This window comes from Schistocerca gregaria, chromosome 7 (genome assembly GCF_023897955.1).
Source record: "Schistocerca gregaria isolate iqSchGreg1 chromosome 7, iqSchGreg1.2, whole genome shotgun sequence".
NCBI lineage: Eukaryota > Metazoa > Arthropoda > Insecta > Orthoptera > Acrididae > Schistocerca > Schistocerca gregaria.
In genome coordinates, this window is record NC_064926.1 from 487,557,612 (window position 1) to 487,701,790 (window position 144,179).

The 144,179-nt window shown below is 38.6% G+C and overlaps 2 protein-coding genes across 6 annotated transcripts; both read left to right on the plus strand.

Annotated features, from left to right (window-relative positions):
- Nucleotides 1–4,576: 4,576 nt before the first annotated feature.
- LOC126282153 (methyl-CpG-binding domain protein 3) lies at nucleotides 4,577–46,376 on the plus strand. Of its 4 annotated transcripts, none has more exons than XM_049981668.1 (5): nucleotides 4,577–4,885; nucleotides 6,021–6,173; nucleotides 12,172–12,313; nucleotides 43,646–43,891; nucleotides 45,876–46,376. In XM_049981668.1, the coding sequence occupies exons 1-5, from the start codon at nucleotides 4,740–4,742 to the stop codon at nucleotides 45,972–45,974; spliced, it is 786 nt and encodes a 261-aa protein (XP_049837625.1). In that variant the 5' UTR covers nucleotides 4,577–4,739; the 3' UTR covers nucleotides 45,975–46,376. The 4 variants fall into 4 exon arrangements, with proteins under 4 accessions (XP_049837625.1, XP_049837624.1, XP_049837627.1 ...); XM_049981667.1 differs by having other exon boundaries at nucleotides 4,578–4,885; nucleotides 12,169–12,313; XM_049981670.1 differs by lacking the exon at nucleotides 6,021–6,173 and having other exon boundaries at nucleotides 4,578–4,885.
- A 17,916-nt stretch (nucleotides 46,377–64,292) lies between these two features.
- LOC126282152 (E3 ubiquitin-protein ligase UBR2) lies at nucleotides 64,293–91,647 on the plus strand. Of its 2 annotated transcripts, XM_049981665.1 has the most exons (3): nucleotides 64,293–64,479; nucleotides 64,666–64,838; nucleotides 81,663–91,647. In XM_049981665.1, exon 3 carries the CDS (start codon nucleotides 81,665–81,667, stop codon nucleotides 87,029–87,031), a length of 5,367 nt encoding a protein of 1,788 aa, XP_049837622.1. In that variant the 5' UTR covers nucleotides 64,293–64,479; nucleotides 64,666–64,838; nucleotides 81,663–81,664; the 3' UTR covers nucleotides 87,032–91,647. The 2 variants fall into 2 exon arrangements, with proteins under 2 accessions (XP_049837622.1, XP_049837623.1); XM_049981666.1 differs by lacking the exon at nucleotides 64,293–64,479 and having other exon boundaries at nucleotides 64,486–64,838.
- The last annotated feature ends 52,532 nt before the right edge of the window (nucleotides 91,648–144,179 follow it).

Below are 144,179 nucleotides of genomic sequence, written 5' to 3' on the forward strand. Positions count from 1 at the left end.
TAAGTAGGCTTGTTGGCAGTTGATGTTGTGTGTTGTCATTTGTGTGAACACTGCTGTTATGTCTGTACGCAAATGCACCTCTTGTTCCAACATAAAATAAAAATAACCTTTCCTGGAAGAAGAAAAAGCTTAGTTACGAAGTTTAATATAAAATATGCAATGCCATATACTGTTCAATCGCACAGAGTGGAAACTTTGATATCGTGTCGGCTGCACCACAATAAATGAGACAAACGAAAGTTGGTTCCTTCTTCCTTTTTCATGAAAAAAGTAACAAAGTAAGTAAATAAATAATATTTTTAAACTGTTGTTAAGTGCATTTCACACATCATTAGATATTCTGTTTATGTTCTCTTCATATAAACATGTGTTTAAAAATGTAAAATATTTACAGTATCTGCATGTTTTGTTAAATATGACGATGAAGAGGAAACTCCTACAAAGGTTCGGCAATTCGTCTAAAGCTATAAAATATTCTATGGCACAGAAGCAGGCAGTTCAGCTCTCCATATATCAGTGCCAGATTCATCTGAATCGTCATTACAGACCTGCTTTGACGATAAAGTGGCAAAACGAAGTGCAGTTATTTGTGTCTAGAGAAAGCTTGTGGATTATCAGAATGTGCAAATCGCAAGACTTCATCCAATACTGTCATGGGACAAGGAAAGTGCCTATCATTTTAAGTACAGACAGCCACATAAACTATATGAGAAGAATCAAATGAAGAAGGAAAAACAAATTTTGAAGACTATAGGATCCCGATATTTAAAAGGAGATGCCAGATTGAAATGCCATTTGCAAGATGGAAAGACAAAAATTAACTGTTGGTACACCACGTTTTTCGGAAGATTTCATCTTCTTCTGCAAGGCATTTTTCCCATTTATGAATTTGTAAAACTCCATGTAAGTCAGCTTGTAGTTAAACTGGCGTTGGAAGATTGACTCCACAGTCCCTGGCGGCAGTCAATTTCTTTTATCACCCCACTGGGCCGACGTCAGCGAAAATAATTTTTCCACAATGGCATCATATGTGGGAATAGAAAGCAAATACTAGCATAATTTTAGCAGCTGGTGTTTGTATTGAGGATTTTCGTTTTTCTTAAGAAAGTAAATCCACCTTTCTTCTAGGAGTGTTTAGACTTCCATTCTTACAAGTCACACTTAGTTTTTAAAAAGTTCCTCAGACACATATACTACTGAAAACAACTGTCGCCTGAAATCCTTACACCATTTATATTCAGGTATATAATAGTATTTACAATCATCCCCCAGTTCAGGGTTTCAGGTAACATCATCCAATCGAATACTTGATATTTATTAAAAGAAATAGCCTATTTCTCTAAGTAATCAAATGCTATGGCACAGAAAGCCATTCTCTCTCTCTCTCAAATTTCGAAATCAAGTTAATTATTTCTTGGTTAGGGTTCCTATTCTTTAATTTGTTCGAATTCATTTGGTTTGCATGGCAATAAAAGTGGGAGTCTCCTAATCATTCAAACGTCTTTGAGTGTCGATCGATATTTTCTTATTTCAACTATCGAGACTTTATTCTTCTCCATGCTTTTTACATTTTTTTTCCATACAGAACCAAGTTTGACTGCAGAAACATGAAGTAAATTTCAGTAATCGGACTACTGAAAAAATCTAAAACTAGTTTAGGTAGCCTGTCTTCGGCGTCAAAAATATGGAATTCAAAGCTTAATAATTCTCTCAACTGTGAACATTAATGACAGCTGCATCTTGTTTTTGAGTGAGATGGAAGACTCTGATGATTGACAGCAATGGATAAGCAGAACTCTTTCAGCTTCTCTGTCCTTACCATGTGTATTGAAAAATAATTAAATATTTTCATAATGGTTATTTCATTGTTGGCAATTAAGACTCCAGCACTGCTTGAAATAGCATTGTGGAGACTATGGGCAGCGCTTGATGGGCAGGGCATCCAATTCCATCTACTTTTTTCCCTCGTTCTTGATTTGGTCATGTTGATGAAGCCCTCCACAGTTGGCATTGGTATGTCTCCACAAAAAGTTATTAATTTATCTAATGGACTTTGCAATTATCCTCAAGTATCTTAACGAAACTATGTAATTGTCTCCAGTGTTTCGTTATTCAGCGAATCAAACTTCAACAGCTTCTTCTGGGTTTTGTCAGTTCCAGTAAAGTAGTTAACAATTAAAGGAAAAAAACCTTTTGAGCCTTGTGGTTCGATACTTCGGCGCCTATGCCATAAAATATAACTTCTTTCAACTGTTTTATGCATTCTAACATGGAGTGTGATGCAAGAATATTTTTAACAATCGCTGTGGCTTTGGTCCTGGCTGTAGACTGCTTTGCGGCGACGTTGGAGTCAGGTTACATTGGAGCATTCAGTTTAATGGAACAGTCAAGAGAACTGAAGGACTAGTGATGGTTGACAACCTTATAAACTGTTGTTAGTTCTAGAGCAGCAACGAACAGTTCTTCATGAGTATCTTCTTTAATCATGAATGTAGAAATAGGCTTTGATATCAATGCTTTTGTGAATCTATTTGTACAATTCTTCATGGTAATGTGATGCCTCACATCTGCCTTACCTTCGTGAGTTACTGAGACGAAACGGGAACACATCTCTCACAACACTTCCTGATCTGTACGTCGTTTCTTGACAAAAGACCACTCTTTTGTGTAATCATCCGAAAAGTGACACTTTCTCTTCCCAGCCTTAGGCATTTTTGGATGCTATGATAAGATAATTTTATTGACGGTAAACAGTCGACAGGAGCACTTTATTCATCGAAGTACGTCACTATACACTTCTCGCCCTATATACCCGCAGTAAACACTTCAGACATTACTAACGTGCACTCGGTCGTATTACATTTACATAGAATCGTCTTATCAGATCGCTATTCGAAAGGGAACTGCCCGACTCTTCCACGTGGCGCTGTTTAAATAGTTCCAGCCCCGTACTACTGGAGAAGTCAGGTACTTTCTTGAATGATGACGCTAGATCTAGAATGTGCTTTGATCATCGATAAACGATATGCAGCATGCAATGCCATCTGTGTAGACGACCTAGTCAACATATACTTGCTGACATAAATGAAAAAACTAACTGAGGCTCTATTTACATGTTGCGCTAACAGACAATGTTACTTCAGTACCTGAACCAAGCTCGCGACAGTATTTTGTAAAATCGTGAGAAAATTGGGTCTTATTGGGATGTTGGGACAGAAAGACCCACAATGGTGATGGTCCCAAAATATTGGGACGGATGGCAACCCTACCTATCCAACTAGTTAGACATGTTTTTATCGATGCTAGTGTTTCGACTGCGTCGCTGTTAGCCAGTTGAACAGTGCTCAGACATTATTTTCCCCCTACTATTTTGTTCAATTGACAATATGTAGCCGATGCCAATAATAAGTGCAGCCATCTTGCCTCGCCGCAACCTCTACCCGCCTCCGATGGCAGGAAATCGAACTCGCATGAATTCAACCGATTAACACCAAGCACACTTTTGTCATCTTGCCATCAAGGTGTGGACCACACCAATCGCACACCCGCCGATTTCCATGACTATTATCTCTATCTATACTCTGCACCAGACCGCAGACCACCCTCGCCCGTGTTTTTGCCCCTCCAATCATCGCCTTTACAGCGTGCTCCGCACTACCTGGTACGTGGTAGGGGTTTGGGGGGGGGGGGAGGGGAAGCGGAGGAAGGGGTCTGTGTGGTAACGTAATAACGCTGGCCAGAGAAAACTACTTGCAGTCTCACCTGTGACTATTGTTGTGAGAAGTTTAATTCGCTCTGTGACTTGAATGCGCTAGGTCGTACATCCTTGTATGCATCGATTTTCTGTAAAATAAAGTGTGTTGTGTGCTCAGTACCACTGTGTATCAATCATTCGCTGTCAGTGCGTACCGTAGTCCAACGTTATTAGTTTGTGAGAAAAATAGATAATATAAATGGGCTAGCCGGCCAGAGTGGCAGAGCGGTTCTAATCGCTACAGTCTGGAACCAACAACCGCTGCGGTCGCAGGTTCGAATCCTGCCTCGGGCATGGATGTGTGTGATGTCCTTAGGTTAGTTAGGTTTAAGTAGTTCTAAGTTCTAGGGGACTGATGACCTCAGAAGTTAAGTCCCATAGTGCTCAGAGTCATTTGAACCATTTGTAAATGGGCTGTATTTATCCCCTCATGAATGTTGTTTAGTGTGCATATATATATATATATATATATATATATATATATATATATATATATATATATATATATATATCACACAAATGCCGATAGTTTGAAACGTTGTTTCAGTTCACAGCACTTCACCACAGAAGACTGATCAGTAACTTATTTTATGAAGTTTGCTTTGGCCATTAATAAACTTATTCGTTGCTGGTTCTTCTGTTATGAAATTATACTATTTCACCGTTCGCTAAGCGAAATGATGTGATGTGACGGACAGCGTGAACTGTGAATACATCCCGACGTGACGGTGACCTAACGTGACGATCAGTGTGAATTGGCTTTCGAGACGTTATCACAATGCTCGTTTGATGCTGATAATCGATCTTTGTATCGATAAAACGTTGTCTTCGATGCACCCAAACTGGTAAACAAACGACACACGGGTGAATATGCGGTGGGTGCTTGTCAGAATTCGATAATAGTGTTTGAAGGTTTACTACATTTTTGGAGGTGTTTGTGCATCACTTATAAATACATTAAATAGATGATGTGACACGGAGCTCAATGCAGGACGTGATTGGTGATACGAGAACAATGGCTCTTGAGAAAAGGAAATATGAGTGCAGTGCTTTACCTAAGGGATGGCAGCGAGAAGAAGTAATCAGAAAGTCCGGCCTATCTGCCGGAAAAGTCGACGTTTATTACTATAGGTGAGAAAGAAGTTGTGTATCATAAGCAGTTGATTTAAACCGTTAAGCTATTCTTTGCTACTCAGTAGACGTTTATATGCATACTACACAGCTCCAAGTTTTTTAGGGTTATTCAATAAATTATTGTTTGTGTTAATCTTTTTCATTACCTTGTGTAAATATTCGTTTTACCGGCACTACGTTTTTCGAAGTATAATTGCCTCTCATGGTACGTGACATTTCCTTCTATTATGAAATTACAGTTTAATTTTGTGGCAGTTTCTTAAGCAAAAATTTTAAATGTTACCAAAAAGGGGGTCGTATCCTGGGCATGTTGAAAATAAGTTTTGGCATTCATTGCAATTGCGCGAGAATTATTGCAGTATCGGTTATTTGGTGTTACTAAGGCTTCTGTTGTTTTGAAGTAAATAGTTAACAACTTTTATAAATTGTAGGGTTGTATAGAGAGAGCAGTCTATTATATATCTTTGTTAAGTCCACGTGAATCAATTTGCTTTTCGAAGATTTAAAATTTTAAGCAAATGCTAGTCTTGTGACTTTTGCTTTCCATTACATAACCGTTTTCATTAGTTTTCTTTGTGGTCACAAAATATATCACCGTGTTTCCTGAATCTCACTGTGTGAGATGAATTTGAATTTATTGTAAATAAATACGTCACCTTCACATTTTTTTTAAAAAAAAAGAGTAAAATGTTTAATTCCCTCGTTTCTCTTCCTCACTCGATAGATTAATATTATGCTTTTTCTGAGTCAGGCAGCATGTATCAAGGACAGTGCTGCTGCAAATGCCTGTCAATAAATTAATTTACTTTTATTAGATAAGGGTATTAAAATTCGTACATAATTTGGAGTATCTGTTCTTTTTTGCCACCAACATTTGGAGATTGTTTTTATTGCTCATAACCTAGTGTTCAGTATAATTAATACAAATCATAATTTTAGTATGTGGTGGCACTGTTTGACAATGTTGCAGTATGGAGCAGTATACTACCCTGCTGAAATCATGCAGTGTGGTGTGCAATTGCATGGCATTTCTCTGTGTAAATGCCCTCTCAATTTAACTAAATTTTAAATTAAATATGAGTGAGGTAAGAACAAGATAGGCCGCGACTGAGCAGCTGTTTTCCAATTCCAGCCCAAATGGGAAGAAGTTTCGCAGCAAACCACAACTGGCTCGATACCTGGGCGACGCTCTAGACCTCGCCACGTTCGATTTCCGGTCTGGCAAAATCAATTCCCTGCTTCTCCGAAAAAACAAGAAGCAGAGGGGAACTCAGTTTGATTACAGGTAGGCTTAAGCCTACAGACTTGCACTTTATACCTCACTGAGAGGGCTGCGGGTGGCAATTGACTGTCTGTAGTCACTGAATTGGCTCCATACTAATTTATGTTTATTAACAATATCCAGGATAGTTTGTGTGGTGTATGAGATAAGATCATGTGTTCATGTTTTCTTCTTGCTTTTCGTGTACACTGTTGTGGAATCTGTTGTAAAACTGTGACCCAATTACTTTCAAAGAAATTGTGTTGATTTTAAAATAACTTGTTTTGCATGAGTACTGTGATTATTTTCATAGTTTTGCTACACTTTGTTGGTGTTGTTCATGTGTTGTGATTTAAAACGGGCTTTACTCTGTTTTACTAACTTTAAAACAGTAAATTATATTGGTTAAATTTCTCTCCTCTTTCCAACCCAACCAAGAGAATCTGTAAAACCACTGCCTTGTTTACGTTTAACATACAAACTTAAATATGGATCTGATTTTTGTTTTGTGTCTGATTAAGTTGGTTGGGAACTCGGCAGCTTTTGCACCTCCTCCTTCCACTTTTACTCGTATCAAAAAATGATGCCGCAACTCTTGTCTACATTGATCAGCAAAACTGAAGATTGCAGTGCCTCCTGTCTGTCTGGACCCATGATGTCGCCAAGATGGTGGCCACCCCTATTTCAACTGTATTCAGTATGGCAATCATAGCATCACTGATTACACATGTGAACAGACATAAATAATTGAATAAATATTTAACTGTAAATATACAATTAAACTAATGGCATAACCACAAGAATGGGTTTTTTCGGGCAGGGACAGATTAAATGTACAACAAACCTAATTATGAAGTGATAAATTTTTGGTTTCTCATCCTCAAATAACATTCACAAAATGTTAAAGACTATTATTAGTTGGTTTTATTAAATTGAGAAATAACTGAAGATAACACCCCTCCTCAGTACAATGATTTTTACATTTAACAGTATCAAATATGAAAGTAAACCCAATAAGCTTTTCAAAGTGATCAATCTAGGAACTGGTAAGCCTTTGGTAAAGATATGTGCAATCTGGTCCTCCAAACGTACATGCTCAGCAGTGATGATGATGTGGAGGTGAAACTAATCCATAGGGTCATATTTAACATTGATGTGCCTCATCCGATGATGATCCCATTTCTCAGGAACTATACACAGGACTGATTATCATTGAATGTACGAATTGGTAGCAGAAGTGAATTTGAATATTGTCTTTGAGCCAGAGTAATTCAATATCAGATGTTGCCAAAACTACATATTCTGCCTCTGTAGAAGACAAACCAGCACTAGTCTGTCTCTTTGTTGCCCAACATACAGTATTTCCAAATAGTTGTAACAGATAACCAGAGGTAGATCTTGTGTCTCCCTTTTTGTTTCAGTTTGCATCAACATAGGCCAGTAGGGGCTTCTTAATTTCCCTTTCGATAATGTAGTTTCATATTGATGGCTCCTTTGATATAGCTCAAAACTCTTCTCAAGCATCCCCAGAGTTCTTTCAATGGATTGTTTTGGTACCTGCGTAAGAAACTAACCACAGCATGCAAATCGGGCCTTGTTTGCTGTCATTACACACATCAAGCATCCAATCAACTCTCTGCATGGCTTATCGATCCATTTTCATTCCTTGATTTCCAGTTTAACTTTCATGGGTGTCTTGACAAGGCTACTGTCTTGCATGTTGAATCATTGTAGCAAACTCTTCAAATATGACATTTGGCTCATATACATTTCTTCTTTGTTCCATGAAATCTCAATTCCCAAGTATGATTGTGACTCTCCTAGTTCATCCATTTTAAGCTACTACTTTTAAGTTAAATTCTTTTCTTGGATAGTTGGTTGGTTGGTTGATTTGGGAGAGGGGACCAAACAGTGTGGTCTGTCCATTAGTTCCATCAGATTAGGAAAGGATGGGGATGGAAATCAGCCATGTCCTGTCAAAGGAAAGCGATTTTGGGAAATCATAGGAAACCTAAATCACAGGATAGCCAGATGTGAGTTTGAACTGTCATCCTTCCAAATGTGAGTCCAGTGTGCTAACTACTACGCCACCTCATTTAGTAACTTTCAGCATTCAGTGCAAGAACATTATAGCCATCTAGGTGTTTAGGAGGGTTCCCCTTCCTGGTAGAATGTCGAACAGCTTCATTTTCAGTTTCCTTTTCATCACTGGTCAGTTCTGGTATGGGAATTCTTTTGTGACCTCCATCATTTGATTTAACATTGTCTTCGGTGAGTTATCCTCCATTATTGTCCTTTAGCTGCTTCTATGATGATTTCTGTACAGATTCTGGTCTCCAGTCCTCAATTGGTATAATGTTCAAAGTCAAATCTGCAATTGTAGAAAATAATGTTGCTTCCTGTGACTTTTTTCCCTCCCTATGGATACCAAAGTCTCTAGCTATTAGGAAAGCAGCCAGTGAAGTAGCAATTTAAATATTTGCTATTGAATTTCTCTGTTCTAAATTCCTTTGGTATATGTAGATAAGCAATATGTCCAAATGCTCTCAGCTTATTCAAGTTAGGTTTCTTATTGTACCACAAAGCTGCAGGAACCTTTCCTTTCAAAGCCGCAGTAAGACTTAGTAGGTACAGGCAGCTTCTGACTAGAACATCTCACTTAATTTACATTATAGTATCAAACAGCGAGCTCTCTCAATAAGAGTTTTGTTCATTCGCTCTAAGAGCTCATTTTGCTGATTGTGAACCGAAACTGTATTCCTTGTTCTTCAGAAAATTGCTACAAGTCATCCAAGATGCATTCAGGACTATTGTCACATCACAGTCTGCTGATCTTCAAGTTGAAATTAGTTGCAGCCATGGCGTGAAACATGTTCAGATATAGCAAGTTACCTCCAACGTCAATTCCAGTGTGTGGTCCACTGTCAAAAGTGTAAAGTCATTGTTGAACATGAGTACATACTTCTGATCATCGAACGATTCTGGTGAGATTGGCCACTGTCAATCAGCTCAAGAGATCTGGTGGCACATTTCCTAGTGTGATTGTTTTCCTTCGGCACAATCTGAGCATCGTTCTGTGGGGATCGTTGAAGGGTCCAGTTCCATTCTGTCAACATGTGACTAGGTGTTTAATGCTATCGTACCTCAAATGGCCTAATGTGCGGTGCCACAGTTTCACCTTATTTTCAGTTGAAGCATCTGACAAGGCTTTACGTTGCAAAAATTTAAAACATATAGCTGAGATTCATTCCTATTTGCAGTAGCAATGATTTCCTTTTCCTTTTTAATATAACCTTCAGCTTTTTCAAATGTAATACAAAAACCATTCATTTCCAATTTTCTAACTGACAGGAAACTATAATTAAGACTAGGCACAGATAAAACATCTTTGATCATTATATGAATTTCCTCTCCTTTTACAACACTGGTGACTTTAATGTCTCCTTTTGCTTTAGTCTCATGACAAATGCCTGACTTAGCGACTTTAACTTCAATTGGTTGTTCTAGTTTATTTAAATTAGTGGGAGGTATCTTACTGCTAATCAAGTATTCCAGAGTCCAAGAACCAACTTATGTTGTTCACTGATTTATCTTCACTTGATGCTGCAAAACAAAAACCATCTTCCTCTTTGACAGTAGCCACGACCAATGAATTACTGGTTTCAGAATTCTTGTTTGGTAACTTAACTTTGCAGTTGGCCCTTTTGTGACCAGGCTTTCCACAGTGATGACAAACAAAGTTGAATGAGTTCCCTGAAGTTCATTGCTGACTTCTTGTTTTACTGGTGTCTGATACCATTGAGTCTAAAAAGCTGTAGGAGGTGCTGTATCTTCACTGTTGTTTTTACTGATGACTCCCACTTTGACTCTTCATCCAGTAGCCCATTTTTCACAAAGCTCAGCATCAAGTCTTTCATTGAGAACGTTCTGATTTGTGATCACTATGTTGTATTTTGCAATCATTGTTAAAAGTAGACAGCATACAATGACGATTTCTTCAAAAATAGCCCCAGTTGAATGTAAATCTCGAATCAGTATATCAAACTTAAGAAATGATTAACTAGCATATCATTTGCCACATTAAATTTCATAGTTAACAACTGTTTTCTCAATGGAAGTTGACTATCGATTCCTTTTCTTTCAAGCTTATTGCACAGAGATGTCCATAAGTCAAAAGTGTTAACGTTATCTTTTGCATATTCCAAGTTAATGTCGGCAATGCATTGAATAAGATAAGACTTACATTTCTGATCTTGTTAAACCAGTTCAGCCAATCATGTTTCCTTTGTGACATACTATGTGTCCACCTCTCCATCCACAAATTCCGCCTTTTTGAGATAATTCACTTGCACAGGTGGTAAAAGTTCCAGTTCCTCAAGCAGAGTTTCCATCCTGAATTTCCAACTGTTGAAATTTGTTCCATTGAATAAAGGAATACAATATTTTTCAACTTTGGTTGCTACCTTAAAAAAACTTTGCCACTTGTAACTAGGTATTTTGTTACAAATTCCATTTTGAAACAAACCTGGGCCCATGACCTATTAGATTTTTAGTTTCTCACCCCCAATAACATTCACAATATGTGAAACACTGTTATTAATTGATTTTATTAAACTTAAAAAAACCAAAGACAACTGAACATAAAATAACAATGGCAGGAAACATGTTTTTTATCTTTGAAATTATTTTACATAAATCACAAATATAATCATTGAAATCACACTCAGTGTGAAGACTGTCAAAACAAATACTAATACAAAAATCAAACATACAAAGCCCTCAGCAATTAACGCAACCTACGTACCCCAATACCACACACAACTTGATGACATGGTATCTAACCCTTTACTTAATCTATATAGCTAGAGTGAAGTTAGCAGTACCATAAAACCAAAACTCATTGATACAACTAATATCTGAAACCTAACATTAAAAAAAAAAAAAAAAAAAAAAAAAAAAAAAAACACTCCACAGTATTTACCAATCAGAATCCAACAAAATTAACAACAAACAAAGCAACCCAAAAATTCATTAAAAAACTGCATGACTACCAATTTCAGTATACGAGAACCACACATACCATATGTAATACAATAAAACCATAAAAATGTACTTACCATGTCACAGCCAGCCAACACACAAATTTAGCAATCTAGTGATAAGAAAAATGATGTCATCAACATAATCTCTCAAGAGGCCAGCCAACATATGAACCAGAAATTGTGGATAAAATGCCATATGTTGTCCCACCGACAAGACCACAAGTATCGGTCCCTGATCTGAGCAACTTTGCTCAATTTGATGCCTTCTCCACAACTGCAACACTTCACATAGTTGCCAATTAAACCAAATAACTGTGGGAATTTAAGCACAGTCAGTATGTTGCCCCCCCCCCCCCCCATTTAGGTACTAGTAAATTTCTTAATCATATCCAAAATAAACAAAAAATTAAATCTCAAACCATAAACAACACTGCACTAATAATTACAAACCTGAAAAGTACCCACAACTGCCAACATCCAAATAACTCACTCAAAGAATGCGACAAACTCTTCCAATATTATTCTCTCAGGCAGCACTCTGACACAGTGAATCACTAACATTTCTTATAAACAATTTAGAAAGCTAAGCATCCCACATGAGAGTGCCACCACTTAATTCAACATGCCCTCTACAGTCACAATCCATTTCGAATAGACTGCGCTCCTTTGATGTCATACGATGCAGTTACGTCATGGGTCGAAGCAGATGGGTGGTTCCGCAAACTTTGCTTGATGCTGGAGCCTGATGTGAACCTGTCATCTCTGTGATTAACAAGCACCATTATTCGTTGATACTACCATAAAAAATTGTCATATGTTACGATATATTATTTTCAAATATTTATGCAACATTTTGAATTGATTTTAAAATGTACATGCTAGATTTGATGCATCAAAATTATACTTTCATTCAGTTGGAAACTATATAAGAAGCTGTTTTCAGGAGTATCTGCTACTTATGTAGAATTTTATTGCAGCAGGGGTGTCCGCAATGATGCCTCTCTAGTACCTCCAATAAGGCAGACAGCATCAATTTTCAAACAGCCTGTGACTGTGCACAAGATGCAAGAAGGCAAAGTGAAAACAGATTTCAAGCATGGTCCACAGGAGAAGCCAAAGCAGGTTGATACATTAACATTATGGAAGCATATTTTGTAATTGGGCTTTGTTGCATCAGAAAAAGTTATATTTCAATAGTGGCTAGACTTATAGTGTATGAGACTTCTTTTATTTTTTTATGTGTAAAATACTAGTCTCCAACACTTATTAATAAATCTAAGAAGGCATAACATATATGTAATGTAGGGGAGTTATGATTATTATATTGGATAACTAAAACAAGCAGAAAGATAAAAAAATCTACTCATCAACTGCTGGCGGAACACAAACATAAAAGAAAGTCATAATTAGGCAAGATTTCTGAGCCTGTGGCTCCTCCTTCATGCAGAAGGGTTGAAGGGGAAGGAAGAGACGTGTAGGAGAAGGACTGGAAAAGTGTAGGAAAAGGGGTGGATCTCAGGAAAGTCACCCAGAACTGCGGGTCAGGGGAGACTTATTGGATGGGATGAGAAGGAAAGACACTGTTGGAGACTGCATTGGACAGGATTTGAAAACCTGAGAGCTTAAAGATGGGAGACAGGGTAATATGCAAGACAGATATTGCTGCTTAAATGTGCTGCATGAGTTAATAGCAGTGAAAAGCTAAGTGTATTGTACATAACAGGTGGAATGATACGATAAAAAATAGATGGGCAAGACAATGAAAGATGTGGAATACTAAAACTGATTGAAGAAAAGAGTAGTTACTGTGAAGAAATGTAAATTAAGGCCAAGAGGGTGGCGAGAGCTAAGGACATGTTTTAGCGTTGGTTCCCACATGCCACGATCTGAAAAACTGGTGTCTGAGGGCAGAATCCAGATGGCACATTTGGTGAAACAGATACCGAGATAATGATTGTCATATGGTAGAACATGCTCAGAGTCCATATGGTAAAGCTGTCATCAATAAATCTTTACCATATAGACTACGATGAGGCTGGCCTGTTAAAATTCCTGGAATCTCTTAATACCTTCTCCCAATTAAATTTCACATGGCCCTATTCCAAATCCTATGCCACTTTCCTTGATGTTGATCTTGTCCGTCAGTATTCTGTCCACATTAAACCTACTAACAAACAACAGTACCTACATTTTGACAGTTACCATCCTTTCCATGTCAAACATTCCCTCCCATACAGTCTTGGCATTCAAGACAAACATATTTGTTTGGATGCAGACTCTTTACAGCAATAAACCACCATTCTCACCTCAACCTTCACGTACAACAGCTTTTCATCGTCCTCCCAATATCCACAATATTCTTGTCAGACCCTACGCGCACCTTCTACACCCATCTACCTACACTATGGCTCCTACCCATGTGACCGTCACTGCTGCAAGACTTGCCATATGCACCATCTTACCACCACCTATACCAACCCTGTAACTGGCAAAACACATACTATCAAAGGGAGGGCCACCTGTGAAATGACACATCATATACCAGCTGTTATGTAAATACTGTTTGGTCCTTTATATTGGCATGACTACCACCATATTATCAATTAGGGTGAATGGACATAGGCAGATGGTGTATACTGGCAACACACAATATCTGTCGCAGAGCATGCTGTACAACATGACAATTGTGATCTCTGTGCCTGTTTCACCATGTGTATTCTTCCCCCAGACACCAGTTTCTCAGAACTCCACAGGTGAGAACTAGCGCTATAACATGTTATTGGCGCTCGCCACCCACCTGGCCTTAATCTACATAAATTTCTTCCGTCTCAGCATTTCTTCACACTAACTACTCTTTTCTTCACTCTGTTTTAGTCTTCTACATCTTTCATTATTTTACGCTTCTATTTTTGACCACACCCTCCCCGTCTCTCATCTCTGTTATATACAATGCACTTAGCTTTTCACTGTTATTAACTCACACATGATTTTTAAGCAGTAATCTCTGTCTTATATATTATCCTGTCTTCCACCTTTAAGCTCTCAGGTTTTCAAATCTCATACAATGCTGTCTCCAACAATCAGTCTTTCCTTCTTATCCTGTCTGGTAAGTCTCCCCTGACCCATGGTTCTGGGTAACTTACCCGAAACCTACCCCTTTTCCTAGACCTCTCCAGTCCTTTTCCTTCATGCCTCTTCCTTCCCCTTCAACCCTTCTGTCTGTATAAGAAGTCACAGGCTCCGAATGCTTGCCTAATTATAACTTTATTTTATGTGTGTGTTCTGCCACTGATAAATTTTTGATCCATCTGATTAAATTATTTTGTCAAAAATTGATTGTTTTTGTTCTTATAAAATGAGCAGAAAGATGCATATGTTCAGAAAATTGGGTAAAAAGGCAATATGTTTCAGCACAGGGCTCAAGTTTAAAAGAATAGATGACCATGCACTGTACTCCATGGTATGCAGTCACTGTAAAGAAACTTCCGAAAAAACAGAGTACTGCATAATAGCTGTAAAGCATTGCACAGGACTATTGGCAAAGAGACGCTGCATGAAATACACATGGCTGTCAGGAGAGCAAGTGTGAAGCCTTCAGTGATTACCGTAGCAGAATATTGTTAAATGATCTTTCACAAAATCCAGAGAATTTTTTTTTTCGTATGTAATGGCTGTTAGCGGCACCACAGTGAGTGTCCAGTTCCAAGCGAATGGACAGGAACTGAAACTGAGGGAGGCAAAGCAAAAGCTGAAATGCTTAACACCATTTTCAAATGTTCCTTCACAAAAGGAAAGCCCAGGAGAATCTCCCCAATTTAATTCTTGTATCACTGAAAAGATGAGTGAGATAAGTATTAGTGTCAGTGTTGTTGACAAACAGCTGAAATTGTTAAAATTGAACAAAGCTCCAGGGTCTGATGGAATCCCTATCAGAGTCAATACTAGATTTGCAGTTGAGTTGGCCCCTCTTCTAACTAGTTGAAGTGATCCACAAAACTGCTGTCCAATATTCTTGATGTTGATTTGTTGTAGAATCTTAGAACATATTCTGAGCTCAAACGTAATGAGGTATCTCAGACAGAGGAACCTCTTTCATGCCAACCAGCATGGATTCAAAAACATGAATCATGTTAATTACATACTGAGATCTTTGGATCAAGGCAGTCAGGTAGATGCAGTATTTCTTGATTTCCAAAAAGCATTTGACTCAGTACCACATCTGTGCTTTTGTCAAAAGTGCGAACATATGGTGTATCAAGCAAAACTTGTAATTGGATTGAGGATTTTTTGGTAGGGAAGTTACACTTGTGTGTTGGGACCTTTGCTGTACATGTTATATATTAATGACGTTGCAGACAGTAATCATAGCAACATCAGACGTTTCGTAGATGATGCACCTATCTAGAATGAAGTACAGCAGAGTCCCACTAATCTGGACCCCGGTAATCTGAATGTTCAGTTGATCTGTACATGAAAAATGTTAGTTTAAGTATGGGAAACTGTGCAGTGAAGTGCTTGTACACACACACTATTTTAATTTACACAATACATTAAACATGTATTAGAAAAATGGACAAGAAAACCTTAGGTTTAAACAATGCATAACAACGAAAGAAAAGCTATCAAACTTACTAAAATACAGCAGACATTTTATCCCTACTTTTTTAGATGACAAAAACGCAGTCATTGTGTTTTGGTGTAATGTAGACAGTCTGTTATATGATGCATAATTGTGCCATCGTCTCATAAACATCAAATCAGCAGATGTAGCAGTGGGCTGTTGCTCCAATTAACGTAGCGTGAGGTCGAGGGCTTCTGCTGCGTCACTCCGTGGCACCAGCTCTCATTTGTCACTTTCAGGCTCACTGTCACTTCCGTCACAGCAGTCCACTTTTTCCTAGTCTGGAGTCACAGCAGCAACTAAATCAGCATCAGTAAGGTTCTCCATACGTGCCCCATCCGCTGCCATTCACTCATCTAAGTCTCCTTCACTAGCTTCTTCACATTTAGGGATTGTCTGTATCATTTGTAGTAGCTTTTCCTCTTCATTTTCAACTAGGTCGTCCTGAAATTCAAGAGATGTCCTCAGTCATCTCCACGATTTTCTCAAGACTATTTTATGAAGTATCCTGCCATGCCTCAGGAGCCCAATCACATTGGTCTTTTTTATTTTGTCCACTAAAGGAATGCTATCATCTTGGATCAGCATTCTTAAAAAATTTTTTCTATAAATCAGTTTTAATGTTTGCAGTACGCCCTGGTCCATTGGCTGTAGAAGTTGTGTAGCTTTGAGCGGAAAAAATTTCACCACAATTTCTCCAGCACATAATTCCTCAGTGTTGGGGTGAGATAGCAAGTTATCAGTCAAAAGGATTACATGGGGAGACAAATGATTTTCCTTAGAAAACCATCAAACAGAGGGGACAAACTGGCCGTAAAACCATTCTTTGAACAGGTTACCACCCACCTATGCTTTTTTCTGGTTACAATAATATGTGGTTGGGGACTTCATGTTGCAGTTTTTAAAAGCTCTTGTCCTAAGAGATTTGCAGATCAGCATTAAAGGCAGCTTGTGATTACCAGCAGCATTGCTGCACGCTAATAAAGTCACACGATCTTTGCACATTCTAAAACTAGGAGCATGGTCTTCTGCTTTTGATGCCAGGCTTTTTGTTGGCAATGCCCTAAAATTAAGGCCAGTCTCATCAGAGTTATAAATTTGTTGGGGAGAATACTTTTCCAACTCACCCAAATATTCCTTCGCTGCATCATGGTCAGAAGAAAGCTTCTCTCCAGTAATTGTTAGTTGACAGATTACATGACTTTTTTGAATCTGTCCATCCAGCCTGTACTTGCACTATAAGACTCATCACCATTCATTAGCTTGTTCAGGTAAACAGCCTTCTCCTAAAACAGTGCTCCACTCAGAGGGGTTCCCCTTTCTTTTTCTTGCATAAACCAAAAGAAAAGAGCATCATCCATTTTATCGTACTGGGACGGTTTCAAAGTCTGCCAAATTTAGAGTGTTTTTCTTGAAGATGTTGCACAGGACTGTTCAAGCTTCACTTGGTTCTTCTTCGAATCACAAATGATTACTTTGCCAACACCGAGTTCCTTTGCCAGTTTAGATACATTCTCACAATTGTCTATCTGCTTCAAAGCATTCAGTTTTCCTTTGACAGTTAACATTGTATGTTTCTGTTTACTCATGACAAAAATATGTACACCACTACACCCGAATGAATACAATACAACTGTTAACACGTGCCAGTGATCGATAACTAACATAACCAAGCACTTTGCGAGCCAGCTGGCAGTGCACTGACCTCAAACACTACAAAGATCTCAACAATGCACAACAACACGGGCAGGGAATGAGAGTGAGTCATTGTTCCCACACTTGTTCCCATTTGTTACCATGGTGTACCTACTTATCTGATTTGTATACTTCATTGTAGAAACTTGTCACCGTAATTTCGGCTAGTCCAAACAAATCAGTAATCCGAACAAAGTCCAGTCCCAATTAGTTTGGATTAACGAGACTCTACTGTACTGCCAAAAAGAAGCTGCATAAATATTTAGTCGGATCTTGATAAGATTTCAAAGTGGTGCAAAGATTGGCAACTCACTTTAACTGTTCGTGAACTTACAATTGTGAATTTCACAAAACAAAACAAAAAATGTAGTATCCTATAATATCAATGAGTCATAGATGGAGTCACCAACTCTTACAATTAGCTGGGTGTAACACTTTATAGGGATGTGAAATGGAATGTTCACAGAGGCTCAGTTATGGGTTAAGTATGTTGGTAGACTTTGGGTTATCAGTACGATATTTGGGAGATTCAATCAGTCTACAAAGGAGACTGCTTATAAATCACTCGTGTGACCCACTCTGGAATATTGCTCAAGTTTGTGGGATCCTTACCTAATAGGGCTAACAGGGGTATTGAACTATACAGAGAAGAGAAGCACAAATGGCCACAGGATTATTTGTCTGAGAGAGATATTGAAGGAACTGGAGTGGCAGACTGTTCAAGATAGACGTAAACTGTTCTGAGAAAGTTTACTAGCGAAGTTTCAAAGACTGGCTGTAAATTAGAACTCAGGAATATACAACAACTCCCTATTTATCGCTCACAAAGGGATTGTTAGGCCGAGATAAGAATAATTGCAGCAAGAACAGAAGCATTCAGACACTCAGTCTTCCTGCACTCCATGTGTGAATCGATTGGGAAGAAACTGTAATAACTGGTACAATGGGAATGAACCTCTGCCATGAACGTCACAGTGGTTTGCCAAATATAGACGTAGATGCACATGGCCATAACTTCATCACCAAAGTTTTGGACAGATAAAAAAAGTACAATTTTATATAAAGGGCATTCAAGAAGAAATGAGCCGGAGGCATAGAAGTATTGACTCTGGCTGTTGAGACATTTGTCCCACTGTAACACAAGATGGTGAATGGCTGTATCATAAAATTCCCGGGGCTGCGATGTTAACCAGTTCCGCACATACAGCTCGTCCAAGGTGAAATGTTTGCCCCATCAGAGCCTTTTTAAGAGGACAAAAATGGCGTAATCACAGGGAGAGAGGTCTGGACTGTATGGTGGATGGCTAAGAACCTCCCACTTGAATTTCTGCAGGAGTGCTGCGACTATGTTGGCTGTATGAGGCTTTGCATTGTCGTGAAGCAGAATAACCCCGTGGGTAAGATTGTTTGGTTGTTATGATTTGATCACTTGGTGAAGGATGGTCAAGGTTTGCGAGTAATGCTGGGCATTCACTGGTGTCCCGTGTTGCAAGAAGTGAATCGGAAGGGGGCCATCTTAGTCAGAGAAGGATGTCAGCATAACTTTGTTGTTTTGGTTCGGATTCAAAGTGACAACACCATGACTCATTTCCAGCCACCAGTTGTGCCAGGAACGCATTCCCTTTCCGAGTATAGCACTGCAGATGAGCTAAACAGTGGGCCATTTGACATACTTCTGGGTGTGGTTGTAGATTGTGGGGTACACATTGGGTACACACTTTGCACTTGTGCAGTCGTTCCTTCACGATGGTGTGAACACTTCCGGCACCCAATCTGACCACGGTGGCTATGGCTTTCACTGTCACTCAGCGGTCCTAGGCAGTGAGTGCATCCACTAGCTGGACGATGTCATCGGTAATGTAGTGTGGTGCTCCAGACTGTGCATCATCAGCTAATGATACCCGTCCTTCCCTGAAGTGCTTGTGCCATACCTTGATCCTTGCAAGGGACATGTAGTGTTCGCCGATGAATGTCCATTCCTCCTCCTCCTCCTGCTTTCAGAAAATGAACAACATCTCTTTGCTATTCTGTTAACGCTTCCATGTCACTGTTTGCAATGCGACTGGCAGCGTGGGACGTTTGATGCATGCTGCTGCTGGCTCTGTATAGTCGCATAACGTGCATGTGTGCCCCCTAGCGATGGGCTGTGATCTTCCACTCTCCGGTCGGAACCACACCTCGTTACACTCGCCACGATATTACCCTCCTGTCAGCGGTTTGCGCATCCAGACTCCAGCTCATTTCTTTTTGAACACCTGTTATAGTTGCTGATGACTGGAAAAAGTAAAGTTGGCCTGTGGTGAAATTCAGGTTTTGAGAAGTTAATTCTCAATCTATTTACCAATTAGTGCCCATAACTGTAAGAAACATTTTGCAATTCTAATACAGAATCTGTGAAATACTGTAGTTTTATAATTAATTACCCTATCCAAAGTTTTCATCGAACCTATCAAGTAATTTTGCATGAGTGTTGTACTAGCATACTGAGCAAGGTGGCACTGTGGTTAGTGCACTGGACTTGCTTTCGGAAGGTCAACAATTCAGTTCCACCTCTGACCATCCAAATTTAGGTTTTCCATGATTTCCCTAAATCACTCCAGGCAAATGCCAGGTTGGTTCCTATGAAAGGGTGCAGCTGATTTCCTTCTCCATCTTTGACACAATCCGAGCTTGTTGACAAGATGTTAAGCTATGATCGTCCTTCCATACATTAATGTCAGTAACATTTTCAAGATGGTGGTTGTAGTAATTTCTGACTTCTAAGAAACAAGCTGGCTACATCTTCACAGCACTCTTTGTGCTACCGAGTTGACTTTATATGAACTTGGATAGCCATTTGAACCAAGAATTTCTTGGCCATCAGATTCTCTGTGTGATTGGCTGTTGTGTTTTAGGTAGCTTATGCTGTTAAACTGAACTGTACACAAACATCAACTCTCATAGTTTTGAGCTGTTTATTCAGATATGATAGTTTACATCCAAGCAACTATTCCAACTGTTAGTGAAAAATAAAGTAATTTGGTTTGCTTTAGATTTTGTATTTACAAACATTAAATGCAGATATCTGTAAAGGGAACTTGGAAGCTATAAATTCTCATACTTTGTCTTTTGAGTCAGTTCATGAGGTGTACTCAGGGTAGTAAATTTGGTACCCACACCTGAAATGTCATAAATTCATATAGAAATAATTTACTACAATAACTGAGATCTTTGTGGAGTATCTCAACAGGTTTCAGTTTCTAGAATGCCAAAATTTTGAAAAATAGTGCCTGTAGATAGATTAGTTTTCAGATGCTTGTGAAATTCTGACTATAACATTTCCTGTTGAAAATGTGTGCAGCTTGTATCTCCTTAGCAGATTGTTACAACTACTCTATAAATTGAATTAGGACTTGCTTGAAGAGGAAACAAAAATTACATAGATTAAATCTCCTGGGCTGCTGACACATGAAACAGTTCTGAAATAAGCTTTCACGTCCATCAATTTTGAAAGCAACAATGTAGGAAAAGGCAGATTGCTACTTACCGTAAAGAAGACATGTCAAGTTGCAGGTAGGTACAATTAAAAGACACTCAAACATAGTTTTTGTGACGCTGGCCATGGCCAAAAGCTATATGTAAATGTCTTTTAATTGTACCTCTCAGCAACTTGATGCGTCTTCTTTATAGTAAATAGCAATCTGTCTTTTCCCACATTGTTGATATTGCTACCTGAAGTTTCCATTGTTTGATTTAATTTTGAAACCATTGAGACATTTAGAGGCCCTGTCGGCATCTGCTTAGGGAAAAATGATGCATCCATAAATGCACAATATGATGCTCAAACTAGTTCACTAGCTTCTAATGCTAAGTCATAAGGTTTTCAAGTTCAAAACATGCTCAAGAACCAATTTTCCAGTTACAAAAGCATTGTACAAAATATACTGCATGCCAGGGAACAGGTGGCACGTGATGCACGTTAAAGAACATCTGGATGGTGTTAGCCAACTTTTTCTAATTTGTGGCTGTATTCTCACCATCCAGACAAATGCAGCAACAAAGTCACTCCATTCTGTTGAAAACTATTCTATCCTTTATAAACAAGAAAGAAAGAAAAAAATGCTGTTTTGCTTCATGTTTGTAGTGTGTTGTATTTTTAAGAGCCCATAACAGGAAGAGGTGAGCTTCAATCACCTTATTGTTTTTGAGGGTGCAAGTAGTGCACTAACTGTTCCATTTTGTGTTCATAATTTGCTATCATTTCTTATTTAAGAATATTTTATGTTTTTCATCCAATGCACTTTTGTATAAATTTATACTTCAGAAGAACCAGTACAGTTTAATTCATTTCTTTTGAGTCAGAGTAATTTTATTGTCCTCATATGGTCATGGGCATACAGTAGTGTAGCTGCTGCTTCATGTCTGCTGGCTATTGGATTTATGCAAGTGTTGACAGATGTGAAAATTATCGAACTATCAGTTTAATAAGTCATGGCTGCAGAATACTAACATGAATTCTTTATAAACGAAAATGAAAATGGTGGAAGCCTAGCTTGCGGAAGATCAGTTTGGATTGTGTAGAAAACAATGAACATCCGAGGCAATGCTGACTCTACAACTTATCTTAGAAGATAGGTTAAGAGAAGGCAGACCTATACTTCTAGCATTTGTGGATGTAGAAAAAGCTTTTGATAATGTTGACTGGGAATACTCTTTCAAATCCCGGAGGTGGCAGGGGTAAGGCTATTTACAATGTGTACAGAAACCAGATGGCAGTTATAAGAGCCAGAGGGCATGAAAGGGAAGCAGTGGTTGAGATCCCTGATGTTGTTCAATCTGTATATTGAGCAAGCAGTAAAGAAAACAAAAGAAAAGATTGGAGTAGGAATAAAAATCCATGGAGAGGAAATAAAAACTTTGAGGTTTGCCGACAACATTGTAATTCTGTCTGAGACAGCAGGATGTGGAAGAGGAGCTGAATGGAATGGACAGTGTCTTGAAAGGAGTATGTAAGATGAACATCAACAAAAGCAAAATGAGGATAATGGAATTTAGTAGAATTAAATCAGGTGATGCCGAGGAATTAGATTAGGAAATGAGATACTTAGAGCAGTAAATGAGTTTTACTGTTTGGGGAGTAAAATAACTGATGATGGTCGAAATAGAGAGGATATGAAATAGTCTGGCGATGGCAAAAAGGAAAGTGTTTCTGAAGAAGAGAAATTTGTTAACATCGAGTATAGAGTTATGTTGGGAAGTCTTTTCAGAAAGTATTTGTATGGAGTGTAGCTATGTGTGGAAGCGAAACATGAACGATAAACAGTGTAGACAAGAAGAGAAGCTTTCGAAATGTGGTGCTACAGAAGACTGCTGAAGATTAGATATGTAGGTCACGTAACTAATGTAGAGGTACTGGATAGATGTGGCACAACTAGGCTAGAAGAAGGGATCAATTGGCAGGGCATGTGCTGAGCCATCAAGGGATCACCAATTCAGTATTGGTGGGAACCGTGGAGGGTAAAAATCGTAGAGGGAGACCAAGGGATGAATACACATATTGGTAAGATTGCACATGACTTCACTGCCATTCTTGTGTTCTAGTCAATTTCGTATTGCAAGTTGGATGGGATGCCTACAAACTTCCATGTTCTGACTAGTCATTTCCCTAAATGTATACATAGAACACAGTTTTAAAACACAGAAAAAGTTGATTTAAGTCTCTATTTATTTATTGTTTTATGTTTCCAGGAAAGATTAGGTCCATCTGGCTCTCCTTACAGCTAATCACACATTATGCAAATATTGCACTAGTTTCAGATGGACACAAATGATATAACAGTTCATACATCTAACATGGAATCCAACACACAGAGAGAACTATAATATAGATAGTAGAAATGAAAAGTAGAACAACAAAGGCAAATTACAAGGAGGTAGATTTAATTGTGAACACACAGCCGTGGATGTGGAAAAAGGGGAGGGAGGAAAAGATGAGTGTGATCAGGGTTGATAAAAACCCATGTATTTACTGTAAATGGTATATCTAATAAATTACCTGAAATAAACTCTGAAAAATATATGGTGAACACTTGAAACTATAGTGATTTAAATCATGTTATAAAGGTTAATTGTTTACAATGTTTTTTTGAGAGTGATAAAGCTTAAATCATGGCACAGTACACAATGCTGGGTTTACAGTAAAAACGTTGCATCCATATTATGTGTATCTTCTTTTCTGTTTTGTTGCACACATCTCCTTAGGGCTATCTTCTAGTTTTTGTTGCTGGATTTGCTTATGGGAAGTGTCTACCAGTAAGTCGGTGACAGTCATTGCTTGTGTTCAATGGCACTGTGGTGGTAATTAGTTTGGAGTTCATCTGTCAGTTTCATTCTAAATGGTCCTTCTTGTCTCCACTGTGGCAGTACAGTATGTAAGCATTTAGAACAGCCACATTTAACAAATGCTTAAAAACTTTTTGTATCAAACCATACTCTGCTTTCTTTCCACAAGTAGTAGTCCAGTAACTGGTCTTTCAGGTCCACTCCTGCCCATGTTCTGGTTGTGGTCAAAAATGCAGAGTGATATCTGGGTCACTTGCACTTCTCCCACTTTTCCTCTTCTTTACACATCTTATTGTTGATTCACCATGCTTTGTTGTTAGCATTGTAACTTCCCTTTTATCCTTACATTTCAGAGCCACCAATTTCCCCTTTTGTGCACTGATCTTCTTTCATTTCTGTAATTTCATATGTACTATATGTGGCATTCCTTTACTACAATTTCTAATTATTCCTAGTGCATCAGTATTCCTGTACACAAGTCTTTTGGATACGTCAGGACTTGAGTAGTAATTGTCCATATACACACACCTACCTGCATCTAACAAGTTTTCACAAGTTTCTTTTGTTATTTGACAGTTAAGATCAATATCTCTTCCAGTGTACAAAATAAAGTTCCATAAATACCTGTTCTTGTCTCACGGTTCGGAGATTTCATTCTAAAGTGTTTTGCTTTCAAAGCTTTGTAATGCTTCCACAAGAGTCTCCCTTTCCACAGTAACAAGGATTTGTCACCATTTATGTTATTTTGTGGCTCATAAGCTCTCTGAAATCTTGCTTTCAAATAATTTATCAGAGGCATAATTTTACAAATGTTTTTAGAGACATGTACATTGTAGATATTCTGTTGTCAGCAAAATGTATGAAGCTTGTCAAGAGATGAAATCTTTCTTCACTCATAACACTAGGGAGGAAGGGCATTTCTAGCATGTTCTATCTGACAAAATACATTTTAGCTGATCTTTCAGACACTATCCCCATCCATAAAAATGGAGCTAAAAGAACTCTGACTTCATCATCTTTGGTTGGAAACCACTTTACAAATTTTGATTTCATCAGAGAAATTTTTTTTCATGTTCCTTGTTTAAAAAACCTTGTGTATATTTATTTGTTCCTTTGTCAATCATTTCTATTATTTCATTGTCAAAGAACAATTCAAAGGAAGCTAATGGCCCTGCATTACCAGGAATTCAAAGTTTCAGCCTACCTTCAGCAGTGCTCAATATAAATGCAGTTGGTGCTGAAATATTGTCATGTCCTTCCAGCTAGATGAGACTGCATTCTGCTCTGTCAATTAGTCATCTAAAGAATTATCAGACTCGTTGTCCTCATTATCACTCTTCATCAAAAGTCATAAAACTTCAGCTTCATTCAGTCCTGCCATTGTGCACAGTCTACGAAAAATTAGTACGCACACAAAGACAAAAAACATTCATAACCCACACGAATAGCAAAAGCAAACTCTGTCAACATGAAGCTAAGGAATGTATGACACTACCATTTAGTAGTCGTCTCTCAAACTGCATCAGCAGAGAGGAAAAACATTCAAAAATCTCAGATGGCATATGACATAGCACATGCTGATCAAGGGGTAGGCGGCGGTCGAAATATACCGTCGCACATGCCTGAGGGGTTAAAGGAAAAGAATGATCGTATGCCGAATCTCCCAATTTCTATTGGATGGAGTTCCCAGCCTGATTGTCTACACATCTTTAGTGACAATTATTCTAAATATGTATAAATGGTAAATGAGCAGTATGAAGAAGTCCATGCTAAAAATAGTAAAATCTTAGATAAGTTATAATTTATAGAGTGTCCATTCATCTATGATAACTGTCAGAGGTTTGTAGAATCCTGGACCTCCTTTCAAGTAGACACAAATATTGCACAAGCCATTGAGCCATGGGTCGATTTTTTTAGAAAGTCCTGATGTGGAACCATACACGAACATAATAAAGAAAATAAAAGGGACAAGAACTAGAATCCTTTCACTATCTTGCTAATATTTATTTATTTATTTATTTAACCTGGCAAGATTAGGGCCATCAGGCCCTCTCTTACATCTAACCAGGCATTCTACTTATTTTACAGTCATATGTTTTAGTAGGCATGTTAAGCTACATCTAATACAAAAAGTGAGATAAACAATTAGAAAGGTACACCTCGAAAAATACATTATTGAAGAGAAAGATTTTAGATAGGAGTGCTGGCAGCAGGGAGTATGAGGGAGACTCATGGTGAAGGGAGGAGAAGAATAGAGAGACATGATGAAACATAATTAAGGAAAATATAAAGGAAAAGGAGACTGCGTGGCTAATAGAGAATAGATGAAGAGGAAGGCATCTCAGGAGCAAGATAGGAGACGCTAGCTTTGCTATTTGACAGATGAGAGGATTGGCCTTGCACATTAATTTTGTGGAGAATTTTAAGCAACAGGAGATTGAATTTTCCTCAAGGTAAGGGGCAGTTTGTTCCAGAGGCGGACAGCGGCAACTGAGAAGGAGTTTGCAAAAGTTTTTGTTTTGTGAGTGGGCACAGTTAGGATACCAGATAAGAGTGACCTCGTGTTTCGATTATGATGGCATGACAGGTTTTTAATCTCTGAAGCTAGGTACTGGGGTGCTTGCGCGATGAGGAGTCGGTGAAGTAGACATAGAGTGTGGTAGTCACGCAGTTTGTCCGGCCGCAGCCACCCTAGCTCGGAGTATGAAGCACTAAAATGATCATATCGGCGAATGCTGCAGGTGTAACGCACACAGGCATTCATGGTTAGCTCTAGCCGTCTTTTGTTTTCACTACTCATGCCTTGTTGAATCACATCACAATAGTGGAGGTTCGGTAGAACGAGTGCTTGCACGAGCTGGCGTTTCAAGTCCTGTGGGAATATGTTCCGAAACTTTTTGAGAGCATAGAGACAAGCAGACGTCTTTCGGCACACTGCGACTGTGTTCTCCGCCCAGTTGAGATGCTCGTCCAAAGTTACACCCAAGTTCTTCACTGTTTTCTGATATGGTATTGGAGTACCTTCGAGCAGAATAGGAGGTAGCCGTTCGCGGAAATCTGAACTTATTAATTTCTGATGGGCTATTAAGATTACTTGCGTCTTTTTTGCATTTAATTTAAGCCCCAGGTTTTTCGCCCATGTCACTACTGAAGACAGATCATCATTCATCAGAGCGATTGCAGTGTTTACGTCTTCAGGTCTGACGCTTAGGTAGAGCTGGAGGTCGTCGGCATAGAAATGATGTTTACAGGAGGACAAAACCGACGAAATATCGTTGACATATAAAGAAAACAAAGGTGGTCCTAAGACTGATCCTTGTGGCACTCCCGAAGAAACATGTTTCCAGGAAGATTTTTCATTTGCGCAGACAACACATCGCTGTCTGTCTTTTAAGTAGCTTTCAAACCATCTCATTGCACTAGCAGAGAAATTAAGCTGTTGCATTTTTCTGAGTAATATGTCAAAGTTAACAGTGTCAAAAGCTTTGCTGAAGTCCAGTAGCGTCAATATTGTTGCCTTTCGATTGTCGATGGCATATTTCAGGTCATCAGTTACTTTAATTAGAGCAGTGTTTGTGCTGTGATGTTTACGGAAACCTGATTGAAATTTGTCATATAGACTGAATTCATGCAAGTGTTCAGTGATTTGGTCATGAACAATATATTCAAGTGCTTTGGAAACAGCAGGCAGTATGCTAATTGGTCGGTAATCACTAGGCAGTTGCGGGTTTTCGATCTTAGGGATGGGTCGAATTATGCTTCTTTTCCATGCAGTGGGGTATATTCCGTTCAGGAGGGAAAAATTAAATATGTCAGTTAAGACAGGTACTAGGATATCGGCAACATTCTTAATCATGGTTATACCGATAGTCGTTGCCTATTGCATCAGAAGAGATTCTCATTATTGCTTTTCTTGCCGTATTTGTTGTTACATGTTTTAGATGGAAGGTATCGTTGTTAGTTATCCTGTTTGGGGATTCTTGTGGACGGTAATTATCAGCCGTGCTGGTATTCAGAGGTGCAGAGAAGAATTCATTTAATTTGTTAGCTGACACATGAAAAGTAGTTTCCGATTTTGCCTTTCCGACCCCCAAGCTACGGAGATTCTTCCATAGAGTCGTGGGTGTTAGATCGCTGCATACAAGGGAGCGAGCGTGCCTGATTTTGGCATTACGAATGCATTGTCTCACTCTGTTCCGTAGCTTTCTATATTCTTCGAAACGCTCGGGTTTCGGATCTGCCTTGAAACGCCTGTGGGCAGCATCCCTATTAGTCATCATTTGACGTAATTCAGCTGTCAGCCATGGAGCAGGAGATTTTCTTACACGGACTGTGCGCACAGGTGCATGTTTGTCATAGAGGGCAGTGAGTTTATCACCAAGTTCATTAATTTTGCCGTCGATTGTAGGTTCTCTGATTATTTGATGCCATGAGATTTCTGAGCAATCGGCTGTTAGAGAGTCAAGGTCAATACGTTTCATGTTCCTACAAGTTATGTAACGCGATTTGATCCTTGGGGGCTGCACAGAGTAGGCCAGGAATATTACATCATGTGCTGAGAGGCCAGGGGCCGATGATTGACCAACATCTCTTACTCTGTCAGTCTGTTTCGTTGCGATCACGTCCATAAGAGTATGACTGTGCCCCGTATGGTGTGTAGGTTGTAATGGAAGAATGTTCATGCTATTGCAACTAAACAATCTTCTTAGGTTTATTGCGGAGGGAGTGTCTCTTAGCAGGTTTATGTTCAAGTCACCCATTACGATGACATGTTCGTATTGACACTGAAGTGAATGTAATTCCGACTGGAAGGAACTCATTGAGCTTATTTTTGGCGGCTTGTACACGACGCCAGTCAAGAATTTCCGACTTTGTATATTTATTTCAATGAACATGAATTCAGCCTCTTTTTCTTCAGCAGGATTTGACGTACATAAGACTTTCGCTTTGAGATCTGTTCGTATATATGCGCCGACCCCGCCACCTCGCTTTTTTGATCTGTCTGCCCTAAGAAATGTGTACCCTGGGAGATGAATAGATGCAGAGGATATGTGTGGTTTCAACCACGTTTCGGATAAGAGGATTACGTGGTAGTTTAGTTGGTGGAAGAGGAGGCTAAGTTCTTCGTAATGCGCAGGTAAAGACTGAATGTTGCAGTGAGCTGCTAAAAGCTTGGACGCGTTCCGCTGAGCAGCCTAGAGTAGGGTGGCAGACTGGTTTGTCCCTTTGTTAGGCACTACCTGCCGCGAGGGGCACTGGCCGGTGCTTCCGCCAAGTGACATATTACAGGGGTGTCAGAGATTTTGCGCGTCCTGTTTGTGACTCCGCGAGAGCCGAAAGAAAGGCGACTGCAAGAGATTTCCTGAGGTTGCGGGAGTATAGAAAATGGATTAGTGGTATTCGGTGCAGGGAGAATATGACCAAAATGGTGACGACTGTGTGTCACTGAGTATCCTATGTCGTAAGAGGAAAAATGTAATTAAAGTATTTGAAACAGCTTAGGGTGGAAATAAGGGAAAGGGGAGTGATTTAAGAGGCCGATGCTACCAGCAGAGAGAAGTAAGCTTAATATTTAATAGAGTATCGTAGGAAGCTAGAATTAAATTGAAATTTACTAGAGTGATACTGGTAGTGATTATCGTAGGAAGCTACAATTAGATTTAAATTTGCTAAAGAGATACTGATAGTGATTTTTGTTATGAACAATTTAAACCGAAGAGATGGTTGACTAATGAACTAAAGGAGAGACTAATAATTGCAATAGAACTATTACAGAATGGAAGAGAATAAACTGAGAAAATGAAAAAAGTATTAGCAGTAACTAAAACTAAGCAATGGCTACAGCTAAAGACACAAAAAAAAGTAAAAAGTTAATACAGTTACAAAAACAATTAGTTGAAGGTACAAATAATTAAAAAGTTAATACAATTACAAGACTATATCTGAGTATAGGACTGTTAAAATTTGCAAATGGTGTTAAGTTTGACTTTTGGCTCGAGTAGGTTCACTTAATACTATTTAGTTCTGTCATGTTTGTGACTGTCTTCTTTCCAGCTGCAGTCTTAATGATTACATATGTTGCATCCAAGATTCAGAGGGAGAAGATTAACTACTGATCAAGGAAAAACTGCAGAAAACTGGTTCATAGATAGCCATCCAAAGTGGATTGCAAGTCTTATGTCTTTTTAGGATTGCTGATGCTGATTCTGATTGTTTTCCACCCACTATGTTTTCTTGTACAATTGTAACAGTTCCATCCAATCAAATGGCAGATGGAGGGAAAAAGTACCAACATGATTTATTACTTTTGTAAAAAGCCTCATTTCTTATCCTGCCAGTATTGCATCCACTGAGAGAATCTCTTGTAGCTAAGGGAATGTTTGTTTAAAATGAAGAAATAAGTTCGGAAAGAAAAGTGCAAGTAATTAGTGAACATCTATAAATTTCTGAATGCTTCCAAAAAGAACTTAATTATACTTTAGTCATTCTAGTTCTGGAAGCCTAAATGTTATTTAATTGTATTTCTTATATTGCAAGAAAAGTTAAAACACAATATTAATAAAATTCTTGTGACTGTAAATAATTGCCTTCAATAAATATTATGGCACTTTTAAATTTCTGTCAGGCTAACTAGTAAGATTTCACATGTTACTTAAATTTTCTTAATTATGTTTGGTTGAGTTTTATTGTGTTTTTGCTGGTAAAATTCATGGGCTTTTTGGTCAGGTTAAATTACAGCCACACTAAGCATGATAGACCACAAGTAACCATGACAAGGTGGAGGGGGAGGACTGGGGGGAAAAGAAAGAGAGAGAGAGAGAGAGAGAGAGAGAGAGAGAGAGAGAGAAGCATCAAAGGGAATGATTCACTGTTTTGTTTAGCAGAGAGGACTGGCTGTGCACAAGGAGATAGTCATTCAGTTTTAATTATTATCTGTGAAGATACAACCAGCGATATGAAACTTTGTGATAGTGTTGGTCTCTCTGTACATATTCATCCTTTAACGCAACATATTTTCTCTAATGATGGATGGCTTGACTGAGGGCATGGTTGTAGACATCTGCATTTTATCTGCTCAGAAAATGTTCCACTTTGAAAATCACCTCATTGTTATTCAGGAAATGCCTGCTATGCAATGATTTCTTCATTGGTGTAAAGAACATTCCATTGGGTGAATTACCAGGAGAATACTGGGTGTGAGACAAAATGTGATAGCTCTAAGAAGCACAATTTGCAACTGTGTGTTGTGTAAAATGAGTTGGGATTGTTGTATAGCAAAAACACTGTGACACTTCTTTCTAACTGCCTCTTGTAACCATATCAGGAGATTTCAATAGTTTTCTTCTGTGATGGTACACCCTGTGTTGGCATGATATGTTAATACCACACCATGGCAGTCCCAAAAAGCATATCGTATTGCCCAATGATGGCTGGGTTGCCTCCTTTTATGAGAGTGATGAATCCATGTGTTTCCATGGCTTGCTCTATCACTTTCCTCGGAGTCCTAATGATACTCCCAACAATTGTCTATGGTGATTTGCTGGCTAAAGAAGTCACGAGGATTGGACAGCTGTAACATTTCCAATGCTGTCTCAGTTTGACAGCCTTATTGAACTGATTTGAACAGCCAGGAAGTCTGGGGGGTAGCTAACTTTGTCATGTTTAAAATGTGTAAGATGTTGAAAAATCATACATGGCTAATTTTCACTTTTTCTGTTATCATCTCGATTGTGATACCCTGGTCTTCAAGCACCAGGGTCTCGTTATCTGTGCCACCTAACCACAGTGTCATATTATGATATTTTGTTGCCGTATACTTCCACTGACTCAGTACGGATTGTTGCTGCATTGCTCCCCTTCAAAGGTAGAAAACGAATTATGGCTTGATATGAAACTTTAATTAGTGTATTAATTTGTTATAAACAAATATAATGTAATAGAAGAAAGTCCTTCATTTTACCCATAAATGCATTGGGATATTGCGGCTCCTTCTTCTGCCAGGAGGTGGAAGGGGAAGGAAGAGGGATGAAGGAAAAGGACTGGCAAAGTTATGCAAAAGTCATCCAGAACCCAGAGTCAGAAGAGACTTGGCAGATGCGATGAGAAGGAAAGACTGATTGTTGGAGGCTGCACAAGACGAGATTTGAAGGCCTGAGTGGTGGAAGGTAGGGTAGTAAGCAAATCAGAGATTATTGACAAAATATCATGCAAGAGATAATAAGACTGGGAAGCTAAGTGCATTATATGTGGTAGGGGAATATGCAGGAGAGAATCCGGATGGTTCGTGTGACGAGACAGGCATTGAGGTCATGACTGTCGTGTTGTAGATCATTCTCTGCAGCAGGCTATTGTGTGTTGCCATTATATTCATCATAACTCATAACTTGGTGGTAGTCATGCCAATGTAAAAGGCCGAACAGTGTTTACATAACATCTAATATATGGCATGTTTTGTTTCACTGTTGGCTCTCCCATCGAGTATATTTTTACCAGCTACAGGGCTGGCAAAGCTGGTGGTAGGAGGGTGTATAGGGCAAGTCTTACAGCGGAGATGGTCACAGATATATGAGCCACAGGGCAGGAACATGGGTGCAAGAGGTGCATAGGGTCTGACCGGATATTGGCGGAGATTGATAGGAGGGAGAGGGGAAAGCAGCTACGAAAAGCTATTTTAAGTGTGGTGAGCAAAATGCCAAACAGAATGGACCTCATTTCAGGGCAAGATTTTAGGAAGTCATAGTCTTGTCGAAGTAGCTGATTAATACATTCGAGACTTGGATAGTATTGAGTGACAAGAAGTGTACTCCTAAACTGTGGTTTGGAAGAATCAGCAGTACCGGGATTGGATATTATGGCCCAGGAAATCTGCTTTTGAGCTAGGCTGGTGGGGTAATTACATCCAGTGAAAGCCGAAGTGAGAATGGCGGTGCATTGCTTTAGAGTCTGCAACTGAACAGACACGTTTTCCTGCAATTAATAGTTCACAGAGTACAAGGTAGTTTGTCACAGACGCAGAAAGCAGTAACAGAGAACAGATTTGTGATTTTTTGCATTATAGGTTGGCACCTAGGACAGTAGCTAAGCAAGACATTGTTTTGTGATTATGGGATGACAAGTACTTGTTGTCTGATCTCAAGGTACTGGGATGCGTCCACTCTAAGGAGCTGGTAAACAGAGCATATGGTAATCATTTAGCTTGTCTGGCCAAAGACATTGTAATTCTACTTCTGAAACAGTGAGATGAGGAAACAGATGGATGCTGCAGGTGTAATGCAAGCAACCACACATGGCTGGTTCCACACTACTCATTCTGTATTCAATTACATTGCAACTATGGAGGTATGACAGAATGAGTGATTGCTCAAATTTACATTTAACTTACTGTGGAAGTGTGTTTTGAAACTTCTAGAGGGCCATTTATTTAGACAGTGGTAGTGTTACAGCTTCAAGTCTGGCACGTAAGTAAAGCTGGCAGTTATCAGCACAGAAACAATATTTGTGGAACAGAACTGATGACAAACAAAGAGAACATTATCACGCCAGCTCTGGCACTCAGAAGTAACTTGCTTCACAGACAACATTTTATTTTCACAGACAATACGTTTCTTTCTGCTTCTCAGTAAGCTGTCGGATCACTTCAGTACCTTATCTGAAAATTTTAGCTGTTGTATTTTTCTGAGAAGTGTAATAAAGTCTGTGGTATTGAGTGCCTTCTTGAAGTCCTAATATTTCCAACATTGTGGCCCTTTAGTCATCTATGGCATGTTTCAGATATCAGTTACCTTAATTAGTGCAGTGTTATTGCTGTGGTGTTTACAGGAGAGTCCTGAGAGGAAGGGGAGGGGGGGGGGGGGGCGGAGATCTTGCGGTAATAGTTCTGTATAACATTGGGGTTGGCTGATGCTGAAGGAAATTCATTCAGCTGGAACCTATACACAATTTTTTTCCATACAATTAAGGAGATCTCATTGCTGCATACAGTGGAGCAAGTGTGTCCAGTTTTGCAGTATAAACAAATTGCTTTTCTGTGATTTGCAGATTTCTTTATTATTCTTAGTATCTAGGCTTCAAATTTGACTAGAAATATCTGATAGAAGCATCCCTTTCTGTCATTTGAGGTGAACACACTTATCAGCCAAGGAGTATGAGCTTCTCGTACTGAGATTGTACATACAGGAGCACATTGGTTGTAGAGGGTTGTGAGTTTAGGTAAGTACACTAATTTTGCTATCTATTGTGGCTGTGGGATTATCTGGCACTATTGGTTTTCTGAGCAGTAAGTCCACTTTTTCAGTCCAGAACCATAGTGACAACTGTGAAGCTTGACCAACTGGAATCATTGGCAGGGCATTATACTGTAATCCTTCCTTCCTTCCTTCCTTCCTTCCTTCCTTCTCTCTCTCTCTCTCTCTCTCTCTCTCTCTCTCTCTCTCTCTCTCTCTCTCTCTTTTTACCACCACTTAGTCGGCAGCCTGTTCGAGGAATCATAATGAGAACCTAATGATAGAATGCAGTTGTTTGACCTTTTTGAATATATACAAGCATTTACGTACATGCAACTCTGGTTTGACAAAGATGGACAGATAGTAAACTGTGTTCTATAGTAGGAATCATCCCCACTCTGTGTAGGCCTGAAGTAATTTAGGTGAACTTTGAAAAACTAACTCAGGATAGCCAGGTGAGAATTAGACACCTCATCCTCTTGTATTCAAGTCCCATTTGTTAAGAGTAGCACAACTTCGTTCTGTTTAGCCCTTGTGTAGAATATTGTTTTGTTTCTACATTATTCCAAAGTAAAAGTTATTTCATTATGTAGATTGCTAGTGCTAGAATGTTAAATTTCTCAATATAAATCACTGCATGTATTACACATAGCATAGCCACCATATCACCTGACTCAGGACTGTGATGATTGGTTTCTATTTTGTGTACTACAACTTAGCATTTGCATGCCTAAAAAACTGACACAGTACCCCCACCCCCCTCTTCCCTGCCCCTTAACGTGTTGTATATTTTAGATTGGAAAGAGAAGACATTGTATTATCCATTGCAGAGATTGGGTGTAAGGTTTTCTGGAGAAAAAGGGGGAAAAATCATTATAGTGTAAAAGTATGTCATGAAATGGCAGACATTTCATTATTATTTATGTTACATTTTTTATCAAACTTCTATACTTTTTTATCTAAGCCTTCAATGTATCTAACATATTGCATAACAGGCACTTTTTAACCACCTTTTAAGAAGTTTGTTTCATGTAATATCTTAAGTATCTTTCTGCAGTTTATTGTGCAATTTGATTGCTTGGCAGAAAATGCTGTTTTTGAGCTTTGTTCTACTTCCATGTAAATTCAGTTAAGTCTTGCTCCATTGCCAAGGACACAACTGTTTGTGCTGTAATTATCATGTTTTTTTATGCATATGACTGATTGGCAAATTTACTGAAGTTGTGTAGTTAAAATACCCGCCGGCCGGTGTGGCCGTGCGGTTCTAGGCGCTTCAGTCTGGAACCACGTGACCGCTACGTTCGCAGGTTCGAATCCTGCCTCGGGCATGGATGTGTATGATGTCCTTAGGTTAGTTAGGTTTAATTAGTTCTAAGTTCTAGGGGACTGGTGACATCAGATGTTAAATCCCATAGTGCTCAGAGCCATTTTTTAAAATACCCAGTGTTTTGAACAGATATTTATAGTGAACCAGATTAATATATTTGGTTATACATTTGTTTTCCAGTAAAGAACTACACAGCTTAGCGTCCAGAAAAGAATTCCATAGCCTAGCAGTAAATGTGTGTTCAAATAGTATGTAACCCTAAGGCACTGGCTGTTTTTAGTCTACAGGATGCTGTCATCTGCAAAGAGAATTGTTTCCTCAAGACTAACATTATTGGGAAAGTCATTTCAGTGTTGGTTCTTATATGCTACAATGATGAAGTCTTGTATTAAGGCAATTTGGTTCTGATAAGTGTTCCTCTAGACATTTGATGTTTGATTATCTCTACTCCTGTACCTTATCTCTCAGCAGCAAACAGAACTAACCATTAATTGCACCTCTTTTGTGATCTTCGTATTGACCAACTAGGGTCATGTAACAACCTCATCCTTCTTCTTTCTTTGTTGTTTCCTGTTTTACCAGCACACTGTCAACTTGTCCTAATGCTGTCTTTTCCTTTCTTCTGTCCACATTGTTCCAAATTTCTTTTTCCTTCCACCTTAAAAACTTTCTAAATTCAGAATTTTATTCTTAGAAAGATTTCATCCTGCTATTTCCAATTCCTTGTTTTTTGATTGTAGCCTTTTTCATATTTCTGTTATCCATGCCATTCTTGAATTCTTTTTTCATAAATGGAAGCATATTTGTTTTATTAGCTTGTTCTCATTTATTCGGTTGAGATAACCAAAGGAGCTTTTCTCTGTTTTCATAGAGTTTATTAGTTCTCATCTTCTACCATCTGCAGTTTTTTTGTTCACTCATCACTTTTCTAATAACCCATCTTTCAAGTACCTTTATTCTGTTCACCTTATAGTTTGTTCAGCATTCACATGCATAAAAACATTCTGGCCTTACCACTGTTATATAATATTTCAATTATATTTTTGTAAATGTGCATTTCTTGTTGTAGGCTGTTTCCATACTATTAATTTTTTCATCTATTGTAAATTTCTCTGGTCTATTCTATTCAAGATATTTGAATTCACTAATACTATTTCCCCATTGAGAGGGGGGGGGGGGGGAGAGAGAGAGAAATGAAAGAGGAAGCCACCTGGTAGAATTTTGCATGCAGCATAACTTAATCATAGCTAACACTTGGTTCAAGAATCATAAAAGGAGGTTGTATACATGGAAGGACCCTGGAGATACGAACAGGCATCAGATAGATTATATAATGGTAAGACAGAGATTTAGGAACCAGGTTTTAAACTGTAAGACATATCCAGGGGCAGATGTGTACTCTGACCACAATCTGTTGGTTATGAACTGTAGATTAAAACGAAAGAAACTGTAAAAATGTGCGAATTTAAGGAGATGGGACCTGTATAAAATGACTAAAGCAGAGGTTGTACAGAGTTTCAGGGAGAGAATAAGGGAACAATTGACAGGAATGGGGGGAAGAAATAAAGTAGAAGAGAAATGGGTAGCTTTGAGGGATGAAGTAGTGAAGGCAGCCGAGGATCAAGTAGGTAAAAAGATGAGGGCTAATAGAAATCCTGGGGTAACAGAAGAAATATTGAATTTAATTGACGAAAGGAGGAAATATAAAAATGCAGCAAATGAAGCAGACAAAAAGGAATACAAATGTCTCAAAAATTAGATCGACAGGAAGTGCAAAATGGCTAAGCAGGGATGGCTACAGGACAAATGTAAGGATGTAGAGGTGCATATAACTAGGGGTAAGATAGATACTGTCTACAGGAAAATTTGAGAGACCTTTGGAGAAAAGAGAACAACTTGTTTGAATATCAAGAGCTCAGATGGAAACCCAGTTCTAAGCAAAGAAGGGAAACCAGAAAGGTCGAAGGAATATATAGAGGGTCTATACAAGGGCGATGTACGTGAGGACAGTGTTATGGAAATGGAAGAGGATGCAGATGAAGATGAAATGGGAGATATGATACGGCGTGAAGAGTTTGACAGAGCTCTGAAAGACCTGAGTCGAAACAAGGCCCAGGGAGTAGACAACATTCCATTAGAACTACTGACAGCCTTGGGAGAGCCAGGCCTAACAAAACTCTACCATCTAGTGAGCAAGATGTATGAGACAGCTGAAGTACCTTCAGACTTCAAGAAGAATATAATAATTCCAATCACAAAGAAAGCAGGTGTTGACAGATGTGAAAATTACCGACCTATCAGTTTAATAAGCCACGGCTGCAAAATACTAACATAAATTATTTACAGATGAATGGAAAAACTGGTAGAAGCCGACCTCGGGGAAGATCGGTTTGGATCCCGTAGAAATAGTGGAACACGTTTGGCAATACTGACCCTACGACTTGTCTTAGAAAACAGATTAAGGAATGACAAAGCTACGATTCTAGCATTTGTAGACTTCGAGAAAGCTTTTGACAATGTTGACTGGAATACTCTCTTTCAAATTCTTAAGGTGGCAGGGGTAAAATACAGGGAGTGAAAGGCTATTTACAATTTGTAGAGAAATAAGATGGCAGTTATAAGAGACGAGGGGCATGAAAGGGAAGCAGTGGTTGGAAAGGGAGTGAGACAGGGCTGTATCCTCTCCCCGATGTTATTCAATCTGTATATTGAGCAAGCAGTAAAGGAAACTAAAGAAAAGTTCGGAGTAGGTATTAAAATCCATGAAGAAGAAATAAAAACTTTGAGGTTAGCCGATGACATTGTAATTCTGTCAGAGAGAGTAAAGGACTTGGAAGAGCAGTTGAACAGAATGGACATTGTATTGATAGGAGGATATAAAATGAACACCAACAAAAGCAAAAGTAGGATAATGGAATGTCGTCGAATTAAATCGGTTGATGCTAAGGGCATTAGATTAAGAAATGAGACACTTAAAGTAGTAAAGGAGTTTTGCTATTTAGGGAGTAAAATAACTGATGATGGTCGAAGTAGAGAGGATATAAAATGTAGACTGGCAATGGCAAGGAAAGCGTTTCTGAAGAAGAGAAATGTGTTAACATCGAGTATAGATTTAGGTGTCAGGAATTCGTTTCTAAAAGTATTTGTATGGAATGTAGCCATGTATGGAAGTGAAACATGGAAGATAAATAGTTTAGACAAGAAGAGAATACAAGCTTTCGAAATGTGGTGCTGCAGGAGAATGCTGAAGATTAGATGGGTAGATCACGTGTAACTAATGAGGAGGTATTGAATAGAATTAGGGAGAAGAGGAGTTTGTGGCACAACTTGACTAGAAGAAGGGATTGGTTGGTAGGAAATGTTCTGAGGCATCAAGGGAGCACCAATTTAGTAATGGAGGGCAGAGTGGAGGACAAAAATTGGAGAGGGAGACCAAGAGATGAATACACTAAGCATATTCATAAGGATGTAGGCTGCATTATGTACTGGGAGATGAAGAAGGTTGCACAGGATTGATTAGCATGGAGAGCTGCCTCAAACCAGTCTCAGGACTGAAGACCACAACAACAACAACAATAACAACATTTCACCCATTTGTGTTTGTATGTATTTTGGAGCATGTGTTACATTTCTCAAGAACTTAGTTTTCATTTGAGATTTTGAGAGTTACTCTGTTATTTACTTTTTTCCAAAATATTTATTTGAGTAACTATTCAGATTTTCTGAACGTAGCAAAATTGTTCACAAAAGCCATTTTATTTCCTTTCCAGAATTAATGGTTAAGTTTTGTTATTTTTTAGCTCAAAATTCCAGATCTTTACTATTTGCACTAAAATGCAATTAAAAGTAAAGGTGATAAGCTGACACATTGCCTACCACCAGTAATTCAAATGACTGAAATACTTCTCTCATAAGTTTAACTTTAGATACTATACAGAGTGTATCAAAATGAACATACCGATTTTAAGGCATTGTAGCATTTTTACATTCCACTTACAATCATAAATAATACACCAAATGAAACAGCAACTTAGATAGTTTTGTTTGTATACCTGTGCGCAATTGGAATGTGTTGAACAAGTGCGAGTCTTTCACACTTAACCCCCTAGAAATATCCCCACAAATAGTTTATGGGCCTTTCTTTTTTGGTGAATCAATTGTAACTAATGTTTCTTATCTTGTTGCGCTACAGCTATGGCCCGTGCCTCAATGGGAAGAAATTGAACAACACATCTTTATATGGGAGCAAGATGGTGCTCTGCCTCACTGGCATGACTCAGTGCGTGACTGGTTGAACAATGTTGTATCTGACCTGTGGTTTGGGTGCAAGGGGACGGTTGACATAGCATTTTATGCATGATCTCCACGTTCACACACAATCTGATGCAATCATGTGTATGTGCTTCCAATACTAGCTGATCTACCTGACTTTAGAAACAGTGTTGACACATTGCTCAAGATTTCAGAACAACTCGCCTATTGACTCGATGTGTGATCGGTGTTCACACTGAATAATTGCAAGAAAAACTGTTTGTGTTTCTATTTCATTTGGTGTATTATTTATAATTGTAAGGTGAATGTAATTCGTCTACAAAGCCTTAAAACCCATATATTCATTTTGAAACACCCTGTATTTTTCATAGTTTCATGAATTATGCTAGCTAGTTTTGCTTTAATGCCTTATTATTTGATGATTTTATCTATTGTTTCCCTGTCTGCAGAACCAAATGCTTCATGTGATAGCTTTAGTTGTTAACACTCTATGGAAAACTGCTGATTTTGAAGTTAAAAATCTATTCTGCGCAGTGATTCTGGCGGAGGTTCGAGTCCTCCCTCGGGCATGGGTGTGTGCGTTTGTCCTTAGGATAATTTAGGTTGAGTAGTTTGTCAGCTTAGGGACTGATGACCTTAGCAGTCCCATTAGATTTCCCATACGTGTGAACGTATTCTGTGCAGGATCTTCCCCTTTCAAAAACCACCCTGTTGTTTGTCTAAATTTTGTTCACCTCTGCTCAGGAGAATTTTTTTATAATACTTTGTATGCTACTGGCAGAAGTGACATTACTCTGTAATTGTTGATATTTTGTTTGTTTCCTTTTATGTGGCAAGCAAATTTATTCTATTATCACTCGTTTGGAATCTTTTGGTTTTCAAATGTTCTCAAAAAGAAAGTGCCGATCACAGTTGTGATGAAGTCTTCCGCTCTCGGTTTGTTGTTTTGAGTGCTTCAACAGCATCACGAATTTCTAGGAGATCTTCCGAAAGAGTTTTCTGTTTTTGCTAAAAATTTGAATTTAAGTATTGGAACTGGGCAATTTAACAGACTTTAAAAAATGTTTTAGCACTATGTGATTGATACAAATATGAAATGATGAATTTCTTTTTGAAGTCAAACTCTGTTAATTCAGTAGGTGATATTTGGAAGTGTTTTTTCACCAACTGTACAAAGGTCATGTCTCAGTTTAAAATGTGTTCATTTCTGACATACATAGATGATATGCTACCAGCAAAGAAGTCCTAAAGTAAGAGTCCGGCCTTTCATCCAGTAATAATACTACACATTGCATCTTTTCGTCTCTGCACCAGTGTTCTGTGACTTTTACTACATCTACATCTATAATCTGTGAACCACCGTGAGGTGCATGGCAGGGGATACGTCCCATGGTACCAGTTATTAGGGTTTCTTTCTGTTCCATTCACATATGGAGCACAGGAAGAATGATTGTTTGATTGTCTCTGTATATGCAGTAATTATTCTTTACTACTATACAGATCAAATATCAAAGCTCAGTGTCAAAATGCTGTATTTTAATTTTTACTGAGTGCAAGTTTTGGTGAAGAATTGTTAAGTCCGTGAAATGTTTGATGTAGTCCCAGTGTTTTCTTTTTCTTTATGCCATCTTGTAAGATTGCCATTTAGCTTGTCAGCATCTGTCCTGTGAATAAGTAATAGCAATTTCTTTTAACTGTTGGAGACTGTCTTCAAGGAGAGAAACACGTTATCTTGATGTATTCCAAAAAGAACATAGTTCTCCTGGCCGTAACAACAGTTACCTATGTGTGGCCAGAGACCCACTCATACTTTCACTAATTAGCTGTACAAATCTTCCCTTCCATTTCCTGTGTAGGCATTGCTCATGCCTAGTGAAACCCTGCCCCTGTTGGCAACAGCACAGTAAGTGTGAAATCAACTGCCATCAATGACATTTCAAACCTCACATTAACCTGCCTCATTCCTCCGTTAAGGTGTGCTCAATCATAATGCTGGAACAGCTTGACAGAGTGTACATTGGTGCCACAAGGCAGCGAGTCTTGACTTTTATGGATCACCTCCGATTTCATCTGCTATGTCCCTGTTCAAATTATTTACTGTCCCATCCAGTGGTATTACATGGGCCTCTTTTGTAAAGTCCTTAAATAAAGGGTATAGGTGCTCTATAACTTGCATCTGATTTGAATATGCTGGCAGTCTGGTATGCTGCCCCTAAATTTTTCCCTAAATGATGGCCTAGACTGTCTAGCTGCAGCACTTTCTTCAAAACATTTTGCTCATTCTTGAGCTTCCTGTTTACTGTAGAATTGTGCTCCACATTGCAGCTCAGCAGAAGAAACTGTTCGAAGAGTCTGTTCTATGGCCGGTAGTATTTCTAAGGAGATCTACCACTTCACGTTGGTTAATTAATGCCTTTTTGTGGCAAATTTATTTCCTTAATCTGTTATTGATGAGAGATGACAATACAATGAAGCTTACATATCTTTTAATTGATGAGGCATAGAAAAGGTTGGCTAAGTAGGAAATGTGATATTTGTTACAACTGCTGCAGCCTTATAATGAATGACATTTGTGGAAAATGTTTCAGTTGGCATCAACATATATCTTGTGATGACTATTTTATTTAAACATTAGAAATAGAAACATTGTGTCTCAATGAATACTGCTTATTTTGCTTTTCACTAAAGCATCAATGTCTGGCACCACTTTCTGAGCACTGTTGATTTGAAGATGCACTTTTAAATTGAAGTCTGTCAATGAGATTCTGTAGGTTAATTTTGTTTTGTTCATTCCGGAAAAAAGTTGTTTGCACAAGTATGTTGGTCCCAACAATGACAATCATTACTGCAACTTTATGGAAGTTGTGAAAATTCAAGTTGAAGAAAATGTTATATGAATCTACATGACTTATAACAGAATGAAATTTATCACTCAACTGCCTGCCACATTGCAGGTCCATAAGTTCTAACTGTAGCTAGGCAATCTGCACCAGCATGTTATAAATTGACACTGGTGTGTCTGACGTTTGATTTGAAATTCCTAATCTGGTTGTTATGCTGCTTTTAATCAATTTTAAAAGAGCTACTCTCCACTTTAAGCACTGCACCTTTAAGCATATATGTTTGTTATTAAAACTACAGCCAGCTTAACATATTGTCATTCCTCACAATTTGCACTTCCCCTGATAGACATAATGATGTCTGGCCTGTGATTTTACCACGAGCACTGACTAACAGATCTGGTCTAAATTACCACGCTGGTCTTGCCAAACACTCACATCCAGGTGATTCGCACGCACACGTAACACATATCGATATAACTCTGTGCCAGGTAGCTTATACTACCTGCAGCTGCCTGGGTACGAGCTGACAGGTGCTCACATGTGATTGTGCCACCTGGAACAGCCTGAAGTAGGGATTCATTCCCAGATCTTTCAGTTCTCCTGCAGAGCCTATGCGCATTACTTTAAAATTTTATTGTTATCATTTGTGAATTAAAAAAATTGTGTCATAGTTATTTGAGACAGAAGAGGGATTTGCACTTGTCAGTTGTTCGCCTTTCACGAATTAGTTGGCAGATGTGTCTCCTGTGTGTCATAGTTTCCTAATATTTAAACAGTAGCATGAATATCAAGGCTGTGGCAAACATTTGCATTTGGCATTCGTGTGATGTCGTGTTTGATGATTCTGGTGTTGCACAATTTACTAGACAGTTCAAGAGATTGACTGCAGACTAAGAAGTTATTACAAAAAAACCTGTATTTTTAAGTAAAATGAAGTACCAGTTACCATGTGAAGAATTAGTTTCATCTTAATTTTATATAAATAAAAGAAACAAGTTTTTAGTACAAAAATTACATGGTTTTCTTCTTTTTGAAAATTAAGCTGTAGGAAGTAGTGAATAATCTCATTAGGAACAATTGTTGTTTGTTAACTTAACACACAATTTGATACATGATTTGTTACATGTTTCATTATAAATGTAATTTTTTCAGCTGTTCTGGGAAAAACGCTTAGAGGGGCTTCGTGCATGTGATCTCGACGGTACAGAGTTCGATGCTATGGAGCTACCTCGTGCGCTTCGACCAGTGGGTCCACATGTTGGTGATGAGACGTTGCTGCAGTCAGTTGCAACAGCACTACATGTTTCTGCTCAACCTGTTACTGGTCAGACAGGATCTCGAACTGTTCTAGACAAAAATCCTGGTGTATTTCTCAACCCTGAGCAACCCCTTGTGCAGGTACATGTTTGCACATTAGTATCACAAATTGAGGTGAATTAGTAAGCTCTCTCTCTCTCTCTCTCTCTCTCTCTCTCTCTCTCTCTCTCTCTCTCTCTCTCTCTCTCTCTCTCTCTCTCTCTCTATCTGTCTGTCTTATTCTCATATGTACCGCTTACTACAGCAGTTGATAATGACCATGTGGCCAAAATTGGTCCATTAGTGACAAACAAACCATTTCATTCAAATAAGACAGCCGCAGCAAACTCTGGCATCTTTTGATTAATTTTTGATGGTTGTGAAACAACATTGGGGGAGCAGGGGTTTCAAATTAAGTCATTGACATACTCTAGTTTAGCAAGGGAATTTTTTCATCCTTGATCTCTGGGTACTGTCACTTCCTTGAATCCCATTTATAGGTTAAGGCATCTCTTTCATTTGAGATACTTTTTATACTAATGATATTGATAATGTATTTTCCTTGTAGTCACAACGGGCTTATAAAATAGCAGCCAGCTTGTTTCCATAACCTTATTAACTGCCAGAATGCAGGCACAAAATCCATTTTTTTTTTCAGGTGTAGCTGTTCAGTTTTTTTGTCTAAGAAGTGTATTCTTTCTGAATTCTGTTGTTCTTTATATCTTCATAATAAAGTGTCAGCCAATTTTTCCATAGTAAAAGTCATTGGGGGCCTAAAAAGCATTTACAAATTAATATTGATCTAACACTATAAATATTTTATGAATGGCACAAATTAAATTAACTTTGGTCTGTCTCCAATACACCCGATGTACATAGACCATACTTCATTCATTCCACATAGGGGCAACACACAATTAATCAAGAATTTCCTGTCCCATCAAAAAAGTTTATTGTTAAGAGAAGTATAAAATTCGTAGTGATGTGTCATTCAATCCACTACAAGAATATTATGAAACCTGTATTAATACATTTTTACTCAGTAATTTCTTCCCAGAACAACAGAACAGTTATATTACTAAATATTGATTAATATATTAAAAACAAAGATTCCAAGACTTACCAAGCGGGAAAGCGCCAGTAGACAGATACAATAAAATAACACACAAACACACACACAAAATTTCGAGCTTTCGCAACAGACGGTTGATTCGTCTGGAAAGAGGGAAGGAGAAGGAAAGATGAAAGGATGTGGGTTTTAAGGGAGAGGGTAAGGAGTCATTCCAATCCCATGAGCGGAAAGACTTACCTTAGGGGGGAAAAAAGGATAGGTCTATATTAGCGCGCGCGCGCGCCCACACACACACACACACACACACACACACACACACACACACACACACATACAGACACAAGCAGACATTGCCTTGACAAGCAGACATATGATATGTCTGTATATGTATGGATGGATGTGTGTGTGTGTGTGTGTGTGTGTGTGTGTGTGTGTGTGTGTGTGTGTGTGTGTGAGTATAGACCTATCCTTTTTTCCCCCTAAGGTAAGTCTTTCCGCTCCTGGGATTGGAATGACTCCTTACCCTCTCCCTTAAAACCCACATCCTTTCATCTTTCCTTCTCCTTCCCTCTTTCCCACCGAAGCAACCGCCGGTTGCGAAAGCTCGAAATTTTGTGTGTGTGTTTGTGTGTTATTTTGTTGTGCCTGTCTACCGGCGCTTTCCCGCTTGGTAAGTCTTTGAATCTTTGTTTTTAATATATTTTTCCCAGGTGGAAGTTTCTTTCTATTTTATTTACATAAATATTGATTAATTATTACAGACTCTGAACTTTATTATATAATTTGATAGATACAAAAATCTTGTCACCAATCAACGGCAGGGAAAAATACACACAAAATTTGAGGAATTGTGTTTTCTTCTGCCACCAATTTGTGAGTGGATCCTTTATCTATCCAATTATGTTAGAATTTGAAAAATTATTTTTGTTTATAATTAGTCTCTGAACTTCATTATTGTCATACATAACTAACTTCAAGTAACATTATTACTTAATGTGCTTCAATTTCTTGCAGGCTGTAACCATTGCAGATGAAGATATCAAACGCCAAGAGGAGCGTGTTGCGAGTGCTCGTAAGAAACTTCAGGAAGCTCTCAAGAGAATTGTAGCATAGCAGAATATCATAATTGAAATGTGACTGTTTGGCTACTGACAGACAGGTTGTCTTATTCACTCAGGTTGTGGCATGTGTTGCAGAAAGGTGTAGTTGTGTGTGAAACTGTTCTGTGGTTCCATTGGTATACACAGTGCAGCAGTGCTCTTTGATCTCACATTTTGTAAGCACAGACTGAGTAAGATTTGTTCTTGGACTAGTTTTCTTATATTGCCTTGACAAAGCAGAGGATCTTTCCTCTTGGAAGACACTACGGATTAACAAAATAAATGCAATAATTCTGTCGATATAAAGACTAAAAGTGATTTTTGTGGCCTATGACAGCAAAATGTACTTCATTATTGTAATACTTTCATTAATGAATAAATGTGTACAGGTTGTGTGTAAATTATTAATATCTAAGATTCGGGCTTATGGATGTCTAATGATAAAAATTCCAAAATCAAACAAAATAATATGACTCTTAAAAATATTTATTGTGATTAAAATTTCAACATTTTATCAGTTGAGTATTGTGGGGTGTTCAAGCCCACTCTTCACCATTAAGTTGTGACCTGCTGGAACAAAGTTTCAGTTTAATGTTGTAGCAAGGGCTTTAACATTATGTTGAAATTGCAGTCACAGTAAATATTTTCAACAACCTTGTACAGTATGACTTCGTTCAGTAATTACACTAAGGCTGTGGACCTGTTCCAGATCAGAAATCACATTTTATATTGATAAATATAAATTTGGAGATTAAATGACAGAAAATAATACACAGGGTTATTCAAAATTATAGTCTCAGTTCATACTTTTGTATTTAATGAGCTATACATAATACCATTTAACTTACATTTCATTATACTGATATGACAGTTTATGGGCATCAATATGCCCCCTTTGGCTGCACAGATAACATCCAATCAGTAACTGAACCATTCCATCTGATAATAAACTTATTGTACCACTGAGTGAGTTTACTGTAACTGTGATGTGGTATCTTAATTTATCCAGCATTGTTATTAGAGAAGCTTCTTTCACTAATCCCAACAACAAAGAACAAAAGAAGTCAGGCTGGTGACCAGAGCAGGAATGCGAGTTCACCCTCTCTGACACAAGCTATTTAACAGAGGCTCATTGAGAAATCGTTAAATATTTAGTTTTCAATCAGGTGGGTCTATGTCCTGACTGACATTCTGCATTTTTTGAGAGTATAAACCACCATTTGACTGTGTATTATTACATTTATCTTCTGTACATCCTGATTTCAGCTTTTATCCCATTATCAGGTACAATGTTCTTAGACCGTGATCATGTTACTAGTCTAAGAACTTGTAACATTGTACTTAATAATGGGATAAAAGATAAAATCTAGATTGTACAGAAGATAAATACAGTAATACACAGTCAAATGGCAGTTTATTCTTTCAAAAAATGTTGCATGATTACGGCTTAACATTATCAAAAACTTTCAAAATCTGCATTGATTTGCTACAGAAGCCTTTTCTACAATATTGAGTCATATGATATGCCAGTAGTCATGTTTTCATGAAAACAGAAAACCTTGTGTTAGTGATACAATGCAATTTATTCACCTTGAACTGTAAACTACAGGCCAAAACCAACCATTGCTGATGTGTATAATTTTCTCTTCTAATTTACAGTCAGCTGGGCCAGTAACTTAGCACAAAGAACCATTTACACCAGGTTGTGTGTTCCACTAAACAAATTCTCCTCTTCACTAGAGGTGTAATGTGTAATGTTGAAATGACAGCTCATACAGCAGTTACTTATTTGATTTTATTGAACCTATAAACAAAAAGCATTTGGTTCTTCATATGCTTCACCCTCAAATTGAAAGTTATTTAATTTCTTAAATTAATTAATAACTAAGGCATTGTCAGCTGTCTTATCTAAGCAACAATTTAAAAAATCTGGTTTCCTTTTCGCCTGTGACTGGTGATAAAATTCTCCCTAACTGTGGCTGTACACATCATGAACACTATTTGACTAAAGAAGTTTGACCATTATCTAATTTTATATTGTGTCAGTTATGTCCAAGACAGCTTCCAATTAGAGATGGACTAAACTATTAATTATAAGTAACAGGCTACAACTGGAATGTTGTAATAATAAGTGTCACATAGGTCACGAAGTGCAAGAAAACCAGAGAAATACAGAAAATTGCTACACTAATGCAAATTAAGTGTTTTGTATGGTTTATATAATCAGTTTGTTTAAGATACTAAACAGTATATTCATGTTTTCTTTAACAAACCACGTTTCTTAAACAGAACCTTTTTTACAGACTTCGTGCTTAAGCAAGTATGATTATAATTGTGAACTGGTAAATTTATTGTTGGATGCCTTTCCTCCAGATGTTTTCTCAGGTTGCAATAATTTTGAAACATAATGTTGGACCAAAATATATTCCCAATAAGTAACTAGCACTTTTATTAATTATTGACAACATGTCACTACACAAAAATTGAATGTAAAATCCCTGTACTTCATTTTCCTGCAATGTGTCACATTTGTGTAATACATTTGGAGCTGTAGACATGTGATGGCTTCCACATTTGAACAGCACTTCACAGTCTGCGGACTGATAACTGTTACCGAAAGTTCCAAGTGTTTGCGACCACGCAGAGTTGAAATAAATCGCTGCTGCGAAGGAAGAAATGTAATGCAGTTATTTGATTAACACCCAGCCTGGTCGGAGTTATTTGCGCATATTGTCTATTGCAGTGCAGTTTTGTGCAGGAATGGTACTGAGTTGATTGTCAGGTGGCCGTCGGCAGCCACAGCAGAGGCTCACGCCTAAAGCTGTGTGTCCACGAGCCAGGTGGTGAAACACCTATCATTATATGTGTGATAGTCATTGTGTTAAGATTACAGAAATTTTAACTAAAATAATGGAAACTCCAGGTAGGAATATTAACAATGTAAGAAAAGATTGACTGCTACTTATCGTAAAGGTGACACTATGTTGCAGACAGGCACAATTAAAAGGCACTTACACATGAGCCTTCAGCAGAGAAAGGAAAACACACACTATTCATTCACACAAGCAAGCGTACCTCAAGCGCACATGACTGCCAACTCCCTTGCCCAAGCTGCCGGTCATGGGTGCATGGGGTATACTAGTTTGTGTGAATGAATGGTGTTTGTTTCTCTTTTTCTGATCAAGGCTGTGGTCAAAAGCTTATGTGTAAGTGCCTTTTAATTGTTCCTGTCTGCAATCTAATGTGTCATCTTAACAGTAAATAGCAATCTATCTTTTCTTACATTGTTAAAATTTTAACTGCATAAAGAAATGAACTGTAACAAAAACAGTAGTTTTCTTGTTGATATCCAAAATGGTGTGCCTGGCAGAAACTCAATTTTCTGTTGATGAATACAGAATTTAATACGGTCCATTGTGGTAGTATTTGATTAATAGGATGACACCGTAACTGTTGTTTTACTAGCTAAGTTCAGTTTCCCCAGCAACATTCAGTTTCTCACAGAACAGTAGCCAACTTGTGTGTGTTAATTTCTTTGCTAGAGTGTCATTGCAGAAGTCAACATTAGTCTTTTGAGTTTTCATAACCATTTCCCTGCATTTCACAAGTTTCATTCATACATCTCTTCAGACAACAACACCACTAATACCAAATCAGTATTCAATAATTTATGGCTTTCTCTTTCTTTCAGTCTTGCTGATTTTTCAAAAAAATAATAATAGTGGTTTTTAAGTTTTGTAACCTCCCCCCATGAACCATGGACCTTGCCGCTGGTGGGGAGGCTTGCGTGCCCCAGCGATACAGATGGCCGTACCGTAGGTGCAACCACAATGGAGTGGTATCTGTTGAGAGGCCACACAAACGTGTGGTTCCTGAAGAGGGGCAGCAGCCTTTTCACTAGTTTCAGGGGCAATAGTCTGGATGATTGACTGATCTGGCCTTGTAACATTAACCAAAACTGCCTTGCTGTGCTGGTACTGCGAACGGCTGAAAGCAAGAGGAAACTACAGCCGTAATCTTTCCCGAGGGCATGCAGCTTCACTGTATGATTAAATGATGTCGTCCTCTTGGGTAAAATATTCCGGAGGTAAAATAGTCCTCCATTCGGATCTCCGGCGGGGACTACCCAAGAGGACGTCCTTATCACGAGAAAGAAAACTGGCGTTCTACGGATCGGAGCGTGGAATGTCAGATCCCTTAATCGGGCAGGTAGGTTAGAAAGTTTAAAAAGGGAAATGGATAGGTTAAAGTTAGATATAGTGGGAATTAGTGAAGTTCGGTGGCAGGAGGAACAAGACTTTTGGTCAGGTGAATACAGGGTTATAAATACAAAATCAAATAGGGGTAATGCAAGAGTAGGTTTAATAATGAATAAAAAAATAGGAGTGCGGGTAAGCTACTACAAACAGCATAGTGAACGCATTATTGTGGCCAAGATAGACACAAAGCCCCGCCTACTACAGTAGTACAAGTTTATATGCCAACTAGCTCTGCAGATGACGAAGAAATTGAGGAAATCTATGATGAGATAAAAGAAATTATTCAGGTAGAGAAGGGAGACGAAAATTTAATAGTCATGGGTGACTGGAATTCGTCAGTAGGAAAAGGGAGAGAAGGAAACATAGTAGGTGAATATGGATTGGGGGGAAGAAATGAAAGAGGAAGCCGTCTGGTAGAATCATAAAAGAAGGTTGTATACATGGAAGAATCCTGGAGATACTAAAAGGTATCAGTTAGATAATGGTAAGACAGAGATTTAGGCATCAGGTATTAAATTGTAAGACATTCCCAGGGGCAGATGTGGACTCTGACCACAATCTATTGGTTATGAACTGTAGATTAAAACTGAAGAAACTACAAAAAGGTGCTAATTTAAGGAGATGGGACCTGGATAAACTGAAAGAACCAGAAGTTGTAGAGAGTTTCAGGGAGAGCATAAGGGAACAATTGACAGGAATGGAGGAAATAAATACAGTAGAAGAAGAATGGGTAGCTCTGAGGGATGAAGTAGTGAAGGCAGCAGAAGATAAAGTAGGTAAAAAGACGAGGGCTAATAGAAATCCGTGGGTAACAGAAGAAATATTGAATTTAATTGATGAAAGGAGAAAATATAAAAATGCAGTAAATGAAGCAGGCAAAAAGGAATACAAACGTCTCAAAAATGAGATCGACAGGAAGTGCAAAATGGCTAAGCAGGGATGGCTAGAGGACAAATGTAAGGATGTAGAGGCTTATCTCACTAGGGGTAAGATAGATACTGCATACTGCCTACAGGAAAATTAAAGAGATCTTTGGAGAAAAGAGAGCCACTTGTATGAATATTAAGAGCTCAGATGGCAACCCAGTTCTAAGCAAAGAAGGGAGGGCGGAAAGGTGGAAGGAGTATATAGAAGGTTTATACAAGGGTGATGTACTGGAAATGGAAGAGGATGCAGATGAAGATGAAATGGGAGATACAATACTGCGGGAAGAGTTTGACAGAGCACTGAAAGACCTGAGTCGAAACAAGGCCCAGGGAGTAGACAACATTCCATTAGAACTACTGACGGCCTTGGGAGAGCCAGTCATGACAAAACTCTACCATCAGGTGAGCAAGATTTATTAGACAGGCGATATACCCTCAGACTTCAAGAAGAATATAATAATTCCAATCCCAAAGAAAGCAGGTATTGACAGATGTGAAAATTACCGAACTATCAGTTTAATAAGTCACAGCTGCAAAATACTAACACAAATTCTTTACAGACAAATGGAAAAACTGGTAGAAGTGGACCTTGCAGAAGATCAGTTTGGATTCCGCAGAAATGTTAGAACACGTGAGGCAATACTAACCTTAAGACTTATCTTAGAAGAAAGATTAAGAAAAGGCAAACCTACGTTTCTAGCATTTGTAGACTTAGAGAAAGCTTTTGACAATGTTGACTGGAATACTCTCTTTCAAATTCTAAAGGTGGCAGGGGTAAAATACAGGGAGCGTAAGACTATTTACAATTTGTACAGAAACCAGATGGCAGTTATAAGAGTTGAGGGACATGAAAAGGAAGCAGTGGTTGGGAAGGGAGCGAGACAGGGTTGTAGCCTCTCCCCGATGTTATTCAATCTGTATATTGAGCAAGCAGTAAAGGAAACAAAAGAAAAATTTGGAGTAGGTATTAAGATTCACGGAGAAGAAATAAAAACTTTGAAGTTCACCGATGACATTGTAATTCTGTCAGAGACAGCAAAGGACTTGGAAGAGCAGTTGAACGGAATGGACAGTGTCTTAAAAGGAGGATATAAGACGAATTTCAACAAAAGCAAAACGAGGATAATGGAATGTAGTCAAATTAAATCCGGTGATGCTGAGGAATTAGATTAGGAAATGAGACACTTAGGAGTTTTGCTATTTAGGGAGTAAAATAACTGATGATGGTTGAAGTAGAGAGGATATAAAATGTAGACTGGCAATGGCAAGGAAAGCATTTCTGAAGAAGAGAAATTTGTTAACATCGAGTATAGATTTAAGTGTCAGGAAGTCGTTTCTGAAAGTATTTGTATGGAGTGTAGCCATGTATGAAAGTGAAACATGGACAATAACTAGTTTGGACAAGAAGAGAATAGAAACTTTCGAAATGGGGTGCTACAGAAGAATGCTGAAGATTAGATGGGTAGATCACATAACTAATGAGGAGGTATTGAATAGAATTGGGGAGAAGAGGAGTTTGTGGCACAACTTGACAAAAAGAAGGGACCGGTTGGTAGGACATGTTTTGAGGCATCAAGGGATCACAAATTTAGCATTGGAGGGCAGCGTGGAGGGTAAAAATCGGAGAGGGAGACCAATAGATGAATACACTAAGCAGATTCAGAAGGATGTAGGTTGCAGCAAGTACTGGGAGATGAAGAAGCTTGCACAGGATAGAGTAGCATGGAGAGCTGCATCAAACCAGTCTCAGGACTGAAGACCACAACAACAACAACATAATGTAAGGCAATCTGCAAGTTCCAAATATAAAAGTGGCATTAATGTCTTAAGTGCAGTATAGGACTTGATCTTTTGCCATGATTCTGATGCCAATTTTTGTGCTATTAAATACGTTAAAACAGCTTATGACAGTTTGTAATGTTTCAGAATATACATTGAGTCTGTAAATATGGCAAAGTCCTGAAGTGCACTGAGGGGAATGAATAACATCATTTTAATCTATGCTGAGGGGACACAGAAGAGCAAACTTAACACAAAAAGTTACTTGCTAGTAGAATACCACTGGCAGTAACAAAGCTGCACTGTATAGTAATTAAACTGGGAAATGTTTGTTGGTGAGCCTAATGTCCATTATATGCTCAACATTACCTGAGATGTGGTTGAATAAAAATTTTGTATGTGATCTCATCTGTGAGGGTATTATATTTACTTTGCATTCGTTCTTCACGTCATTTTCTGTAAATCCCATTGTAAAGGAGAGCCTTCATGAATGTGGAATGTATCAAGTTATGCATTAACATTCAGAAAACAGACACTACATCCGTAAGGCGTACAACAATGAATTATTACAACTAGAGCTAATCTGCTCCAGCTGTTAATTAGAGGAATTACTTCTAGATTGAAGTGCCGAGGTGCACCATTGGAATGGTGTGTGTGTGTGTGTGTGTGTGTGTGTGTGTGTGTGTGTGTGTGTGTGTGTGTGTGTATTTTAAAAAAAGTCACTGCTCCTCCTCTTGCACACTACTCACCTGCAGTTTAGATTTTGTACTAAGCTTTTCTATAACTTAACTGATTTCAGAGACCTCTAAAACTGACAATATACTGAAAAAATTAAAAACCTCTTTAACAGGAATGTTTTGTTAACTGAAAAATACATCCATGAATCAAATTACAGAAGTAGTGGTTAATACACTACTGGCCATTAAAATTGCTACACCAAGAAGAAATGCAGATGATAAACAGGTATTCATTGGACAAATATATTATACTAGAACTGACATGTGATTACATTTTCATGCATTTGGGTGCATAGATCCTGAGAAATCAGTACCCAAAATAACCACCTCTGGCCGTAACAACGGCCTTGATACGCTTGAGCATTGAGTCGAACAGAGCTTGGATGGCGTGTACAGGTACAGCTGCCCATGCAGCTTCAACACAATACCACAGTTCATCAAGAGTAGTGACTGGCGTATTGTGACGAGCCAGTTGCTCAGCCACCATTGACCAGATGTTTTCAATTGGTGAGAGAGCTGGAGAATGTGCTGGCCAGGGCAGCAGTCAAACATTTTCTGTATCCAGAAAGGCCCACACAGGACCTGCAACATGCGGTCGTGCATTATCCTGCTGAAATGTAGGGTTTCGCAAGGATCAAATGAAGGGTAGAGCCACGGGTCGTAACACACCTGAAATGTAACATCCACTGTTCAAAATGCCGTCGATGCGAACAAGAGGTGACCGAGACGTGTAACCAATGGCACCCCATACCATGACGCCAGGTGATATGCCAGTATGGCGATGACGAATACACGCTTCCAATGTGTGTTCACCGCGATGTCACCAAACACGGATGCAACCATCATGATGCTGTAAACAGAACCTGGATTCATCCGAAAAAATGACGTTTTGCCATTTGTGCACCCAGGTTCGTCATTGAGTACACCATCGCATACGCTCCCACTTGTGATGCAGCATCAAGGGTAACTGCAGCCATGGTCTCCAAGCTGATAGTGCATGCTGTTGCAAACTTCGTCAAACTGTTCGTGCAGATTGTTGTTGTCTTGCAAACGTCCCCATCTATTGACTCACGTATCTAGACGTGGCTGCACGATCTGTTACAGCCATGGGGATGAGATGCCTGTCATCTCAACTGCTAGTGATACGAGGCTGTTGGGATCCAGCACGGCGTTCCGTATTACCCTCCAGAACCCACCGATTCCATATTTTGCTAACAGTAATGGGATCTCGATGAACACGAGCAGCAATGTGGCGATACGATAAACCGCAATCGCGATAGGCTACAGTCCGAGTTTTATCAAAGTCGGAAACACAATGGTACACATTTCTCCTCACACGAGGCATCACAACAATGTTTCACCACCAGGCAACGCCAGTCAACTACTGTTTGTGTATGAGAAATCGGTTGGAAACTTTCCTCACGTCAGCACATTGTAATGTCGCCACCGGCACCAACCTTATGTGAATCCTCTGAAAAGCTAATCATTTGCATATCACAGCATCTTCTTCGTGTCGGTTAAATTTCGCGTCTGTAGCACCTCATCATCGTGGTGTAACAATTTTAATGGCCAGTAGTGTAGTTAAGCTTCTAATACATTTCAAGCCAGGCATCAGGTTTTCTCCTTAGGTGGATGTATATGGTCCTTACACCTTACACAGGTGAGGAGAAAATTTCTTGACTTGAGAATCAAATACCTTGTATGTATGTCAAAAACCTCTAATTTTTTGACATAGTCACATTTTAGACCAATGTAGTTTTCCACAAGTTTGTCATGTGTAGGCTCTGTCCAAGAAGTACTGATTCTTGAAGAGCTGTTACATACTTATCTGTGGCTTCACCAAAATCTCTTCCCTGAATTCAAAACGTTTTCCAGTCGCGAGTTTCTTTAGATTTTGGAATAGGTGGAAGTGAGAGAATGCCAAAATAGGTGAATATGGTGGATGTTTCAGTGTATCATACCTCAGATTTCTTATTGATGAAGAGGCAGTGTATCATACCTCAGATTTCTCATTGATGAAGAGGCTTTGTGAGCAAGTCCATTCTCCTGATAAAAAATTACTTTTCATTCAAAATCAGGGTCTCTTGTCGAATTTCATGTATCCACAAGATTAATACAGTAGTTGCACTTTCTTGAAGTAAACTTTAAATACATAATGGTTAGTAGTAAATGTTTCTATTTTTCAAGGTGCAAAGCTATCAGTTGCTACAGGAAGTAGTGTACTGTATGTTGAATTTCATTATCAAAACAGGCCTTTGAAGTTCAAGCTACAAATTCTTTGTATATGCTTGCAGCTGGCGGCAAATCCATTGGTCTTGTGTATGCTAGTGTGAGCATCTTCCCCTTGGTACTACAGAATGGGGGCCTGACCTTGACTATCAGTGATGTATCTCCCTGTTCTTATCACCTACCGTTCTCTCTCTGATAGCTCCCACCTATATCATTAGTTACACCTTATGAGTATTTACACACATACACACACACAAAGTAAAAAAGGTATGAAATTTTGAGGTAATGAGACACTCATATACATATTTGTGTATAAGATCCGATAAGAAATCTGTTTATGATCAAAGCAAATACTGGTGCTTGGAATGATACTGAACATGGTGTCAGTTTATACATTGCTGATTTGCCAGTTCTATGTGTCATTACACATACAGGGTCAAAAAGCAGTGCATGTATTTGATACATATATATTTAACACTAGAAGGACGGGGATTTCGATCTACTTAGAAGGACCAACCCCATCATTTTGACAGGTACAGTTCTATTTGCCATTTTTAAAAAAGTAAACACATTCTAACATATGTCAATTTATTTCAGACATGTTATATTGTTTACCAGGATACATTTTTACTTTTTTCTGTAGATTTCATGGTAGAATGAACATTTCATACCTAAAAATTAATCAAAATATTATGTAACAAAATGTGGAATGAATAACTTTCTGTAGAAATATCTGGATAGCACAATATATTCTAGAGAAAACATTTATAACCCTGCCTTTACTCATTGAAAACAATCTGCTGCATTGTGACACGTCACACAAGTGTATTCAGCATTGCCTCAACATGGTCCACAAACATACGTGCCACACTTTATACATAAATGCTTGTTTCTATTCTTGCCTCTGCACTCTCCAATTTGATAAGTCTTGCGAATGTTGCAATATCGTGATATTGTATTAGGAGGAGTATTCTTACCCTTGCGGCCGTGTCTGCTGAAGCCAACTCTTCTGCCTATTTGTATATCAAGTGATGTCTGCTTAATTTTTCTCCTGTTACTTCCTTACAGCAAACCCAAGCATTTATAGCTGCGAAGTCCAGGACATTGAAAAAAAAAAAGTGCCTGGGCCATCTGTGGCATTCATATTTCACAGTCTAAAGCCAAGCCATTTGATCGATTATGTGAATGCCATACTTGGTGTTATTGTAGTAGGCCACTCACTCTGGTAGCTTTTTAGAATGTCATTCACCGATAGTTACTGTGTCATGCACTGAACTCAAAATAAGCCAGTTTTGTTCTTTTTCGCCCGATAACATGTTAGAGTCATGTCACCTGATTTATAAAGAATAGTTGTGTGCAAAGGTGCTACAGCAGATTTTGCTGATCGAGGTATTTCCCTTCTAAATTTCTTCCCTGTGCCTACAGTGCTTTTACTCTTACATTTCAAATTTTCTGCAAGGCATTTTGGTGTGAACAAATTGTCGCAGGTTATGTTTCTTCCTGTGGAAACAAAGGGCTGAATAAGACACATTACAAAATGCTTTGCAAGGGGAATACTTGTGGGACACTGCTCATCTTTGCCTAGGTAAGGAGACCTATTCACCAGATACTTAGAATTCATATCAACTGCAAACCAAAACTTTATTCCAGATTTGTCTGGTTTATTGCTCATGTATTGAATGAAAGAGCATCTAGCCTTGCACGGAAACATTTGCTCATCCATAGTGATATTTTCTCTCGTAATATAACACAGCAAGGAATTGGCAATGAAAGGATTCCACACAGGGGTAGCAGGTGCAAACTGATCTGTCTTCAGTCTATGTGAAAATGTGCCCTTTTCATCAAAACCGCATAAACTGTAAAATTTTGAACTTATTTCTGCTCATTATTTCTGAAAAAATGCTGGTCCCCATGTAATTGACCATAACAGCTTCAATGGAAAGTTTTTTGCTCCATAATGCCTCATAAATACATAAGTAAATCTCTGCACCTCCCGCACAGAAATTTTTTGTCACTCTCCTGATGCACAGTGATTCATTAGCAGCTGATATTTTTTTCTGTCATAATTGTTAACACAACAATTTCAAATGAGCCTCACTAAAGTTGAAATTCGCAATCTTGCACGCAAATGTTCCTTGTGAAGAGACCCACAACACACTGTCGATCAGATCAAGAAAAGCATCAGAAATTGTGTAACTTGTTTGTGTGTTTTTGTATCTTTAAAGTCGCACATATTCATGTAACAGACATACAGATTCAGGAGAAAAATTAACTAATTTTCTTAACACTTACATCGCCGTCACATGAATTGAGAGAAAATCTAGGCATTAACTTTCTTTACAGAAAGATAAGTTTCCTCTAGTGTTGTTAGCCGGAGGTAAGCATACACTGTGAAAGGATTGCACACAGGGGTAACAGGTGCAAAATGATCTGTCTTCAGTCTACAAACCTGAATATACAGTATATAATAGAATAATTAAGTTACAACAAAAATCAATGAATTTCAAATTATAATTCAGCAAAATAGAAAACATTTATAAAGCTTGCTGAAATATCAGTTGCAAAAAAATTTAAAATAATAATACAATGGCTATACAAACGTGCCTGCTACAGGTAAAGCAACATTGACTTACCAGATAGGATGAGAAGGAAAGACTCCTCTCATCCCGTCCGGTACATCTCCCCTGACTGGTGTTCCTGGGTGATATTCCCAAAATCTACCCTTTTTCCTAGACCTCTCGTCCTTTTCCTTCACCCCTCTTCCTCCCCCTTCTGCCTGAAGGAGGAGCCACTGACTCCGAAAGCTTGCCTAATTATAACATTCCTTTATGTGTGTGTTCTGCCAAAGCTTGGTAAGTAGATCTATTATCTATCCAATTAAACTAATAACCGGGGACTCCTCTCAGGCACTAGAATTGGGTGAAATTTGGCACACAAAGCCCTTGCCCCAAGAGGACTGACATATGGGGGTTCATAATATTCTAGTCTAATACTTACACATATACAGACATGTAATGCTTTTTAAGCCCCTGCTATATATGCTGCACTGCATGACAGGTGTGTGGTGTGGGAATTGTATTGGCTTACATTATTGACTTGCTCTGCACGGTAGTCTATACATCAGGGACAAGAAACAGTTTTCAAGCCCCAGGCTACCAGGCACAGCAGGTGTGTTATGTGAGAGTAGTGTCAAGCTGCTTTGCATGGCAGCCTAGACATCATGGCACGAAAAGGGTTTCCAAGCCCTTGACATATTTTCTGTACTGCTCCAGAGCATGTCGTGGAAGTAATACCAGTCTGCTTTATTGACAACTTTTGCAGGGGCTACACATGATGATGGCCATGCCTGGAGGAAGGTTGAGGAGATGTAGAGAGAGAAGGGGTGCAGGAGAGGATGGAGAGGGAGAGAGGGGGGCAGGAAGGGATTGCTGAGGTAAGGGACAAGAGGTGATGTAAAGATAGGGAGGGAGGGGGAGGTCAAAATGGAGAGAGAGGTGGCAGAGAAGATGGACAGAAAGAGGGGAGGGAAGAGGAGATGGGCTGATAGGTGGGAGGAGGAGATGGACAGATTGGGATGAGAGGACGTAATGGGCAGAGAGGAGGGAGGATGAAATGGACCAACAGATATGCACATTACATGTGACATACACGTATGCAGGGGAAGCTGTGGGGAAAAGGCTAGTAAAAAACTAAATGTAATAAAGAAAATACGAGAAGTTTCAAATGATATTGGAAAGTTAAATGAAAATCTTGAATACAGACTCTGGAAGAACACTACACTGTAAAAATGGACAAAACAGAAATGAACATGAAGCAATGGGAACATAATGTTAGAGAGAAAGGAAGGTTGGTGAAAGGAGGAAGAGGGTGATGGAAAAAAAAAGTGTGTGTGTGTGTGAGAGAGAGAGAGAGATATCTGAATAGGTCAAGGCCAAGAGGTTGCCAGCAGGAAAAATACAAATTACAACTTCAGTGAAGCACACAACAAGGTCCTAGCTATTGTGAGTAGACCATGTTGTATGATAGTGTCTGCGTATTGCTAATATAGCCACTACCTTTGACCTAAATTTCTATTTTTAGCTTTTCAATGACCACAGTCTCTGGCAGCTGAAACCAGAGTCTGGCTTCAGCTACCAGAGACTATGGTCATGTGTGCTTGAGTTCCAGTTCCGTTTGTGTGTGCGTTTTGTATATTTTCAACAAAGGCATGTTGGCCAAAAGCTCACTTTCTGACAGTCTTTTGTTGTGCCTATCGGCGACTCAGTATCTCCTCTTTTTCAGGATATTTCATGTCTACCTTTAACAGTCTCCAATTGAGTTTCTTCAGCATCTCTGTGACACTCTCCCATGGGTCAAACAAACCTGTTACCATTCATGCCACCCTTCTCTGTATACAATCAATATCCCCTGCTAGTCCTATTTGGTATGGGTCCCACACACTTCAGCAATATTCTAGGACTGGTCACACAAGTGATTTGTAAGTAACGGTCATCTTTGGCTGCACTACTACTTTCTTTAAGCATAATCTTTGAAGGCACATTTTATTCCATGTAGAAGTAAATATAGGCCTAAGAGGTGCAATCACAAGACAATAGTGCGCCTTTCTTGGTGCTCTCTAGGTAACGTAGGGCCAAGGAATATCTGGGTTTAACATCTCAGTGATGACTAAGCCATTAAAGACAAAGTGAATGTGTGGAATGGACAAGTATGGGAAGGGAACTGATCATTCTTTTTGCAAGGGAACCACACCAGTATTTACTTAAGCAATTTAAGATAATTTCATTCACCATATTCAATGTTTCAGGAAAGCCTGCAACTGTGTCATTCACGATTTAAATAATGAAAACTGCACCAATTATTTATTTTAGCATGCTTAACACAACACATTTTGAGAATTTATTCTCATTTTCATGTATATTTTTTTACATGAATATTTTTGGTGATTTTGTATATGTCATTTTCTACCTCTATTGCATCTTTTTTAGGTTATATTACAATCGGAAAATCAGACAAAATGAATCTTTGAGTGCTTTTACATGGTAATGTTAGAAATCATTCTGTATAACGAAGGAGCCACAATACCTGTAAGTAGACAAACAAAAATACCATTTCTAAAATTATCATTTAAAAACACTTGAAGGAGCATTTTGTCCAGTTATCTGATTGCAGGATAATCTCAAAAAGATTCAAGAGAGGCAGAAAATCACATATGCATGCATTACCAAAAATATTTATGTGCACAAATGCACTTAAAACGTGGTGTGTAAGAAACAGATGCAGTTTTCATTATTTAAATCACATTAAGATAACCAAGGTAAGCCTATATTTGGATGGCTAGGCAGGAATTTTAATCCTGCTCCTCCTGAATGTGAATCCAGTGTCTTAACCATTACACCCCCTTGTTTCGTGTAGTATATTCCAAGTCCTGGAACAAATGATCCTGGAAGCCAGATTGATGCAGAACAATAATCATTACATCCAAAGAAAATGCCATTCTATTAGGTACCAAGGCACTCTAGGGTAGGTGGAAATGTTTAAAGTGAAGAAACATTAAAGGGGGCTCACAGAAGACATTGTTGCACAAAATTCCTCTTTGCAAATGATGCTACATCACTGCCAAATAGCCAGAAATATGTCACTGGAAGAATGACTGCGTGACAAGTACAGAAAACCACAATACTTGACTGAATTCATCTACATAGTCAGATAGTATAAGTCGAATTTTATTTCCACTGTCCATGTAGTTTGACTACTTGTTTTCATAACACGCCACATATTTTTATTTGAAATAAAACACTATAGTAATCCTTATATTTGTTTTATCATACATTTTAGGTAGCAGCAAAGAAATGTGGTTTGTTTTAAAGTTATGTGAAAATGGCAGGAAGGGAAGTGTAGGGTCTTGTGTCCCATCAGTGATGAGAACGTGAGAGAGAAAGTACAAGCTCACATTAGAATTGGATGAGGAAGGAAATCTCCTACATCCTTTTTAAAGGACTCACCATTATACTGCCTAAATTATTTAAGGTAACTGTCAAAACCTAAATCTATCCACCTGGATAGCTACATGTGTTAGCAGATCACTTCTGGGATTCAGGCAGGCCACCGGCCTCGAATTGAATCCGCCTGGCAGATTAACGATGTGGGCCGGGGTGCTGGCCAGCCTGAATGTGGTTTTTGATGGTTTTCTGCATCCGGCTAGATGAATACTGGTCTGGTATCCTGCCATGCTAAATAAGTTTGGACCCACTTGTCACAGCTGTGTTAAATGTACGGCCCCACACATCTGTCAGTGACCATACGAACTGTGTAGCCCGTTCCTGAGTGTGCAAGGCTGTGTACTGAATTAAAAAGCTGTCTCCAAAAAGCATGAGGTACAAACAGGTGAGGCTGATTTGTGGAGACATCACTCTCCTATAAGTCCTTGAAGCCCTCTAAAGGAAGCTGTTTCAGTTCCGGTCCAGTACCTAGCCTGCTTATAAGTTCTCGTAAGTGGGCATCTGTGGCTTATCTCCCCACCAATAGTTTATAGTTGAGGTTACTAGGTATTGCACTGACTCTAGAAAAATAACCTGCCACTAGACTGTCTGCACCTGTGATGTGGCAAAGCTCTATTGTGAACTGGATGATAAATTCCAGTAGCCAGAACTTCTTAGATGAAAAGGATTTGTGTAGTGTGGTAAGTACAAATGAAATAAGTTTGTGGCCCATAAACATGATGAAGTGTCTAAAGAGTTTAATAGCCTCATGAATGGGTAACAGTTTCCAGTCATACACACTCCAGTTTACCTGTGAGGATGTCAGCTTCCAAGAGAAAAATCAGAGTGGCCGGCACGAACCACGTATCTGTTGGTAAAGTGCTGCTCCTGTAGCCAGCTGGCTGATGTCCATCATGATAGTGATACGTGCAGATTACTTTTATGCCACACTATGATTCTTTGGCGTTTAGATGGGGGTGTGAGGCCTTGAGCCATTGGAATCAGTGTTAGCTATTGTGGTATCCAGTGCAGCGATGCAGTGAGCATCACTAGATTATACTGTGCTGAATGACGAAGTATAACGAAAGGCATGAGTGATTCATTTTGCTGACATCCTTTAATAGTTTCAGAACAATACAGATGTGCACCTGGTGCAAGGATACATAAGGATGCAAAAAATCATTGCCAAGGATAGGTTCCATGTCAGCTAGCAAGAAAGTCCCCTGCAAATATCTCTTGAAGCATAGATCCACAATAACATTCCACTCTGCATAAGTAGGAATTTTGGAGCTATTAGCACATGTAGGGGAAGTGTTGGCCAGAGATTGGTTGTCTTTTGTTTTCTGATTAATTGTGTTGCCACAAATGTGAATTAATCAGGCAAAAGCAACCACTGCAAGCTACTTCTCTAAAGCATACCAACAACAAATTACAGTCAGTGCTAATTTACTCAAACTGAAAATTATGGTAATTAATTCTAGATTACATTATATATATGTATATTAGGAGAAAAAAAGGTATTTTTAAAGAAGCCACTACTCGTTGTCCTATACTACTTGACTTCTGTTTTTATCTAATAATTCATATGAAACATTTACATAACTTTACACAGGCTATTATCAGCTGCCTCTAGCAAAGTAAGGATTATCTTTAAACTACATATAGCCTGCTTGGGCATTTTCAATTTTTTGCCTGATATTCACTGGCAACCATTCCTACACTTTAGCATCAGAATAAAACTCATTCTCAACCCTAAAAAGGGACACACTGTTGGTATGGAAATTGTTTCTATATGTAATATTGTGGTTGTGAATTGTGGGATTCAATATAAATTTTATCTTGTTATTAACCACAAATACTATTATGGAACATATGTATTGGTAGGAAAGAGTAAGAATCCCTTGGTCCCTGATGGGGCTACTTCAATATGTTTGGCTATAACCTATATAAAATATTTTTATTGCACTCTTCTGTAGAATAAATACTTTTTCGTCTTAGTTGCTCTTTCCCTGGAGATTATGTCAAAGGTCAAAACTAAGTGAAGTATTTTAGCAATCCTGCCTGCTGATCAAACAGAGTGAGAGATTCTTGAGTGTAAAGTATGGAGAACTCAGTTGCTTGCTTCAGGTATCCACATGCTTGTGCCATCTCAGTTTATTATCCATATGCCCAGGAACATAAAATATGGACCGTCATCCAGTAAATTACCATTGTTATTTACTTAGCTACTCGGGAATCAATTTTATTTGCTTGGAATTGCAGAGCATTGTGTTCGCTTATTGTTTCTCTCTCCACTGTCACAACATATGAAGGTAAAATGTAATACCTTTATACCCTACATATCTGTCACCTCATCTAAATTCACAACAGAGAAAGCGCCTTCTTCGCTGTTTTACTGTCGTTACTCGTTAGTATGTTCAGGCACACCAACATCAGCACTATTACGCGAACGCACCGTAATGTGAAAAGTTGAAGCAGTTAACCACGACTTATCAGAACTACGACAAAAAATGCAAAAAGCGAAAACAACATCGTCATTATACTTTTTCAATTTTAATCCTGCGATATAATTTCTTTTTTACGATTGTTAACTAGGAGCCCAATGTTTTGGTAAGCAATAATTCTTTGTTCTTAGCGAAAATAAATATTTAAATAGAGATTACAGTGTAACTACTGATTGTTAAATGTAACATGAGTAAATTCGCTGTCATTAAACACGAATATGTCAAGGTTCAAGGGACGACCATGAGAAATTTATATTTAGTCACACTGACATCGCTTGTTTTTTAACCGCAGATTGCTTCCATGTCAGCTGAAGAGTTAGCAAATGTCAACTCATACTCTTTTGTGCGTCGTTCATAAGAAAACATGTACTATCATAATTTTTGACGGAGTAAATAAATAAGTGGCAGTCAGTATCAAGAATATTTATTACAGTTTGATGTTGATGATTTAACTAGACAGACTGGGTAAGTAAAAAACGAATACAGCGTAGCTGAAACTTATTCGTCAGTTGAGTGTTTATTTATAATTTGATACTAATAACGACATTAATTGCTATTGAAATTACGTATTGATTTAATGTCAATACTTTGTCACAGTGGATGTTGTATTTGTGCATTTCGGATAACGCGCTAGTTAATTATGGCATATGTTGAACTGACTGCCGTTGATTGTAAAGAAAGTACAAGTCGCGTTGACAATTATTTAATGTGTAATCTGTGTTCTGATAGCTATTAAGATTCCTCTGTTTACAAAATAAAGAGCAATGCAGATGAGAGGTCACTCACTCGCGTTGGCAGAGTGACATGTCAAAAACTTAATACGTAAGGGAGGAATGGGGTATATTTTGTGATAAAAAATGTACATCTTTTTACTGTCACCTCGTGTACGTTAAGTAGTTATAAACGTCGCTGTTAGTAAACACAATTAAATCGTTTGTCCTGCTTGATTTTTCATGCAGACTGCTTTTATCAGGTAAACAGCCTTATGAGGAAAAATATCGTAATTTGCAGTATGTTTCTCACTCGTTGCAAAATAGTTTGGCATGACCATTACATAAAATTTGTACTTGCCGAAGATCAGAAATACTCAAATTGATTCATTCAGACATATATATTTAAGGTTTTTGTTACGTCTGATATGCTGCTTTGACAGTATTTAAATCCGCTGAAAACCAGTGTCATGCTCAAAGATAAAACACTTAGAGATGTGTATCATTTGTATCTAAGATTTGATTGCTGTAATTATTGTGTGGTTCCATTTGCCCACCTCAAGTATGGTGTACTTGTTTTGTAATATACGGAAAGTCGGCTTACTCTAATGTAACAATTAGCTTGTATTTAATTGTATGTTTATATTATAGTGAGTAAGGCACTTACAGGAAGCATGGATCAAAAAGGCCATTATCTTTGTGTGCTCTTCCTTTTCTAGAAAGTGTTGAACCAGACAATACCACACATCTTCTTTGATCCATAATGCCAAAATGGTGCACGTAAACTACTCACAAAAATTCAGTATCCATAAAATAAGTACAATAATAAGAATTATAGTTATTCTCATGATATCACATTTGTCACCATACTACCTAACCTAGACACTGGTCTGTGCTACAGATCAGTGTGTCACCACAACCTACATTCCAAAAAAATTAATATAAAAGACAAAATAGCATTGTAATTTTTTGTTTCTCTCTCTGAATTTATATTACGTGGCCCACCACACCATCATTAAAACATGGGTCAAAGCCGACATCTGACATAAGTAGGTGTAATTCAGCTCTTCATACTACTGTATGCACGGCAGAGGGTACCTCCATTGCACCGTTCATTAGGGCTTCTTCCTGTTCCATTCACATATAGAATGTAGGGAGAATTACTATCGCAACACCTCTGTGCGTGCTGTAATTAGTCTACTCTAGTATTTGCAATATCTATGAGCGCAATATGTAGTGGGTTGTCGTATATTCTTAGATTGCCCATTTTAAGCTTTTTCCGTACACATTTTAAGTAGACTTTCATGTAATAGCTTGCGTGTGTTGTTAAGTATCTATTAATTCAGGTTTTTCAGCATTTGTGTCAGGCTCCATCATATGTCGATGAAACCTGTGATCATTTGTGCTGCCCTTTTTCTCCTTTGTTTATTATCCATGGTTAGTCTCATTTGGTATTCATCACAGACCCAAGAGCAATAATGTAGGATGGCTCTCACATTTGTTTTGTTAGCAACCTTCTTTATAGAATGCTTGCATTTCCTTACTATCCAACCCATGAAGTGAAGTCTTTCACCTACTTTAAATATTATTGAGCTTAAAAGATCACTGCAGTTCATGTCCGTACAAATTATTACTCCCAGATATTTATATGAATTGGCGGAATTCCAGTTGTTGTTGTTGTTGTTGTTGTTGTTGTTGTTGTGGTCTTCAGTCTGAAGAATGGCTTGATGCAGCTCTTCATGTTGCTATATCCTATGCAAGCCTCTTCATCTCTGAGTAACTACTGTAATCTACAACCTTCTGAATCTGGTTAATGAATTTATCTCTTGGTCTCCCTCTAAGTCCCCCCCCCCCCCCCCCCCCCACACGCTTCCCTACAGTACTAAATTGCTCATCCCTTGATGTCTCAGAATGTGTCATACCAACCGATCCCTTCTTCTAGTAAGGCTGTGCCACAGATTTCTTTTTTCCCCAATTTTGTTCACTACTTCCTTATTTGTTAAGTGATCTACCCATCTAATCTTCACCATTCTTTTGTTGCACCACATTCCAAAGCTTCTATTCTCTTCTTCTCTTAACTGTTTATCATTTGTGTTTCGCTTCCATACATGACTATACTCAATACAAATACTTTCAGGAAAGACTTCCTGACACTTAAATCTGTACTCAATGTTAACAAATTTCTCTTCTTCAGAAACACCCTTCTTGCCAGTTGTAACTCAGATGTTTGTCATTTTACTGGATGTAATTATACATAAAGTGTGGCGCATAGAAACACTCAACATTTACATTAGCTTTTGAGCTCTTGCTCTTCCTTCAGCAAAAGTACACACATTCACACATCCCTGCGATGACAGCAAGATTGTCAATTAATTGAAGGCAGTTACCTGGGTAGATGGAGGTGGAAGGAAAGGGGTGGGGAAGGAAGCACAAGGTGAGGAGGGGGTAGTGGGATGGTGAGAGACAGGTATTTTGACTTGTGAAACAGTGGCTGACAACAAGAAGAAAGGAATTCAGAAAGTAGACCATTTAAGAGGTAGAAAGAGTGGGGGGAGGAAGGAGACTTGCTGAGAGGTGAAGAGGGAGAATGGAAGAATAGAAGGGTGGAAAGGGGTGGTGGGGATCTTACCAGGCAGGCTTCAAATTTTATTGAAGTTCTAATGGGTGAGCTCAGGATAGAGTAAGTTAGTGCTGGCCTGCTGTGTGTCATTACGTCAACACATCATACCACTGATGCAACAGACCTTGGAACAGGGCAGACAAAAACACAAACACTGCTGTGTAACTTAACAAGGCACTGTGAGGTAACACCGTGTAACTTCATTAACTGAACACCACTATAAAAACAGAAAGAACTGATCTCAGTGACCTAGAAGCATTATTGAAATTACCAGTGATGTATGGAATACTGACAGGTCCGATAAATGGGGACAAATGTGTTCATACAACCAGAGCCACTAAGTCATAGACACATGCTTAACTTGTTAAATAGAGAGGCTTTTGGAGCTCATGAACACATTATGTCATGCTGTCATTCTGTCTGTGTTGCTAAAACCAGAGAGCATGACAGTCTTTTGAGTTTTAGTAAAACCACGAAATGCTGGTCGATGGCAATCCTGATACTTGCATGCTGACTTGAAACACCGAGGGGCAGTCAACTGATGCGTACCAGCTGTTGTGTGCCACTGCTGTCTAATAGGACATCACGGATGGGAAGACTGGTGAGCAGCCACTGCTCCTCCACCATTGAATCTTAGTGAATGATCTGCAAGCAGACATCTTTGCACCATCCATGTGAGATGTGTCCACACAGCTTCCCGGCCAACTTGGGAGCATCTGCTGCAGTCTTGATCAAATTTCTGTGGTGGATAACTGGGGTCTAGTCCTCATAACAATGGGCATCCTGGATCACAGTTGGCAATCTCCACCTGAGCACACGACAGGCTGTCTTTGAGGGCATTAAGGTGATAGCTGCCCTGGGTCATTTCAGTACATCTGGGTGGGACACACCTTCCATGTTCTGCTACCATCGCCAGCACAGCATGTGATCATGGCACTGAACTGTGGTGGCAACACCACAACTTGTTGACAAGGCATTAGCATTCCATCATGGCATGTGCATCTGCCACTCTGAAGACATTTATATCTTTATAAACTCTGCTCCATGAAAAATTGCTATTTGAGGTAACAATGTATCACTGATGCCTCCAGACGTGCATTGGACCATTCACCCTCACTCGTCATCTGACTTCGTGATCACGACATACCACTGCCGTGTGTCGCAGCAACTAGTATCTAAAATGGTCCTCTCGTGTACTGATATTCTTGAACTGGTGTCAGAATTGGCTGTCACCTCAGCACTTCGGTGGTAATGGAGCTACATCTACAGCACCGTTTAGCAGTACCAGTGCAGTGTGTTATGATCAGTGGTATTTTTCTTTGTTTGAAGGCCTTTGGAGTTTGTTTCTGTGTTTTTGCTTTTGTCCATATCAGTTTGCAGAAACATCAGTAGCTCACAGTTAAATCAGAAAAGCCTGTTGATCTACCAGTGCAGTGCAAGGAAGTGTCGGGAAACTTCTTTAAGTCCTGAAACCTTTGTGGGCAGATGCTACCATGTACAATGGCTGTGTCATTTATGTGTGATGCTTGTAAGGGATTTGGACATATGCTTAAAAGGTTGTTTTGAATCTCATTGGGTGGTGATATGTTGGAAAGATTTGTGAGTTGTTATTGTTCGTGTTGGTGGTACAGTTTTTCTGTTTTGTTGTAATCATCAGAAGAAAATTACACAAAGTGCCTGACACAATTCTGTTACCAACGATGAGACTATTGCAGCTTTGATGGAGCAGGTAAGGTATTTTCAGGGTTGAATATCCAGCAACAGCAGGGAAAGGCATAATCATGTTGGCAGGTAGAAGCTTTACGAGCTGCAGTTCAGCAGTTAGTCAGGATCTGAGGAAGCAAAAATAATAGACCCCTTCTTTTGATCCTTCAGCAGCTTCATTAACAACACCTTTCAGTGAGTGGTTGGTCAATTGAGATTACTCTCCATGTAGGAATTTATGATTGGCAGCCAAAGAAAAGACATACATATAATACCACAAAGTTCTCAGTAAGGCAGAGACATTCCAGCATTAGCTGGTGGTTACAGGGATGTTATCAAAAGCAGAAAAGCATAATGTTTATCCAGGAAAAATTAAGTACATTAGCACAGAAACATAAGGTGGTGTAGAAACGGTTTGGGGTAGGCTCCTGAGCATTAGTGTGCAAACATAACACCTGACACAAAGTTCTGGAGGCAGAGTCATGCTGTGGGAAGCCGAAAATAGAGCATTGGACATTTCTCTAAATGGTATCCCAGCAGAGATGTCATGTAGAGTGATAATGGAAAATCCTGGGTATCTAATTGTGGCTCTTAGTGCTGCAGTGCAACTAGAGGGAGTTCACATTTCGACTAGAACACATATTGACGACGACTTTTCTGTAGAAGTGAAATATTATAAGTGGACATAAAGTTCACATGTGGAATCAGTCTCGGCCACCTGAATACTTTAAGTGCACAGGATTATGGGAAGAATAGGAAGAAAAAGCAGCGGCAACATAAGCAGCTGTTAAATGCTTCTAGCATCGGAAAGGATTCCCAATAGGCCAGGACACTGCACAAATAGGTGCACAGATGGAATGCTGCTTGTCAGGCTGTGAAAAGGCAAGGGACATAAATTTTTTGTGGACACAGATATGCACATGTTAGTTGTTGGTCTGGATCTTGTAAGCAAGAGGAGACAAGATCCTCCACACTACAAATTGCATGTAGTGGCTCATAACACTGTAGTGTCATAGGGTATGATGCGGCTCAGGGTTAGTATTGTAACTAGGGACTTCCAGGAATATATGGTTACCATACATAGGTGAAGAGTAATTTAGCAATTCTTGGGCTAGATTGTCTCAGCAGACATCATGCCAAAACAGATCTTTTGCAGTATATAGTGGAACTCGGTGTGACTTTGTTTTTGTTGAGGGATACAGCTGCAAATGAGGCAATGTTACTAGGTGCACCCCCTTGTGAAGGTGTTGCTGACTAAACTGTGAACACATGTCTAACTTTAGTTCTCATGGTTAAAGTACCAGCAGGCATGGTGAAGTTAACATGGGTTTCTGTTTATATTTGCCACGGGAAGCATTACTTGTGGTAGAGCCACTAAAGGAAAATCAAAAGTCAGATAAAATATATTGCTTGGTATGAGTTTATGGTTCCCATAAGCCTGGATAACTTCGATGTGGGGACTTGGTTAAGCTGTTGAAGGGCCTAATGATGGCTACAATGGAGGTATTAGATGAGAAGGATGTTATTAGGTCAAGTGATGGACCAGAGCTGCAAGCAAGCCATCAATGCAGCAGCTTTATGAGAAAAATTAAGTCACTTTCATGGCAATGGTGAGCAGGTAATGGAAGTTTCGTTACTATGGTCTGTGGATTTATTTAATGGAAAGGATCCTTCACTAGCAGCACCAGTTATCCAATACCATATACCTACAGGCAACAATGCGCCAGTTTATAGGAAGCCGTACTGCATAGTGAGACACCTTCCAACCCGTAATTAACATTTAGCGAAATGTGCTACAGACTACAGTGATAGTCCATGGGATGGGACGTAGATGGTTTCATTGTGCCAAAATTCAACAGATGATGCCAGGAAATATAAATTCTGTTGCAATTATCACTATCCAAATGCAAAGACTGTGGTGGATACATATCTGATTCACAATTTTACAGAAACGTTACACAACGTAGGCCAGTGCCAGTATTTTACAACAGTGAGTCTCAGAAACAGGAAACACGTGCTGGAGGTAGTCCCACAGGATAGACCAAAGACTGCTTTCATGATCCAATGGGGACATTACCAGTGTACACAAAAGTCTTTTGGGCTGAAAAATGTGCCAACTATATTCCAAAGATTATTGGGTGAGCATCTACATGGGTTAAAGCCAAAATTTTTCATGGTATATTTGGATATACACTTTCTCAAAGGGTATGCCAGAGCATGTGAAATGCTTGGAAAATGTATTCAGGAGGCTGCGATCTGCATATCTGATACTTATCATAGACGAGTGCCATTTAGCATACACACAAGTAAACTAGCTTGGACATGTGACTAGTGAAAAGGTGTTCAAACCAGTCCCACCTAACAGAGCTAATCAGCAACTTCGCAGCACCACAAACAACAAAACTGCAACAGTCATTCCTGGGTTTATGCAGTTATTAATGCAAATTCATGAAGAATTTTCACAGATCTTGGAACCCTTGAATTGTTGTTGAGGAAGGGTGTGAAATTCCACTGGTTGGCAGAATGTCAAGCAGTGTTTGAGGCACTGAAGGCAGCATTAGTTTGTGATCTGATACTAGTCTTTCCTGATTTTGGAAAGGGATTTATCCTCTCCTGTGATGCCAGCAATAGGCGGTTGGTTGTATTTTGAGCCATAACATTGGTGGGCAGGAACAACCAGGAGGGCTAATCGTAAAGGCAACTAAACAAAGTTGAGCCTATCTCTCCACCATGGAAAAGATGATGTTAGCAGAGATGTATGGGATAGTGCACTTTCATTGCTATTTATACAGATGGAAGTTTAGGCTTGGCACAAATCATGCTTCATTACAATGGTTGTTGGCTAAAAGACCTGTCGAGTTGATTATCAAGATAGGCACTGAGTTTAATTAAAAGGTGGTCCACACACCAGGCAAGAAGCACAGAAATGTGGAAAAGCTAAGCAGTAAAGTTTCAGTTCTAAATGCCCTTGGCAAAAGTTAAGTGGTTGGACTCGATATTGTAGGACCTATTAATAGGATACCCACCAGAAATAAATATGTACAGAGAAGATAATTTCTTTTAGATTCTTAAAAAAAGTGGCAATTTCTGATCAACAGGCTAGTACAGTAGCCCAGGCTTTTGTAAAAACTGGCTACTTAAATTTGCGGTACCTGATACCTTAGTTACAGATCAGGATATAAATTTTACGTCAGACTTAATGAAACGGTTATGTCATATTCATTTCATACACAGCTCGTGGCAGAACAGAATAAGTGCTCAATACAATCTCTAAAATGTTGAGTTTTTATGTTATCAGTAGTCATATAGACTGGGATAAATATTTGAATTACATAGTTTGTGTGTACTAAGTGCATACTGGTACAGTTTTCAACTTTTGAGGAATGTACAGTAGGAAAAAAAATGCTGTGCCCCTTTGATGTCATGATTCCTAAGTTACAACCAGACTGTGAATTAGTTAAGAACTCACGGACTTTGAATGTGGTCAGGAGATTGTTTGTCCTAAACATCCTTAGGTCCACTGTTTCCGATGTGATAGTGAAGTGGAAACGTGAAGGGACATGTACATCACAAAGGAGGTGGTGTTATGGTGAGGTCGTGTTTTTCATAGACAGGGTGTGAACTCCTTGTTGTTTTGTGTGGCACTATCACAGCACAGGCCTAAATTGATGTTTTAAGCACCTTCTTGCTTCCCACTGTTGAAGAGCAATACGGGGATGGCGATTGCATCTTTCAACACGATCGAGCACCTGTTCATAATACACGGCCTGTGGTGGAGTGGTTACATGATAATAACATCCCTGTAATGGACCGGCCTGCACAGAGTCCTGACCTAAATCCCATAGAACACCTTTGGGATGTTTTGGAACACTGACTTCATGCCAGGCCTCACCAACTGACATTGGTACCTCTCTTCAGTGCAGCATTCCGTGAATAATTGGCTGCCATTCCCAAAGAAACCTCCCAGCACATGATTGAACATATGCCTGCAAGAATGGAAGCAGTCATCAAGGCTAAGGGTGGGCCAACAGCATTACCGATGAAGGGTGCCACAAACTTGTAAGTCATTTTCAGCCAGGTGTCTGGATACTTTGGATCACATAGTGTGCATTAATTGGATGCACTGATAGCATCTTAGCAAAACAAAATTTCCATGGGGCAAATGTTGCAACATAGTCAACAGTACCACGAGAACCAACACCAAAATGTGGTACCTGTAAGCATTACGGCCAATAGTTTTGCCATGTTAGTGTTAGAAATTTGTGTACTTTTGTCTCAAAAGTATTTATCCTCCAGACTTGCGACCCAACATGGACAATACTTGTTGAGTGATTACCTAGCACAAATCGAGAATAATAGAATAAGGGACTTGTAATTTAGTATAACTTGTAAGAAAAGGAAATAAGGATAAATGAACATGATTATAAAAATGGGCGTAGCAAACAAAACTTTTAGAAAGATAATACAGAATTGGGAAACAATTCCTGTGAGTCAGCTCCCTCGAGCAACAAAGTTTTTCACGTTGTACATTTATGTAAGGAGATCTGTGAAGTAATGTAGAGGATAAGCAGATGCAAAATTTTGTATGAATTTTTTGAAATACTGGAGGTATGTTGCACAGCAGAATAATTTTATTTGGCAAGCTTAAAATTTTGTTAAAGTTCTAATGGGCCAGTTCGGAACAGAGCTAAGTTAGCACTGGGCAGGTGCATCAATTGTTATGTCAACATGACTTACCACTGACGTGCAACAGACCTCAGAACAGGGCATACAGAAACAAAAGCACTGTTGTGCTACTTAACCAAGGCACTGTGAGGCAGTACCATGTAACTTCACCGATAAAGTGGCCCATGAAGCCAAACATAGACAGGAAGACCTTAGGTCAGTGATCCAGAAGTATTATTGAAATTACCATGGCGAGGCAGAGTGCTGATGAGTCCAATAAATGAGGACAAATTTGCTCATTCCACCAGAGCCATTACGTCATGGACACAGGCCCGACCCATTAGAGAGGCTTTTGGACCTCAAGAACACATTATGTCTACCATTCCGTCCATCCTTGCTAGAACCATGTAGAATAACAGGCTGTTGAGTTTCAGTGAAATGACATGCTGATTGATCATGGTCATCCTGGTACTTGCTTGTTGACACCGAGGAGCAGCCAACTGATGCATACCACAGCTGTTGTCAGCCATTACTGCCTACTGGGATATCGTGGATGTGAAGATGGTGAGCAGCCAACCCTCCTTCGCTGATAGGTCTTCAAGGATGATCTGCAAGCATCTAATTTTGCACTGACTAGGTTAGCATCTGCTGCTGTCTTAGTTGATCTCTGGTGGGTGACCAGGCCTAGGCCTAGGCCTCATCACAACAGCATGTGTCCTTGGCACTGACCAGCACTTAAGATGTCACAGCTCATTGACAGGCATCAGCAGTCCATTGTGGCATGTGTGCCTATAGTTCTGAAGACGTTTATACCATTTTAAGCTGTGCTTGAGCATTAAATTTTATTATGGATAACACTGCATGGCTGATGCCTCGGAATGTGCACTGAACCATGCACCCTCAATCTTCACTTGACTTGCTGATCACAGTGTCACCCCCCTGCCTCATTTTGCTACAGTATGTTTCCCGGGGGGAAACGGGGAGTGAAGAGTGGTAGAAAAATGCAGTATATGATTGGGATGTGGAAAGAATGGCGGGGGCAGAAGAGGGAAGGAAAAACTTACTATAGGAATGTGGGAAGCAGGTTAGCAGAGCTTTAGGCCAGCTTTCCAAGCTAGGAAAGAATTTGTCATCTTTTATCCATCTTTCAGCTAATATTCATTATTCATTGGTACAAGGTAGTAACCTGAAGACTATTGAGACATATGATGCAATTAGGTCGGCTTGTGGCACAGCAGAGAACATTGTATTTAAATGTTATTCAAGTTAGAGAAAACTTGGCTAATTATAAGGAGAAACAATGAATTTGGTCCAGACAGTTTGTGTAAGGAGTGGGCCCCCACCCTCAGGAAGATAAAAATCATCATGTGTATTCTTTATTGCAGTGGTGAGGTTAAGATGAATTTGAGAATTAGCAGAAGTTGCCGTAAAAATTCTGGGTGCATCAGTTACATCTACTGCTACAGTGTGTTCCTTCGGCACTTTTAGATAGATCCACAGTGAGAGGGAGAGAACGAGCTGCAAAACTAACCCACCTCTCCTACATCTGGAAGTTGATGAATGGAGCAAATGAAGCAGGAACATGCCCTAATCCTGCTGAAGCCGAGGTAAAACCCATACTGAACGTCCAAGCAAAGACAAAATGGAAAGGAAGCCAATAATCAGTGAAGAATCAGATTCAGGAGAATCTGAGGCAGCATGAAACTGACTGGGAACAATTTTTTAATTTTTTTTGCAGAAGTATAGTATAAGTAAAAATACTACCTACAGGCCAGCTAGTTAATATAAACTGTTTTTAAACTTGAGTGTTGTTTTTGACGTAATTGAAGTAGTAGAAAGTTATGCTTTTACCCAACCACTAAAGAAGCCGATTTGCAAAAGATATTTTCCAATACAAAATATCAGCTTAATTTTTTTTTGTAAATGTCACTTATCGATTAATCTATAAAATGCTTGAATACTTGGGCGTTTATGAATTTTTGGCATTTGCCCTGGATTATATCTTGGAAAGGTGGTGGATGTGGTGTCAGGAGAACATTGGGAATGTTGGTGTATAAGGATGTTGCATCCACAGTGACCGTCAATGCATCTGGAGGTAACAGGACAGGAGCTGCAGAAAGACATGAGTGGTGTCTTGACTGTAGAATGGGAGCTCATGGATGGTAGTTTGATTTTGATCATTTGATCAACAAAGGCAGAGATTTGTACCATGGTAGCATTGCAGCCAGCCACAATGAGATGACCAGTAGGAAGATATGTGGGGATGTCCTGTTGCACTTCTGGGATGAGATCACAGCTATAAGGTTTGTATGCAGGGGTGTCAGAAATTTGATGGAGACACTTGGCCTTGTAGTCACTACAGTTCATGACCACTGTGGTGGAGCTTTTGTCTGAAGGAAGGATGATAGTTCTGATTGATTATCAGACTATGGGTAGCTGGGAGTTCCCTAGGCATGATGTGTTTGAATCACTGGGGAGGAATTTAGGAAAGGAAGGAGAGACCAGGTGCAGAGTGAGGAATTACTGAGAGGTTATCAGGGGGCGACTGGGGAGGAGGATCATGGTTGGAGGAAGGCTGGAATTGATTCAAAGAAGGTTATATGTGTAGCTTTGGTTGACTTGTCAGTGGGGCACATGGGAAAAAATGTTTCCAATGGAGAGAACAAGTAAAGGAAAAGAGGACCTTCACAAGTCAAGCATTGTTCAACTGAGGTTTTTGGGCTAAAGGCAAAGCCTTGAGAAAGTACTGAGACTTCTGCAGAGGTGAGAGTTTTGGCAAAAAGGTTGGCAACGTTGTTAGAGGATGGCTGTTCAGCAGCAGTGTGTTTCATGAAGGATGGAGCAGATTTTTGGGGATATGGAGGGTGGAATTAGTGAGCAAGGGGTGGAGTGGGGGTTTGAGGGTAGATTGAATGGGTGGAGGGGGGGGGGGTTGGATCAGAGTGGTTGGCTCTTTCTTGGCCCTAGGTAATTCCATGCGGCTGCCCAACTTGACTGTTAGCCAGTCGCACATTTTTACTATCGCATTGTATCATCATGTGTGTCTATTAATCATGATGCTTGTCAATTTGTGATCAAACTTAATTTATGACCCACTTACTCTTGTTTCTTTGAAATATTTCCTGATTTGTGCATTAACCTTCCCATATTGTTTTCTACATATAGTTAGGCATGAATGATGGCAGTCAAATTTAGCCTCGTTCTGCACTCCATCGTGCATTCTCCGATGGATGATGAGTGTTTAGTAGTGTTTTGAGCATGCTGCTGTGAATGTCATAGCCAGTGTGGACATTAAATTTGATCATAGCAAGTTTTTGTAAAGGTTTTTTATTCCATTTGTTGGGAATTGTCATCGCTGATAGTGATGGTAAGCAAGGGATGTAATCAGCAGGCTGCATGCTTTCTTCCTGCTTACCCAACTGTCTCTTGGAATTGGCAACACTGCAATCCCCGTCGGTGGCTTGACCTGTGTGGACCACCATCATTCATGGGTCACACTACAGTACCGACCATTTATTTCTGTTATAACACATCAACCATAAATTTTTACCTTCTTACTTATCAACTTTTTTAACCATTTTTTTTTACCTTTTGTCTGTCACTCCTTTTGCTTCTCAACCATCCAACCATGAATCTCTGCTCATTCTGTATCTTCCAGTTCCAGAACCCGTCCTTTGCCCTAGCAGAACTGCAAATACACATCTTCTTTCAGAAATAATGTGTGACACATGTTAGCCCACCTAATTGGCTTGGCATTAAAACTGGCCTCTTGGGGTGTCATCTACCCTACTGCAAGAACCTTCCACCAGGGGATGCCACACCTGCACTGGAATGTGGAAGCTGTCGAAATATACTGAAAACCTTACCAGAGCTTTTAATGACAGGCAGTATCTGACCCAGCTTATTCAGAAACAGATCTCCCATGCCATCTCCTCCCGTGACACCAGTAAACCTGTTAACCAGCCACTGACCACTATCACCCTGGCCTTTTGGCTCAGCCACTTCCTAGTGCAGGGCTTTGAGTACCCTCTTGCCCTGTCCTGTGATGAGGGATACGGTACCCACATCACCCAGTCTTCTGTTGCCCTTGCCCACCCAACCTACAGAATATCCTTTTCCATCCATATCCCAACCCTGCAGTCTGTGGATCACTCCCTTATGGTTGACCCAAGTGCAAGACCTGTCCCATACGCGCATCCACTACCCCCCCCACTCACAGCCCTGCACTGTAAGAAGCAGAGCCAAATGTTAAAGCACTTGTGTTTTGTATCAGCTCTGCTGCAATTTCTGTGCAGCATTCTATGTGGGTGTGACAAGTAACCAACTATATACTCACAGAATGGCCCCTACAAAACTTGAAAAACTGCGGTCTTGACCATCCAACTGCAGAACATTTGAAAACAGAGTTGAATACCTCTGCTTTTGCTTTGGTACCCTCAATTTCTGTTCCTGTCATCTATGAGTCTCTGGACATGAACTTTGGTGCCACAGGCTGTCTTTACATATGATGAATATTTGTTTGGTTTTTTTTTTGTGAAATGTTTTGATAAGGTCCTGTTACAGTTGTAATTGAAGGCTTTGTGCACAAAACTTTTGTCAATCGAACGTGTTTCTTTTAGCATTTGTCTGTCTATAGTCATGTGCTATGTTTTAAACCTGTTGTATTGTAGTCACTGTTTAATTTGAGGTTTCTTTACAGAGACTGTATTGCATGGAAAGTCACTCCCACCATTATCTGTTCTACTAAGTACAGACGCTGGTGACCCCAATATGTTATGACCACTGCTCATTGTGAGATTGAATGCTGCGTAGTGGCTTTTTGGGCTTGTAAAGCAGTTTGGCAAATGTATAAGCAGAACAAATGGAGAAACATTGTAGTGATGATAAGAGCCATGAATGATGAAAACCACTAACATAAGCAACTTTGACAAATGGCAAATTGTTTTGGCCCACCTAGGAACAAATGACTTTGCAATGGTAAAGTGTGTCACAGCCAGAGAGAACAAGTCACTCCCATTTTTTTTTTTTTTTTTTTTAAAAAGCAATTTCAATTTTTTGTGTCCTAGTTGGCAAAAATTGACACCTGTTTTCTTTGGTGGGCTGTGTCTTGAAGAAATATTGTTCTAAATAGTGGAGAATGAGTTGTACGCATAATGACGCCCTTGTTGGTGTTCTTTCTACTATTCCTCCTTTTATCATTGGAATTACTGGTTGTTGAGGTTTCAGTCTTTAATATGTTTCACATTCTTCTGTGTTACTATATAAAAGGGTGAACGTTCAGATATATATATATTCAATGTTGCACCAGGTGGTTCTACTGTTGAATCAATATGATCTTCCTGGTTTTAAAGATTTTCTTTAGACTGTCACTATGGCTGTTTATTTTTAGAATTGCTGTGGTCTGCATTTTGACTCTATAGCATTTTTTTCCCTTTTAATTTTATATCTAATTGTATCCTTCTAATTCTAAAAACTAACTGTATCATTATGCATTAAAGTGTGAAACAAAGGAAGTGGCTTAAGTTACATGTTAATGAAAATCAGGTGCATGCATACTGCTAAAAGTGTGTTTATTTAACCTGATCTGATTAGGACCTATCCTTCACTGGTCTCATGAGGGACATAATAACAAACCCTTGGGATGTGTGATACTACCTTTCTCAATTGTGACTTTGTGGTGCCTGACATGACGTTTTGCTGGTGAGACATTGGGTATGAGTGAAATCATTGCACTACATTTTGCAAGAAATGGAGGCTGCTAAGTTTGGCAAGTGAACTGTTGAAGTCATCAATAATGCCAAAGGCTTGGCTGAAGTCTAAGAAGCACATGATAGTTGCCTCTTCTGCATCCATGGACACTTTAGGTCATGTATTACATTTATTAAGGCAGAAGATGTGCTGTGATGTGTATGAAAACCTGATTGGTATTCGTCTAGTAGGTTGTTTGTGGTTGGTTAGTTTGTCAGCTGGTTGTGCATTTTATATTCTAAGGCTGTGTACAGTGCAGGAAGAATGCAAATAGGTCAGTAATTAGAGGGTTCTGTGGTAATGTTCTTTTTAGGTAGTGGCTTAACTAGTCCCAGTTTCGAGGACTTGGGAGAAACACTTGTGGTTAAGATATTCATTATAGTAGGTCAGTAATAAGATTCGTCATTTAGACATAATCCATGAGTCTCTGTTTTGTTTGTGGTTATAGATAATGAGAAATACTGGTTCAGTTCTCCATCTGGGACAATTAAGTCAGCTGCAGATTTTAATTTGCCTATACCAAGACCATACAGATTTTTCTGTAGGGCAGCTAGTCTTTTCTGTTGATGGTTAATAATGGGCATTCTTGAGTTTTGCATTTCTCACAGCTTGACTGACTCTACCCCACTTCTGTTTTAAGCTGTATGATTTTCAGGCATTGGGTGCTGTTTGTTATGCAACATCTGAGATTCACGAGTTGTTTAAGTTCTTCAGTTAGCCAGGGTGTTTCCTTCTTACTTTTCCAGTCATTAAGGGAGCATATTTGTCATAGTTGAGTAAGTTTGTTAGTAAATCCATGCAGTTTAGGATTTATGTCAGAAAGTGAATCCAAGACAACTCCCAAACTATTTCTTGCTCCTCTGTTTTAAGTTCAGATAAATTAATGCATTCAAAATCTCAGCTGGTAGTCAGTTGTGGTTTCTTTCTGGGACATTCAAGTGAGTACGTCATGAAAATTATGTCATGTGCAGATATTTGAGAGGTACAAATTAATCTGGAGGTTTTATTGCTAATATATTTATGAGTGTATGATGGGTAGGAGCAATATGAAGTAATGACACATTGGAAAGAAGCACTTGCATAAATTTTGCAGTGGAAGGACTTTTTATAGAAAATTTGTTAGTGTCATAGCTATAATTATATGCTCGTACGTCAAGACTTGAAAGAGCAGTTTCATAGAAAGCAAACCCATCTACTTTAGAAGGTTTGTAGAGGACACTTTCTGTTAAAGGAATTGACCTTTATGAAAATGTGTTCCACTTGTTTACCTTCATTATTGTTGGATGTGTGTAGCACAGTGAGTCATAAGAGTGTACATATGCCCCTGCTCCACTTTCTCATCTGTTACATCTGCCATGTCTCAGAAAGAGGTAGCTGTGTATATTTACTGTACTTGGAGTAATATTTGGTTTGAGCCAGGTCTCAACAGAAGTACTACATGGATGTCTATGTCTTGAACTATACAGTGGAACTCATTTATGATGAGCAGCCAGAGATCGGACATTTGCATATGCAATGTGGAGGAAAATACTTGTTCTTTTTGGCTATTTGAGAAAGAAGTTAAGGTTAGATAACATGGTATTTAGAACCTTTTTGTATGAGTGTCATTGTCAGTCACAACACAAATCTGTACTGTGTAGGAATGTTAGTTTTTGTGATTCATTGTTTTTATTTTTATCTCAAGATTTTCTCTTGTATTCATTCGACTTAAAATAGCTGTCATCATTTGTTGACAATGAGCTTTATTAATATTTTTGTTGTTGGCTATGTAGTAGTTGTTTGTGTTAAAATGGTAAGTGAGAGAGAGAGATATTAAAGAGTTGTTTTATTTTCATTTTACAGAAATGGACTGTGAGGAATTCTCTCTCCCAGATATTGACATGGAGCAACCAGTACTAGATGAGTTTCCTGATTCTGCCAGTAAATGTGTAGAAGTGTGGACAGAAAAGCTTGAAAAGGGCATACTGTCCTGTGCTCACTTTAAAGAACACTGGCGTATATACGTGCCGAGGATATATAGTCCAGATCCTAAGGGAAATTGTTTGGACTTCAACTACGATGAAGCAAAGGCCCAAGAAATTTTATTTCAGCCTCTAGAAAGATTCATCTGCAATGGGGACCCTCAAGAAGTTTTTAGTGCACTAACACAGACAGCAAATCGATCAACTGTATGTGGTAGAGTCTTCAAAATAGGTGAGCCGACATACAGCTGCAGAGAGTGTGGTATGGACTCAACATGTGTTCTCTGTGTTGACTGCTTTAAACAGTCAGCTCATCGTAACCACAAGTATAAGATGGGAACCTCTGGCGGTGGTGGATGCTGTGACTGTGGAGATACGGAAGCCTGGAAAAGTGAACCTTTCTGTGATATACATGCTGCTGGTTCTCAAGCAGGGCAAGAACCTGTCAAGTGCTTACCAGATGATATGGCAGAAAGAGTACGTGCAACTTTCAGTGCTGTTCTCAAATATGCATATCAGTTGTTGACTGTGGAACATCTGAGAGTGCCTTCAGATTTGAGCATTAAGGAATCAGAAGAAGGAACATTAGGTCTCTTTGACACTGACACTCACTGCACTGTTCTCTATAATGATGAGACTCACACCTTCGAACAAGTGATTACTACTTTGTCGAGAGTTATCAAATGTTCACAGAAAGATGCTATAGATTATGTGACGAACATAGACAGAGAAGGTCGTGCTGTTGTGAAGTGTTCCACTTTTCCACATTGCAAAGAACTGAAAGCAGAAATTGAGCGTTTTACTGCACGCCACGGAAACAGACCTTTGAAAGTACTTGTTGTGCATGCTCATGTAATTGCTCATCAAGTATTTGCAATGGAGCTTTTAGAGTGGTTACAAAAAATTCTTGGCTATGGGGAAGGCTTCCGTGTGGTTTTCAGTGAGGTAGCACTAGAGCTTGACCATCAGGAATCTTCAATAATAGAGGGCATTTTGGTCAGAGATTCCCATTTGTGGAAATCTGCACGCACTCACTGGCACCGTCTTATTATTTCTGGACTCCTGATGGAGTATGAGAGCAAAAAGGCATTTGCTAAACTCTTCACAAAGACATACAACGTTGTCCTCAAAGACTTCATGCGAGATGATCACGATCACGCATTTTCTATTGCCTCTATGTCAGTGCAGGTCTTTACAGTCCCTACATTGGCTCATTATCTCATAGCAGAGGAAGATGTTCTGTATATCCTGTTGAATGCTTTTATATCGGAATGCGTCCGTAAATGCAACAAAGCAGGGAAACTAGAATTTGAAAGAAATTCATCAAATGGTACTTTCAAACGTGCCCAGTTCATACTTTATGACTTGCGTTATCTCCTGAGTGCAAAGCCAACTGTATGGACAGATGAGCTACGTAAGGGATTCCTTCACGGTGTTACGTACTTGCTTAATCTGTTATCAATGATGCAAGGAATGGACCAGATAACCAGGCAAGTTGGACAGCATATGGAGTATGAACCTGAATGGGAATCAGCTTTCAATCTCCACATTAAACTTGCACATGTAATAACATTGGCTCTGGAATGGTGTGGTACAGACAGAACAGTTCTGATAAAAGCCTACAGAGCTACTCTAAAAAAATTGCACGATCCCTCTCAAGTTGGAGAGGTGCGGGAGTTGGCCGATCACAGTGCACCGTGTTTAATTTATGATGTATCTCAGCAGCCAGTCTCTATACATCTACCATTATCTCGTTTTTTAGCTGGCTTACATCTTCATTTGGAGAAATTTGGTTTAGAATTTAGAAGTAATGAATTCAAGAATATACCTAAACCAACTCCAGAACTAATTATTGAACCAGTACTAAGAACACAGGTAATGATTTCTCAAGTGCACGCTGGAATGTGGCGTCGCAATGGTTACTCTCTTTTGAATCAGCTTTATTTTTACCACAATGTCAAGTGCCGATCGGAGATGTTGGACAGGGATATCATATTGTTACAGGTGGGAGCATCATTGATTGAAAGCAATGAATTCCTCATACATTTGCTCAATAAATTCAATCTCTTAAACTGGGCAAATCCTCAGTTTGAAACAAATATCCTCAGAAACCCAGAGGAGGATAGTATGAGGCAGACAATAAATTTAGTTGAAGAGTTCCTTGGCCTTCTTATAACAATTGTTAGTGAAAGGTACACACCTGGTGTTGGTAAAGTTACAGAAGATGACAAAATAAAAAAAGAAATAATCCAACAGCTGTGTATAAAACCACTGCCACATTCTGAGCTAAACAAAACTCTCCCTGAGGATGTCAACCATGAAACTGGGATGGAACGGGTAATTGATCAAGTTGCAGTGTTTAAAAAGCCTGCACAGGGAACAGGGAAAGGTGTGTATGAGCTGAAACCTGAATATTATGATCAATATGATGTTTTCTTTTACCACTATACAAGAGAAGAATTGTCAAAGTCAGAAGAAGCCCAGAGGAAGAGGAGGAAAGCTCTTGGAGAGTTGGAATGCTGTCCTCCTCCTGTTCTTCCACCACTCAGTGAAGCTTTTATGATGATGGCAAATCTGTTGCAATGTGATGTAATGCTGCACATTATGAAAACTGTGTTGGAACGTAGCATTAATCTTAGAGCAAGAAGTTTTTCAGAAGCTCAGCTCCACAAGGTGCTTCACCTCGTAGGTTACGCTTTGCACGAAGAAGAACAGAAGCATTACCAATATATGGTATTTGTTGAACGTGCAGAGAAGTGGGGACTTGAAAACCTAATTGAAGAGTTGTGTGGTAGTGCAAGAGTTGAGGCGCACAAAGATTTGCTACAGTGGACACTAGGAAAGTATAGGCAAGTTGCTGCAGCTCGCAAACTTGGTCACGTACAACCTGCACCTCAACCTCAGCATCAAGAGGGGGTAGGTCAGGCAGAAGATTCTGCAAATGAGGAAAAGGAATGGAGAGCAAAAATGGCAGCTCAGAAGAGGGCAAAAATAATGGCCCAGATGACAGCAATGCAAAAGAACTTTATGAAGGAAAATGCCAAGTTATTTGAATCAGCTCTTGCAGAGAGCTCTTCACAAAAAGAAAATGTGGAAATGTTCATGGATGTTTCAGAACAGTCAGAATGTCAGCCCATTGCCCTAGGACCGAAACAGACAACACGGGCAACAACGGACCGCACACATACTTGCATTTTATGTCAGGAAGATCAGACAGTTTCTGCTGGTGGACAAGCACTTGTTGTTTCTGCTTTTGTTCAAAAATCAACAGTACTCTGTACTCACAGGGGACTGTCTGAAGAATATCTGGAAAAAATGTCCGAGCCTTTATTTCTCTCAGCTTCTATTGGGCCAGCTCCATTTACTGGCACTTGTGGTCACGTAATGCACAGTAATTGCTGGGAAAAATACTTTGAGAATGTCCTGGCCAAAGAGTCGCGACGACCGTATCGGCTCCGGCAGCCAGCAAGCTTTGACATTGAGAAACAGGAATTTCTGTGCCCACTTTGTGAGTGTCTCAGTAATACACCGTGCCCACTTGTTCCTCCTGTTGGATCTCTAATATCAAATTCACAAGCTGCTTTGACAAATTTATCATTTGAAAAATGGATCTCAGGTTTGCACCTTGCTTTAAAATACAAGAAAAAGATTAGCAAGACATTAAGAAGTATGGAGAAAAAACAAACTGATTCAGCAAGTGACAGTGGAGGTGGAACTGGTGAAGGTGGAGAGGAAGAAGAGGAGGATGTACAAGTCATGGAATCACTTTACTACACGTGCCCAATCCACCAGGTTGTTGTTGAACTTGGGGAAGATGGAGAAGCATTTGCATCACTATTTTCACGTAATAACCTGAGGACTGAGTTTTCAGAAAATCTGTCTACATTCATATTACTGTTTGCACAAGCCACTTTCACTAAAAGTCTGGGTTCACACCCTAAGTATGGTGATTCAAGGATTGTTCTGATGGCATGGAAATCTTGTGCATACACAGTTCATGCTATGGAATGTCTTCTCAGAGATACTGGCAAGCCATTGCTTGGTGATCTATCGTCAAGACAGCAAGACTGCCTGGAAGGTCTGATTCGTCTTGTAGCAGTGCTTGGAACGACGTGGAAGTTTCCAGATATGATAAGCAGCCATGCTTTGAGATTACTTACAATAATTTTAGAAAGCCCGCATGATGAACCTTGTATCCTTGACTGGGATACATTTGGTGTGCTTTTACCTTTGACGTTGTCACTATCCAGTTTGTTTTTAACTGATGGTGCTGTTCCTATTCCTACTGGGGGTTTGCAGGAGCTATATATTTTTCGACTTATGTTGTTGTGTAACATTGTAAAAGTACTGTTAACCAATGATTTTGAAACCACTGAAATGAGCATGGAAGTAGAGGGTGAACCAGACGAAACTGAAAAGCTCATTGGTTTTATTACGGATGTCAGAAGAGCTGCTGGAATTGCATCAGAAACTAATATTCAAGTAAAGGCAGTATGCAGACTTGTGCAGGAAGCATGTATACCATTTCTGCGTTGTTGTGTCCTGTTTTACCATTTCTTGACTGGCGTTCCAGCTCCACAGGTGTTGCTGGAGGTTGGTGGAGACACTTTTGATAATATGTGCACTTATCTTGGATTGAACATTACACTTTCAGAACTGGTATGTGGAGATGTGAACAGAGACTTGGCTGTGCGATGGTGTCAACATCCGAAGGTGCAGCAGTACCTGTCTGGAGCATCAAAGTATCCATTTGTTAAAGTTCCTCAGCCGGTAAACCAACTCATTTCTTTGCCTGTTGATTACAGTGAATTAATCAACACTGTTTCACTCTTCATTTGCCCAAACAGTGACCGTGAAGATTCTCGTAATCCAACTATGTGTCTAGTGTGTGGTGACATGTTGTGCTCACAGAGTTATTGCTGTCAAACTGAACTGAATAAGACATTAGTTGGTGCATGCACTTACCATGCACACGAATGTGGTGCAGGAGTCGGTATTTTTCTTCGTGTACGTGAATGTGAAATTTTGTTACTGGCCAGTCCCAATCGAGGATGTTTCATGTCCCCACCCTATTTAGACCAGTATGGTGAGACAGATCAGGGATTGCGAAGAGGTAACCCATTGACATTGTGCCCTGAGAGGTACAAAAAATTACAATTGTTGTGGTTGAGTCATGGTATCTACGAAGAAATTACTCGACACTTGGAGTCTACAACTAATATTGTTACAACACAGTGGCAACATCTTTAGTCACTTAGATTATTGTTGTTTATGGAGGTCATTGTTAAACTTCTGTCAAGTATTAATATCTCATTCACTATGAATTTTTCCACATTTCATAAACTATATTGCCATGCAACCAAAATTAGCAGAATGTCATTTTAAAAAATACTGTTCTTCTGTTTCATGAAGTTCTTTTGATGTTATTCATTATATGACTGTTTGGAACTGTAATGTATTTTTAATTTGATTTCCAGGTGTATATAATTTTGTTCTTAAAGAACAAAAAAATCTTTGGAGGCTGTAAGAAGGAATTGTACAGAATAGTAAATAGTAATTAATTTTTTACTTAGAAGTGTCTAGTTAATGAGTTCATTTTTTTGTTTCTTTTTCTGGATTGTTTCTTGTCTTAAATTGTTTGTAGTGTCTGCTGTGATACTCTCGCCATCATTAGAAATGAGTTATAACTGTTTTACAGTATTTATTAATGCACCTCTTAACAACGAACGCTGCCACATGAAGATGCGTGAATAATGAGAGACTTGTCATGGCAGTGTTAAATGGTATAGTTTTCTAGGAGATTTTAAACCCTTTTTACATATTCTATTTATTGCAGAGATGTGAGCAGCTGCAAATAATTCTGAAATATCATTCACCAGATGCTCAGCATATCTTTTGAAGATATACCAAGTACCTCTATAGTATTTTCTAGTTACATGTACATATTGATAACGTGTACAGTACAATAATTGACAAAATGTAAATAAATATGAAACATGATACATGGTCAAATATTATTGAGAAAACTATATTGTTTGGTGGTGATGGTAAACTGAAATTTCAGTTGTATCATCCCCAGCACATGGTGTGGATTAGTAACCTGAAAAGTCTTTCACATTATTTTTTAGTGGAGTTAATGTGATGTGCATTGGAAAATTGGTTACATAGCTTACAGGTGGTTTAAACTGTCTAGATTATATTGCTCATGTGTGGAATGTTTAGTTTGAAAGCCAATTTCATGGTCAGCATTTTCCAGTACAATACCCTGTTTGCTTGTTATAAACATGTACAGTGATTATTGATCTGATGGCTGCATTGAAACTAATAGTAAGTGAAACATAGGTTTTTGGTTGTACTTACTGTGCAAGTATGATTCGGTATATTTCGCTGGAAGTGTTGAACTAAAACAGATCTCAAACTGTGGTTAAAACCATTCATAGAGGGCTGAAACTCAGGATTCGTTATTTTGGAATTGTACTGAATAATTGCATAATATTTAACTTTGCTATGTGTTAGTTGAAATTATGTTATTTGTTGACAGATTGTAATATAAACATGTATTCTTTTTTGTTATGGAGCTTACAATGAGATTTTTGCCTAGTTAATGAATTCTTGTAAAAACAAACATTTCTTGGACATAGTTCACGGAGATATGGCAGAAGTTTCTGAAAGCAAATATTTTATTCTATGTTTTATGAACTTCAGAAGTTACAAAGATAGAATACAATGCAGAACACAGGGTCAGTGGACACAACAAACTGAAGAAATGAATAAAATATTGCTAGAGAGATGGCAGCTACTGTATTTGATTGAATAGCTACAGCAAATAAAAATAGATAGGAATTTTGTGTGGGTGTGGAAAGGAAGTAGATAAATCAAAAATTAGTTTGAAAGTATGACAGCAAAAGAAAAAGGCAGAAAGGGGTGGGAACTACAGAATTGGTCATGGAAGTAATGTTTTGTTGAGTGTGCAGTGAGTTCCATTGTGTTGACACCATTGTAAAATGCCTATGAGAACTTCCAAAGGAACTGCTGCACAGTGCATATTGTTTCTTAAATGGCTAACACGCAGTATTACAGTGGATGTGGCTGCATGACTGAAAGCAAAAGATATGAGGCATTTTTTGCATAATGAATTTTCATATGTATGTGAAGTAAATGGTTCTGGAGGTACAATAATTGCAAAGAAGGGTTGTTGGGTTGTGACATGCCCTAGAAACTATTGAGAGAATCTTAGTGACATTAAACTTCCATTTTGAAGAACTTTGAGGGAATCTGTCATATTGAAGTGACTAGCTTGCTTATTCCATCCAAAAATTGTGAAAAATAATGCCCTGACATTTTGAAAGGCTGCTGAGATAAAACATCCAGTTTCAGGGAGCTATTTGCATTCTATTGGTGTTTATTCACAAAATAGCTTTATATTAGGATCTGCCACTGACTTTTCAGTTTGGAAGGGGGTGGGAGTGTATACGAAAAAGGGTGTGCAACAAGAGCTGCTTACACCCACATAGATTATTATTTTCAGTTTCATTCTCCCAGCAGAAATATTTCTGCTGCAGTGCCACTGGCTATTTTTTGATTATCTTTGAATTTGTTTTGACTGCTGCATTGTGTCTGACATTACAGATTAATGCTTTTTTTTTTATCACAGACTCAGAATTAGTTTACAGCTTTCTCTGACAGAGGGCATATGTATTTTATTTTAAAGATAAATATACTGTTAATGAGTTATTAGTAATTATTCCAAACTACTTTTCAGTCTTGAATTAGTTGAGAAAGGTCCAGATAAGTAAGTTTCGTTCAGCAGTGAAAATCTTCAGTTCTGTGTAAAAGCATGTAGAAATCACAAACATCAGACAACTGCACCACAGCTATGCAATCACAATATTCATATAATCAAAATATGACTCATTCCGACTTAAAACTCGTGTAAAACAACAGTTCAGTAAAATCCAACCCATGTTGTGACTGCCCAAGATTATGATATGCAATTATTTTTATCAGTTACAGCTCTGAGAAGGTATAAATGATTACTAGTGATTTCAACCATCAGAAGCCATCTTCAGATTTGTAAATCATAAAAGCGAAATATGTAGTAGCTCATTTTGTATATTTCTCCCTTTACTTGGATATGGGAAGGCCTGGTGGAATTTCTAAGGAAACCTAACAACTCGACAGATAGTAGAGGTACGAAGTCACTGAAAGGCACATCAAAAAGACTTTGAAGGTGGCCTGTAATGGCTGAAATTAGTTATGATCAATTTTACCTTTTTTCAGCTATGACTGACATAAACATTATCATCATCATACATCCTAGCCAAAATAGAAATTTTGTGCAGACACTCTATTATCCATTCAGTCTGTTTTTGTTGTTCCCTGATATCCATGATGTTTGCCTAACACATTTCTCATACTTCTGTGACAGTGCCTTTTACATAATGTGATTAGTTGTCTCAAGCAGTTGCCAGTCAGAATCAGCAATGTTTCAAGAGAAAAAATATTTATAAAGCTGGGTATATTGTTCAACATTGTTTGAGCAAAGCTATAAGGAACACACTACTGTTGTGTGACCACCAAAAGACTCTGGAAGAATGAGTGTGGTAGTGTATACTTCCAACACAAACTACTTTGTTAATGAATGTAGTTTTTTTGTAGAACAGGAGAAATTGGAATGCATTTTTATAAGCTTAGTTTTCAGTTTCACGTTGCTTTCTAAGTATTTACTATATACCTGGTGCTTTTTTTATGATTTCATTTATCAACTTTTGTATTCTTATAATTCTCTATATATTGGCATTTGTTCTTTATCCTTTCGTCTTCTCTCTTCCTTTTCAATACATTTAATGCTATAGTGTGCGTTATTCACGATCACTGGTCTTCTGCATTGAATCATTATCTCCTCTGACATGAAATGTATCACACTTTATCGATAATACTACTGTTCATCTTGATACTCAAGCACATTAAAAATATAAAACATCTGTTTAAAAGGTCAGTTGATGGATGCAAAAGACTAGCTTCCAGAACCATCCACTAGAAGACAGAAAAGTTTGGTATAGTGGGAGTACTTAAGAATAAAAGTTGTCCACAACTCCAAATCAAGAGACAGATGAAGACAGGGTGAGAGGAAAGTCCATATCCCTCTTCTCTCTCCCTTTGTAGTATTTGATGACAATACTACTTATCATTGAATAATTTGATGTTCTGCAATCTTACCTTATCTTTTGCTTGATGACAGAAACTGTCTGCTGCTGCCTAATAAGCAAATGCTATTTGTATCTTGTTTTTGATGTAATTTAACTTGAGGGATTCTTTTCCTTTACATTTTGTGTTCATGACATTTGAGTTTTGAGCAATCTATTTTTCAGTCTGTCATTTTTCCCTACCATTCTGCCTTCTAACAGCCCCTATTACTGTCCTTTTTTGCCCAGTGTCCTCATGACTGTCAAGTAGTTTTAAACTGATTAAGTATGAAATCAATGTGATCTTATCAGTAACATGTTTATGGGCTTTATGTTAAAGAAAATTTTGTTCCTGATTTATGCCATTCAACAGTAGTTTGTGTATAAAAATAGTTAACTGTGCCAGTACTGGTATTATTTGCAATTCATTGTGTTTAAAAAGAAAGAAGCTGTCCCTAGGAGACTTGCCATCCGAATTTTCATCTCATTTTTTTCTCATTCTAGCTGTGTCTGGTTCCACTCTAGTTACTTGTGTTCTCTTTGTGTTCCATTAATTTAACTTTTCTGTAATTTATTTAGTTGCCTGTACATAGTTGCCTGTTATTTGTTAATATAAAATATTTGTATTCTTCATTGTTGAAATTTTATTTACTGCGTGATAAATAAAAACTGTTGTAATTATTCTGAGCTATTATTTCTGTGCAACTTGACCTGCAAAAAATATTTGATCTTCTTAAAAATTCCTGTACTTTAATTAACTATGGTTATTGCTCATAGCCAGTGCTTTCTACTTATTAACCATTTAATAATGCCTCATTCTTTTTATATACCTAGTACCAGAAGCTTCTTTCACAGCCTCTTGAACATACACTTATATTTCTTAATTGTCATGTAAATAATCTGGATCTTTTTTAATATTAAATAATAAGACAATTCAGGGACACACTGTTACAGTCAATGAAATTGTTATGTTGCAATGAGGAAGCAGCTAAATATAATGAGTGTCCTTTTTACAAGGAAAAATGTCAGCAATTTTATTGCAATATTTTTTCATTGAGGACAACTGAATTGTAGCCCATCATTATATTCCATAATACCTTTGTGAATGTTTGTAGGGATCTGGAAACTTATCTTTCTGTAAAGAACGTTAATGCCTAGATTTTCTCTCAATTCATGTGACGGCGATGTAAGTGTTAAGAAAATTAGTTAATTTTTCTCCTGAATCGGTATGTCTGTTACATGAATATGTGCGTCTTTAAAGATACAAAAACACACAAACAAGTTACACAATTTCTGATGCTTTTCTTGATCTGATCGACAGACAGTGTGTTATGGATCTCTTCACAAGGAACATTTGCATGCAAGGTTGCGAATTCCAACTTTAGTGAGGCTCATTTGAAATTGTTGTGTTAACAATTATGACAGAAAAAAATATCAGCTGCTAATGAATCACTGTGCATCAGGAGAGTGACAAAAAATTTGTGTGCGGGAGGTGCAGAGATCAATTACCTATGGTACATATGTATTACACTTCACAAAATGGACAATGTTGAAATAAACCATAAAATTGCACCATGAGCACCGAATAAAAAATGCCATGCCACAGTGATCACACAGGTTCTCACCATCAAGATTGAAGGTGAACTCCTTGGGAATTACAAATTGCACAGGATATTCACCTACATATCCGCTCATAAAGAATGCATATAGTACCATATTGGTATAACAGGGTGAAGAGAACTGATGGAATTTGACACCATGTAACTGAATGCGAAAGTCTATCCTGGAAGCTCATTGTGAAACTGGCTAACCTTTTGATGTAGCTGCAGATAGTATTATGTTTTGTGGTGCAGAAAAACAAAATGTCCAGGTTAAATTGGTGCAGTGGCTCCATGTGGTATGGATTGACAAGGTCTCACACTTTTCAGGAGGGATGGTTTGCTCTAAATGTCTTAGGTTCTTTTACACAGGCCAGGCCATTGATGTTAGTTGATTTTGATAAAATTCTCTTGGTACCTTTCATATGTATTTCCTCTTGAAATTTTGATCAGTCAGAGTTAAACACAAATTCCTTACTGAACAATGGGATAAGATTGTTTCTCATTTACAAATTTTTGCACTGAGTCGAGTATGCTCTGCATTGTAAAGTTGACATTTTGTTTGAAATTTTGTCGTCTTATGCCTACCACTTCTGCAGCACTGTTTGAAATTATGCAATCGTCCACTGCTTCCCTTGAAATCACTGCAAGCTATTTCACTTGCAATTTGGTGTGCGTAACACAGTAGATCACTACCATGCACATCCTGTAAATTGAATGGAACATCTTTGAAACGCACAAACACCAGTTTTTCTAGCACCACCACCTTGTCCTCCCTTGAAAATCTGTAGTTTTTCTTATGCAATACATGGATCATACTGCTGTGGACTTACTTAAAATCTGTCCATAATTTATTTTCTTTAATATGCTGCGGATTATCTTCCATGTACATAATTGTGTTTAGTAATCGCTCCTTGTGTTCTATCCTCTTCTTAGAGGAGTGAGACTCACTGAAGTGAGACGTATACTTTGCAGAAACAATTGTTTATTACAAGAACTAAGCTAAATACAACCTCTGAGAATAATGTATACAAAACTTGAGAATAGCAATGTATTGAGGAGAGGGAAAATTTATGACAACACAGTTCCATAAGGCTGGTAACTCGTAGGCACTCCCCTGATGAGCAGGTGCTGTGATGACACAGTCCTATGAGGCTGAGAGCTCAGTAGGCAGTCTACTGATAGTGACACTGTCCCACAAAGTGATGAGCATGTGGGCATACTGCAAAGTGGTGCCCTTGGAGTGGCTGGTGGAAGTGCAGTGTTGCACATGGTTCAGGACAAGGGCGGCACGGTTCCTTGGCAGGCAGCGAAGTAGTAGCAGCAGCAGGCAGCGCCCATAGCAGAAACCTGACTTGACTACTGGTTGCTCGGAGGTCGGGGTGTAACTAGCTCTCCTGCCCCGTTGCCATTAGCAGCGAAAATTGTGGTTGCATGGTAGGCAATAGATGTCACAAATATAATTGGCCTTTTGCAACATTGCACTCAAGGGGGTTTCTTGTCTGTTCACAATTCCATTTTCACAAAAAATATTTTGGCAACTGTTCTAGGTATCTTCATCAGGCACTGCAAATGTCAGGCTAGTGGGCCCTAACTAAAATGTTTTGTATAAATTCACCACCTGGAGGACCTAGTCAAGACAATGAGGTCACTCAAAAATGGTGTGAAAGACTGGAATTGGCACCTTGGGTGGACTCCTGAAAATATACTCTCTGTACGTGAAGTAGTTGAATCCCAGCTTGGTAATTTACACATGTAGTGAGGAAAGGACAGAATAACAGAAACATGATTACAGGAATTGTACACATTACATTTCACCCATTTAGGATAAAAGACACATAATTACAAAAACATTGTTTTGAAATGAAATGATTTAAAGGTTTCATACTGAAAACTGAGTACTTTCTATAACAACAAAATATATTTTTCATTTGTTGTTTTTCTACTATGAGTTACACAGTCTACTCACTTTGTAGACACTACTGAAATATTTTATGAAACTATGCACATAGTTACGTTTGTCCAATTTTCATCTTAATGGCTGCAGCTGTATAACATATGGTCGTCAAACAAATATGCAGCTTTGGGTAACATTATAAGAGATTACTGCAGCTAGGTTTATAATGTCTTTATCAATACAGATTACTTGAAACAAACAATGGGAATGTGTGCCATTCAGTGACTACAATAAACAAGATAAATGTTTCTCAGTATGTTTGTCAATTTATGAAGGAGAATATATAAAGGCAGGTATTATTTTCACAACACACTATTGGTCCATATTAACACTTAATTGAGAGCTATAAGAAACAAGATTCTTGCAGTTTTATCTTCACTGACAAACATAGGAACATTCACGAAGCCTGACTTTATCATGAAAGGAGATAGCTGTCGTACCACAGTTTTTATATATAACATTATGCAAAAAACTTTTGATTGCTTGGATTGCATTTTACACAGTTAAAAAATAATATCCAGTTTTGGTTCTGTATAACAACCATCTCCAGATCATTCAAATCGTAAATGCAAGTGAATATGCATTGAACAGTATCAATAGTTAGTATCATGCATTAGTTATTCTTAGAATGGGAACTTCTTGCTTCTAACATCAGTATTTCCTTAGTCGGGTTGTTTCCTAATACAAATGCATGTTTTTGCACGATATTCACTATTGATACTGTTCAATGCATGTTCACCTGTATTTATAATTTAAACGGTGTGAAGACACATGTTATACACAATCGAAACACTTGTTTACTGTTTGTGAATTATGGTAATGTAATCTAAAAGTGGTTTACATGAAATAGTAAGGTGATGAACTAGCAACAAATACAGAAGAAAAAACATGAATATTACTGTGACTCTGCCAAGTTTTCCTTAGTTCCTAACTCATTAACAATACTGAGTTGTTGATGTAGTGTGTGATGCCTATAGTCTGATTGAAATTACTTCATAGTTGGCACTTCATGCATTGGAGCCGGTTTCCTCCAACCAGAGCGCTCAACATTATGGCCGAACCCTTTGCCATTGCCAAACTGCCATAAAATTTGGTCAGTTAATTTCCAATTCCTTATCCAGCATTCTTCCTCGACTTGTTTGGATCCTGAATCATCTTGGGACTGCCACTTTTATTTCATCAAATGTGATAACATCCCTCCCTCCCTCCCTCCCTCACTCACTCACTCACTCGCTCGTACATAGCACTAAACAAACACCTCTGGATAGGGTACTTCTGCACAAGATGTGATTCAGCGTCGCATATATGCTTCTCACAATCACAGATATCGGCTTTGCATGACATTGTGTGAAGCTGAATTTCTGAAGGCTGCAATTCGTTGTTTTGACTAGACATGACACTCATAAATATGAGGGTTGAACTACGCGTTATAGCGTGGAAGCCTACCGCATAAAAGATCGTAGGTTTGAATCTCGTCAGATCTAAAAAAAAAAATTTTATTTCCAATGCTTTGCTACATCATCGTATTCACTCGTTTACTTTCTCTTATCTTTCTTCCTATCCATCTTTTTATGTCTGGTATCTGCCTGTGCCAGCTATAATCTGCAACCAAGTGCCAATGAGGACTGCTCCTTGGTTGGTGACATGGCAGCTTGTGTATCCAGTGTAAGGATAGTTTCAGGTAATCAGTGATAGTGAGAAATTATAGTTTGTTTTTAGCCCTGAAACTGAAATTTTCTATCTTGAGATCGCTCATAAAGGTTAGCTTTAATTGGTGCGAACAAAGCAATCGTGATTTTACTTCTGCTGCAGATTGATGACTGCTGTTTTCTCGGACACATTTGCACATCACGAGGTCGTGGTTAACTTGGGACAAGAGTTTAAATTCAGGGCTACAAAACACGTTGTCTGCCACAGTTCAGCGATTGGTTGCCTAAAATCAAATGTCAATAGAGCATCATGCATTCCAGACACCATTGCAGTGGCCACTACCAACATCTCTTTGCGTTACACATTAACAGCATTTGTAAAGTGAGCCACTGTGTTTGTGGGTCTCCTATAACCGAGTGGCAGCTGATGTGACAACACTGCAGCAGCAAGTAATTTTAATGGGACTATAGGAAGTTACAGCAGAAGACAAGAGCAAGTAGAATTTCTTGAGATAGATGGCAACAGGTTCAAGAGAGAAGACCAGTTCAAATACTTGGGATCTTGGTTTACCATGGACAACAACATAAAAATGGACATCAAGCAGTGGGAATGAAATGCATGCATTCCCTCAGAGAGACACTTGGCTCCAAACCTATCTCAGTGAACACTAAGATGAAAATCTACAACACAGTGATATGCCCAGCAGTAATCTACGGTTCAGAAACAGGGAGCATGACTAAATGAGAAAGGGAAAAACAATTAATATTTAAAAGAAGAGTAAGGAGGAAGATATGGGGACCAGTTTTAGACAACGGAGAATGGAGGAGGAGGAGGAGGAAGAAAAGTGAGGAAATATACCTTCTGATGCGACAACCAACTGTCCTACAGAAGATAAAGAGCAAAAGAATACAATGGGTGGGCCATGTAGCCCTTATGCCAGAAGGAAGACAGGCAAAGATGGCACTAGCAGAGAAACAAAACACCAAACGTTCCATTGGATGACCAAGGCAGTGCTGGATGGACGACCTGGCGAAGAACATAGCAGCCCTGGAAATTGCAGACACCTGGAGGAAATGGGCACAAAACAGGAAGAAATGGAGGCAGTTTGTGGAAGCAGTGCGTCGCCTGCAGGGCCTGTGATCGCTGAATACCTATCTATCATAGGAAGTTAGTACTCGTATTATATAAATCTATAAGATTTTTTCTTTTATTTATGCAAGGAGGACCAACATATGCTGGGCATGGAATATTGTCTTCAAGTTCCAAATTCAATGAATATTGTAGGTTAGGTCTTTCCTTGGTGTGCAAAATTTGGAATTCACTGGCACCATAGGTAGGAATACTTGGAAAATAACATGTTGGGTTGATCTTTCCAATATTACATCCAAACAATCTTAAGGCATTTTACAGTTTCTCCACTTCTTACAAAGCTAGTTGCAATCTAAAATTTTGAGTATTATCCATTTCTGTCACTCTTCACTTGTTGGAGGCCTTTCTTACAATAGTATACCCAGCCAGTGGGATCAAAAGCATTCTTAATGACCACCGCCGCCGCCCTGACTACTGCACTACTACTAGTACTGATAATAATAATAATAATAATAATAATAATAATAATAATAACAACAACAACATTAATTTTATTTTAAACGAGCTGGTAGACTGGGCATTTGAGCATTGCTACAAATTAGCTCAGTAATCCTTCTTCATCCCAAATCTTTAAGTGACATTGTCATACTGTGTGTCTCGGCTTTGAAGTATTCGCGGTACTGGGTTTTTAACTGAGGTACAACAAGGGCTGATAATCAATCCTGGGCATGCTGTTTCTCGAAGACATTTTTATGTGTGTAAGACAAAAAAAAAACTCCTTTTGACTGCAACACTTGTTGCTGGAAGGCAGCAGCAATTAGACAAAATAGTTTGAAAGCTTCTGGAAGAATGTAGTCCCTCTCATTCTGATCCAATCTTACGATAATGTTTCCCAAACTGACAGGGTGGGCTGGGCAGAAAATACAGTCTCTGGTTAAATATGTAATCATGAGTAATTGCAGGATGCATTATAATGAATGCAAAGTGTCTACAGGGAAGTGCTGAGCATATTTGGTGAACTGAGTAGCAATGCTTAATTTAAGGAAGTGGAGTTTGTCATAATGTGAAAATTTTGTTTGCAGCTATTTTACAATATTATCCAATACCTTGAAGTACCTGTGTTAGTATTTAGACATCAATGGACTGCCAATGCATTCATCCATCATTCAGTTCTATTAACAGAAGTTTCACATTGTGAATTAGTTGAGCATTTTGTGGAATTGAAAAAGTTTATAAATTTATCTTTACTGCATAACTTTTTCATGTAAGTCATGCATTCTGAAACAGCATTGTTACAAAACTGTGCACCATTGGTTTTTTCCTGAGGAATGTTGAAATGCTGTTCAGTCTTTAAAAGCATGCTTTGAAAAACAGAAGAAGAAAGACAAAGACAAAGTCAAAGTCTAGGAGACTATTTTTGAAATCACGGACTTCTCTTGTAGTCATTGCAGTAGAGTCACGGCTCACAATTATTTTATTTAAAGTGCTAATAAGCTCTGGACGGTTTTCACGAATGGTAGATATTATTTTGGCATTAGAGCTCCATCTCATTCACTGTCTGTAGGAATGTGTTACCAACAATACTGTCGAGAACTGCTGTGGAGTACGTGGAAGGAAGAAACTATACCTTCAAGTGTGGAGAAAAAAAATCCTTACTAGTATTTTAGAAGAACAGCTCTGCTGCAAAATTAATCAATGTTCAAAACAATGTGCAAAAACGGCACTAGGCAACTAACGTAACAGAACCTCAAGAGGCAGCACTACAACTACTGGCCCACTGTGCCACTGGTGTGCACGGCAGCACAGCTATGACAGCTGTAGGCCCCCCTTCTGTTCCTTGTAGTGATGTCAGATTACTATTATTGGCAACTGATCATTTGCAGGTGCTCTGGAATGCTCTGGCCTCCTTGCCTTATGTTATGTGCCTCTGGCTGCCCTAGGTTAGGTTCAAGCTGCTGCACTTTGACTTGCTCTCTAGTGCTGATGGTTTAGAAGAAATAACACCACCCACAGTCTTACACTCCCACTGACAAAGTGCATAAAGTGATACAAGAATGTAGGATTCCGCGGCCGGTGTCACAGTGATTAAAATCCTTCTGGGTATTATGCTGCATCATTGGAGAGCTGCCTGCATAGGGGAAACAGGGAGACCTGTCAGCTTACGAGTAGCAAAACACGAACGCTATGTATGATTACGACGACATAATAAATCGGTGATAGCGGAACGCCACCATGACTGTGGGCAACCTATCAGGTTCCAGGAAGCCCGAGTACTGGCAAAAGAATCATGGGTGCGAGAATGCAAAATACGGGAGGCGACTGAAATTATTAAGCAGCCTGACAACATCAACAGAGAAGATGGCTACAAACTTCTGGCATCCTGGCTGCCGGCCATCCCAGTCCGACGGGCCGTGAACGGTCGCGGGGCAGAAGCTACACAGGACATGGTCGTATCTGCACAAACAGCTGTAGAGCAACTGTCAGTCCACTTCCGCCACACCAGGAGGAAAACTTACCAATCGGAAGCTGAACGCTGATTGGCAGACAGCTACCAATCGTTGATAACATGCACATCCACAAATAGCCTCTTTCCTTCCATCTTCCCTTACATCACGACTAGCCAATTGTATTAGAGGGCCAATTGAAAGTTTTACTACAGTGACGTCAGGCATCGATAGTCTGTAATAAATAGAAGCACCTATCCCCACGCAAAACCAGTCATGCCCTGAGGAAGGCCATTGCAATTCGGCCGAAAAGTCAGTTTTAATTTATTATTGTTGTTAGATTTTAGCAATGACACGGCATAATACCCAGAAGCATTTTAATCACTCAGTGCATAAAGGTTTAGTGTAAAAACAATTATTGCTTCTTCTTCTTCTACTACTGCTGCTACTAAATTTCAGATTAAACTATGTTGTAAATATCTACTGATACAACCATAATGTTTTAGCTGTCTTTCCTTCTTCAAGGCATTGTTCCCGATGTAACTCATACAATATCTTACTACCCATAGCGACTGATAAAATAATCCTCTTCTAATTAGAAGGAAGGGTAGGAAAACTCTTAATGTGTTTTCTTACAGTTCTTTACTATTTTCTGGTCTCTTTATATTTGGCTCATGACATCCTATTTTCTCTCTCTCTCTCTCTCTCTCTCTCTCTCTCTCTCTCTCTCTCAATTACATGATGTTCATCTCTTTTTTTCAATAGTATTTCATACAAAGGTTTCACAAACATCAAATGTCTTGAGAAAAAATGGCATATGTACTTGTATCTTATTTCTCGTTACTAGATACAATATCCTGCTCTTCTTCCTTTGTGAGTAATTAGATTTTGTTTTCATACTTTGTTTTTCTTCTTCCTCCACTAACTTATTTAGGTACTCCCTTTGTAGCTCAACTGATCCAAGATCACAGTACCCTCAATGGGTATTTTGTCTGTCTCACTCAGTGAATTTGCAGTTGCAATGTTGTCAATATTTAGAGCAATCTTTTGGCTTCACATTTCTTGTTGGGTATTTGTAATTCTTTGCAGAAATATATGACCTAATCAGCATTATCATCTACAGTTTCTGTGTCCTGATTGTGATGATTTTCTTGTGCACTGTTTACATCCTCAGCAATTTTTCTGACTCTCTTTACAACAGAGGTTACATGTTCAACACTGCTGTCTGAAACAAGGCAAGTATTTAGAGGAAGGGAAAAGAAGATTAACTGCTGACTGCAATATTCTCCTTCACCCCTTTCATGTTACATTTTTCCCTTAGTTATGGAGAGAAACAATAACAACAATTAAAATGAGAGTAAGTATAATAATAATAATAATAATAATAATAATAATACCTACTACTGAAAAGTATGCACTAAGAAACAAACACTAACACTTTCAATATTGGACTTCAAGACAATCCTAGTTGCTTGTAAACACATTCACAACTGAAAAAAATGTTAATTTTCCTTACTGGAAAATCACATTTCATTGTTGTCATGGAGCAATTGGCAATCTTCTAAAAAGAAGTACTGGAAAAATTGTCTTCTAACAGTTCTGTTAGAATCAGGAAATTCAAAAAATAATCTGTTCCAGAAATTAGCACGGCATCCTTCTGGATCATCTCTTCCGCGTGTTTGATCCTTATTATTTTTTGTAATAATGTATATACATTTACAGCTAAAACGGAAACCAGTTAAGATGAGAGTTATACTTATTTGGTCATAAGATAGATCTTGATTCCGTGTAGTAACAACTCAAAAGTGGCAAAAGTATAACCAAGTCATTCTGATTTTAAATGGACACTATTCTTTTAACCCTTTAATGCTGAATAAATTTTTATATGAATGAAAAAAATTAAAAATAATGTTGCTGTATAAATACCCAGAACACTCAGGAGATGGCTGTGCTTGCCGTAAGCATTGGTAGCCTCATCTAGAATCTGCATCTCCTGACACTGGTGCTCAAAATGAGTTAAACTTCTATTTATGAGCAACACAATGGTATGACGTGAATTTGTGAAACTCGGTATTAAAGTCATTTTAATTGAACCATCTGTGGGTTCTTGGTGAAACATTGTAAAGTAACTAAACAAACATTGCTTTTGGTCTTGTTTCACAATATTATTATTAATGTTATTGCACAACCTAGGTTTCGTGTTATAAGCCCATTTTCAAGTACATTACTGATTCTCAAAGATGATAATGCATAGATAAACATGATGACTAGGCAAAGATAATCATCTCAACTTCTTAATGTATTGATCCATAGCTTAATGAACAATTACATCAATGATTATTTTTAACAAATTGCATACATTATTACACATTCAGCAATTACACTACAATGACTGGACTAAAGTTATGCATCAGTCAAGAGCTTTTTTAACTATGAAGGACTGGGACCCAAAGTTTTGCCTGTATCCTTGGGTTGTGATCTCATCAAAAGGAGGCAAATAACTGATTTGGGTTTGCTCATTTCATAATAGGTGTGGGGATATACACATCTGTCTTCCAATTTCTAAAATTTCTAATCGGTTGAGTTTGGCCCCCATTTCCTCTGTGCATAGGACCTGTACATCTATAGGGTATTTGTGGTTATTGTTCAGGCAATGTTCTGCAAAGGCTAAATCAGGCTTCTTCAATCTCCAGCTTCTGTGGTGTTCTTTAAGCCTCGTACAGATTGACCTCCCAGTCTGTCCAATGTAGCAAGACTGACACTCAGGGCATGTGGTTTATAAACCCCACTTTTTGTGATAACTGGTCATTTGTCTTTTGCATTGAGCAAGAAACTACCTATTGTCTGAGGGACATAGAAAAATACAGAGAATCCCCTTGCCTTCAAGATGTTACTTATGCTATTTGATGTTTTCCCTATAAAAGATAACCTGCACCTTTTCTTTTCCAGTTTATCTGCATTTTTCATTGGAGACAGTAGGGACCTGACTTGCTTCTTCATCTTCTTACCAAAAATTTTATCAGTCATGTTGGGGTCAAATTCATTATTTATGGCTATTGTTTTTATTGTGTTAAGTTCCTGATCAAAGTCTTCTTGGGACATAGGGATATAAAGGAGACAGTGGATCTTGTGATGGAACTGCATGTTTGTAGCTTGTAGGATGTTCCCAGGAGGAAGCCGGGATGAAAGTGTCAGTGAAGGAATCTTTTTGGTAAATTTTTAATTTATGGTTACCTGTCTTCTATCTTTAAGGTAATGTCCAGGAAATTTATGCTGCTCTTCCCTCTCTCCCCTTACTCCATGCTGTCCTTTATGTTAGTGTGTCACTGGTTCATATTTTCCACAAATTTATGGAGTCTTCTATTAGAACCTTTCCACATACAAAGAATATCATCTGACTTACGCAGATCATTTTTGTAACACTTCCATTTTTTAACTCCTTTAGGATCCTGCGCACCTTAATAAAATAATCAAAATTGTACTGAATCAGAATGTGTTATGTGGAACTGAGAACACAAAGAAACATCGAAAGAAGTCTTCTCAGCGTCGTGTAAAAACGATTCTATGAAGAAGACACAACAGAAGACGGTGAAAATATTCGGCGACAGTCACAGCCGTAACATTCGGGAACTCTTGACAAACAGTGTAAATAATGATGTTCAAATCTCAGGCATTATAAAGCCTGGTGCCAGTTTTGACAATGTGGTTAAAAGTGTTAACGAAGATTGCTCAAAACTCACAAAAAAAGACAGTGTGGTGATAATAGGAGGTGCAAACAACGTTTACAGAAATGAAGCCACGGCCTTTGTTAAGAAGCTGATCACAGTGCTGCGGTTCCTGCATTTTACAAACGTAATTGTAACAACACTCCCACAAAGGTATGATCTTCCAGACTGGTCATGTGTTAACAAAGAAATTCAACGAACGAATTATAAGTTAAAAAGTTTTTGTGCCAAATTTGTAAATGTAAAGCTGATAGATATTGATATTTACGAAAGAAACTGTAGCACACGCCATGGAATGCATCACAACAAACATGGTAGGGAAAGATTAGCTGCGAATATTAACGATGTACTTGAACTGATATCTCATAATAACGAAAACAGACCTGTTATTGCAATGGAAGCTCCTTCACAGGGAAACTAATACGGCAGACCAATTCCTATGGAATTAGGTCTGAAAGAACTAACAAAGCGAGGGACCGTAAATTTGCATTAAAAACTCACATCGGTGTCAACTTTGCCGACAGTTTAATAGATACTGCAAATTCTTTAGTCAGTAAAAATAGCATCATAATGCACTTAAACATACGTGGTGTGTCGGGAGAAATGATGAACAAACTATGTGACTTAGAAATACTCTTAGGGCAAATTAACACTGTAAAAGTCATATGTTTGAATGAACATTGGCTTAAATGGGACAATGTCAAGGTACTAAATTCACTCTCAGGATACAAGTTAGCATCGAGTTTTTGCAGAAAAAAGGGTATGGGGGATCATGTATATTAGTTGAACAGACACACAACTTCGAAGCCAAAACAACATTTGATTGTTTAAATGAGGAACAGGTATTCGAAAGCTGTTGCTTTGAGCTGTCTGAATACGGTTTACTAATCATAAGCGTATATCATGTCCCGGAATATTGGGCTCTTACGGCATTTCTAGAGAAATTTGAAACTCTGCTAAGTAGGTTGCCGGTAGGGAAACCATATAAAAATATGCCACAAGCATTGATAATATAGTGAGCAGCAAAAATTATGGGAATACACAAAAACATGTATTAGACTTAGGAATATCTGATCACTCAGCACTTTTTATGTCATTGCCATACATAGACAATACATATAGGCCAACAGTGAAATTGGTCATAAATTTCAGCCAGCCAAATATAAACACATTTATCTTGAAATTAAAGGAAACCCATTGGACCTTCAGCAACCATTGTTCAGTAAACAATAATTACAACACTTTCATATCCGAATTCAAGAACATTTTCAATGAATGCTTTCCCCTCATATCAACAAATGATAAATACAATAAAAGTAGGACATGGATTACAAAAGGTATCAGGATCTCTAGCATTAGAAAGAGGGAAATGCATAAGGAAGCGAAAGCCAACTGTGATGCTGAATTTATTAGGTACAAAATCAAATACAAAAAAATATTTGATCGCTTAGTTAAACAAGCAGAACGATTGGCAAACAGTAAATATATGGCTAATGCCCCAAATAAATCAAATGCAGTATGGCAGGTTGTCAGTAAAGAAACAGGTACTGAAGAAACAAAACATTTTAATTACAAACCAGAAATTGGTGGGAATACTGTTTCTAACACTCGGCACATCTGTGAAGAATTTAATAAGTACTTCATAACCACAAACAAAATTCATAACTTTATACTTCCACAAATAAGACCTGATGCAATACTGCAGGCATCAAGAGAGTTTAAATTTACTGCAGTATCATGTCATGAAGTAGCTAACATCATACAATCCCTAAAAAATCTTAAATCTGTAAGCCGGGATGAAATTCCAACAAATATCATAAAGGCAGGAAGTGACAGCATTGCACCTCAACTCTGTAAACTAATAAACCAATCATTTGATGAGGGCTGCTTTCCAGACAGACTGAAATATGCTGAAGTCTGTCCAGTCTACAAAAAGGGAAAACAAGAAGGTTTTGTAAATTTCCGCCCAGTGTCTATACTCCCAACTTTCTCTAAAATAGTTGAACAAATAGTATGTAATCAATTAGAAAAGTACAACAAGGAAGGTAATATTATTCTCAATAACCAATATGGGTTTCGGAAGGAACGGAACACTTTACAAGCTGTAAATGAACTAATCTCCAAAGTAAGTAAATGCCTTGACAACAAACAAAGTGTATCTGGTATTTTTGTGACCTATCAAAGGCGTTTGACACAGTAAACCATAAGCTACTGCTCCAAAAATTGGGTACCTGTGGCTTCCATGGAAAATCTATAAGATGGTTTTCATCTTATCTCAAAAACAGATACCAAAGGGTGGTGATACATCAAAAGGGAGAGAAAACTTGCTCTAGCTGGAAAGAAATTCAAGCAGGTGTGCCTCAGGGCTCGATATTAGGACCACTTCTGTTCTTATATTACATAAATGACATGCCTAACAAAGTAAATACAGATACAATACTTTACGCAGATGACTCAACTGCTTTAGTCTGCTGCAAAAACACTGACGAATTAGTAAGGACCACGAAACAAACTCTACAAGAACTTGAACAATGGATAAAAGATAATGCTATGAAATTAAATCTTGAATAAACCCAATCATACGCTTCAGGACCAAACAAACTACTGAATGTATGTCACAAATAGAATATTCCGGTAAAGAACTGGCCACAGTTGAAATTTGTAAAATTTCTTGGGATAAATTTAAATAAAAACTTGCAATGGACCAAGCATGTGGACAGTTTACTGAAGAGATTAAATAGTTAAGTTTATGCAATGAGGGTACTACACAAAGTAACGGATTTAACAGTGAAGAGAACTGTATACCACACTTATTTCATAACACTTATAAGATGACATTTATGCAAACCACTACTCAAAAGCCTGGACTTCATGACAATCACTTCCATCTTCATATATGAAATACTTCTCTTTGAACAGAAAAACTCACATCTGTTTGAAGGAAATACATTCACAGATGCCTATGAAACTAGACATAAATTGAAATACATGCTACCTTGTCACCGACTCACAGTATATGAAAATACTCCATATTACATGGCTCTGAAGGTCAGAAATAAGATAAGATCAATATTTGGTGAATCCACATTGGGGACCATTGGCACACACCTAAAAAGCAAATGTTATTATAGTCTAGAAGAATTTCTAAATGAATAAAAAGCAATATTATAGTTTGGAAGAATTTATAAATAGGAATAGGGAGTAAAGATGCAAGTACAAATGGTATACTTTCGAAGCCATATAGATACAAAGTATACACATTCACTTTATATTCATGTTTATATATATATTAAAAATAAAGATTCCAAGACTTACCAAGCGGGAAAGCGCCGGCAGACAGGCACATGAACAAAACACACAAACACACACACAGAATTACGAGCTTTCGCAACTGGCAGTTGCTTCGTCAGGAAGGAAGGAAGGAGAGGGAAAAATGATGTGCGGATGGATATGTGTGTGTGTGTGTGTGCGAGTGTACACCTGTCCTTTTTTTCCCCTAAGGGAAGTCTTTCCGCTCCCGGGATTGGAATGACTCCTTACCCTCTCCCTTAAAACCCACACCCTTTCATTTTTCCCTCTCCTTCCTTCCTTCCTGACGAAGCAACTGCCAGTTGCGAAAGCTCGTAATTCTGTGTGTGTGTTTGTGTGTTTTGTTCATGTGCCTGTCTGCCGGCGCTTTCCCGCTTGGTAAGTCTTGGAATCTTTATTTTTAATATATTTTTCCCATGTGGAAGTTTCTTTCTGTTTTATTTACATGTTTATATATAGAATTATATGGCGGTTTGTATCCCATTCAGTACATCCATATTTCATATAGGTGTGTGAAGGCTATAGTAATGATTCGATGAGTTAGGAAAAGATTTAAAATATAATGTTGTATTTTTATTATAATAAGCAATGTATGTATCACGTATTTCCTGTAGTATATAAAATAGTGTAACAACTTATGTTAAAGACTAACGAGTCACCAATGTTCTCAATCGAATGATTGTATAAAAACATGTTATGTGACAATAAAGTATCTTATCTTATGTGGTGCCATACTTAATAGAAACTTAGAAAATCGTGGTTCACGTCACAATGTTGCCATTGTGATTTAAGGTTTTTCGGTTTTCCTGATACTTAGATGATTTCTTCAACAAATTCAGTGCTAATTTTGTTCCCATATATAATGAACTGAGTTAGTACAGTCTATGAAGATCTCATTTTTAACGAGACGTCAAACTCTGTCATACAGAGAACTGTGACATACAGTTCATTTAAAACTTTCCCAGTAAATCACATTCTGCTATTAGCATGTCCTGCATTAGGTTCTGCAGATCTTTGTAGCTCTTCCTCTTTTTGCTTTGTCATGAATTCTTACTTAATATACATTTCAAGTAAAAAGCAGATACGGCTGATTGGTAAGACATGTTTTCACGTTTTTTTGCTGTGGATCAGAGTTGGGCATGTTTTTTAGTTCCCTGAAGAAATCTACTGGTCTAAAGTAAACAAACCACCATTCTTACTATCAAAGAATTTTCTCTCATGGAAGGACAGAAATTGTAGAGTGGAACTTGAGAAGAATTGGATGTAAGGGAACTGCCCAACATCTTGATAACTCTTTAAGTTAACCCTGTGTGACAGCATGTTATGGTGTTATGTGAACACCTGATGTGGTGTTGTGGTAAATGTATAAAATTCATGCAGGCAACTGTTTAAGATTCTGTCATTCACTCTTAGATTCTCCCTTTACTTGTTATAAAACATAAAGCTAGCCTCAACCCAAAAGTTGATTTGCATACTACAGTCCTTTACTACATTTTGATTAAACTTACTTTGTGTCTGACAGATTGTAGTGGCTGCGGGCAGTGTTGTCGGCATGCAGCCAGCCACACTTCACAAGGCACTGCGCATACCCACAAAACAGGCATCACAGTGAGCACATAACCACAATTAGGTGGTGTCTGGCCCCTGCCACTCTACTTGCTGAAATGACAATCACAAAGTAATTTTAATCGGAATATAGGAAGGGTCATATTGGAGGTGGTTTGCCCTTGCCCTACTCTGACCTTTGTGATAACTTACCACTCCTTAGAACTACTGCCCTTGTAGGTCCTTGGCCTCCTGGACAATCTTCGCCCACTCTTCTCAGCTGGCTGCCCTGGCTCTCCATCTTCTAACTCCCTTTCTTCTAAAGTCCACCTCCATGTTGTCAAGCCATCTGGTTCTCGGTCTGCCCCTTATACGGCATCCACCTGGTTTTCCTTTAAAAACTTTCTTGACTGTGCAGCTCTCCACCATTCTTTCTACATGTCCCAACCAATGTAGTCTATTACCCTTTATTTCTGTCACGATATCTGGTTTGTCCCCCTCCCCATGAACCATGGACCTGTCGTTGGTGGGGAGGCTTGCGTGCCTCAACGATACAGATAGCCATACCGTAGGTGCAACCACAGCGGAGGGGTATCTGTTGAGAGGCCAGACAAACATGTGGTTCCTCAAGAGGGGCAGCAGCCTCTTCAGTAGTTGCAAGGGCAACAGTCTGGATGATTGACTGATCTGGCCTTGTAACAATAACCAAAATGGTCTTGCTGTTCTCGTACTGCAAACGGCTGAAAGCAAGAGGAAACTTCAGCTGTAATTTTTCCTGAGGGCATGCAGCTTTACTGTATGATTAAATGATAATGGCGTCCTCTTGGGTAAAATATTCAGGAGGTAAAATAGTCCGCCATTCAGATCTCCAGGCGGGGACTACTCAAGAGGACATTGTTATCAGGAGAAAGAAAACTGGATTTCTACGGGTCGGAGTGTGGAATGCCAGATCCCTTAATCAGACAGGTAGGTTAGAAAATTTTAAAAGGGAAATGGATAGGTTAAAGTGAGATACAGTGGGGATTAGTGAAGTTCGGTGGCAGGAGGAACAAGACTTCTGGTCAGTTGACTACAGGATTATAAATACAAAATCAAAAATGGGTAATGCAGGAGTAGGTTTAATAATGAATAAAAAAATAGAAGTGCGGGTAAGCTACTACAAACAGCATAGTGAATGCATTATTGTGGCCAAGATAGACACGAAGTCCATGCCTACTACAGTAGTACAAGCTTATATGCCAAATAGCTCTGCAGATGACGAAGAAATTGATGAAATGTATGATCAGATAAAAGAAATTATTCAGAAAGTGAAGGGAGACGAAAATTTAATAGTCATGGGTGACTGGAATTCAGCAGTAGGAAAAGGGAGAGGAGGAAACATAGTAGGTGAATATGGATTGGGGGAGAGAAATGAAAGAGGAAGCCGCCTGGTGGACTTTTGCACAGAGCATAACTTAATCGTAGCTAACACTTGGTTCAAGAACCATGAAAGAAGGTTGTATAAATGGAAGAACCCTGGAGATACTAAAAGGTATCAGATAGATTATATAATGGTAAGACAGAGATTTAGGAACCAAGTTTTAAATTGTAAGACATTTCCAGGGGCAGATGTGGACTCTGACCACAATCTATTCGTTATGAACTGTAGATTAAAACTGAAGAAACTACAAAAAGGTGGGAATCTAAGGAGATGGGACCTGGATAAACTGAAAGAACCAGAGGTTGTACAGAGTTTCAGGGAGAGCATAAGGGAACAATTGACAGGAATGGGGGAAAGAAATACAGTAGAAGAAGAATGGGTAGCTTTGAGGGATGAAGTAGTGAATGCAGCAGTGGATCAAGTAGGTAAAAAGACGAGGGCTAGTAGAAATCCTTGGGTAACAGAAGAGATATTGAATTTAATTGATGAATGGAGAAAATATAAAAATGCAACAAATGAAGCAGGCAAATAGGAATACAAATGTCTCAAAAATGAGATTGACAGGAAGAGCAAAATGGCTAAGCAGGGATTGCTAGAGGACAAATGTAAGGATGTAGAGGTGCATATCACTAGGGGTAAGATAGATACTGCCCACAGGAAAATTAAAGTGACCTTTGGAGAAAAGAGAACCACTTGTTTGAGTATCAAGAGCTCAGATGGAAACCCATTTCTAAGCAAAGAAGGGAAAGCAGAAAGGTGGAAGGAGTATATAGAGGGTCTAAACAAGGGTGATATTCTTGAGGATAATATTATATAAATGGAAGAGAATGTCTATGAAGTAGGAAATATGATACTGTGTGAAGAGTTTGACGGAGCACTGAAAGACCTAAGTCGAAACAAGGCCTCAGGAGTAGACAACATTCCATTAGAACTACTGACGGCCTTGGGAGAGCCAGTCATGACAAAACTCTACCATGTAGTGAGCAAGATCTATGAGACAGGTGAAGTACCTTCAGACTTCAAGAAGAATATAATAATTCCAATCCCAAAGAAAGCAGGTGATGACATGTGAAAATTACCGAACTATCAGTTTAATAAGCCACAGCTGCAAAATACTAACATAAATTATTTACAGATGAATGGAAAAACTGGTAGAAGCCGACCTCGGGGAAGATCGGTTTGGATTTCGTAGAAATGTTGGAAGATATGAGTCAATACTGATCCTACGACTTATCCTAGAAAATAGATTAAGGAAAGGCAAACTTATGTTTCTAGCACTTGTAGACTTGGAGAAAGCTTTTGACAATGTTCATTGGAATACTCTCTTTCGAATTCTGAAGGTGGCAGGGGTAAAATACGGGGGATGAATGGCTATTTACAATTTGTACAGAAACCAGATGGCAGTTATAAGAGCCGAGGGGCATGAAAGGAAAGCAGTGGTTGGGAAGGGAGTGAGCCAGGGTTGTAGCCTCTCCCCGATCTTACTCAATCTGTATATTGAGCAAGGAGTAAAGGAAACAAAAGAAAAATTCGGAGTAGGAATTAAAATCAATGCAGAAGTAATAAAAACTTTGCGGCTTGCCGATGTTATTGTAATTCTGTCAGAGACTGCAACTGAACGGAATTGACAGTGTCTTGAAAGGAGGATATAAGATGAACATCAACAAAAGCAAAACGAGGATAATGGACTGTAGTTGAATTAAATCAGGTGATGCTGCGGGAATTAGATTAGAAAATGAGACGCTTAAAGTAGTAAATGAGTTTTGCTATTTGGGGAGCAAAATAACTGATGATGGTCAAAATAGAGAGAATATGAAATGTAGTATCAGGAAATCGTTTCTGAAAGTATTTGCATGGAGTGTAGCCATGTGTGGAAGTGAAATGTGGACGATAAATAGTTTAGACAAGAAGAGAATAGAAGCTTTCGAAATGTGGTGCTACAGAAGAATGCTGAAGATTAGATGGGTGGATCACATAACTAATGAGAAGGTATGGAATAGAATTGGAGAGAAGAAAAATTTGTGGCACAACTTGACAAGAAGAAGGGATAGGTTGGTTGGGCATATTCTGAGGCATCAAGGGATCACCAATTTAGTATTCATCTGCGTGGAGGGTAAAAATCATAGAGGGAGACCTAGAGATGAATACACTAAACAGATTCAGAGGGATGTAGGTTGCAGTAGGTACTGGGAGATGAAGAAGCTTGCACAGGATAGAGTAGCATGGAGAACTGCATCAAACCAGTCTCTGGACTGAAGACCACAACAACAACAATGAACACACTTTGAAATCTTAACTATTTTAAAATTTGTGATTTAAAAAATTCAATCAAAATTAAATTTCATTCCCTAAGATTTCCCTTATTCTTCCATGTTAAATATAATTCCCTGAAAATTCCAGGTTTTCCAGAAGAAGTGCCTTAATGAATATATCCTATGATCCCATAACCTGCCTGGCCTCAGACTTTGTAAGTTACTGTCCTTCACCCACCTATCACCTTCCCTGTTCGCAACCCAGCACTCCACAGCCTTCCATTACACCAACACATCCACTGTCTTTTTTACTTCCCTCCTTTTCCTAGCTGGCCTATCCTCTCCCCACCCTGTATGCTATCATACTGTACACTTTATCCCTTCCCTTCCTCATTCCAGACTCCTTGTTACTTCCACAACCCAGATTGCTTCTCCCATCATTTGTAGTTGCTCGCAGTCCGGTCTTGGCAGCCATAGACAGTGATCATGTACGTGTGAGTCGTGTTTCTGTGAATCTGTGTGTGTGTGAGTGTTTACTGCCTACTTCAGAAGAAGGCCTCTTGGCTGAAGCTTACCCAGTTAGCAGTCTTCGTGTTGTGCCTGTCTGCAAATCAACATTTTCCCTTATGTAAAGAATCCAACAGTTTGATTTTTGGATAAAGTGAATGAAGGTTAATTATAAGTAAATACTATATACCAGCTAATTTAAATACATCAGCACCAACTTATTGACAGAGTTGGTGTAAAATTCTGATTGTCTATGAGTCTTGTGTGAATTCTTTGTCTTCATGATCCCTGTAGGGGTTGTTTGATTGGTTCTCTCGTATCAGTTTAAATTTTTGGCCATTGTACTGCTCTTTGGAATTCTTTGTCATCCTTCATGGATTCTTGTTAATGTATCCTTTTGTTGTGGTACAATAGGAATATAAATCCACTCTCCTTTCATCTGCAAATCATGTTGTATCAAAATTTCAGCTTAGTATTGACAGTATTCCTTCAAATCACTACTTAACTCATTCTTTTCTGAGCAGCTGTTAATACTATAATCTTGTAAATGCATGCTGATTGGATCTTGATGGTAGGCCTCACTAATTTCATGACATCTCTTGTCTGCAGCAGGAAGATGACTGGTTTTAACACATACTTAAGCCACGACTTCTTGTTCCAAATCATCATCTTGTGAATTATGGTGATCTTTGTGACAAGGTGTCTGCTACTCTTAACCCACACACTGATGTACATTACTAGTTAAGTTATTTTGTGTTGGCAGATGTTGTCTACATTTGAATTTTAATTAAGAGAATGAAATCAAGTTGTCATTATCACCATTTAATCATGAAAAACATAAATCTCCAACATGCTTGAAAGTATTTCACCAAAACAGATAAAAGTAAATAACATTTAGTAAAATTGTTTCTGTATATGCATGGCAATATCTAATAACCATGATCACCAACACAGCTTTTTGAAATGTTCTATCAACAGAGTAACTGCTACTGTAATTTTTGTGTGATAATACCAGTTTGCTGCCTGTACTCACAGTCATTTACTAACACACCATGTTCCATAAAATTTAGCAACAAAGAGAGCCTTGAAGGACGTAGAATGAGCCAAAATATACATTAACACATTGCCTGATATGAGGTCACTGGCGGATACAACAGAGGCTCCTGCCTGATGCCTGCGCCAGCCTTGCATCTACAATCTGAACCGAGGCGAAAAGTTGATAGTGGTGCCCAGCCCCCCCCCCCCCCCCCCCCCCCCCCCCGCTCCCTTCCGCTAGAGCTTTTGAGATTGGACATCAAAAATTTGAAATATATATATTTCAAAAACATACTCATTTTGTAGCACACATCTCAAAGAGTTTGATACATAAAACATATATGTCTGAGGAAATGTAAGACATGTTATTAGGTCTTAATTGTGCCAAAGTGCAGTGCCACACCTCTTCACACACCTTTCTTCTAGTGCACGTCATTGTATTTCGCTCTGTGGAACTCAAACATGTATATTTTGTAATGGAAACTATCAAACCTACATTCAGGACAGTGGAAACTGGAATGTCCTGTGGTGCCTCTCCTGCTCCCAATCGGTCGGCTTCACATCCTAACCACCCCCCCCCCCCTGGTAAAAAAACGCCCAATTAATGGTGATTTGTGACTGGGAGGATAAGAACTCTTTAGAGAATTTGAATTCTTTATTGCCTATAGCTGATAACTTTCTCTTTAGAGTGACATTAAATATAGGAAATATAAAACAGTAAAGACAAGAGACAAGTAAGACAGTGCACATTTCTTCAGCCCTTAAGTCCCAGAATTTTTTCCTCTCTAATCTTGCTACAGCTTTACACAGCATGCTTTCCTTTCTGTGGAAGAATCTATTACTTCTTACCTCATCTAAGTTTGTCAAACATTTTGCTACATGAAAAATCAAAATGTCATTGTCTAATACTGAAAAAGCTGTTAATATGGATACTACTCAAGACTGTTGTGGTTTCTCAATTTGGTTATGCCTACTTTTTCACTATGCTAGATGAAACGAAATAGGCCTTTCTAATATTGCAGCAGTTGTAACACACACCAAATAAACGAGACTATTGTGGTACAAATTAGGGTCGGCACAAAGTTGAACATTACTACAGTCAAACATGTCCAACACCTACAATGGCTAGAAGTATTGGCTAGTAAATATGCTCCGAGTAATTACAAGGGATAAAGACATTGCAAATAAGGCTGGCATAAGTTGGGTTTCGACATATTTTTGAAAATTTTCGCTATCCATTTCTAAGTGATAGTTGGATGTTTTGGTTTTTCAGCCATGAAACACCTGTCTCCGCCTGCATGAACAACAATTAAACTCTGACCGGCACTTTTGTTTGACAATACTACTCGCACACTATCACTTTGCCAACATTTATTTACTGTATAATGCGTGTGAATTGATGTTTCATCTTAGTAAACTACTGGTCGCTTTGATTCTGATGAAAACCTGAGAAAGCATGGTCTTTTAGCAACAATGCCCTCTCGTCCGCACAAAACAAAACGTTAATTTTGACACCTTCTAAAATAGAAATCCATAGACAGAACATTGCATCTACGGGTTTCCTTGCTAGCTTTGAAGCCCATTTCTGTTTGACAAATGTTTTGTAGTTTTCGCAAAGTTCGCATTTCTTTCTATTGTTCGTAATGCCATAGAAATTGCTGCCTCATAATACATTTATCCATGTCATCGGTCACATACTTATTGTGAGCTTCTTGCTTCTTCTTCTTGGGCGCTAGTAACCATAGCCTCGCTGTACCTAGTTCCTGGCACTGCCGCGTCATCACTTCACCTTTCCAGCCAATAGGTATTGTTGCATTTTCTACAACAAAAACTACAGAATTCGTTTTGGTAGTTGGCCAAGGGAGTCAAGATTGGTCAGAAGCACTTTCATTGTGTTTCGTAAGAAGTGCGTCAGAATTTCTTGCAACTTAGGATGTAATAGTCGTTTCTTATAACGTACAATTAGTATTGTGCATGCACATTACTCATAAGTTAGAATTTTTCTCCTTCAAGATTGCAGAATAGGAAAATTTATTTTTCTTATGATCTGTTACTTCAAAAATTGGCAAGTCGGCCTATAAGCACATGTCATCCAAATAGCTAGAATGAAAATAAAGCAAAGAAAACTGAAGTGATATGGCAATGACTAATTTGTTACCCCTTATTCCACAATCAGACACGAAAGAAGTGACACAAGGAAATTATGACAGATGTCAAGTGTCAGTTCTTTGAAATGGACAACCGCAGTGCAGTGAGTTAATATATTTCGACTAGCATAGGTACCTGTCGATGCCCGGGTGTGTATTTATTGCATTATTATGTAACTCCAACTCCTTATTCTTCCTCTCTACATTGTCTTCCGCCCCACTCTTTGACTGTTTCACTTGCGTCTGTAGTGAAATTCAACCTGAAATTCAATTTCACGCGGCTCAATTCTCATCACTTCACCTCCTGAACAGTGTATCCTATAGTAATATAATTTTCCGTTTACGTGCAGTGGAATATCAGGAAATTGTCTGCAAAATGTGTTGCAAATAAAGTTAGTACACTGACATCAACAGTTCTTTACAGGCTGGATCGAAACATGTCCAAGGTCTAAGAAGACTGTCTGGCTGTGAATATAGGAAAAGACGGGTGCTGAAGAAAGATGACAATAAGAAGCAAAAGGATGCACTACAATGGTATTTCAAGCCAAAGAGAGAACGACTTAGCAGTGGCGAGGGTGGAAAAATAAATCCTGAAAGTACAGAAACTAGTGAACCTACTGCAGCTACATCTTCATGGCATGACAAGAAAGTTGATGAACACAGTACTGAGACCACCACATACAGTAGCAATGCTGACAGTGGGCCATCCACAACATGTTCAATAGACCTCGTCTGGACTCAAGACCTGCTTTGTGATGAAAGCTCCAAGATTGAAACATCAGGCAGAACTGAAATTAGGTGACCTGATTTGGAAAATACCGGATGAACTTCAGCTGAGGTACTCACCACTGGAGAAGGGATTGAAGGCGAGCCTAAACTGGAACACACAATTGACTCAGTTTCTGGAAGATGGCCGGAAATTATTACCGACTGCATTCAAATGACTTTTGTCATGGGAGGTCCTCCCGAGTGCATTAAAGAAGCTAAGGAATGTCCTAAAAACGCAGACAACTGGTGTTTCAGCCCTGTGAACTACAGCTATTCTTTGAAGAATTTAGAAGAAACAGATAGACATTGGTTGGTGTACTCAAAGAAAAAGGATGCTGTGTTCTGCTTTTGTTGCAAACTTTTTTTGTCATCTACAGTAAAAATTGCAAAGAATGGTATAAGCAACTTGTGGCACCTTGCTTCGTATCTCAAAAGCCACATGATGTCTACTGAGCATTTGAATTCACATATTTAAGTGGATCGTGTTTTCCGAGGGACTGAAAAAGTCACGAACTGTCGACACCCATCATCAAAAGCTTCTGAATACTGAAAGTGAACATTGGGAAAATGTTCTTGACGACTCAATAGCAATAATTCATTTCCAGGGTCGGTAATGTCTACCTCGGAGGGGAAGTACAGATACACTCTTTCAGCCTGACAACAGAAACTTCTTGAAACTCGTTGAATTATTGGGAAAGTTCGACACTGTGCTAATGGAGCACCTGCACAGAACAAAGCAAGGTGAGAACATGGGTCATCATTATCTTGGAAAAGAAACACAGAATGAAATAATTCATCTTATTGGATCATCTATAACCAACAACATTCTATTAATGATGAAATCTGTAAAGTATTACAGTATAATTCTGGACTGCACATCAGATATTTCAAAAGTTGAGCAGATGATAGTTGTGGAACGTTTCGTCTAAGAGACAAGACTCGATGAGGTATATGATGTCCGAATTCAGGAGCATTTCCTGGGATTTCTTCCAGGGACCGATTCTTCAAGCTCCACTTTGACACAGGTCGTACTCAAGTTCTTGGAAGATAAAAATATCCTATTGTGTAATATGAGAGGGCAAGGACACGACAATGGAGCAAACATGAAAGGAAAGAAGTCTGGTCTCCAGAAAAGAATTTCAGATATGAACAAGAGAGCATTTTATGTGCCATGTAGCAGTAACTCATTGAATCTTGTAAACCATGACGCTATGTCTCCTAAATACGCTGTTTCCATGTTTTTGACAGTGAAAACTTGTATGACTTCCTCTCATCCTCCGTTCGATGTTGAGATGTCTTCAAGAAATATCTGCCTAACCTTTCGTTGAAGCCGCTGAGCGATACTGGATGGGAAAGTCACATTGATGCACTTACTCCCCTGAGGTTTCAAATTGGAGGCGTTTATGATGCACTGGATCGGATATCAGAAGAATTTGATGGCATGACCCCTCATGAAGCAACGTCACTTATGAGTCAAATAAAAAATTACACCTTTCTCATTTCTTTGGTAATCTGGTATGATGTTCTGCTTCCCAGCAGTGTAGTCAGTAAGACCCTCCAGACTATTGACATAAATGTTTCTGAGGCCATGGAAATGCTTGAAAAAATGAAAGCATATTTTAAGACCTGCAGAACAGAAGAAAAGTTTGTGTCTTTCTTGATGGATTCCAAAGAATTGGCTACAGAGTTAGAGCTAGAAGATCTAAAGTTACCATGGATAAGTGTTTCCCGGCAATGAAGTGAGAAGCCAATACACTTTACCTAGGAAGGAAGGGATGAGACAATAGATGACCCAAGAAAACGTTATAAAATTGAATTCTACTATTATATTTTAGATATAGTAAACACATCTTTGGATGAGAGATTCAGTCAACTGAAATCTCATTGTGATTATTTTGATTTTCCCTAAGACATTGGCGAGATGAAGAATGTACCTCCTGACAGCCTGGACACAAAGTGTAGAAAGCTCGCAGCGATTTTGCAAGATCATGAGTCAAGCAACATTGATGCACTGGAGTTGAGGGAAGAACTAAAAGTGCTTTCAACATTGTTGAAACCTGGAATAGGTCCAAAAGAGACTCTGAAGTTTATAGGAAGACATAATTTTTGCCTTAACGTTAACACTGCTTTGAGAATTCTCCTAACACTCCCAATGATAGTTGTGAGTGGAGAGAAGAGTTTCTCAAAACTGAAATTGATAAAGACATACCTCTGATCAACAACGAGCCAAACTCGTTAGAATGATCTTGCAACAATATCGATTGAGCACGAGCTTGCAGAGGACTTAAATTACACAGACCGTGTGAAAGAGTTTGCACAAGCAAAAGCCAGGAAGGTTCCATTTGTCTAGTATGTTTTTAAATTTTTTGATTATGATCAGTGTCTTGGTTATTTACTCTGTTGTTTCTTATTTTGTTCAACATTTTCCGTTGAATACATTATCTGTTTACAATTATTGAAAAATGTTTACATTTGTTAAATGTAAGTTCATGCCGCGCGAAATTAGCTGAGCGGTCTAAGGTGCTGCAGTCATGGACTGTGCGACTGGACCCGGCGGAGGTTCGAGTTCTCCCTCGGGCACGGGCGTGTGTGTTTGTCCTTGGATAATTTTGGGTAAGTAGAGTGTAATGCTCAGTTTACACTAGCAAGTTATTGCACCAATTTACTTCTGCGGAGGAACTTGCCGCGCGGTTTGCGAGTGTAAACATATCCCCAAGTCGACTTGCGACTGTAGCAATTTATTGCGGAAGTGACTTGCTGCACGTTTTCCGCTATCAGTGTGAACACCACGCAAGAAGTATCTGCAAGTAACTTGCAGCTTTCAGGATTTATTTCTATTTCCCGCAAGTTATAGTAAGTACGTCATCTGCATAACACTCATATTTAACATTTTACTTAATGTGGTGACTTAATTTTAAGCAACCATCTTACGTATAATGGCAAACAAATTTCAGAAATGGAGGAGAAACGGGAATGGATGAAGCAGGATACAGAACATTTTATTGAAGCCGTGGAGAGCTACCCCGAAATATGGAATTTGCATAACCGAGGCATTAAGGATAGAGTGAAGAAGATGAGCACATTAAATGAAATATCGTCGATATTGGACACATCTGTGAAAGAAGTGCAGAGAAAGTAGCATAACTTGAAGACACAACCCCTTTGCCACCTGCATCCAGTTGCTTGTTGTTTTAGGAGTCTAGAAAAAGACGAAGTGTAATTATTACATGTTCTATTTAATTATCTGGTCACTTCCCATTTTATGAGTATTAGGGAAAAAACCATTTTTGTAAGCATATCATTCTGTAAAATGCAGTTTATTTCAATAAAAATTTAATTTCATTGTTGTGTTTTCATATACCTTCAAATAACTTTCCCTTATCAAGACATTAAAAATGGCTCTAAATACATCGGGTGCGATCAGAGGAATCATGCTGACGGGAATATGAAACAAGTACATTAGGGACTTGTATGAGTCTCCTACAAAGAAAAGATTTCAAAATTCAATCTTTTTTTGGTTGTATGTTTCACATAAATAAATGAAATGCCTATTTTATTCGTAGCTCACCAGTAGCTATAAATCGTAGAGTGACTAGCAAACGTTCCTTTGCTGAAATAGCAGTACGGAAGTTTGTGTCTCGTTTTGATATGATGGGCGCTATTAACCACTATTTGTCATCAACAAGTACTCCAGGTCATTTTAGGACATTCTGCAAAAGTTTTCAAAAGTATCCATGCTCTCGATACTAAGTTCTTGCAAAAGGTTATTACAGGCACCATTTTGCCATCTTCTCATTATCTACTCTCACCCGAATACTTCTCTTTTTCTTTTTCACGCTTTGCAATACAATTACAAGAGCTGCAGCATATCCCAATCGCCTACTTGTCATTTTACACTACGGCTGACACTCGTAGTGGTACTGAAAGGATATGTAAACAGTATCAGCAAGTTGTTGACGCAAGTTTCTTGCCAAAGAACTTGCGGAAGAATCTTCCTTAATTCTTGCGCTGCTGTGTAAACAAAGCTGTAAGTGGCTCGCAATAACTTGCAGCAATAACTTCTGTAAGTGACTTGCTGGTGTAAACCCAGCTTAAGCTTAGGGACTGATGACCTTAGCAGTTAAGTCCCATAAGATTTCACAGACATTTGAACATTTTTGTAAATTCACAAGGATTATTGAAATTAGCTAGATTTCTTCAATCAGGTTTGACTCCATTTTTGAGCTCGTGCCTAGCAACTGTTTTGTACAAATCTGTAGCGAATGTCACCATCAGTTGCAATTTTTGTTTTTATTTTCCAGATGTACATAGATTTCAGGCACAGTGTGGCTATTATCAATGCTTTGAGTTATGTTTACATCTATACTGTCATGCTGAATGATCAGGTAGAAATTTTCTGTCACAATTTCATTTTCTTGGATACACGAAGAAGATAATATGTAATCTTTCCTACCTGTCATTTATGTTAGTTGTTTATTTCCACTTCCATAGTCTAAATCTATGGATTTCGCTAAGAATTATAACAACACTTCTCATTTGCCCACCCAATCAATCACATACACAAACAGCAATTGTCATTCACCTGTTCGGGTTTATTCAGCTCAGCTCGTATAGCCTCGTCCCCTTTTGTCTGTGGGAGGGTTTTTTACTGCTAGGTGTGACAGGGATTCCATTGGCAGTGACATCAAGTACACTATGCATGTATTCGAAAATCAACTTATGATTTGTTCAGAAATCAATGTGATCAAAAATGTTCACAAAGCATAATATGTTTCAAAATCATATGAACAATTGATAGACCAATGTGCTCTTGATGCTAGGCACTTCATGAACAAGGTTTCTTTTATCTTCAAGAATATGAATTTGGCACCCCCTGAAATTGCCACTCAGGGTAGAAGATACCCTGGTTTGCCACCCCCCCCCCCCCCCCCCCCACCTGATCTGAGCCTGCCATATACCTGTTGGTGACCATAGGCTCCACCCTGTTTAGCACATTTTACTTTCTTATGGCATGTTTGTAATACTATCACATCCATATGATACTTGAAACTTCCTGGCAGATTAAGACTGTGTGCCAGACCAAGACTCGAACTTCGGACTTTTGCCTTTCGCAGTCAAGTGCTCTACCAACTGAGCTACCCAAGCACGACTCACGTCCCGTCCTAACAGCTTTAATTCCGCCAGTACCTCATCTCCTACCTTCGAAACTTCACAGAAGCTCGCCTGCCAACCTTGCGGAACTACCTCTCCTGGAAGAAAGGATATAATAGAGACATGGCTTAGCCACAGCCTGGGGGATACTTGTTCATGTAACATATATTGTGGATGAACATGGCTTGTAAATGTGATCTTCGGTTGGCAAGGTATAATCAGTTTAGCCTTTGAAACAGTCGTAGCTTCTTACAGTTCTACTTGATGTATATTTTTTCAGTCCATTTCCATCACCTTTACCAACAAAATTGTTGTCATTGTCACTGCTGTCGCTATCAGTTGTATCCATTAACGCCTCTTTGTCAGAAAACTGCGATAGTGCTGGATCACTGACATCAAAATCTGATTCTTCCAACATCCTAAATAATTCTTCATCAGAGAAACCAGTCTTTTCCAATGTACAGGATGTCATACTATCCCACTGGTTGACATACATGATCCATTGAGTTAAATCCATTTATCCTCATATGATAAAGTTGACTTCTGTTCATACCAAAATATGTACTGGCAATCAACTTCATAATGGATGTAGAGTGACATTAAAATTTCATAATAAATAGCAATAAAAACTCTGTTGAAGGTAAAGTTGCAAAAATCAAGATTCAAAAAGCTGAACATGATATTGTACCTGATTTCCATTACACTGGCATCAACTCAATCCAGAAATGCAGAGTAGTGCAAGAAAGAGACTGGAGCCTTTAGCTGTTGGTAGGCTACTCGCAGCATCACACAAGGTTCTGCTGCATCCGCCGGCAGCCTCATGGCAGTCAGTTTGTCAACTTCATGGCAGTCAGTTTGTCAACAGGCAGACTCAACCACAATTGGTTATTTCTGCAGACTATAAAACAACAATTATAACTTGTTACTCACTATGATAATTGCTGTTGTTGTGGTCTTCAGTCTGAAGTCTGGTCTGATGCAGCTCTCCATGCTACTCCATCCTGTGCCAGCCTCATCATTTCTTGAATAACTACTGCAACCTAAACCCTTCTCAGTCTGTTTTCTATATTCATCTCTTGGTCTTCCTGTACAATTTTTACCCTCCACACTTCCAGCCAATACTAAACTGGTAATCACTTGATAGTCTCAGAATGTGTCCTATCAACCGATCCCTTCTTTTGGTCACAAATTTTTTGGCTTCCCAATTCTATTCAGTACCTTCTCATTAGTTACGTGACACAATTTTTTATCTCACAATTCTATTCAGTACCTCCTCGTTGCTTATGTGGCTTACCCACCTGATCTTCAGTATTTTTCTGTAGCACCACATTTTGAAAGCTTCTACTTTCTTTTTGTCTAAATTATTTACCATCAATGTTTCACTTCCATACATGGCTACACTTCAGACAAATACCTTCAGAAAAGACTCCCAAACACTTAAATCTATATTTTCTGTTAATAAATTTTTCTTCTTCAGACATTCTGTTCTTGTCATTGCCAGCCCACATCTTATATCCTCTCTACTTCAGCCATCATCAGTTATTTTGCTGACCAAATAGCAAAACTCATCTATAAGTGTCTCATTTCCTAATCTAATTCCCTTAGCATCTTCTATTTTAATTCGACTACATTCCATTATCCTTCTGTTTTTGTCAAAGTTTATGTTATATCCTCCTTTCAAGACACAGCTTCTCCTCCCATGTCCTTAGAGAATTACAGTGTCTTCAGCAAACCTTGAAGTTTTTATTTCTTTCCCCTGAAATTTAATTTCTACTTCAATTTTTACATTGGTTTCCTTTACTGCTTGTCCAGTGTACAGATTGAATAATATCGGGACTAGGCTACAATGCTGTCTCACTCCCTTCTCAACCAATGCTTCCCTTTCATGCCCCTCAACTCTTGTAACTGCCATCTGGTTTCTGTAAAAGTTGTAAATAGCCTTTCGCTCCCTGTATTTTACCCCTGCTACCTTCATCTACATCTACATCCATACTCCGCAAACCACCTGACGGTGTGTGGCGGAGGGTACCCTTCTATTCCAGTCTCGTATTGTACGTGGAAAGAAGGATTGTCGGTATGCTTCTGTGTGGGCTCTAATCTCTCTGATTTTATCCTCATGGTCTCTTCGCGAGATATACGTAGGAGGGAGCAATATACTGCTTGACTCTTCGGTGAAGGTATGTTCTCGAAACTTTAACAAAAGCCCGTACCGAGCTACTGAGCGTCTCTCCTGCGGAGTCTTCCACTGGAGTTTATCTATCATCTCCGTAACGCTTTCGCAATTACTAAATGATCCTGTAATGAAGCGCGCTGCTCTCCGTTGGATCTTCTCTATCTCTTCTATCAACCCTACCTGGTGCGGATCCCACACTGCTGAGCAGTATTCAAGCATTGGGCGAACAAACGTACTGTAACCTACTTCCTTTGTTGTTGGATTGCATTTCCTTAGGAATGGTTTCAAAGACAGTGTCCCACTCAAGATTGCCATAAGCTTCCTCTAAGCCTACAAATGCTATAAACATAGGTTTGTCCTTCTATAACCGATCTTTTAAGATAAGTCGTAGGGTCAATACTACCTTGCATGTTCCTGTACTTTTCTGGAATCCAAACTGATCTGCCCTGAGACCATCTTCTACCAGTTTTCTCTTTCTTCTACAAAGAATTTGTGTTAGCATGTTGCAACCATGACTTATCAAACTGATAGTTCAGCAATCTTCACATCTGTCAGCAACTGCTTTCTTTGGGATTAGAATCATTACATTCTTCTCGAAGTTTGAGGGTATTCACTCATATCATACATCTTGCACACCAGATGGAAGAGTTTTGTCACAGCTAGCTCTGTGATAATTATGCAAATTAATTTTAGATTATATTTGTTAATGTAGGTGTGGCTTGTGGTCTCAATGGTAGTGTGCTGGACTATGGATCTAAATGTCCTGCATTTGATCCCCTGTCGGTCATAGGATTTTTATGTGTCACTTATCATTTCTTTCGCCTCTGGCAATGTTTGTTAATGCGAAAAATACTGAGTTGCACTGTAATTCAGAGTCCACATTAACTTACCGGTCCCCTTATAACTGGCTGGGTAGGTCAGTTCAAAGGTTGGAGGAACACATTGGCATATCACGTCCAATAGAACCATGCCTTGTAAGCACTATGGTGTTCAACTCAGCTTTCAGCTTGATGACAGCTTTATCTTTTTATGTGGATACACACAGCTACTTTGAAAAAAGCCACAGCTATTTCTCTTAAAAGCACTCAGCTGGTATTTTTTCTAATAATGCAAACACAATACCTACTTTCCACAGTCACTATCACCTGTCTGTATACTGACAACATCAAGTTCCATTTAATACAAACATTAAAATTAATAATTTAAGGTGTACAAATAGTAACTCATCATACACACCATTAATACCCTAATCAAACCCAGGAACCAGCTGCAAAGCATCCTTTTTATCACTTAATATGTCCTTCACCTGGGCTTTGACTGCTTATTATCATGCCTGGAAATGAGGAATGTCATCACACAATTCTTACTTCCCCTCCCAGGGTGATATTCCACTGCCTTCTAAATTTTCGAAATATCCTAGTAATCTGTATCCCATACAGATTTGTAAGTCAACCAACCTGATTTTTGTAGTCTCTTCTCTATTGCTTCTTTGGTAAAATGTCAGTGTATAGTTGCAAAGCAGAAAACCTTCCTGAGTACTGGATGGTTTTTGCTCAAAACCATACACAACAGCACAATTCTGGTTTCACTTTTCCACACATTTATTATCCTCAATATTCTACTGTTCTGACTATGACCAGTTTCTTAATTTTATAGGAAAAATAGCACATAAACCAGGTTGTCATTCATGAACAAATATGTTTTTGAAGCACAGTTTTTATAAACACTGTCCACGAACCAATAATAGCCCCAACAAGTCATTAAAACAAAATGATTGTGTGTGGCATACAACACTGTTCATATTTACACCATACATCATGGGGGCAGCAGCAAAGAAGGTGTCCACAATTAAAGTTCCACTTTCACAATGATGTAGAAAGAGAACTACTGCTCAGAATAGTATCAAATTTGAACATTGAATCGTTGACACAAGAGGAAACTTCACAGAAAAAATTGAAAATTTTACCAATAGACAGTGCCAAAAGTGTCTTAATGTGAATGGGATCAGCTACAAATGACTGATGAATTGCAATATGACAGCTATGGTTTGAGCTGCACATTACACAATCTGTGTCATCTGATGTGCATGGCTGCACAAGTTTGGAACTGTTAATTAGGTAAGTCCATCCACTATGACAATGCTGTGAAGTACTGGATGCAAATAATCAGTTTTAATTGTCCTGGGGCCAACAACTGCATAAAAAGCAAAATAACATTGGTTTGTAATTGTCGTGAGACTGGCACAGTGTTGAAATTGAGAAACATCATGTTCCACAACAGATTGGAGTGTCTCAGCAGTCACATTCAGAATGCATTTTGTAATGTATGCCTGCCTTCAATTCAACTACATTCGTAATTGGAGCACTGAACACATCTTTCAGATACGCCAACAATCATAAGTCACACTCTATTAAGACTAGGTGATCCAGATGGCCAAGTTGTAGAGAGATGACGGTTGATAACTCTAGAATTTTCAAAATTCCTGTGCAGCAGCCACTTCACTGACCGTGCAATGTATGGAGGAGCACCATCTTGCATAAAAATGATCCTATCCATGTTTACTGTTGTTGAAGGGTTGGAATGATGGGTGTGGAAAGACTCTCATAGTGTTTATCAGTGATGGTACAGGTAACACGACCTGCAGGACTCATCTCATCATAAAACTGCAGCTCTACGATAAACAATGCTCTCAACCAGCACCACATACACACATTTGTAGAATGAAGTGGTACCGGTTGATGTGCATGTGGATTTTCTGTTGCCCATATTCCACAATTGTGCTTACTGACATGTCCTTGGAGATGGAAATGGACTTTGTTTGTTCATATAATTCTCCATGGCTGTTCACGGTCCACTTCCATGCAAGCAAGAGATTGCAGAAAAAACTTGTCTTACTGGCAGATCAACAGGAAGCAACTCATGAACATGGGTGATTCTGTACGGATAGGAATGCAGGATGTTTCATAGGATTTTATACATCATAATCGCTGGCATAACAAATGTTTGGGTACTTCCCCATGCATTGCATGTTTGCACACCGCCATTCAACTCATCCAATGCTGTGGCCACATCTTCAACAGACATCAGATCAACCAATTTCCCCCCATTGCAACATTGCACTTCGAAAGATCTCTCTTTTGGAAACGTGTAATCACTTTCTCCAGGCCCTTAGCAGACTTTTGACCAATGCCTTTTTTTTCATACCCTTGAGCATCCAGGCGCACAGCACCCACTGTTGTAAATCAGGGTGTGATCCTCCATGGAGACAGTCATGCTGGGCTCCATGGATGCAAACCGAGGCACAGCCATGTGCAGTGCATCTGTTGGTGTGCATATCCTGATGCTTATAGCACCATCTGTTCGTCAAATTTTTGTTAGTTACAGTTTTTTTTGTTCCATCTCATTTTCCACACATCATTCTGAGCAGTGGTTCTCTTTCTACAGCGTACTGAAACTGGCGCACGCACACACACACACACACACACACACACACACACACACACACACACACACACACACACGCGAATTCCCTCTTTGTCTTGCAGAAATCCCTTCAGTAATACATTATCATATAATCACTTAATCATAAAAATCCCTGATTTGTTTCTTTTTCACAAAATGGCTCTAAGGAAATGACACTTTATAGTAACAAATCACTGTCATTTAACAATTCTCTATTAGTGATCAGACAAAATCTTGTTCTTTTCACTTCAGTTCATTATGTGAGGATATTACTTTACTTTAAAAATGCCAATTTTGTTGTTATCTGGACTTAAAGGGCTTCCTTGTGCCAAATGCTTCTCTTTCATAATCACTACTTTAGACAACATTGTTCACTTTATTGTAAAATTATTTACTTTAGTTTCAAGGGCATGACGTTGACATATATCTCTAATTATGGGCAAAATATGATGAGAAACTGATCCTATTTCTATTTTAAATAACCAAAATGATGGTAAATCTATACCTACTGCTGCGCCATTAATGGCTGATTACATTCTTAGATTTATACATTAAGCTGGAAAAGAATTTGGAATTAATTACATATATTTTTCAACATTACTACTATTAAAAAAGTTTCTTTACCAAATGTTGCTACATATTCTTTGACAATGGAAAATCCAGGATGGAATGTAACAGTATTGTTAGAAGGAAAGTTGCTGCTCACCATATAGTGGAGTCGCAGATAGGCACAACCACAACAACTATCACAAATAAAGCTTTCGGCCATTAAGGCCTTTGTCAAAACACACACACACACGCACACACACACACACACACACACACACACACACACACACACACACATATGTATGCATGTGCAAATGCAACTCACATACACAACTGCAGTCTCAAGCAATTGAAACCACACTCGTTGAAAGCTTTATTTGTGACAGTCTTTTCATTGTGGCTATCTGCGACCCAGCATCTCTGCTGTATGATGAGTATCTACTTTCCTTTTTGTAATATTGTAACATATTATTTGAGTAGCATGTATAAGGAACAGGCAAATGAAAACAAGTTAGATGGAAAAACTAAGTAAACTGTTTATTATTTCAAATGTATTCATCATAACAGCTGCTAACAAATTTATCCCACTTAGGAACAAGACAGTCAATGGCTTCAAGGAAAAATGTTTGCAGTTGAATACAAAATCTTGATTGTACCTTAGATGTGCACCTCTTCATCCAAAGCAAGTCAAGAGTTCAAATGTCTTCCTTCAGGTCTTCAAAAATATGGAAATCACGCGGGGAGAGATTGGGACTGTATGGAGGATATGTAAGGACCTCCCAGCAAAATTTCACAGTATAGTAAAAACAAGCATGGTTGTTTGGAATACACTGCAGAAGTTTCTTGCTGGGAAGCCTTTACACATCCTCGATACGGTCTCAATCTCTACCCATGAGATTTACATACTTGTGGAGCCCTGGAGAAAGACATTCATGGCTGTTGATTTGCATCACAGTGGGATAAATGTATTAACAGTTACGGTGATTACTTGTGAAATAATAAACAAGTTACTTTTTTTCCCCATATGGCTCATTTATGTTTGACTGCCCCTTATACTTCCACCATTTGACATACTGTTAGCATTTGCTGATGTGCAAGAAGCCAACCACTGAAATACTAAACTATTATATACATAAGGATTGAGCGAAGTAGATGATAACTACATTCCTTATAATCTGTTGATAGGATAGTTACAGAGGAATAGTAATTTATGCAATGAAGAATAGAAATCATGGACCTGGAGAGGCATTACTCATCACATAGTGTATTGACTGAAGAGCAGTGAACTCCCTACATACTCAGAGGGTCACAGTTAAAATGACTCCCTGCCCTTCCATCTAGTTTTGCCACACTGAAATTCCACATTTACTTTTCAAAACATTCACAATTCCATTGTAAAACACAACAAATTATTTGAAACTTTCAGCACCAACAAAAAAAAAAAAAAAAAAAAAATGCACTGAACACTACATATACACCGAAGATTACCTTCTGCATATTTACACTGAAAATTTCATTCTTCAGATTGCTTACTTCACTGTCTAGTGTACTTGTACAGAGCTACTGCTGGTGACTTCACAACAGGCTTCTTTGCTTTGACAATGTTCACTCTCTTTGCCTGTCTACATTTCATTTAAACATTACTTACACCAACTTTTACTAACTGCACTCCATTTATGTAGCACAGGTCCCACAATTTCCTTCAACAAGATCATCAACTTTGTCCACAATTCCATTTAATGCCAGCAGATATTCTGTTCGTATTTTGTTACTTATACCAGCCTTAATTAATTGCATCTCATACAGCAGCACTGCTAATTATTAATGACTTACATTCCCTTTCAGACTGAAACTCATCTTCATGTTCATCTACTCTGACAAAAAGTTCATTCACTAATTGCACTCATTCTGTTTCAACATCATCACATGTATCAGTATTTACATCAACAATTTTCTGTCTACCCCACATTCTGAATATCAAAAGTATTTGCTTGTTTTGTGTTGGGAACAATTTTGTTACTAACACTGCCAAAACAGGTCTACACTACTTCTATTAATTCAGCCTGACAGGAATCAACAACCTCAACTTCCATCTCCTTGTTATATACTTTCTCAACTGCATCTCCACTATTCTGTAGATTTTGACTTCAAGTATCTAATGATTATCTCAAATGTTCTCCAATCTCATCAATTTTCTTCCCTGTGCAAACTTACATTGAATCTAGTTTGTCACTTATATTCTTAAAACTGTTGCTCAAATTGGATTTTGCTTTCTGAGTTTCACTGTTTGCGTCACTATTATTTTTATTCACTTCCACTTTCAAACTATTAAAGTCACTTTTACTACACATATTTTTACTCATTTCAGTTAACATCTTCATGAACGTACCCACATCAAATTCTCTTATTATTGTTCTGTTACTTTTACTCAGATTAACGTCTGATCGTTCTATGCATGATATCTTAGACATTTCATCATGGCTTAATACCAAAAAGTACAGCTCTCTAATTTTATCCTGCTCTCATCAAGTTTATTTTTGATTATTACATCTTCTTCTATACTAAATTCTAGTTCTTACTCAATATCTTCAAACATACTGTCATCACAAGGTTCACTTTTGATTTTTACTGCCCGTCTTGTCCTTTGTCACTCACTCTGGCAAACAGTTAATCTTACTCAATAGTAACAACACTTTGCCTTCAAATTAACCCACCATCAACTGCAGCTGCCACCTATAGCTGCTGTCTGTTTACTGCTACTGTTTGTAGTCCCTGAATCTCCTCGTTGTGTGTTTACATCCTGAATTCCCATCTGGCTGGTTCCTCATTGGCTGCTGCTCCGCCCAAAATGATGTCGATCTCCAAATCCAGGATTCAATGAAGTCTTCATTATATGGTAGCGTTATTTTGATCAGTTGCACAAAATCGAAATTTATTTTGTTCCTGTCATTCACATTAAATAAACTGACCTATTCAGACTTCTGCCACACAAGAGGTTCATGTTGTTCATTGCCACTCAGGCACCAATCGTATGTCGACCAACCTTCATAGTCTCTCCTCCATCGCCTCTTCAGTAACATGTCAGTATATAGCCAAGAAGCTAAAAATCTTAATGAGGGTTGGATGGTGTTTGCTCAAAAATGTACACAACACCACAATTTTGGTTTCGCTTTTTCCCACATTTATTATCCTCAAGATCCTGTTGTTTGGACTATGACCAGTTTCTTATGAAGAGGACCCAGTCAAGAGGCATGAAAAATGGGTCAAATTTTGTACACAATATCACAATTTTGATTCCGATTTTTCACACATTTATTATCCTCAAGACCCTCTTGTATGGACTATGACCAGTTTGTTAAGGAGAGGTTCTGGTTGAGAGGCATGAAGATTGGGTCAAGTTTAGAATTTTTTTTCTTACTATGATTGTTTTTATTAACACAAGGGTTTTATCACTTTATTATACATGCACTTCACATGAAAAGAATTTTTATATCTCATAACAAATTAAAAATGGCAGCTGCCACCTTTGTTAAAAGTATGTACCTTGTGGCTCATCTCGGTTTGTGCAAAGCGTTGTATAGACTCGTGGCTGCTTTGGGAGGAATGAAATTTTGGAATACATTTGTCTAGGTAACATATTTGAGTGATTAACATTGCATGATCGAAGGTTAATACAAGCACAAGATAAGCCATTGCAAATGCGAAATGCTGGTACAATATCAACCAGTGTAACTCCCAAAATGTTGTATGCAAGCATACAAACATACATATATTGTGTTGTACACGTGCTGGATGTCAGTTTGTGGGGAGGAGTTCCATGCCTGCTGGACTTCATTGGCCAATACAGGGTGCCGTTTGTGGACAATACTGGAGTTGTTGCCTGATGATGTCCCATATGTGCTGGATTGGGCGACAGACCGGATGATTGAGCAGGCTGAGGCAACATGTTGGGTTACTACAGCAGTATGTGGGTGAGAATTATCCTGTTGGAAAACACCTCCTGGAATGTTGTTCATGCACGGCAGCACAACAGGTTGAATCAACAGATTGGTAAGCACATTTACTCTCAGGGTACGTCAGATAACCACGAGAGTGCTCACACTGTCATACAAAATTGCACCCTAGCCCATAATCCCAGGTGTAGGTCCAGTGTGTCTAGCATGCAGACAGGTTGGTTGCAGGCCCTCAACTGGCCTCCTCCTATCCAATATATGACCTTCACAGGCAGCCAAGCAGAACCAGCTTTCACCAGAAAACACAGCAAACTTCCACCCAGACCTCCAGCGAGCTCTCGCTTGACACCAATGTAGTTGCAAATGGTGGTGGTTTGGGGTCAGTGGAATGCATTCTACAGGGCATCTGGCTCAGAGCTGTCCTTGAAGTAAATGGATTTCTTTAACAGTTTGTTGTGTCACTGTGGTGCCAGCTGCTGCTAAAATCGTTGCTGCAGATGCAGTACGATGCGTCAGAGCCGTACCCTGAACACACTGGTCTTCCTTCTTCGTAGTGCTCTTGCCCATTCAGAGCCCTGTCTTCTTGCAACCGTACGTTCTGGTGACCAACGCAGTCAGCAACCACGTACACACACTATATTCCTGTCAAGTCTTTCTGCAATATCGCAGTAGCAACATCCAGCTTTTCATTTTCCTATTACATGACATTGTTCAAAATTAACTTAATGAGGTGTTGATAATGTTGTCTCTGTTGCCTTAAAGGCATCCTTGACTAACATCAACCCACCATGTCCATTCTGAAATGTAACTAGCGCTCACGACTGTTACAGCGTGTATTTAAAGGAAACCTGATTTGCATCCTTATGGTGGTGCTAGTAGAGCCACTCTTCTGTGACTAGTGTGACACTGGAATAAGCATCATCTTTCAGATGTAGAAACACACCCAGCAACTTTCATTTATGTTGCTCAACTGCTTCTCGGTGTTGTAATCCTTTTTCCGTCAGTGTATTTGAAAAAAAGAAAACGTGTCAATTTCTTTTTCTAAGTTCTTAAGTTACATAAATAAAGATAAAATTAAAATGGAAACAAATCTCTTGCTAAGGTACCCTTAGTTTAATTATTTTTCATTCAAAAATCAAATGAATTGGTCAACTTGTTGAGGCACTAGAGCACTTCATATGCTGAAAAATGTTGTTTCAAGAAAAACGCGTTTAAATTTGGGAGTAACAGGGGGAGAAGTTGTTTCAGAACTTACGAGTAATCTGCAACCCCAGAGCCGTAGAAGCATCCTTCCTCTTCCTCAAACATGCTATGGTTCTGATTTGGTGCTGCATTTTTTCAATCCAGGCTCAACTGAGACATTTCTTGCTCTGCAGTGTCCTGCATTTCCTGTTAGATAACTCCTCAAAAGTTTTTGCTGTTTCTCCCTATGATGATTCTTAACATGTTCATGAACTTCAGAATAGATGAATAACTTTGGCTGAATATAGTTGCAGCTATATATGTTGGTATTTCAACAGTTTTTGCTCCACCAATGATGTTTCGGAACCAGTTTCCAAATGCATGCACTGAAGCTCTCGTTGTCTTTTTCTGTACTGGAACTTGTGCATCTTTTAAGCAAATCTTCATTGGACAGAAATTCAGATACTGGTTGAACTAATTCACTAAGCGCCTATAGCTGCCCATATTTTAGTCAGTGCACAATTCCATTCAATGTGCAACAACTTTTGAAATACTTTCACAACCAAAAAAATCCTTTAGAAGACATAATCTATTACTTCAGGGATGCAAATTATCAAAAATAAATAAACTGAAAAAATAAATTTTTCGCCTCTCTCGAACAGAACCTCTCCATAACTTCGTAGGAAAAATTGCCCATAAACCAGGTTGTCACGCACAAAGAAACAAACGGTTCCAGTGGCAGAGCTCATCAAACAATCCATAATGTTTCTATAGACCAGTTTTTATAAACACTGTTCAAGAGTCAATAATAGGCCTAACAAGTCATCAAAGCAGAGTAACTGCCTGTGGCACAGAACAGTGCTCATGTTTACCTCAAAGTCACAGAGTAACATTTCACTCAGAACAGTCCTTATCAAAAGTCAACATACGCAACAATCAATAATTTCAGTGACAACGGTGGTTAAACCTTCCTACTGGTGATGGGACAACTCGAGTTTATGCCAAACCAAATTAATTAACTGAGTTGACAGTTTGCGTAAATCAATTTAAATCAGTTGGGACAAAAATACTGAGAAAACATTTAACCCTATTTTTTCTTTGGTGTCTGCACAGATTACGATTTAGTTCAGTTAGCCACCCCAAGATTCATGGTTTCCTAGTGGGAGATAACACGTATAGTCATGAGTGTGAAGGATGCTACATGAGGTGCAATTTTTGATCTTCTAGCTTGAAATTTTGAAGACTGACTTGTGAAAAACCTTAAACATGCTGTACAGATTTTGACACTTAACAGCTGATCGTAAGGTATCCAATAGCCTGTTCATGAGCATTATTTCATACCGAGCTACATGCTGCAATTGTGGGTCTTTTGTTTTGAAATTTGGAAAATGAACTTTGAACCATTTGAAATTTACTGTATACAGCAATCAGGCGATTGTAAGGTAGCCAAATTCCCATTCATGAGCATGACTACGTATTGTGCTACAGGCCACAATTTTGAGTCTTTCGACATAAAATTTTGAATGCAGTGGTATGCCTGGAATTTGCTGTAATGTTTTCTCGGAAACCTGATGATCCGAAGGGAGTCAAATGTCTCATCATAAGCATTAATGGATGCCACACTACAGGCTGAAATCTGACAATACACTCATGAGACACTTTGAATTTGCTGTAAGGTTTGGATGATGATAAGAAGATCTTAAGGTAGCCAAATGCCTTATGTCCATGAATGGTTCCCATGCTATAGACTGCAACTCAGAAATACATTCATGAGACACTGGAATTTAGTGCGAGGATTTTGATGATGATCCAACTATCTTAAGGTAGCCAAATATCACAGCTCGAGCACGAATGGTCTAAAGTTACCATTTCATCATCATTTCCATAAGTCACTTCATTCTCAAAATTTTGACATACACGTATTTCCGAATTGTCATGATGCTAATGTTCTGTATAGATTGACTTGTAAATAACACTTACTAAATGCTTCCCAATTTCAATCAAACAAAGTAAATCATAATAAGCTACTGTGCTTTTAAAGATCACTGTGAGTGACGTTCCATCTGTAGGCACATGCCAAAGTACACATTTTCACAGACATGTGACACATGGCTATTACGTAAATAAATACTGGGCTGACTATTTACTGTGACGTTAGGCTATTAATGGCTGGTGCATGAACAAATTGTTATTTCAGTAACCACACATTCATTTGAAAACTGCAAGATCAGATTTTGTTACTCATGATGGACAATAACTATTAAATATAAATTTATTCGTGAAGTGTGTGTTGGTCTAGAAAATTAGAAGAGTTTATTACACTATTTTATGCATCCGCATTCAGAATACCCTATTTACAAGTACAAGTGTCATATTGAAAACTACAGTAAATTATGCAAAAATCTTAATTAAAGGCTTGCTCAGTTAATGTCGTGTGCTACGTCGTGTATAAAAATTAGGTTACAAAATGTATAATAGCCACATTTAGAATCTTAACAAGCACAAAGGCAATCTGTGATGGAAAATGTGGCTACTTCTGAATTTCAATGTTAATTGTTTCCCACAGTATATTAACTATGTTAGTGAAAAACAGGAATGTCAACTATGAGTGGTGTCTTCATTATCAAATCTGCTTGCTGGCTCAAAATGTTTTGCTGTTATGTACTGTTGTAGAATTTTTAATTAGGAATAGTGTATAGTGTACATGGTTTGAAACAAAACTAATTATGTTTCTGCAGTTCAATAATCTGAGACTACAACTGTAATAATGCAACAGAATGTAATAACTAGAGTAGGTGGGAGATTCAGCTTGCTGTGTCTCATACTACCAGCTCCTTGGCACATGATTCATAGCCCTGTGGAAGATCCAGGTGCAAGATTTGTGTGATGCATCCACCCAGCACATTCTGCTCCAGTCCTGTCCTACCCCATTAAAGTTAGACCCACCAGTGAAAGCAGCCAAGCTAGCTTCACTCTAATTTCTGCACAGCATTTTGTGTGAACTTGAACACTAACCAGCTGTCAATCCAAAGGAATGATCAGTGCCGAACTGTGGCAAAGAGCACAGTTGACAACCCAGTTGCAGCACACTGCTGAGCACAACAAGCTCAATTTCAATGGCTGTTTCATAACCTGTGCCATCTGGATCCTTCCTTCGGAATTATGTAGAGTGGAATTGTACTTACATGAAATTCACGGCCTTAATTCACTACCTCATGCCACACAACCACCTCCACTTTTCACCCATTACCCGTTCTTCATTCATCCTGACCTCAAACCTTCTTGCAATCTCTTTGTTCTATCTCTTTATCTTGCTTAGCAATCAACTTGTGGAAGAAATTGAGACAATCAATTTCCTTGGACAAGAACTTAAGCTAGAATACACATACTGATTTCCTATCAAATAAATTGAGCAGTTTTGCATTTGTAATGCAAATATCTGTACTAGTAAATTCTATTGATGTGAGTAAATGATTTGATATAAATGAAATATAGCTGGTTGTAGCGTCACTGTACATTACGTACAACGTTTCCACCCTGTAATAGTATGCATTCATTTCCTCTGCCAACATGAAATAAAAATTTTAATTCAGTCCACTGTTCCAAAATGCGAAATACAGTTGGCTCAATGAGGGAGGTAACGTAGTGGTTAGCACACTGGACCTGCATTCGGGAGGACAACAGTTCAAACCCGTGTCCGCCATCCTGATTTAGGTTTCCCGTGATTTCCCTGAATCACTTCAGGCAAATTCTGGGATGGTTCCTTTGAAAGTGCACAGCCCATTTCCTTTCCCAGCCTTCACTAATCTGATAGAACCGACGACCTAGCTGTTTGGTAAACTTCCAAAATCAATCAACCAACCAACAGAGAGCTCAGCGGGGATCCGTCTAATGTTACCCAGTTGAGGAAGATTCACAGGCTCTGCCTAACCAAAATCATATGTAATAACTTTCGATTTAATGAATGACAATACCAATTATATCTTTCATGAATTAGACAACCAATATCTCTGGGTAACGTTTCATTCGAGGCAAGAGACTCAAATAATTGTAAGGAATGCTAGACACAGTGGACTAATCTTAATTTTTCAGTACTCTTGTTTCATTTTTATGTAATTAGTGAACACTGTTTGTTGCTCCTATTATAACGGAGGCATTATCTATTTATATTTATTTATTTATTTCGTGTTCCATAGATCCACATGGGAACGTATCCCTGGATATAGAACGAGTAAAGGTTTTTTACAGATTATTGTTTTGTGCACAGATACATTGATCTTATCATTACATTAAAGAAACTATGGAGTTTAGCATATACCCTTACCTATTAGTTAAGATACAGGACATCTGAAAGAATATACAGTCATAATAAATTTGGGTATTGTTCTTCAGTTATACAGGCGTCATATACAGACATACATAAATTAGGGTATTGTATTAAGTTACACTGTACTTACAGAGTATGATTAATCAATTGTAGAGGCCACACAGTAAGGTTTAAGCACAAACAAGAGATTCTATGCATTTTTGCTAAGAAATTCATCAATGTTGTAACAAGATTCATCTAAAAGGAACTGCTTCAGATTTTCTTTAAACTTTGGCGTGTTTCCAACCAGTTCTTTACTGTGCAGTGGGAGGGAATTAAAAATCTTGGTGCCACTGTATAAAACCCCCTTCTGGACCATGCTTTTCGTTTTTAGCTCATAATGGATATCCAGTTTCCGTCGGTTATTATAACTGTGGTATGAACTATTGATTTTGAAAAAGTTACTATTTTTTAAACAAAGCACATCAGGGAAAAAATTCATTCGGCTGGTGTTGTAAGGATTTAGAGAGCTCTAAACAGATCCCTGCACGAGTGTCTAGGATGTACTCCACACATAATTCTTATTGCTCGCTCTGTGCTGTATGTTGATAAAGTTTTTGATGTTCGAATTTAATCTGGAGAGCAATGGCTTTAAGCCATTCACTACGCTGTTGGCTGCTCAAAGCTCGAGATCAACTAATGCCGAATTGGTAGCAACGATATGCTGAAATATCTAATTCACTTTGCTCACTGAAACATCGATTGATTCGCCAATTAATACAATATATTTCTGTTCTCCAGTGTCATCTACTAATTCTCGATAAAATATGCTATCAATACTTTCTTCATTATATTTGTGTATTTTCAGCTGTCTTCGTACGTCAGCACTTTCGCTATTGCTGAATGTTTGGTCAAAATAGAACCATGCTCACATACAAATATCACTCTTGTGCTTGCATACTTTGGTGTGTTTAAGCTTTTTGTTTTTAGGAACTCTGTTGACCTTTTAATTTTACCAAAGCTTTGATTTATTTTGAAGATGAAAGACGTTTTTCTAAACAGTGGATTTTAGCCCGAATACTGCACTTGAAATACTTCCAGTATGCTCTTGTGGTGTCGGTTTCGATGGACTGAAGCCATTCTTTAAACTCAGGCATCAACTCCCCTTCTGAACGATACTTCTGGTTATATTATGCGGTCATTATCAAAATATTACTGGTGAATTGATCACTAATCCCATGTCACCATCAGCACGAATTATCTGCCAACGAACAACCAAATCAATACATGTAAAGCGACACATAACCTAGTTCTGGCCCCGAACTTTTGGGACTCCCCTTTGCAACGACAACGGCCGATAATTACGATATTATTGACACCAGATGGCAGTCGATTATCGATTAAGCAGTACGGGGATGCGATGCAAACCAAAACGTTTAATTGTATTTCATTTCATTTATTTGGTCCATTTAATTCATTACATGCTTAAATGCTATATCGTACACAGGGCAACTCAAATTTTAGAAAGAAAAAGAGAGAGAGAGAGAGAGACAAAATTAACTTTAAAAATAACAATCATAAGATCGTATATTTCTAGTAACATAAACGACAGGATTTGAATTTAGCCATAATTACATATTAAGTTAGTAAGTCTGCTTTTTATAGCTTGAAAAATCTTTTAATGAGTAAAAACACTGTTCCATCAGAAATGACCTAAGGCTATATTTGAACTTATTCTTATCTCGTTACAGTTTTAACTCACTGGTAAGCGGCTGAATAACGTAAGTGTTACGTGTGGAACTCTTTCGGTATACAATACTGTTCTACACTGAGGAATGTGGATATTGCTGATGTTTCTTGTGTTGTGGCTATGAAGATGTTTATTTTGTCGTAGAATACAGTATGTAAAGGCTTGGTAGGCTCATTATTTCAAGCTGTATGACATGTGACCTACATGTTTCCAGTTTCTTTAGGTTGCAGATAGCCATGGCAGCTCTTCTCTGCATACTAAAGATTTTGATGCTCGTGCCTGAGTTTCCCCAGTAGATTAGCCCATGGAAGTACGCATAAATGCCTGAATGACTGTTGACCTGCTTGCACATTGGCTTAACACATGAAGAGCATAACAATCCACTGAAAGCTTTTCTCCAAGTTCTTTCATATTCCATTTTAAATTATCTTTTACCCATATCCGTAGAACGTTAGTTTCAGTAGCGGATTTCAGTAATGTGTTGTCAAGATATCATATTGTTATCAAATTCTTGCACAAGTGGGGAAGAGTGGAAATTCATAATGACAGATTTTTCCTTGTTCATTATTCTCTTATTTTTTGAAGCCAGTTAGTAACTAGGAATATTGAAGTACCTATTGCTACTTTCACAGAAATTTTGTCAACAGCTGTAATTAAAATGCTGGTGTCATCAGCGAATAAGATTTGTTTTTCACTTTAATAAAGCCATTTAATCATCAGTGTAAAGGGGGAACAATAAAGTTCCTAGGATACAGTCTGGGAGCACTCCATGCTTTATTGGTGATTTGTTGTATAGATGTGTTGTTATTGTAATGACATTTTCTTTCATGTTATCATGCCTTCAAATCATCATTTGCTGTCTGTCTTCTATGTAAGAGCCACTGATATGGCATCCCTCTGACACTTTTTTGAGATTATTTGTGAGCAAAAAAGTCACAGCCAATTATGTCAAATGGTTTTGAGAGATCTAGGAAAATGCCAACAGCATGTTCTTTGTCATCCAGTGCTTTACAAAGTGCTCCTAAATACTCATACAAAACTGCTAATGTAGACTTATGTTTGTTGAATCCGTGCTGATTTGGTGAAAGTAATGAATTGTTTGTGATGTAGCTTTGAAGCCTGTTGTGGAAAACTCTTTCAAATATTTTGAGAAAACACTGAGTTGGGAAACTGGACAATAGTTATTTACCTTTTTAGTGTCCTCCTTTTTTAATAGAGGAGTTACTTTAGCTGTTTTTAAGCTATTGTGGAAGGTTCCAGTTGATAAGGATGTGTTCACCACATACATTAGTGGTTCTATTACGTAATCAGGGGACTTTTTAAAAACATAATCTGGCATACTATCCAGCTCACATTAAATTTGTTTTTCAGTGATATTATTTGCTTCATCTCTGTCTCTGTGACTACTTGAAGGAACAAACACTTAAGATTCGCATTGACATAATTTGGTAGGTACATAGGTCTGTCTTCAGACTGGTTTTGGGTTAACTGATTTGCTATATTAATAAAATACACGTTAAATTTAACAGCTACCTCTTCTGGAACTGACATTTGTTGTTTTCAGTCAGTAGAGAGATATTCTTTGAAGATGATTCTGTGCCAGTTTCTGCTCTTACAGCCTTCCAGACAGCTTTCATTTTGTTTTTTGCTTTTAAATGTAGTTATCATTATTTCACTCCTGATTACACAATTTGGTTTTTTAAACAAAAAACACACACTCATTGACTTATCTGAAAAATGCTAAAAATATTCTAAACTGAGTTTTTCATTCTAGATCAGTTGAAATTACACTAAATTTAGCCGAAAAGCTAAAGTAGCAGCGACTGCACAACAGACTTAATTTAAAATTCAACTCTGGTTACAATGCTGCATATCCAAGTAACTTTGTCGAATTTCCTTTTATGTAGGTACCGTTTCCAAGAAGTAGAATTGACAACAATAATGAAACAAGACTTACTCGTAGATTCACAACAGTACAGTTACAAGTCATTCATAATGACATACATATAGTAATTAGAAAACGTAATAAATGTAAAATCAGTGTGGTGGATGTATTGAGAATCGATAATGTTTGAGGGTTGTTGTTAAGGTACAAAAATCGTTCATTTAAGATTGTGTGAGTGATCTTCGTCTTTTATGATATTTTTGACTATGATGTTCTTTGTTCCCACTTTCTTGTTCTTATGTGTTCTGGATCTCATATTGCTACGTGGTATGGAAAGATATAATAAAGTGTTTGTATTAACAATTTTGTGCATTAAAGTGTGTAATACTTACATCCCTCCTAAAGTGATGATCCGAACAGAATGGTGATTCTTTCTTTTCGTTGTCATGATGCACACGCTACACAATGGATCCTCACACCAACACTGTGAAGATAGAATGTCAAGGTTTGCTGTTATCTGGTAGCGCTGTACCGTCAACAACTGCTGTAGTTCCCAGTGCGGCTCAAACAACGACAATAACAGAGTCCGCAAATTAAAAATTCCGCCCTTCTGTCCTGCTAGAGCTCAACTTTGGCTTACACAGGTGGAAGTTATTTTCTGGCTGTATGGCATTCTCTCAGATGCTGATCAGTTTGCGCTGATTATTTCTCACCTGTAATTAAGTGTAACTGAACATCTTGATGGTGTTTTGGCTTAACAATGGTGTGAATTATTTAAAGAAACTGAGCAGAAACATTTTCTTTTACCTCTGAAACTGCGATTCCAGCGGATTGTGGATAGTAAGTTCTGTGCCATTGATACCCCATCCAAGATTCTTCAATATCTACATGTGCTCGTGAAAAAGAACTGTTTTCAAAGCAATCAATAAAGCTATTTTGGCTCCATAGGTTGCCTCAGAATGTGTGACCTATTATCTCGGCTTTCCCTCAACTCTCTGTGGATTTATTGGTGCATTAGGCGGATTCTGTGGCGACTGTCTGTTCAAACACTAATTTGTGTGTCACAATGAGTAAAATTTGGGTTGATGGCCCCAAATCGTGATTGCAGACAGTGGCAGCTACAAGGGGCCCAGATTTGCACATTTCACAAGCTGTAGTAAGTTATTCGGCGCCAGAGCCATCTGTGGATACACTTAGCAACAAATTGGCCACACATAATTCTTGGCTTGCGACGAATGTTCGCAACGATGACAATAATGAATGCGGCTCTGCTGCACACCACAGATCTTGGTGCTGGTAGCATGGCCGTTTGGCATAGCTGTGAGACAGTGCACCCACCCCTGTGCACCCCAGTGCACCCAAACACTGTTGATATGTGCCAATAGGCACATGTGTTCATCTGTATTCTACAATTTGCCTACTATTCATAAAGAATGCTATGGTATCAGCAGTTGATGGCTCTGCAAAATTATTCATAACAGACAAAACATTGTGAGCTCATTTCATAATGAATACTGGGTAGTGTAATTCCACGAAGGAAAAATGAATTTCGCCGGTTCGTCAGTGTTACTATATTGATGGATGATAACAACATTTGAAGAGAAGACTCTGAGACTGGTATTTGACGATGGGTTTTCCCCTACTTGGATTTTAGTCAAGCAAACTTGCTGAAACTTTTTTCGATGCGCAATTGTCTGATAACAGTAATTCTGTCTGGCAATATGCTTGATGCCACCAGTATTGGCTGCATGAATTGTCCAGGCTTTCTGTGTCTACTGGAATGGGTGATTTGCAATTGCTTCCATTCTCGTCTGAATGCGGAATGCACTCACGTGCCTTCGATTCTTTGGTTGTGTGACAGTTGTGTGCTTGCCGAGTGACGCAAAAATTCGCCTGATTAACATATGCACATAGGAACTGAAGGATATTAAGGTGCTATGCGAGAAAAATGGTCGTTTGAGATTGAGTGTGGCGACCACTGAAAAACAGCTGTGTGAAACACTCGAGGACTTAGGACACTTGCATGATGCAGCAGCTGTGTGGGGGCTGAGCTCTTCCTCTTTGTCCCCTACAGGAGCATGCCGCTGGCAGATGGACGACCTTGGTTAACTGCTTCTGCTGGGGTTATTGGTGCTGACAGATCGCCTTGAGGTTAAGGGTAAAGTGAGACATTCTACAACTTGTCACATAAGAACTACTACTGGTCAACCTCTGGCTAGTCGACTTAGATGTTTGCCTCCTGAGAAATGACTAGTGGCTAAAGCTGCATTTGGTGAAATAATTGCTGATGGGAAGGTGTCAAGATCACACAGCATGTTGGTATCACCACTACAGATAGCAGAAGAAAAGATAGAAGATATGAATTTGCTGGAAATACAGGGGCACCAGTACTTATAATATCCTATCCCCATGCCCAGCGTGTCGTATTTCGATATCAATATGGATGATGATCGTTCCTGCAGCATCACCAACTATGGTAATGCCTTCACGCGAGTTCTGAAGGCTGCTCATGACAAACATAAGATGACTTCGAATACACTGTTTCGGTATTTTTCTACTCACTGCTATGTATGCCTGCTGGCCTTCGAAATGCTTCCCAAACATGACATTATTTCATGGGTGAGGTGCTGCATGGGCTTCCTTTAATTTTCTGTTGTGCTGATGGTGTACTGGTATTTTCTTACATGAGCAGCTGTGTGTATTTCTCACGAAATTAGACAAGAATAGGATTATAACTAACAGAGACAAATGTGTGTTCAATGAATAAGAGTTTAAATTCCTTAGTTATTCTGTCTCACATTCTGGCATTTCCAATACTGATAAAGTAGTTGATATTGTGCAGATGCCGCTGCCTGTGACTTTTAAATGCATTGGAATACTGCATTACTCTCATGGGAATCTACCCCATTTAGTGGAAGAGCAAGAGCAAGTCAATGATTTGCTCAAGGTCAAGAAAACATGAGGAAGATAGAAAGTTCTACAGAAGTCTGAGGCCACTCAAGCATGCAAGCCCTCAAAATGGCTGTAGTAAATGCTACTCTGTTAATCCATACTGTTCCCAAAGCACTCACTGCCTTGCTAATGGATGCAAGTCAGAGGCAGTGGGTGCACGATTAAAGCAAATGATTTTGTCGACGTGGCACTGTTTGACATATTTCTCAAAGAACCTGTCAGAGCATCAGGAGGAATTGGGGTACCTTCGACAGGACGTTATTGGTATTTTTTTTGGTGGTTAAGCATTTTTGGCCGTGGTGGAAGGCTAAATATTTAAAATTTACATGAACCACAAACCGCTGGTTTCTATTTTCAAATGTGTGACTGAGCTGAACTCCCTCTAGCAAGTGCACCATGCTGAA

Bases quoted from the DNA above. Each gene is read 5' to 3' on its own strand.
- LOC126282153 (XM_049981667.1), top strand. From the start codon at position 4,740: ATGCAGGACGTGATTGGTGATACGAGAACAATGGCTCTTGAGAAAAGG. The intron at 6,174-12,168 runs GTAGGCTTAAGC...ATTTTATTGCAG, and splicing joins GGAACTCAGTTTGATTACAG to CAGGGGTGTCCGCAATGATG. The intron at 12,314-43,645 runs GTTGATACATTA...TAATTTTTTCAG, and splicing joins CACAGGAGAAGCCAAAGCAG to CTGTTCTGGGAAAAACGCTT.
- LOC126282152 (XM_049981665.1), top strand. From the start codon at position 81,665: ATGGACTGTGAGGAATTCTCTCTCCCAGATATTGACATGGAGCAACCA.